The sequence below is a fragment of the Panicum virgatum genome, chromosome 4N (genome assembly GCF_016808335.1).
Source record: "Panicum virgatum strain AP13 chromosome 4N, P.virgatum_v5, whole genome shotgun sequence".
NCBI classification, from domain to species: domain Eukaryota; kingdom Viridiplantae; phylum Streptophyta; class Magnoliopsida; order Poales; family Poaceae; genus Panicum; species Panicum virgatum.
In genome coordinates, this window is record NC_053148.1 from 48,005,572 (window position 1) to 48,108,889 (window position 103,318).

Sequence of the window (103,318 nt, forward strand, 5' to 3'; positions counted from 1 at the left end):
GTTCAAGGTTGAAGACATGGTCGATTTTTTTCCTTGTTTAAATATTAATTACTCGGCATTGTTTGCTTAATAAGGTGCCTAATCCATCTCATTGTCTAGATGGGATATATTCCCTGTTAGTCTTGGTTAGAAAGATGAGTAGGTAGGAGCTAACATGAGATGAGTTGCTCCTCCTTTGTCAAATGAAACGGATACATGGCTTGTTCAAGTCCTAATCTCACCTTAATCTGTCCCCAAGAATCTAGTAGACACAGTGGTAAACAGTGCCTGTCAAAATAAAAGACAAGCAGTTTTCTGGGACAAGCAGCCTGTTTCTTGACCTAGCAATGAAAACATTCATATGGTTTTATGATTATATCTGCTTCAAGGGTGCTTATTTGGAAATTAATGGTCTGGTGATGGGAGGAGTTATCTCGTTTTCTTTGCCATTTTTTGACCATGAACTTGGACCAGCAGCAAGTACCAACTACCAACTGCAAAGGGGTGCTTAAATATCGGGATCATTTCGACTAAAACATTCCAGCTGTTCGAATGACAGGCTAACACATCCAAATAAGCTTCTTACTGAAAGCATATCAACAGAGTTAATTCGGTATCGAAAAGAAAAGGTTAGGTTATCCTTTATTTTTTTTAAAAAAAGAAAGAGTGAAAGGTTTGGTTGGAACAGACCTTGTGAACATGAGTTGCTAAAATGTAAAAAAAAAAGAGAAAAGAATCATGGAGTAGGTAGCCATGCACAAGAACGGGACAAGTGTTAGACCAAATCAGCAGCAGCAGCATCCGTGTTCTTACAAGTTCAACGTTTTTAAATGTTTTATGTACAAAAATAATCGAAGAAGCATAGAGCCATTCAGGCATACAGCCTATAGATGGCCAAATGGGCGGCACGACCCGGCCCAGGCACGCATAGGCACGGCACGACTAGGCACGGCACGCTTGGGCACGAAAAGACTTTCGTGCCGTGCCGTGCTGCCCAGCGTGCTGGACTTGAGGCCCAGGCACGGCACTAAACCCTTTCGGGCCGTGCCGTGCCGCCCGCCGGGCTCGTGCCGCCCAAGTGCCCAGGCACGAGGATAGGCACTAAAATCGCAACATGGCAGCCATGGCTCATTCAACAGATCGATTCATCTTGAGTAACAAAAAATGACAGAAATCAATAAAATATCAAGGATGAGCTGTTTTGTGCAATGACTGCCTCATTAAAAACCTATCTAGGTAAAAACTCACACCTCGTGAGAAAACCCTAGATAGAAAAAAGAGTACAGCCCAGCTCATTAAGTTCAAGTTCTAGTGTTAAGTTAACCTCATAGTCATACAGGCAAATAAACTATCCTATTACACAGCAGCTTGTGCTGGAGTTTCATCAAGGTACTGATCTTCATAAGCTGCCTGCAGGTCTCCATCCTCCACCATGTGCTGAGCTCTTTCATCTGCAGCCTCCCAGTCTTTGATGCATGTGAGCATTTCTACCATCTCTGGCTTCAACTGACGTCTCCTCTCCTCTATAATCCTGCCAGTTAGACTAAAGATAGATTCTGAAGAGATGGTAGAAACAGGCACAGTTAAAACATCCTTAGCTAAGATAGAAAGTACTGGATAAGACTGTTTGTGCTCATGCCACCAGGTCAAGATGTTGAAATCATCATCAAACTGGTTGACAGTGTCACTATCTAGGTAGGCAGTAAGTTCAGAAGAAATACCATATGTACCACCAGAGCTTGCTGCTTGCAGCAAAGCACTTGCAAATGTCCTTCTACCAAGAGGAACAGTAAAAGAGCCACCAGTACCAACACTGCCAAGACCAGACCCAGGAGAAGTAGTAGAAGTAGAACCATCACCAAAGATCTTACCCCATTGAGCTTTTTTCTTACCAGTAGAAGGTTTATGTGTAGGCCTTGCCAATCTAATAGAACCAAATTTGCTTTCATACTTGCCAAACATGTCAGACAGAGCAGCTCTCACAGAGGTAAAATAAGCAGAATAGTCAGTACCAGTTAAACTAGAGAGCAGCCTGAGAGCATTGCTAAAACCTTTTATTTTAGCTCTAGGATCCATGATGAATGCAATGGAATAAAGCAGAGGTATGTCATTCCAGTACTTAAGGTATTTAGGTTTCATAGGAATTACCACCTCTCTAAGCATTCTGTCATTTTCATAATTTTTAAGTTGTCCAGCAATTTCAATGAGATTATGCAATATAAGTGGAGCAGTGGGATAGTAAACACCAGATAAGACAACAGTAGAATCATAAAATAGTTCAAGGAACTCTAGAATTTTTTCAGCAACATACCAATGTCCATCAGTTAAGAGATAAAGAGTACCTTCTGCTCTGGGGTATTGGGTTTGGATGAACACACCAAATGTTTGCTTGTGAGGAACAAGATGATTAAGCATGAGATAGGTGGAGTTCCACCTCACATCCATGTCTAATTGAAATTTCCTGGGCCTCACACCCACAGCAATACAGTAGGACTTATAAGCAGCAATGCGCTGGTTAGAAGAGTTCACAAATGAAATAGCAGTCCTAAATGCTTCCAAGTAAGGTTTAAGCCTTTTCAAGCCAGACTTAACAATCAAATTAATTATATGGCATGCACATCTCTGATGCAAGTATTCATCACCAATATAACCTCTAATTAAAGGTGTCAGTGCTTCCATAGCAGAGGCATTAGCAGAAGCATTATCTAGAGTGATAGAGAACACCTTATTAGTCAAGCCAAAGTCTGAGATCACAGTGTGCACACGCTCAGCAATGTTGTCACCACTGTGACTGACATCAATAAGGCTGGGACCCAACACTCTCTTTTCTAGTTGCCAATCAAAATTAACATAATGACAAACCACACTAAGGTAATCTTCCTTAGCATTACCAGACCATATATCAGAGGTAAGACCAACAGAGCTAATAGAATTAGAGCTTAAGTACTTCACAAGATCATCACGACGTTCACTAAAGTACTTGGCAATATCTATAGTAGTGGTCTGCATACTAACAGGAGTAAATCTAGGGTTATGAGCAATCTGAATGTACTCTTTAAACTCATTTGTTTCACCAAACCCTAGAGGCAGATCAAGCTTTGCAATCAAACGGCACAATTGAGTACGAGCCACATCAGGACTGTACTCCCAGGAAACCACACTACCGTCAGCATCAAAACTAAGAATTGACTGAGCACCAGACTTCTTTTTCTTACTACGGCAAGTTAGAAGATGCCGACTAAGATGGCCAGTGCCGCTACTGGAAAAGCCATAAAGGATGGATTTGCAGTGAAGGCACTTGGCTCCATACCTGACGGTCTTACCATTGATCTGCTTGAAGAGCTTCTCGTACTCGTCCCACACCTTGGAGGTGCAGGGCCGTCCCCGCTTCTCGCCGGCGTGGCTGACAGAGTCCGGCGCGGCACCGTCAGCTGCACCACCAGCGCCAGTATCAGCACCGGCACCTACACCAGCATCAGCACCCGCACCGGCACCACCAACACCAACGGGAGGGGGAGGGGGCATGATTACTTCCACATTACCACGCCGACCAAAAAGCTCCTCCCGTTCCTCCTCCATACCGTCCTCGTCGTCCCCCTCCAGACCCATCATCCGCAACTCATCATTGATGGTGTGGCCCTCGGTAGTTCAAGGGTACAAAATGAACAGCATTTTCAAGTTTAGGTTGAAAAACATATCAAGGATATAGTTCAAGGTTGAAGACATGGTCGATTTTTTCCTTGTTTAAATATTAATTACTCGGCATTGTTGCTTAATAAGGTGCCTAATCCATCTCATTGTCTAGATGGGATATATTCCCTGTTAGTCTTGGTTAGAAAGATGAGTAGGTAGGAGCTAACATGAGATGAGTTGCTCCTCCTTTGTCAAATGAAACGGATACATGGCTTGTTCAAGTCCTAATCTCACCTTAATCTGTCCCCAAGAATCTAGTAGACACAGTGGTAACAGTGCCTGTCAAAATAAAAGACAAGCAGTTTTCTGGTACAAGCAGCCTGTTTCTTGACCTAGCAATGAAAACATTCATATGGTTTTATGATTATATCTGCTTCAAGGGTGCTTATTTGGAAATTAATGGTCTGGTGATGGAGGAGTTATCTCCTTTTCTTTTTGCCATTTTTGACCGTAGCGGAGAGCCCGAGAGGGGTCGGGGTGCGAGCCGCGAGCGAATGGAGGGGGCCGGTGGGCGAGCGAATGGAGGGCCGGCGCCCCTTTACAATAACCCGCTCCGCTGGGGGCCGGCCGGCAGCGCCCTCCAACGGCTCTTTTGCTGGCCTGGCCCTGGCGAGCCTGGCCGTGGGCCGTGCCTGGGGCCGCCGTGGCCGCCCATGCGGGCCGAACGTCGGCCGGTTTTTTCGGGCCGTGCTGGGACGTGTCGCATGGGCCAGGATTGAGGCCCAAGCACGGCCCGGCTATCGTGCCCGTGCCGGCCCGACCCAATAATATTTGGGCCCGTTGCCCGTGCTCGGGTCGGGTTAATATGGGCCGGGCTTCGGGCCTCCATGGGTATCGGGCCAATGGCCATCTATAATACAGCCTAACAAAGTGCATCCGCATAATAAAACGGCGCCAAAGGGGAAGCTCCAAGCGTGTCTGTAGTAGGCGTGTGCACTTGTTTGTGCTTTTTTTTTGCAGCGTGTATGTGGCCAACTGGCCATACGAGTCAAACAAATAGTAACAGATAAAATAGGAGATAGAGAAAGGTGGAGGACTATTGGCCGGCCGAATAAGCCGAGTGCCGGATGACGGCGTGCACTATGTTACTCATAGTGGCTGCAAGAACTCTGATTCGGCTGTCTGTCTCTCTGTTCTTTTTCTTTTTAATCTTTGACGTATTAATCCTTGCAACAGTGCCATCATCTTGTGTGCGTATGCTAACGCCATCTTTCTATCTAGGAACGTGCCATGCTCTGATGAATGTAAACAAAGGTTCTCTTCTGATATGCTCTAAGCCTCTAAATCTAGTGTGGCTGAAGCTTTTGTTTGGTATTCTGCTATCCTGCTATGTGTGTCCTTGCCTTTGCCTCCATCTTTGTCGTATCCTGTGCCTTTTGGTTGTGCCTTCCTTTGGTGAAAGCAAGCATCTAGTGCTTACTCCTTTGCCTTGGGCCACTATGATTGCTTCTCTTCTCAAACGGAACAACCAGATTTCGCAGGCAATTGGACCCCCTCCTTCCCTGCCACCAAAGTTATGCTGCACAACATCTTCTTCTAGTTCTTTTCAGTTTCAACCTCGAACGATTCTTCAGGTCCCAAGAACTTTCAGGCAGTACGTCTTTTACATGCCATTGCTAATTGCAAAACCAAGCGAAAAAACTCTGGTTCCTTACTACATACAGTGTCAGGTGTGTCAAGCTGACAAACAAAATAAAATACTACGACGACGCTCGTTCTGAACCTGAATATCTGATGGTGCGGATAAAGGTGGTTGGGCGGCGGTGATCCAGGCCACCAGACGGGCGCGCATGATGGACAGTGATCATGCATCCATGTCGTTACCTGGCGTCCGTTGGTCCGTGGCCAATCATGCGCGGCGGCATCCGTCCACTAATCCTTGCCGGGGGGGTTACCCTGAAACTAACAGGCCATTAGCTGTCGCCGAATTCTTCAATGGAGACCAGACCAGACCAGAGTACCCAATCTAGCAGCGTGAATCATGCACGTTATGCGCAAGCCTTTCCTTCATCTTGTCTTGTTTAATCACGACTGGAATCGAAGCAACGCTCCGCTGTCTTTGAACACGTACGCAAAGGGGTCAGTCAGGGCGTGCCGGCCGCCGGCGACGAGCGAGACGGTGGTTTGCGCGGCCACGCGGCAACGGAGCACGCGGCGGCGCATCGTGCCGTCCGGCTGGGCCGGGAATGGCCGCTGGCCGGGACCCAGGGGCGGCGCGCTGATGGAGCCGTCGTACTTGCCGGTGGGTACGCAGGAGCGACGGCGGCCACCGGATGCGTGGATGGATGGAGTGCGTCTGTGCTTCTGCCAGATCAAAAGTAGGCGTGCACAGCTTGCGGTAGCGGGGACGGAGACCACCACACCACACCACCCATTCGCCTCGACGGCATGATTGGATGGAGTCAACGAGCGCGAGCGATCCTTCCGGAGAGATTGGAATGGAATGGGATCGCGCCCGCCGTGCCGTGCCAACGAGGAGGGAAACGCCGTGCTGGACCGTCGTCCCGCGAGCGCGCGGGCAGGCCGCCGGCACACGCGGACACCACGACGACGACGAGGGCGGCGGACGGGCGACGAGTAGGCCGCAACGGGCGCCGAGGCCGACGCGGGCCTTGGGCCCCCAGTTGATGGAGGTGGATTGCCTGAGAGAAATAAATAATGGCCCACTTCCCACGGATTTGGTGGTGGCGGGTCCCTGGCTGGCGTTCCACCATAGCGGCCCAAACGGCCCATTCGAGTTCATCAATCGCGGGATGTTTCCATGGGAGCCAGCCAGACTTCGGCAACTCCATCAAAGATTCAAATCTGTATCTGCTCCTAAATCGATCCCCGGACCACCAGCTTTTGCTCCTAAACTGATCCTCGGACCAGCAAATTCGGTCTCCACTCAGACGGAATAACTTGGTTGCATCTAGCACGTGCGACTACAAATTATACTATTCATCGCACTTCAGAAAAGATGAGCAATTTTCTGTTGAAAATAAAAAGTTCTCAACATCATCGTAGAACCAAAATTTAACCTCATAGCAAGCAGAATCACCGCCTTCTTTGGTTGTATATTTATTATCTTATTGTTTCGCCAACAAACAGAGCTTCCACGTTCGCTCTCAAATCTAAAAATTCTCACATTAATTGGAGAAAAAAGAAAAATTAAAATTATCTAGCACTGCCATTACGAAAAAATTAGCCTAAAATACCCATATACATGATTATAAATTACCCACCAGTGCTATTAAAATATATTTCTATTTATAAATATAAATATATCCATTGTTTTGCATATTAACCTACATATCATGCATATCTATAGGATACTACCTACACAATCAATTAACATGTTTTACCACACGTATATCTTATTATATTACCAAAATCTCAAATGCACCTTCATGATTATATTATTATTAGCCAAAATAAATAAAATAATTCTAGATTTTGCGCTATATTAGACTACCACCTGACCTGCAGTGATCATGATGAGAGGGTGGCAAAAGTTGGGCCAGCGATGAGGATCACAGAGTTAGAGGCTAAGAGCAAGGGTAAACATCACTCTGCAAGCTTCTTCATCCTCCATGAATTCTGGAGACTGTCCATCACCTACTACCTACTGGTGATGTCTGAATGTGATTGTCCGCAGTCCCAATACAAGCACAAGGTCACTGCACATCCAACCTAATTCTTTTTCACAATCCTCCTGCATCACTGTCCTTGCCGAGGGAGGGTCGTTGACATTACTCCAAAATTTGTTGCCGACATTGCTACAAGACACTACCATACCTCACAATTAACACCACAAGCTCAAAAAAATTAACACCACAAGCAGATAAGGAATCAGGACAATATCGATCAGGCCATGATTGGTATAGTAAGCTCATTAAACTTGAACACGAACATATGTTGCTGAAATTCTGAATGGAATCTTGTGCTTTGCACTATAGAGATTTGTTGGCTTCCAAAAAGCAAGAAGCTTGGATCGATTGTTCCCAAACAGAAACTAGGCCATGGATATGACGCCATGTAATAGACGACAAATTTAAACATAGTAGCAATAGACGATCAAGAGAATCATAAAGTAGAGAAGCTGTCAAAGGAACAACCGAGTTAGTTGAATTGAGCTGTGGCCAACATTACTGCAAGGGCTGGTAAATAAGAAACATGTTACTACTACTAGCGATTGATAAGATAGTTGGTCATGACAGGATTAGGGTTATGCGCTTGCCATGCGGCCACATCACTGACAAAGAAAGATGTAAGGAAAAGAAGACACCACTGCACTAACAACAGAGAAACAAGTAGCATGTGATGAGAAAGATTTAAGTTTATGAGTAAAATTAGATAAAAATACAAGATATATTTAAAATATCAATACTAGCGGCGCAAATGCGCGGGTCACCTCACTAGTTATTAATATAATATCGAAATCTGTCTCTCTCGCTCGGATGGTCCAGCCTACGGGTGTAATCATGTAGATCTTCTAGGGCACTCGCCAAAACAAGTGTGTTGTTTGTAACAAATATTTCTATCTTGATTATAAAAATGTGTAAATCTTTTACGTATTCGATGAAAAAAATAATCTCATAGCAAGCAATGACGATCCGGCTATTTGTAAAAACAAAACTAAAAATAGCCAAACGGAGGAGAGCAGCCGCAAGAGCGAAGGATGCTTCACCAGGTGTCAATTAGTAGCCGGGCCCACTATCCCAACTTACTAGTATTTGACAAGTTCTGTTTCACAAACATGGGGCTCCTCTATTGCCCGGCTTTTTCTCGTCGTTTGCCTTCGTCCTCCTCTCTCCGCCCCTCCCCATTCCCCCCTCGCCATTCTTGGCCGTTTCAAGGTTACAAAGGCACGGCGCCTTCTCCGCCCCCCTTCGTTTTGAGACACGCGATGCAAACGAGAACATGATATGCTTGCTATTGGTTGTTCCTGTGGTTGAGAAAGCAACCATGAATCTCGTTGGGTTCGTATAGTACCAAGGTATGCTGATGCCCTTGTTCTTCTTCAAAAGGAATTCGGTCGGTTTAGGCGTCTAGTTTCATGGCAAGCCTTTGGCTAATTAATCTATCATGTGTTACCGTGCTGTCATTTGGATGTCTGGCTATTAAATTACAGAAAGCAATTGAGCGATCAATTTTTTTCCCTTTTTATTTCCTCATGATTTTACTTTAATCGTTTCGGTCATTTACGACCGTACAGAATTGAAAGATGAAACAAATTTGTCATGGAGAGGGAAATTATTATCAAAGACAAATTAGCATCTCTAGCAGTCTCCCTTTCCTCCATAAACTATCAATATTGGAAAAACATATACTTCAGCAGTTCATCAAAATCTTTACCTTTCCCCAATATACTGCCAATATTGGAATGTCCCAGTCCCAATATGTCACCCCAACTTCCCTCAAATAAAAGAAAAAAATTCTGCTCTCCCAATATGTTAGTTGTATTGGGATGAGATTATTGGATAATTGTAAGAGCATCTCCAAGAGTGACTAAAAAACAAAGTCCTAAATATTGAGTTTTTGGACATTGCCAAAAACAATTGAGAGGGAAAAACTCCTCTTCCTCCAACAGTTCCTAAAAAATCTAATTGATGTGAAATTATCCATCTATGGGCAAACTCTTTGATCTATTTGCCGTGTTTCTTATCTCTCGGCAACGGCGACGAGCATCACCCTCGTGCTGAGCCCACCTTGCTGGAGGAGCCAAGATCACAGCACGCCGCCAAAGCTTGTGGGAGGCAAGTCAGGAGATTTGTGGCCATGGAGCCGCTTGATTTGCTGCAGGAGTCGAGGTTATCTGGGGTGGAGGAGATAGGGTTGCAGCACAGCCCAGCTCACAGGAGGAATCGAGGTCGCGCTCATCGGGAGTCGGCGAAGACACGGCGCAGCCTTGTTTGGAAGAGTCGAGGTCACAAGTCAGGCATGCTCGCCGGAGCAGAGGAGCTCTCGGTTACATTATCGGCAATCATGCGGCAGGAAGAAATTTTGGATGGGCATCAACTGATTTCCAGAGATTGGGAGTGCAAGCGAGGAGCGCAAATATGGCTCGGTTGACTGCAAGAATTGGGCGCGCGGGAACATTGGGCATTGGTTTGGGCTACTATTGGAGCTGTGTTTTTACCGTTCCTATCCAAAACTAGTTTTTGGGAGTAAATTTTGAATACTCTTGGAGATGCTCTAAAAGCATATCTCCCAATAGCATGTGAAAGTTTAAATCAGCACGTAGCTTCCTTATTGCAGACTTGCAGTTGATCAAAGTTCAAACAGATCCTTTTTTATCAAGCAGAAGTTCAGACTAGTCTATACATGTGCAATAGATTGAATTTGAGTGGAAATTGTTTGACAATGTTGGAGAGCAAATGTACATCAATCAAAAGATCATTTTATTTTCTCCCACAACGTGGCAGGAGCGTTTGTCACAGAGACAACAGAAAGGAGAGAAATAACACAAGAGAAACATGGCGTGCATGTTGTCTTTGAACATCTCAAGGTCAACCCTATACAAATATAGGAGTTGAGAAATTAGAAATCTCCCAAATCACTCTTCATTCTGCCTTCATTATTAGCTGGCTAAGAATACGTGTTAGCGTGTAAACTCCTGCAGGTACAATTGACAAATCCTCCCGCTTCGTTTTGCAATGCAGAGGCAGGCGCCCATGGCCACACGGCCGTCGCTGCGGTCGAGCGACGGCACGCGCCCAAGAAGCAAGAGCGGGACCGGCACCGGCAGGCCGCCGTGGAGCCCGCGAAGCTCCGACCCGTCGCGCGCGTCCACGGGCCGCTCGTCCGCGGCGGCGGCGGCCGCGTCCGACAAGCCGGTGCCGTCGTTCCTCCGCCCCACCGTGAGCTCGTCGCTGCACAGCTCCTCGTCCTCGTCCTCGTTGGCGTCGCCCTCCCCCTCCTCCTCCTCCTCCAGCAGTACCAAGGGCACGGCCGCCACCGCGAGGCGGTCCGCGGACAAGGCCCCGGCGCAGGCGCTGGGCGAGCTGCGCCCGATCACGCCCAAGGACAAGGCCAAGGCGCCCGCGGCGGCGGCATCCTCCACGACGCGATGGTCCGCGGTGTCGCCGAGGCAGCTGATGCAGAAGGCGTCCAATGCCCTCAAAGCCACCAGCAAGTCCCGCGGCAAGAAGGGCAAGGAGGCGGCGAGCTCCTCCGCCTCCGCGTCGTCCGGCAAGGGGGCAGCCGGTGCTTTCGCCGCCAGGGCCAAAGGCGAGACGGCGAGATCCCAGACCCAGCATCCTGAGACGCCTGCCGACCCGTCGCCTGCGGTGACCCCCGTGGATGCAGAGGAGCCTGTTCTGTTGTTGGATCCCGAAGCTGCTGAGCAAAACCAAGAGCACGTCGCGACGTCGCGGGAGGCTGTCAGCACTGACATCACGACCGTGGAGGAGAGGTATCAGGAGGAGCATTCCGGCGCAGAGGAGGCTAAGGGAGCAGCGGAGGCCGTGGAGGTGGAGAAGATCATTGTGGAGGAGCCTGGAGCAGTGAAGGTGGCGCCGCCGGAGCCGCAGCTGCAAGAAGAGAAGCCGCAAAGTAGTGCGGTTGCGGAGACAGAGATGGAGGACCCGAAGAACGCGGAGGATGAGTCGCCGGCCGTCGTCGTTGAAGAAGCCGCGGTGAAGGAGGCAGCGACACCGGAGGGAGAAGACGAGCCGGCGACCAGCGCGGTGGAAGAGAAGGTCGTCGAAGAGACAAAGGCCGAGGAGAGGCAACAAGAAGAACAAACAAACGAAGGAAGCAGCATGATCTCTGAAGAACAAACAAATGAAGGAAGCGGCTTAATCTCTGAAGAACCCAACGAGGAAACCAGCGTGATCTCTGAAGAACAAAAGGAAGCAGATCCTGCGCCTATCCAGAAGCAGGAGGATGTGGCCGAGGACCCAGAAGTGGCTGCTGGATCGAGCGCGTCAGCTCCGACAACGCCACTGAAAGAAGCAGCTGAGGACGACGACGACGAGGCAGTGTCCAAACAGGTGAGCGCTTCGGAGCCCGTAACGCCGGTTGCAGAAGCCATCCGCAAGGGCAAGGCGGTGATGGAGACGCAGCAGAGCGCATCGGCGCCAGTGACGCCGGTGAACGCTGCCAAGAAGGACGGCCCATCAAAGCTGCCGGCGACGATCCCCGAGGAGTCGGCGCCGACGTTCAAGGGGCGCAAGGTGAAGACGGCCATGGAGAAGCGGTCTGACGAGGAGCAGCCCAAGAAGAAGGAGGTGGCGCGGAGCAACGACGTGCTGGAGGAGGCCAAGAGCAAGCTGATGGAGAAGAGGAAGAGCAAGGTGAAGGCGCTGGTGGGGGCGTTCGAGGTCGTCATGGACAGCCCCCGGGCAAGTTGAGGGTTGAGCTCATGAAAATTTGGAGGGAAGGTTGAGTGGTGATGCCAGATGCGTGGTTTGAATTTTGTGGTGCTTGAATCTTGCTGGGGTGTTCTGATAGTTTGCTTTCTTGTTTGTTGATCATTGCTTCTTGTGATAACCGAAACAAATGGGGATGTGTTATTGATGGTACGGTTTTGTTATTTCTTGATGAACCTGTTATTTATGAGAACAAATAGCAGTTTGTATGAGCTTTGTTTGATGTAATGTAAGGTAAGATTTCGTTCAAATTAGATTGTCATGTATCATGTACATGATGTAGTATCACCGGGTACAATATTTGACAATACAGTTGTATTTGTTACAGAATCTAACAATTAAGTGTAACAATTTGTACGTATCGCTAGGATTTGCTCGGAAATAAAAAGTATTTTTGAGGAACAATATGTTCTTGTTTTCTTTTCCCTTCAAGTATTTGTCATTCAAGTTTCTTGCCTAACAATTTTCACAATCTCAAGAAAAGATCTGTTTAAGGTAGAGGCATACCCTTTTGTCAGGAGTGACGAGGGTTAGCTGAAAGTGAGCTTTGCCAAATTCCTCTAATTTCTAGCGAACTTGAACAATTGAATTGCATGTGCAGAAAATGATGTAGCAAATCCACGGATAATCTTACTATTTTACATACATTTTTAGTTCACATAAAAGAGGAGCTACCGTGCCCGCTTTTGGACGGTCTGATCTTTGATCGGACAGTGGAAAATACGAGGAGACATGGCCGACACTACTACAAAAATAATTTTTAGGGACGGGTAAAAACGTAACTTTAGGGACGGATGCAATACTTGCCCTTAGTTCTTGTAGCTACAAATGTTGTTTTTAGTGGCGAGTAACGTGCTGCTTCTGAAAACTAATTTCTAGGGGCGGTCGCCCCCTAACACGCCCTTGAAAATCAATTTGTATGGGCAGATCATCCAAACATGTACCTACAAATCAATTTTTTAAATCAAAACATATAGCAAAGCACATCCAAGAAAGTGAAACTTGTACTCTAAGGGTATTGTGATCTATATAACTTAAAAAGAAAATCAAACCATATTTCATCGTATATAAGTTAAGAGTGTGAAACCATAATGTATAGCTCACCCATGCCATTATCTCTACAACTCAAGGCTCACAATAGATTTCCACACTCATAATCACTATTTGCACTAAAATATGCTTGTAATATTTTTTTCTAGTTATATGGATCACAATAGGTGTATGATACAAATTTCACTTTTTTGGATGCGCTTTGTTTTTTGTTGAATTAAATGAAATTTTGAAATAAATTTGAAAATTATTTTCAGGGGTTGCGGGGGCCACACTCGCCCCTACAAATGCATTTTCAGTGGCGGGTGAGGGGGTGACCCTGCTCCTACAAAAGCCATTTTCAAGGGGGGAGGAGGTGACCCGCCACCCGCCCCTACAAATGGTATTTTTAGGGGCGGGTCACCCCAATCAACCTCTGAAAATGGGCATTATTTTTAGGGATGGGTGAGGGAGTGACCCATCCCTAAAAAAAACTTTTTCAGGGTGAGGGCCGTCACGCTCAGCTTCATGCAGCGCCTGGGGATCGAGGGCGAGATGCTTTTGGCCGTCGCGCGCTCCTTCCTCCAGCTCTCGCTCGTCAGCTTCCTGCTCCACTTCATCTTTACCCAGAAGAACACCGCACCCTGCATCCTCCTCGCTTACCTCTTTATGAGTTTATGGTACGTGCGTACGTGATCAAACTGTCAAACTGCTCATCAAACATAGTTGTTGTTTCTAGCAGTGCTACTGTTCACCGTCCGACAGCAGACAGGCTTCGAGCTTTGCTTTGGCTCATCGAGCCTATCACACCAATTTTTTTTTATCTGGGATTAAAGACTGGCTATGAAACAATATACTTACAGGTTTCTTGAAACATTACTACTATAGAGTGAAAATGTTCAATAATGACGAAGAAAATTGTTATCATTCAATACACAACCAGCTCTGATTAGATGAAAATGTGTAATAATACACATAGTATAGATAATATTAATTTGTGGAATGATCACCGTACTACAATTGCATATATTTACATATTCATCTTTTTTTTTCTGCAGGTGGAGTCTGGACTTGCTCTAGGTGCAACGCCACTCCAGCATTTGCAGCATCCTCTCGTCCTATCTTTGTAGGATAGCCTTTTTCAATGAGGCCTTCCAACTTAATGATGAAGTCTTCCATGACTAGGGTTTTTAATTAGTACTGGAGTACAAGTGAAGGATCAGTCTTCTGCATTGGTTTAATAGGCCAACACGTCAGTGCAAAACTGCAAATTAGCTTGATATCAGGTTACTTTGATGTGGTGTCAATTACAGATGTGACATTAGTTAATAATTTGTATCATAATTACAAATTTAGTGTGTATCACAAAATAAAGAATTTTTTTGTCTTGTGAAGTACTCCCTCCATCATGAAATGTGAGGCATATTGTTTTATCCTAAGTCAAATTAGTCTAAGTTTGATCAAATTTATATAAAAGAATATTAGCATCTAACACATCAAATAATTAAATTATAACAATATGTTTTATAATGCATCTAATTACTCCCATTTGACATTCAAAATATCATCACTCTTGTCTACAATTTGATCAAATTTAGAGGAGTTTGACTTAGGACAAACCAAATACCTTACATTTCAGGACGGAGGGAGTACGTTATTAAATATGTAATTTTGCAAACGTGTAAAAGAAGCTTCCTGAATTATATGCAAGTTCTGCCAATGTACATGTAGTTTTGTTAAAAAGTTAATGCAACAGGGGACATCTTTTTCAGGACGGAGTACTCATATTCCATATAGCAAACATCTATTTTACACGGAACATCAACATCAATTATTCCATAGTTTTTACACGCTATTGGATAATCACACAATATACCCTTGCAGTATAAAAATGTGCATGCCTCCTTTCGCTCCAAAGTGCAAGATATATCCTACCAAGATTTAGTATTACACATCATACCAAGATTTAGTATTACACATCATCTCTATTTCCAGGAACATCAATATATTATTTTTTCAAGAACTTCTTTGACCAAAAAGGCCCTACTTTTTAGAACATCTTACTTCTTACTATTAGTAATTGGAGGTTCCTTTGAGGTCCCTACGTGAAGTCATCTAGAATCCTAGGTGGACACTTTAAAAAATAGAGAAATTCTAGAAATTTCCACAAAAATCAGAAACATCTGACTATCAATCCGACAACTCTAATCATAATAGTCATTGGATCTATTATCTTTGCTAGTAAATTATCCACCTCTGTCATTATGAAAATAGATTAAAGTAACCCTCTAAATATGTATCTAAATTATCCACCTCTGCCAAGCAATCCCCTAATCTTCATGTAAACTACCCACCTGTGCTATTATAAAAATAATCCAAATTACCGTCTAAATTTGCATATAAATTATCCAATTATATTATTTTTAAAAGTTAAAGTAACCCATAAATCTGAATCTAAATTATAATTATAGTAAAGTATTAAAATGCACCAATATAAAATTTTTAAATTATTTTTATCATTATTAACATATTATTTTTGTTATTGTTTATATAGAAAAACACTACCCACGATATGTGCCACCATGTATTAATGTGTGATGGAAAAGATAAAAATACCAATTCACAAATAAATATTTGAATTAAATATATATCAAACACAAATGTAGGTGTGATGCAAAATAAAATCTAATAGATAATGATAAACATGCAATTTAGAGAATGTATTACAATATTGAATAGATGAAAGAGGATATGAAATAGATAATTGTAATTATTAGCTATAAAACTTATTTGTCTATTAATTCTATTTAGTCCGTGTTGGAGTATGGGTTGATAGGCTAGTGTTATTCAAATTTGTTTTCCATGGATCTTCCACTCGCTCAGTCGATCATCTTTAGCTAGCTGAGCTCGAGGAAGCGCCGGGCCATAGGATGCTTGGCACTGTGCAGCTCGGACGGTGGAAGCACCTCCACGACCTCGCTGGCGACGAGAAGGCACACCAGGTCCGCGATGCGCTGGATCTGCTTGACGCTGTGGGAGACGATCACAGTGGTGAGCCCCCTCGTCTTCTTCAGGCGCACAATGGTGTCCTCGATGTTCTGCGTGGAGATGGGGTCCAGCGCGCTCGTCGGTTCATCCAACAGAAGCACCTGCAGCAATGCAAGAAAGATTGTCCCTCAGAGTGAGAGATGCCATGGTGAGCAATGGAAGGAAGACGAATCTAAGCTGGAGCGTGCAGGCACCCATGCCTCGGGTTCGTTGGCGAGCGTGCGTGCCAGGGCGACGCGCTGCGCCTGGCCGACGGACAGCTCGGTGGCCGGCTTGGCAGACATGGCAGGGTCCAGGTCGGCCAGGCTCAGAAGGTTCTGCACTTCGGCATCGGTGAGCTTCTTGCCACGCAGCATCGGCCCGTAGCGCACGTTCGAGGCCACGGTCCCTGGTGTGGCAGGTAGAAAGACAAATTCAGACCAATCTTACAAAGTACTCCGTACCTGAATGAACTTTTTTTTTGCGAGGGGAATAAAGTTATCTGCAGTTTCATACTCTTCTTGTTTTTTTTTGTCAAAATGTGTTGCTTACAATGCAAGCCTCTTTTATATTTCCCCATTGTGCCATTCCACAGAATGATCGTACATTTTTTTAATTAAGGAGTCGGTAATCATGTTTAGTTTGAGAAAATGAAGCGATAAACATTTGACTTCTGATTTAAAGAAGCAGGCTACATGCATGTATTTTTCTTACGAAAATTATTTTGCTCTTGGCCCGTTTGGTGGAGCTTCGGCTCCGGCTCCGGCTCCTGCCTGCGCCACATCAGCCTCGGAGCTGGAGCTCCACCAAACGGGCGGGGCAGTAAAGCGGCTTCTGCTACCGTGGTAGAGGAGCTGCAGCCGGTTTTTGCCGTGCACGAAGAAGCCACAAAAAACTAGCTCCGTGGCTTCGGCTCCGGCTCCACACAAGGAGCCCTCTGTAAGAAGCCCTCCCAAACAGGATCTTAGATTAGATGAAGGAATAACAATATTCCAGCTGCGTGCTACACCAACGAGGAGATGCTTATAGCCGTTCATTGTTACAACTTGACTCATATTATTTCTCTCTTTCTAGTTTCTATTGCTTGGAACAAGTTACTTAGGGCATGATTACCCATCACCTAGCTGGCTAGCTAGTTATTGGAGGGTTGATGAACTGATGATGTGTGTTAAGAACAGTTCAAATGACATTAGCAAATCTGTACCAATAAACGGCATGTAGAGTTCACAAAGTCAATGTTCCCTTCGCGTGGTGTTATGAAACACCATAATCTTTGTTCAAGAGATTATTGCGTGCCTGCTTAAGTAACAAACCTAATTGTACTACCTTCGGTTGTAAATAAATGATGTCTTGGATAGCGACACAAACCATAATTTTTACAAGTGCTTTTTGCTATGCAACATAATAGAAGTGTGTTAGCTAAGTTTTGAAAGAAATTTTACTCGTGTCATTTTGAAAAAAAAAATCAAAACTCGTGACATAAAAATTAGTATACAACTAAATAAGAATGTTTCACCTAAGATGCAAAATACCACTTATTTGTGACTTGATGGAGGGAGCATATGACAATTATTGAGAAGAATATGTCAAAGGAAAAAGTCGTGTAAGGTACATATCATATTAGATAAGATTTATATTAGTCGTAATTTGTACTTTATACTATGTCAAAACCGTCCTTTGGCTAATAATAAATCCCATCATGGAAATTTGAGTTCGCCATTCAAGCAAAAGTATATTCAGCTAAAATTTCTCAATGCATGTCATCATCTGCGTGCTATTCAAAGTTCCATCACCAAAAGAACTTTCAAACTAAGGCATTTGATTATTTTTGTGTTTAAAAGTTTAATCTTTTTTGCAAAAATCTTATCTTACTTTTAAATAAACGATGCAAGAGATATTTGCCTTTTTCTCGCGAGAACTATTAGCTCCCCCCCCCCCCCCCCCCCCCCCCCTTGCGAGTCCTGACCCCGAGAGATTTTCTCTATTTCACGCGGGAAGCTCCAACGTCCAAAGCCGTTTAGCTCTTGCTTTGATCAGGAGCGTCGATTCCCAATCGTACGGTCCAGGTGCGTGCGCGCTTGGTCCTCGTTGAATAAAGGCAGTTAGGCAGAGGGAACGAGTGTCCTGGGTCTGGGTCCTCGTACCTTCGAACATGGCGGGTTGCTGGAAGAGCATGCCGACCCTGCGGCGGAGCGCGCGGACGTCGAGGCCGCAGATGTCGGCGCCGTCGAGGAGCACGGCGCCAGGGGCGGGCTCCCAGAGGCGGTTGAGCGCGCGGAGCAGCGTGGACTTGCCGCTGCCGCTGGGCCCGATGACGCCCACCACCACGCCGCGCGGCACGTCAAGGTCGACGCCGCGCAGGATCTCCTGGCCACCCGCCGCGCGGCGCCTCAGCTCGCGCACCCGTATCTTGCAGGGGGCGCCTCCCTGCGGCGCCGCCGCCCCAGCTGCTCCGCCCCCGGCGAGCAGCCCGCCCACGTCCAGCAGGAGCTCCCTGACCTCGTCGTCTTCGTCGGGCAGGCCAGACCCCGGTGAGATGGTAAGCTCGACGCCATGGTTCGTCTGGGGTGGTTACTGACGCGAAGCTGAGCCCATTAGAGATCCCCTAGGAGGCTAGGAGTGAGAGGAGATCAGATCAGAATCAGAAGGAAGAAAACAGATGGATTATTATTTTCTTTGCGCCTTGCATCGGTGTGGCCGTCTTGCGCCCCTTTTATAAGGAAAAAGTCGTCGCCGATATTTTGGGCTCCAAAAGCGATTAGTGAAAGACCAATTTCTGTAGGAGACTTTGGCACTTTTCCAGCTTTTTTGGTGCATGACATGGAAGATGACTCGCTTAGCACCTTGTCTAATCACTGTGTGGCCAAAATTGTGATGAACTGAATTGGGTATATCCCTTTTCCTCCGAGGCCATAGGGAATTAATGTTGAGTGCATAGATAATTGCAGTATTAAATTCCGCACAAAATAAACCATAATAAGCATAGAAACTAGAACATACTAGAAGATACGTTGATGCATTTTACTCTATATTATTTCCATTTACTTAGGCTAATCTTAGTAAAAAATTTATGGACATTAAATATTGTGTCACATTAGCAAATTTGCTACATATAGAGCTGGATGAAAAGTTTGTGGCTCACTAACTTGTTCGGCTCGGCTCGGCTCAATACACTAACGAGCGAGGTACGGTCAGCTCGTTTGTATATCAAGGTGCTCGAGCAGCGCGGGAGATGGAGTAACAGGCCCAGACCGTAATTCCGAAGAGCTCAAGGTCCAGATTGGTTTTCTGCCCACTGCAGCCTGGTTCGTACCATCGGTGCAGGCTCCGCTCGACCAGGCTTTCTCCATGCAGCACCCCTTTGTTTGGTTTCTATGCAGCTAGACCCGCTAGAGATATTGATTGGTTGCTTGTCTAAACTAGCCCTTGGATACTTTTCGTGTCTGTGCAGTGTGCACTCGCCCGAGCACTCGCTAGGGCATCATGCCAACCAGACCCTGAGGAAACGAATTTTTGAGCCCGTTTGGCAGGGTTTCAAAACCAGCTCCACGCGAAGCTCTGTCAAACGGGGTGCTCCACCACGGCTCTGGAGGAGGAGCCCCTGAAATCACTCTCTCTGGAGCCCAACGACAAAGCAAGAGCCACAATTCGTGGCTCCACACGGCTCCGGCCCTTTCACCTCCTTATCCTCATGAGGGGTGGAGCAGAGGTGGCAGTCCCCGAGGTGGAGTGGCGGTGGCGGCCATTAGCACGAGCTCGAGCCTCTTGCCGCCAACGCGAGCTCGAGGCACAAGAGTGCATAGACGAGCGAGGAACGCACGGCGATCCGCGGGGAGAAGGGCGGCCGGTGGGAGCTCGCCGCAGCGGAGGGAAACTGAGTGGCGGCGGTGGCGGCCCAAGGCGCGGCAATGAGAGCGCGAGGAGGAGCGCAGGGGCCGGCGAGGGGCACGATGTGGAGTGGGCCGCTGGCGGAGGGGATGCGGGGTGGGCTGCCAAATGGGGGGAGGGCAATGGAGGTGGAATGTAACGGGACGGGGAGGTCGGGCGAATGGATAAGGAGGAGAGAAGGAAAAAAAAGGAGAGGAAAAGGATGGAAAGGAAAAAAGAAGAAGAAAGGAAGAATAGAAAAAAATATAGGAAAGGGCAAATAAGATATTTTACAACATCAATCCAGTAGGTGAAACTATTTTGCCAAATATTTTTCAAAATAGTTTCTTCTCTATTGGTGAAGTCGCTCCACTAGAGAAGTCGAAGCCGAAGCTATTTGTGGAAAAAGCCGAAGCTCTACCAAACAGATTTTTTATGTATCCAGGAGTCAGGCTGAGAGGCAGCTTTTGCACCTGCCGAGCCAACCTCAGAATGTAGACCGGGCAACCAATCGATCAAAGCGGTACTCGTCCAGTGAGTCTGGTGGGCCTAAATGCAGCCAACTAATCGCATCCCAACTGCTGAAAGCCCAATATGACCCATTTAGCCTGCTAGCTATTACTACCGCCCCTGACTATGCTTCTACTCCAACTGGGCCTCATCGCTCTACTCGGCCCAAGGTCTCCAACGTGCGCGTATCCGGTAAGGAGTGGAACTGGCCCATGTAGCCGCGCGTGTGTGTGTGTTGCGCCTGCGTGCGCTGAGGTCTCCTTGCTTTTCTGCATAAGTAAGAAACGAGAGCAGAGGCCATGGCATGTATGAAGAATATGATAAACCTCTCTGAGAATCGAAGCTGTCCTCCGAACTATATCCTCTCCCCTTTTTGATTCTCTCCGATCTACCTCCTCCTCCTCCGAGTAGCTAACATCCTGGTATCAAATTCATCTATCCTGGAGTCCCTTCCCCCTCATCAGCACTTTACTCGTTTCCAAAAAAGAGCCGGCGCCATGGATCCCGTCGTCAAGCTCATCCTCGACGAGATGCAGCAGCGCTTCTCCGACGAGCTCCGCAAGGGCTTCTCCGACCACGATGAGAAGTGTGACCGCCGCTTCCACGACCTCGAACAGTCCCAAGGCGCCCGCCTCGACCGCTTGGAGGACGCGGCCCAAGTGTTCGACGACTGGCGTCCTCGCATCGAAGCCACCATCGACGATGTGAAGCTCGAGCTCGGCAAGGTCACCTGCTTCTGGGATCGCTCCCTCCAGGAACGTGCCGTCCACGAGCCCCCAATCTTCCCGTCACCACATTCGGCGACGGAGCGCCTACTTGCTCCTGTTGGCACCGACGGCCCCACTGGGCACTGCGTGGAACAACATTCCCGGGATGAAGGGTTCGGATCCGTGTTGATCCAATCCCACATCCTGGTCATGGGTGCGTCGTCTCGCTCACCTCATCCCCCCTCCCGCGAATTCCGCTTTCTCTAGTTTTTCCCGTGACAACCCCCTTCTCGGCAAACCCCCCAAATTACACTTCCACCGGTTCGATGGGGGAAAACCCTCGTCTCTGGATCTCTCGATGTGAGGATTATTTTGAGATGTATTCTGTCAATTCTAGTATTTGGGTCCGTTTAGCGTTGAATCAACTCGATGGTCCGGCCGCTCGCTGGTCCCAATCTGTTGCCAAGCGCTTGAAGCAGTCTTCCTGGTCTGAATTTTCTGCTCTGTTGCTTGAGCATTTCGGCCGTGATCAGCAGGAATCTCTGATCTGACAGCTTTACCACATCCGCCAAACTACTACTATTGCTGATTATGTCGATAGGTTTTTTGAACTTGTGGATCAGCTTATTGCTTATGAACATACCACCGACCCCATGTATTACACCATTCGTTTCATGGATGGCTTACGCGATGACATTCGTTCTTCTATTCAGGTTCAGCGTCCCTCTGTCGGTGCCTAGACCCGACAGCCTGGGACCAACTAGTGATGATGCTGCGTGTCCCTAATCCCAGATGGTTGATGCAAGAGGCAACACAGGAACGCACGGGTTTATCCTAGTTCCGGCCGCAGGGCCGTACGTCCAGCAAAGGGGTGTGCGAGGGCACTGTACTGTCTTGCACCGGGGGTGCCTGTAGTAGGGGTACAAGCAAGGCGAGAGAGAGACGCTCCCAAGTCTCTGCTAGAGGAGAGATTGATTGAGGCGAGTGCCAATATCGGGGCTCAAGAGCGTGTGCGCTCTGTGAGTTGTGCTGAGTGTGGTGTTCTGCCCAGATGGAGAAGATAGAGCCCGCCTCCCCTTTTATAGACACAAGGAGGGGCATTGTACATGTACGAGAGGGGGGAGAAGTCGTCGTTCTTCCCCGAATCGGGGGTGTGCAATGGCAGAATACTGTAGAAAGTACACTGTGCCACACTGGAGAGTGAGGCACCGGGCGTGCAGTCGTCCTGGGTGTCGTCCTTGGTCTTGCGGAGATCGCGCCGGCGTCCTTGTGGCTCCAGCGGGCAGAATGGTGGTCGCTGTAGAGGGTACCATCCCCTGCGCTTGACGTGGCGGTGTTCCGAGGGTCCTGCAGGCAGGGGTCTTGTCCTGGTCAAGGTCGGGGCCGCTTCCGAGGGCCGTGCCCATGCTGTTCGAGGGTTCCACGGAGGGGAAAGTACAAGGGAAGTACGGGGAGTTGGCAGCACAGTGGCTGGAGCAGTGCCGCACGTCTCACACAGCGTCACATGTTCCCACAGTGTCGCCACAGTGCCGGGGATGTCCTGAGCAGTGACCGGAGTTGGCAGATAAGACCCTGGACACAGCCACTATGCGGAGTGGAGGCCTGACGCCATCTGATTCGGGAGCTGCGGCGGAGTGGTTGGCATTTAATGCCTCCGTACGGCGGACGGGCGAGCGGATGGCCATTTGTCCTTTCTGTCGAGGGGTGGCCTCGAGTGAGGCGGAGTCGACCCGATCGCTCGAGGGTAGGCTCGCTATCCTCGAGCGAGGCGGAGATGCGGGGCGCCTGTCGAGGGTCTCGGCGAGGAGCCCTCGAGCGAAGCGGAGATTGCCCCGCGGGTTTGTGGGGGTACGCATGGGCCGCGCTGTGTTCTTGGGCCGTGAATTGGGTTTCTTTGAGTCCTTTCCTTTCCTCCGGATTGGAAGGAGGCTGTTGGCCTTCGTAAGCCCGGTCGCCTAACATATGTTTTGTGTTTTAAGTGTGATTTAGTCCCTTGGTTAGGGTGTCCCTAGTTATGGTACCCGACAGTAGCCCCTGAGCCTTTGTGGGGATGAGGATCAGCCCTGCAGAGGCTTGACTCCTTGAGGGCGTGACTCGGGCGTTGACCATGGGTATCTTAGTCTGCCCGGTGGGGGAGCGACTGTGCTCCGGAGAGCATTGTCGGAGGAGATTGATCCAAGATAGGGGTTTCTTGTTGGAGAAGCAATGAGGTGGCCACTCCGAGTTGTCTATGCAGATCATAGTTGCCTCGAGCACCATGGCGTTGCTGCTGGGGGTGTCGCTGTCGTGCTGATGAGGTCGTTCGAGCTGATCTGTGGAGGGTTTTGATTCCTCTATTGTGTGAAGTTTCCTCCTTGGGGGCGCGTCAGCGCACCCGCGGGTGTAGCCCCCGAGGCCTTGGAGGAGTGCTTGCACTCGTCCAAGGGCTATAAATATAGCCCTGCATGGTTGACAGATTGGGGAGACTGCTCATCTTCCTTTTTAGCCGGCATCGGCGTTCCTTTCAGCCGGCCTCAGCACTTTTCATGCTGGGGCAGCGACCCGTGATTCTGTTGAACCATCTGGCCTATGCACGTTGAGTGCGGGGGGTTTGGTTAAACACGTGGAACTCCACAGTCGACGGTTGCCGATTCATTCGAGGGTGCTACGGTGTGCAAGGAGCCCCTGAGCCCTGGCCTGGGTGTAGGCGTTCAGGGGACCCTCGACTTCCTGTTACGACCCTCGTCGCCCTTCCGCAGGGATGAGGGGTGAAGCGCGCCATGCTACCCATGCCCGGACCGCGAGTCATGGTTGCTTCAGTGAGCTGCTAGCGGGTGGTTCAAGTGGACGTCCGTGCCCCATTCGGTATGGGTCGGCTCGTGGTCCGTGGACATGTCTCATAAAGCGCTCGCAAAGGTTCGCTAGGCGGGGCTCGGACCCATTCGATAGGGTCTGAGGGCTCGGTGCTCTCCCTCGATGGGTTCCCTCTGCTAGGCACCCTCGGCTGGCCTCGAACACTGCGTAGGGCATCTCGAACTCCGCGTTCGAGGGTCGCTTGTATGGCACGCCCAAGCAGTCCCTGACTCTGGTAATCTTGGGCGCCTGTCGAACCCTTGACGGGCCAGGCTTCGAACCCCTGATCAGTAAGGCCTCGGAATTGATTTCCTTCGACGGTAAGTAATCCTTGGAGGGAATATTCCGTAACGGTTCGCTTAAACGGCGCGGAGTCGCCGAGTGTACGCGCGGGTCTTCCGCTAGTCATGGGTGACATGGCCCAGTACGCGCGGGCGCGCCTTTTCAGGGGCTGCCCTGGGTAGGTGGAGAGGCGTGGGCGGCGGCTGGTGGATTTGACGGTGCTACAGTCCCGCCGCGCCCGTCGGTTACCGCACCGTAATTATTGCCGAGTGCCCACGTGGGAGCGTCCATGATAGTGGGGCCCAACTGTCAGCGGCAGCAAAATCTACCGCATTCAATGCGGCGGATTTGGGGCCACGACGGCAAATCCGCCAGTCTTGAGGGATAAAAGCGGGGAAGGGGGATCGTTCGGGCTCACCTGGCCATCTTGCCTTCGCCTCCCTTGTCCTCTCCGCCTCCCTTGCATCCAGAGCCCAGAGCCGAGAGCGAGAGGAGGAAGAAGAAGGAGAGAATGAGAGTGCACCTTAGCCTTTGCTCGAGCTGGCCTTTCATGTTCTCTGGCGATTCGAAGCGATGTCGGGGGTCAGGGAGCCGTTGCCGTGGGGGAAGTCCACCGCCACCGCGGCGGTCTTGGAGCAGCTGGTCGTCGAGAGGCTGCTCCTGACGAACAACAACCTGGAGCGTCCGGTGTGGATTCCTCCGCGGCCAGAGGAGACTGAGCCGAATCCCCCCGACGGCTACATCGTGAGCCTCGTGCGGCTCCACGAGAGGGGATTTGGCCTCCCCGTCGGCAGATTCATGCGGGTGCTGTGCGACTACTACGGGATGGAGTTGCACAACTTCAGCCCCAACTCTATCTCGCAAGCAGCGGTCTTTGTCGCTGTCTACGAGCGGTATCTGGGGATCGAAGCGCACTGGGATCTGTGGATCCACCTGTTTCGCGGCGAGCTCTTCATCGACAACGCGCGGGGCTAGCCAAAGAGGTACGCCCGCGCCGGCGGCCTCATGCTCCATTTCGCACGAATAGGACGGATTTGTACATCCCCAGCAGGATGACTACGAACAACGCCAGGTGGAGCCGAGGGTGGTTCTACCTGCGCAACGACGGTGGGCGTCTTCCGGCGTTCACCAACAAGGTGCTCCGGGAGTGGCCGGAGAAGTGGAGCTGGGGGGTGTCGCCCCAGAGGCAGCAGGCCAAGCTCGAGGTGCTGACCAACACACTGCAGCGCCTGGCGAGGAAGGGACTGATGGCGGCTGCCGTCATCACAAATTTTCATCGGTAGAGGGTGCTTCCTCTCACGGAGAGGAACCTGCCAATCTTTGACCTCACCGCCGAGGCCCTGTACGTGGGCTCGAGGACGTCGAACGTGCTGCTCCCCCACATCATCGCTGCCCATAGAGCGAAGAGTGCGGTGGCGGAGTTCCCCGACAATACAGATGATCTCTGGGAGATCAAGATGCGCCCCGAGGCGGGGTACATTTCTGTGGTGAGTTTATGTTTCAATTCGTTGTCGATTTTGTGTTGTTTCCTCCCCACTCCTTGTTCCTGACTTGGTTGCGTTTGCAGGTTGTGAGCCACAAGGGCCACGTCTCAAAGCCCCCAGTCCCGGAGGAATGCGAAGCCAACCGCCTGCGAGGTGAGGCGGCGAAGAGGAAGAAAGACGTGGCGAAGGAAACCACCGCCAGGAAGAGGGAGAGGAAGGAGAAGCACGCTAAGGTGTGCCAGATTGCACAAGCGGAGGGTGCCCCGCGTTCCACCACACCCGTGTCCACCGAGGAGGAAGATCCCTCAGATGGAGGGCTCAACTTCTCGAAGTCCGACGACGATGAGGTGGTGACGGGCACGAGTTCCCCGCCGGCCTACCTGGGGGTTGGCGGGGGCTCGTCGGTGACGCTAGGCAAGGCGACGCTCGCGCCGGGATCGTTGTTGCATCCGCCCTCAGCGAGGGCGGAGCATAGGTCGCCCGCATCGGCAGTGAGCGGGAGGTCGTCTGCGCCCGCGATGGGGCAGAGGGCGTCCACGCCGGGGGCGAGGCAAAGGTCGCCCGCGCCAGCGGTGAGCGAGAGGACACCCATGCCCGCGACGGGCGGTAGGGGGTCCGCGGCGAGCGCGGGAACGCCCGCACATACGGCCTCGAGGCTTAGGCCGACCCGAGGACGGTGCCCTTGGGTCAGTCTTCAGGAGGCGTCAGCGTGCCACGGGCCCGGAGGAGCGGCGCGGGCAAGCGCAGCATGAGCACCCGGTCGGAGTAAGAGATCTTGACTTTTACCCTTCGTATTCATTTACTTGACCCTCCAATCCTGTTGACTCCAACATTTCTTCCCCAATTGCCCAGCTCCGGGGCCACCACACGGAATGCGGCCCACCTCGTGCCGACCAAGGCCCTCAAGACCAGGGCACATGCGACGCCGCACACGGCGCCGCAGCCCCCACCCAGAGTGGACATAGAGGTGGAGGCCGAAAAGCTCCACGAAGCGGTGGCTCGAGGGGCCAAGGAGGCCCAACTGGCCCGAGCGCTGGCGAGTGGGGGCGACGCCGGCCAGAGCGGCATTGTAATGGCCGCTCGGGCTGACGCCGAGGAGGAGGCTGGCCGGGGCTACGCGGACGACACCGCCTGGCCGGACGTCGAAATCAAGGCCAGTCAGGCCGACGCGGATAGCGCCACCCAGCCGGTTGCAGGAGGAGGAGCTGGTGGGGACGCATCGGAGCGCCCCGCTGGCCGAAGAGAGGACGAGAGCCCCGCCCCCGAGCCCCCAAGGGCCGGGGTTGAGAGTATCGCGGAGGATGAGTCAGCGCCAGGGGTGCTGGTGGTGGAGGAGTCCCGCGTCCCAGAGCCTGCGAGGGCCGGGGACGAGGGCGCTGTCACAGCGGCGACGACGCAGATGGCACCGGGGAACATGGAGCCGTTGGTGGAGCTACCGCTGAGCAGCGATGAGTTCGGGGATTTGAGGGACATCGACCCCGCTACTGCGGCCAGTGCCGCCGAACGGATTGCCGAGTTCATGTCGGCCTCCGAGGAGGTGCTCAGCGCGGGGACGTCCGAGGGGCCCCGTTATGGGGCGATCATCCAGTCCGGGGTCCCCTTGGAATTTCTCCGCAACGAGCAGGAGGAGGAAGCAGTCTGGAAGGCGTAGTACGAGGTCGGCTCTCAGATTCAGGGCCACCTCGACCGCGCCTTGTAGCTTCATAGGATGACGGACCCCCAGATCAGCAAGGTAGGTGCCTTTCCCCTGGTTATCGCTCGTGTGCGGTCTTGTTCTTGTGTGCTTCACTCGTGCTCTTCCACTTGCAGCGGTTGAGGGAAATCTTGCGCAACAAGAGTGCTGAGCTGACCCGGTTGTACTCCCAAGTGCACTGGCTTGGGTAGCACAACGCCGACTTGGTGCTACGGACGATTGAGGCCAACACCCTAGTGACCACCCTGGGAGCGCGCCAGCGTGCGCTAGAGGAGGAGCTGGTGTAGACTGCCGGCGAGCGCGACGCCCAGAGGGCCGCGGCGGAGCAAAGAGCCCGAGAGGCCGAGGCGCAGGCTGTCGAGCTGCAGCGAGCTAGGACGGCGCTCGAGCAGAAGGAGGCCGAGCACTAGCGCAAGGAGGCCGAGCTCCAAGGCAAGGAGGCCGAGCTCCAGCACGAGAAGGCGATCGTCGCCATGCTCACGGGGACCCTCGAGGAGAAGGGTAAAGCCCTCAAGGAGAAGGAAGTGGTAGTGCGTAACACCGAGGCCGCCCTCAAGGAGAAGGATGACTCCTTGTCCGCGCACCAGGAAGCCGCACGGGTCCTGCAAGAAGAGGCGCAAGGGTTAATCATGGGTAAGTAGTCGAGATTTTGCTGTTATTTGATCCTAGTTTATTGCAACTTATCTTGGTTCCCCTGTTCAGAGCTGAGGAAGAAGGTGGCGGACGAGACCGCGGTGAAGGAGGCTGCCAACACCGCGTTCATGGCGGTGCACGATGAGTATGCAGAGCTGGAGCGGACCGCTGTGAGCGTGTGTCAGGAACTCAAGGGGGACGGTGCCTTGTCTGGTAGCTCGGTGGCTAGCCGCCTGCAAGCGCTGGTGGTCGGATCGCCGAGCATGCCAAGAGCACTTTCCGCCTCGGGGTCCTACGAGCCCTCGCTGTGGCCTCGACACACTATGACATGGACCTCCGGTTGGTGTCATCGGGGTACGTCGTCCCGACCGATGCTGATGCGGATGCTGCGTCGGCCATCATGAATGACGCCGCCGCCGCCACCGAGGAGTTCGCCACCACCTTGACCAAGAAGCTTGAGGCCGACATCCCCCCGATAGCTGAATTTGTTGCTATTGAAGATCCACCGAGGGGGGAAGACAACCTGTAGGGAATCTGGGCCTCGTAGCCCATGTAATAAGTTAGTACTTGTAGCAATCGTACTTTTGGATTTAAGAAATTTGTTATTGTAAATCGACAGTGCGGCCCGTCGAGGCCTTGTGTGTTCGAGCCTTCGTTTTTTCTACTTTACTTCTGTGTTCTCGTATATGCTTTAGATAGGTTTCAGCGAGGAAGTTGTCGTTCATAAACGTCTTAGGCGTAGGGAGGTGAGTGGGGATGTCATATCCCGGACGCATAGGCGGTCCCGCGGCTCGGCCGATCCCGTTCCTTAGTCGCTTACGCCTAGCGTCTACCTTTCTAAGTACACGAGAAACTTAGATGTGGAATTTTTTCAAAAAAAACATTGGTGATTTTCGGGGATGTTCGGGGGTTCCCCCCATAGTAGCCCCCGAGGGAGGCTTGGCTTTGCCGAGGGTAAAGCCGAGCGTACCTCATTGTTCGTGGGCATCCGATCCCCCGAGGGTTCGGAGAGTTCCCAAAGATAAATAAGTAAAGCATACTCCTTCATTGCTTCGGGAAATCTTAAATACGAGTACAAACGATGTACAAATAGCTTGGAATTCTAAGGATAGAAGCAACGTAGCTGCTGTATGTTCCAAGCATTAGCGAAGACTTCGCCGTTTTCGTTCGCCAGCTTGTACGTGCCGGGCTTGAGCACCTCAGCGATGATGTACGGGCCTTCCCACGGTAGCGAAAGCTTGTGGCGTCCTCTGTTGTCTTGCCGAAGCCTCAGCACCAAGTCGCCCTTGTTGAGGTCTCGGCGTCGAACTCTTTGCGCTTGATACCTTTGCAGGGACTGCTGATAACGCGCTGAGTGAAGGAGCGCCACTTGGTCTAGCAAGTTTTCGTGGGCTTGCTGGTTCTGCTACTCTTGGTAGGACTTGAGCCTTGGTGACCCGTACTCCAAGTATGTGAGGAGCATGGCCTCGGCGCCATAGACGAGGAAGAATGGGGTAAAGCCCGTGGCTCTGCTTGGGGTCGTCCTCAGTCTCCAGATAACCGAGGGCAACTCTGTGAGCCACCTCCGGCCAAACATGTTCAGCTTGTTGAAGATCCTTGGCTTGAGGCATTGGAGGATCATGCCATTGGCACGCTCCACTTGCCCATTCATCTATGGGTGCGCCACAGCCGTCCAGTCCACGTGTATGTGGTAGCTGTCGCAGAACGCCAAGAATTTCTTGCCCGTGAACTGGGTGCCGTTGTCGATGATGATCAAATTTGGGACCCCAAACCTGAAGACGATGTCAGTGAAGAACATAACAGCTTGCTCAGACTTGATCTTGCCGATGGGTCAAGCCTCGATCCATTTGGAGAACTTGTCGATCGCCACCAACAAGTGAGTGAAGCCCCCGGGCGCCTTCTACAGCGGGCCAATGAGGTCCAGTCCCACACACGGCGAATGGCCACGTGATGGGGATGGTCTGCAGAGCGTGAGCCAGGAGGTGTGTCTTCCAGGCGTAGAACTGGCAACCCTCGCAGGTCTGCATAACATCAGTAGCGTCGGCGACCGCAGTGGGCCAGTAAAAGCCATGTCAAAACGCGTTGCCCACGAGGGTATGCGGCACGGCGTGGTGACCGCAGGTGCCAGCGTGGATGTCTCGAATCAGCTCCTTGCCCTCGGGAATCGGGATGCAGCATTGCAAGACGCTCGAGGGACTGCGCTTGTACAACTCGTCGTCAATTAGGACGAAGGACTTGGCCCGCCAAGCGATGCACCGTGCCTGAGCATGATCCGAGGGTAGGACCCCTCGAATCATCCAGTCAAGGTACTGGGTGCGCCAATCTCGCAGGGGTGGGGCCTCGTCCATAGAGGAGGTCCCGAAGTCAGTGTCCATGGCCTCGGGCTCCTCCGTCCAGGGGTCCTTGGCCGATGGCTCCGTGGTCGCAGCCCCCGAGGGTCCGGGTGCCGCTCCGACGGCTTCTGCAGGGTTCTTGAAGTCGACAGACGGCTTAGCGAGGTCGCGGGTGAAGACATTCGGGGGAATGGTGGTCCGCCCAGACGCGATCTTGGCTAGTTGGTCCGCTTCGTCATTGTACTTGCACGCGATGTGGTTGAGCTCGAGCCCATCGAACTTTTCTTCGAGGCGACACACTGCATTGCAGTACGCCTCCATCTTCTCGTCATGGCAGCTTGCCTCCTTCATCACCTGGTCGGTGATGAGCTGGGAGTCTCCCCGGACGTCGAGACGTTTGATTCCAAGTTCGATGGCGATGCGGAGACCGCTGATAAGGGCCTCGTACTCCGCCATGTTGTTGGACGCCGGGAAGTGCAAACGCACCACGTAGCGCATGTGTTCTCCGAGGGGTGAGATGAAGAGCATGTCCGCGCCTGTGCCGGTCTTTATTACCGACCCATCGAAGTACATGAGCCAGCATTCCGCTTGAATCTGGGGTGGGGGCAGCTGAGTGTCGGTCCACTCGACTATGAAGTCTGCCAAGATCTGGGATTTGACCGCCTTGTGAGGTGCGTAAGTGAGGGTCTCTCCCATCAGCTCCAATGACCACTTGGCTATCCTACCCGTGACCTCCCGGTTGTGGACTATTTTCCCGAGGGGGAAGGATGAGACCACGGTGATGGGATGGGCCTCAAAGTAGTGGCACAGCTTGCGCCGAGCCAGGATCACTGCATAGAGCAATTTCTGGATCTGTGGATATCGTGTCTTGGTTTCAGACAGCACTTCACTTATGAAGTACACCGTCCTCTGGACAGGCAGAGCGTGTCCCTCCTCTTGCCATTCTACAACGATGGCGGCACTGACGACCTGAGTTGTGGCTGCCACGTATAGGTAGAGGGGCTCGCTGTCCATTGGCAGTGTTAGGATTGGAGTGTTGGTGAGCGACACCTTGAGTTTGTCGAGAGCCTCCTGGGCCTCGGGGGTCCACAAGAAGCGTTCGGACTTCCTCAGGAGTCGATAGAGGGGCAAGCCTTTCTCGCCGAGGCACGAGATGAATCGGCTGAGGGACGCCAGGCATCCCATGACCTTCTGTACCCCCTTTAGGTCTCGGATCGGTCCCATCCGAGTGATGCCCGAGACTTTCTCAGGGTTGGGTTCAATGCCCCGCTGGGAGACGATGAAACCCAGGAGCATGCCTCGAGGAACTCCGAACACACACTTCTCGGGGTTGAGTTTCACCCCCTTTGCCCTAAGGCAATCGAACGCGATCCTGAGATCGGCTACTAGGTCGTCCGTCTTCCTGGATTTCACAATGATGTCGTCGACATATGCCTCTATGGTCCGCCCTATATGGTCTTTGAACACATGGAGCATACATCGCTGGTATGTGGGTCCGGCGTTTCTAAGGCCAAAGGCATCGTGACGTAACAGTACATGCTGAAAGGAGTGATAAAAGAAGTCGCGAGCTGGTCGGACTCTTTCATCTTGATTTTGTGGTAACCGGAATACGCATCGAGAAAGGATAAAAGTTCGCATCCCGCAGTTGAATCAACGATTTGATCAATTCGTGGCAAAGGAAAGAGAACCTTAGGACATGCTTTATTTAAACTAGTATAATCTACACACATCCTCCACTTTCCACTCTTTTTCTTAACTAAGACAGGGTTAGAAAGCCACTCGGGATGGAATACCTCCTTGATGAATCCGGCCTCCAAAAGCTTGTGCACCTCCTCGCCGATCGCCCGTCACTTGAGCTCGTCGAAGCACCGCAAGCATTGCTTGACCGGCTTGGAGTTCGGCAGGATATCAAGGGAGTGCTCGGCGACCTTGCTCGGGATGCCAGGCATGTCCGAGGGGCTCCACGCGAAGATGTCAGCATTGGCGCGGAGAAAGTCGACGAGCACCACTTCCTATTTGTTGTCGAGGGTGGCGCTGATCTTCAGCGTCTTGTCGTCGGAGGACTTTGGGTTGAGGGGAACGTCCTTGGCTCCCTCGGCAGGCTCGAAGGCGCCCGCGTGCCGCTGCTTGGAGCCCGTGGCCTCCTCAGCCATTCCTTGCAGCTGCGCGGCGAGGGCCTCGTCGAGCGCCAGAGCCTCGGCATGCTCGACGCACTCGACGTCGCACTCGTAGGCGTGCTCAAACGAGGAGCCGACGGTGATGACACCCTTCGGGCCCGGCATCTTCAGCTTGAGGTAGGTGTAGTTGGGGATGGCCATGAACTTGGTGTAGCAGGGACGGCCAAGGATGGTGTGGTAGGCTCCCCGGAACCCCACCACCTCGAAGGTGAGCACTTCCTCGCGGAAGTCGGCTGTCGTGCCAAAGCAGATGGGCAGGTCGATCTGGCCGAGGGGTTGGACTCACTTCCCCGGCGCAACGCCATGAAATGACGACTTGCTGGGGCGGAGCTTATCCAATCCGATCAGCATGAGCTCCAAGGTGTGGGCGTACATGATGTTGAGGCTGCTACCCCCGTCCATGAGCACCTTGGACAAGCGAGTGTTGCTGATGATGGGGTCGACAACGAGTGGATACCGTCCCGGGTGCGGGACGTAGTCGGGGTGGTCCTCGCTGCCGAAGGAGATGGTGTCCTCCGACCAGTCGAGGTAGGATGGCGTGGCCTTGGTGACGGAATAAACTTCTCGGCGCTCGTGCTTGCGCTGCCGAGAGGTCTTGTTCGTCGTCGGTCCTCCAAAGATGAAGAAGGCGTTCTCCACCGGGGGGAACTCGTCGTCTCCACCTTTGTTGCCAGTGTCCTTCTTCTTATCCTCATCGTGATTCGCGACGCGGTTGTAGTATTTGCGGAGCATCTCGCACTGCTTGAGGGTGTGGTTGACCGAGCCCTTGTGGTAAGGGCACGGCTTCTTGAGCATGTCGTCGAACAGGCCGCCACCGCCTCGAGGGGGGCCTCGAGGACCTTTGCGATCCGGGGCGGCGATGAAGGCCTCGTCGGAGTCCTCCGCCTGCCCTTGTCCGCGCTGATTTGGTGGGGCCGGCTTCTTTCATTTCTTCCCCCGCTTTTGTTTCTTGGCGGGGGCCTTGGTCTTGCTGTTGCTGCCCTCTGCAGGCGCATCTTCCTTGCGCTTGTTCGCCTTGCCGTCAAAGATGGCACCAACTGCCTCCTCGCCAGCGGCATAGTTGGTGGCGGTGTCGAACAACTCGTTGGTGTTGGCGGGACGGCTTTGCGCAAGCTCGTGCACCAGGTTCCTGCACGTCGTGCCTTCGAGGAAGGCGTTGATGACCTCGACGTGGGTAACGCTGGGGAGCTCGGTGCATTGCTTGGAGAAGCACCGCACATAGTCACGCAGGGACTCGTTGGGTTTCTGCCGACACCCCTTGAGGTCCCAAGAGTTCCCAGGGCGCACGTAGGTGCATTGGAAGTTGCCCACGAAGATCTTGACCAGGTCGGCCCAGTCATGGATTTGATCCGCGGGCAGGTGCTCGAGCCACGTTCGTGTGGTGTCGGCAAGGTGAAGGGGAAGGTTGTGGATGATCATGGCATCATCCGTTATGCCGCCCAGCTGGCATGCCAGGTGGTAGTCGTTGAGCCAGACCGCGAGATCGGTCTCGCCCGAGTACTTGACGAGGGTGGTGGGCTGTCGAAAGCGTGGGGGGGGGGGAAGGGAGCGGTGCGAATCTCCGGACTGAACACGCGGGTGCTCGGAGGCTCCGGTGACAGTCCCCTGTCGTGCTCGGGATCGAAACAGCCACCCCGTCGAGGGGTGTATATCCTCCCATTGATGATGTTGCGGGCATCGCCGTCGCTGGCGTGCCCGCGCGTGTCGTGGAGGCGCTCCTTCACAGGAGTCCTCTTGATGCGGTCATGCACCGAGGGTGCTTTCGCGTCGTCGGCTGCAGCCGCCTTGCCCATTCCTCCTAGGGGAGCGTGCACCGAGGCCTCGCGGCCCTGGTGTACTGCACCTTCGGCCCGCGGGACTGCCAAGTGCATGCGAGACGCAGAGCTCTCAGCCTGCAGTACAGTAGCCTGCTCGATGAGCACCTTCGCTTTGTTGCGCAGGTTGCGTCCCTCGGTCGTAGAGGGCTCCGGCATGGCTTGGAGTAGGTAAGCCGTGGCGACGAGCTATTCGCTGGCCCTTTTTAGTTCCAGTGATTTGCTGCCGTTGTCGTCGGCCAGGATCCGATCCCGGGCTACGCGTCCCGCCACCTGAGCTCGCGCACCGCGCACGGTGCGCTCCTGCTCAAGCATAGAACGCAGCAGTCGTGTCGCCGTGAGTTGTGCTAGCTGCGCACAGTGTGTTCCTGCTCGAGCTTTTTCTCGAGCTCCGTGAGTTGTGCTAGCTGCGCCTGCCGTGACGCCGAGCTTGACGAAGCGGCGGGGTTCGAAGGGGGCACTACCCCCTGGTTCGCAGGTGGGGGCTCCCTGCGATTCCCGTTGTCGCTTGACGCTTCCTCGACGGCTCCGTCCGCCAGCTCGACCATGAAGCACTCCCGATTGGGATCGTAATCCCCCTCGCTGGAGTCCTCGGAGCAGGTGAGGCAGTATGCTGCCACGAGCTGGAACGACCGGAAAGCGTCGAGGTCACGGACCCCGGAGTAGTCCACGGCTTCCTCGGCCGTGAAGTTGTCCATGAAGAAGTTGATGTCGTCGGCGATCGAGCCCGCCGTCTCGGGGTAGGAGTCGTCAGGAGATGACGCGATGAGGTTGCGGATCGAGAAGAGATGATGACCTGGTAGATCCTCGTACTCGGTGAAGTTGGCGCTGTCTGAGGAGGCGTAGGTGGCAGCGTTGCGCATCCCGAAGGAAAAAGGCGATGGCACAGTTGCGCCCTCCTTGGGAGGCACTGGGGTTGCAGTCGGTGGTGGTGCCGGCGCAGATGGCGCCGGAGCAGGTTGTGACGAAGTGGTGACTCCGTCGGCCGCAATGCTGAGCTGCGACATGCCAACCTCGACCCACGCGGGGGAGCTGAGGCGTGCCGCCCTGCGCCGCTTCATGCGTGCTTGTCGCGAGCGCTGGCCTGAGCGCATGTTGCGCCGGGCTGGTGGAGTCAGAGCGTCGAGGTTGCGTCTGGGCGAGAGGAGCTCCATGATGTAACCATGGCCGGTTGCCCCGAACTCGAGACTCCCGAACCAAATCACGTATCCCGCCGGGAGCGGATCCGAGACGCCCATGGGAAATGGATTGGATCTGCCCGCCATCCTGGATATCAAGTGGGAACAAAAGAGGAATGTCATGCAGCGAGCCCCTACCTGGCGTGCCAACTGTCGGTGCCCAAACCCGGCGGCCTGAGACCAACTAGTAATGATGCTGCGTGTCACTAATCCCAGATGGTTGATGCAAGAGGCAACACAGGAACGCACGGGTTTATCCTGGTTCCGGCCGCGGGATCGTACTTCCAGCAAAGGGGTGTGCGAGGGCACTGTACTGTCTTGCACCAGGGGTGCCTGTAGTAGGGGGTACAAGCAAGGCGAGAGAGGGAGGGAAGCTCCCAAGTCTCTGCTAGAGGAGAGATTGATTGAGGCGAGTGCCAATATCGGGGCTCAAGAGCGTGTGCACTCTATGAGTTGTGCTGAGTGTGGTGTTCTGCCCAGATGGAGAAGATAGAGCCCGCCTTCCCCTTTTATAGACACAAGGAGGGGCGTTGTACATGTACGGGAGGGGGAGAAGTCATCGTTCTTCCCCGAATCGGGGGCGTGCAATGGCAGAATACTATAGAAAGTACACTGTACCGCACTGGAGAGTGAGGCACCGGGTGTGCAGTCGCCCTGGGTGTCGTTCTTGGTCTTGCGGAGATCGCGCCGGCATCCTTGTGGCACCAACGGGCGGTATGGTGGTCGCTGTAGAGGGTATCGTCCCCTGCGCTTGACGTGGTGGTGTTCTGAGGGTCCTGCAGGCGGGGGTTTTGTCCTGGTCAAGGTCGGGGCCGCTTTCGAGGGCCGTGCCCATGCCGTTCGAGAGTTCCGCGGAGGGGAAAGTACAAGGGAAGCACGGGAGTTGGCAGCACAGTGGCTGGAGCAGTGCCGAGCACGTCTCGCACAGCGTCGCAGGTTTCCACAGTGTCGCCACAGTGCCGGGGATGGCCTGAGCAGTGACCGGAGTTGGCGGATAAGACCCTGGTCACAGCCACTGTGCAGAGTGGAGGCCTGACGCCGTCTGATCCGGGAGCTGCGGCGGAGTGGTTGGCATTTAATGCCACCGTACGACGGACGGGCGAGCGGATGGCTGTTTGTCCTTTCTGTTGAGGGGTGGCCTCGAGCAAGGCGGAGTCGACCCGCTCGCTCGAGGGTAGGCTCGCTACCATCGAGCGAGGCGGAGACGCAGGGCGCCTGTCGAGGGTCTCGGCGGGGAGCTCTCGAGCGAAGCGGAGATTGCCCCGCGGGTTCGTGGGGGTTCGGATGGGCCGCGCTGTGTTCTTGGGCTGTGGATTAAGCTTTTTTGAGTTCTTTCCTTTCCTCCGGATTGGAAGGAGGCTGTTGGCCTTCGTGAGCCCAGTCGCCTAACATATGTTTTGCGTTTTAAGGGTGATTTAGTCCCCTGGTTAGGGTGCCCCTATTTAGTCATGGTACCCGACACCCTCTACACTCGATACTGTTTGTTCGCTCGCCTTGTTGCAGGAAGAAGTGGCCGTCCCCGTGCACAAGCGGGACTATCGCCGTCCTGACTCTGGTTTTCAGTGGAAGCCTCCTCCTCCCAAGGGTCCGCTACCTCTACCGGTGCCGCCTCGCTCTGACAAGTCTCCTCCGACTGCTCCTGTCTTGCCGGATGACAAGCATGCTCCGGAGCAAGGCAGACCTGTCGTGGACAAGTTCGCCGCCCTCAAGACATATCGTCGCGCCCATGGCCTCTGTGACAAGTGTGCCGAGCATTGGCATCCGGGTCACCAATGTGCTTCTATAGTCCAGTTGCATGTTGTTCAGGAGCTCATGGACCTTCTTTCTTCAGACTTCGGTGACTCTGTTGAGGTTTCTGATGGTGCAGAGGGTAATTCAGGTGCTTCCTCCGTCGCTAGTGATCAGGTACACCTTTTTGCAGCTCTCTCTCTCTCAGGATGCTCTTGCTGGTGCCGACGGGCCCAAGTCAATGCGTTTTCTGGGCTCCATTCAAGGCCACGAGTTGTTGATACTGGTAGATTCTGGCAGCACCCACTCCTTCTTGAGTTTGTCTATTGCTGCTCAGCTTTCTAGGGTTCAATCTCTCTCACAACCAATTCAAGTACAGGTGGCTAATGGCGCCGTTCTGCAGTGTTCCTCACACTTGCCGGCAGCAGTCTGGTTGATTCATGATCACAGTTTCTCGGCTGATTTGCGTGTGCTCCCTTTACAGCATTTTGACCTCATCCTGGGTATGGATTGGTTAGAATCCTTTAGTCCTATGAAGGTACATTGGAAGTTTAAATGGATGACTATTCCATATAGTTCCTCATCAGTTACTCTACACGGTATTCTTCCCTTGGTTCCTGCTGATACTGTGGTATAGCTCTGTAGCCTGGCAGTTTCAGCAGCTTCTGAAGACCAACTTCATTCTCTGCACTCTGCAGTGACAGCTTTGCTTACTGAATTTGCAGCTGTGTTTGCTCCAGTTAAGGGCCTTCCTCCATCTCGAGCATCTGATCACTCTATTCCATTGGTACCTGGGGCCAAACCAGTGTACATCTGTCCATACAGGTACCCCCCTGCTCTGAAGACCGAAATTGAAAAGAAAGTGCAAGATATGTTGGACAAGGGTCTCATTCGGCACAGCAATAGCCCCTTCTCCTCCCCACTACTCCTTGTCAAGAAAAAGGATGGCTCCTGGGGACCTTGTGTCGATTACAGATATCTGAATGCCCTAATCATTCGCGACAAGTTTCCCATTCCAGTATTTGATGAATTGGTTGACGAACTGGCCAGAGCCTCTTGGTTCTCCACATTGGACCTCAATTCTGGATTCCATCAGATACGCATGAAAGCTGGTGAGGAGTTCAAAACCGCTTTCCAGACACACTTTGGTCACTTTGAGTTTAAAGTGATGTCTTTCGGCCTCTGTGGTGCCCCAGCTTCTTTCCAAGGCACTATGAATTCTATGCTGAAGCCCCTCCTCCGCAAGTGCATGATGGTGTTTTTCGACGATATTCTCGTGTACAGCAGCTCCTTCGAGGATCACTTGGCTCATCTCCGGGCTGTCTTCCAACTCCTGGCCAATGATCAGTGGAAGGTGAAATTGTCCAAATGTACATTTGCTCAACGGCAAATCGCCTATATCGTTCACATAATCAGCGCTGAGGGTGTTTCTACTGATTCAAGAAAGGTTGAGGCCGTTCTTTCCTGGCCACCCCCAGCAAACACCAAAGAATTCCGCAGCTTCCTCGGATTGGCCGGTTACTATCGGAAGTTCGTTCGCCACTTTGCTGTCATTGCTCGGCCCTTGTCTGACCTCCTCAAGAAGCACTCCATCTTTGTCTGGACGCCGGATCACCAGTCGGCTTTTGACACCCTTAAGTCTGCTCTGAGTTCGGCCCCAGTTCTTGCTACCTTGGATTTCAGCAAGCCGTTTTGCCTGGAGACAGACGCGTGCGCCAACGGTATCGGCGCCGTCTTACTGGAGTCTGGCCATCCATTGGCTTACATCAGTAAACCACTTGGTCCTAAAACCTCAGGTCTGTCCACTTACGAAAAGGAGTACCTGGCGATCCTTCTGGCCATCAAACAGTGGCGCTCATATTTGCAACACGCCACGCCGAGTTCACTATTTTCACCGACCAGAGAAGCCTTGTTCATCTGACCGACCAGTGTCTGAACACTTCTTGGCAACAACGTGTCTTCACCAAGTTGCTCGGCCTCCAATACAAGATTGTGTATAAGCAAGGTACGGAGAATAGAGTCGCAGATGCGCTCTCGCGCCATCCCCATGATCCTGACATGTCCCTCTGTGCCATCTCCTCTTGTGTTCCTTCATGGACATCTGCTATCATCCAAGGCTATGCTGATGATTCAGACGCTCAGCTCCTGTTCTCCAAGCTGGCCATCGACCTGCCAGCCGTTCCACACTTTACGCTTCAAAATGGCGTGCTCCGGTACAAGAACTGCTTGTGGCTGGGATCCAATGCAATTCTCCAACATCAGATCATGTCTGCGTTGCATGACACCCCAGCCGGCGGCCACTCAGGATTCCCAGTGACCTATCGTCGCATTAAGCAACTCTTTGCTTGGAAAGACATGAAGACAACGGTCAAAACTTTTGTGGCTACCTCTTCCGTCTGCCAGCAAGCCAAACCGAACAGATCCAAGTCTCTGGGCCTCCTTCAGCCGCTCCCGATCCCGTCAGCGGCCTGGCCGATGTTGACGATGGATTTCATCGAGGGTCTTCCGCACTCCCAAGGCAAGAACTGTATCCTGGTGGTGGTCGATCGGTTAACAAAATACAGTCACTTCTTGGCGCTGTCTCACCCTTTTACAGCGGCCGGAGTGGCCAAGCTCTTCTTCGACAATATCTACAAGCTGCACGGTCTTTCTGATTCCATCGTCTCCGACCGCGACAAGATATTCACTAGTTTGTTCAGGCAAGAGTTGTTCAAGCATGCCAAAGTCTCCCTCCGTCTGAGCACCAGCTGCCACCCACAAGCAGACGGGCAATCCGAACGTGTCAATCAATGTTTGGAGACATTCCTTCGCTGCTTTGTCCACTCTTGCCCTACCAAATGGATGGATTGGCTCAGCGTGGCGGAATTCTGGTACAACACAGCTTCCCACTCCGCCATCGACTGTTCCCCCTTCGAAGCTTTCTACGGCTACTCGCCGCGCAGTTTGGGTCTTTCCCTGCCTTCAAGTCGTTCTGCAGATGTTTCAGCTTGGGCTCAGGAACAACAAATTACCAACCGTCTCCTCCAGCAGCACCTGTCTCATGCCCAGAATCGTATGAAGTTGCAAGCCGACAAGAACAGGTCCGACTGCTCCTTTGCTGTGGGCGAGTTCGTCTACCTCAAGCTCCAGCCCTACGTGCAGTCCTCCCTGGCACCACGGGCTAACCAGAAGCTCGCATTCAAATACTTTGGTCCGTATCAAGTCATCGCCAAGATCGGCCCGATCGCCTATAAGCTCCAATTTCCTCCGACGGCCTCTGTCCACGATGTTTTTCACGTTTCTCAGCTGAAGAAGGTCCTCTCCGCTACCGCCCAGGTGTCGCCTATTCCCCCTGACCCTGCTGATTCACTTCAGATTCCGGAGCTTATCTTGTCCAAGCGCCTGGTGTCCAAAGGTGTTCGCCCAGTGCAACAAGTCCTGATCAAGTGGTCTTCTTGGCCGGAATCCATGGCCGCCTGGGAAGATTTGGAAGCGCTTCGCCAGTGATTTCCGTCCGCTCCCGCTTGTCAGCGGGTTGTCTACAGGGCGGGCATGTTACTACCGTCCCTGACTATGCTTCTACTCCAACTGGGCCTCGTCGCTCTACTCGGCCCAAGGTCCCCAACGTGCGCGTATCCGGTAAGGAGTGGAACCGGCCCATGTAGCCGCGTGTGTGTGTTGCGTCTGCGTGCGCTGAGGTCACCTTGCTTTTCTGCATAAGTAAAAAACGAGAGCAGAGGCCATGGCATGTATGAAGAATATGATAAACCTCTCTGAGAATCGAAGCTGTCCTCCGACCTAAAGCCTCTCCTCTTCTTCGATTCTCTCCAATCTACCTCCTCCTCCTCCGAGTAGCTAACACTATCCTCTGCTCGACCTCGACCAAACATCGGAACCCTGGTGGCCCGCACATCGAGCAGTCGGCCTCGTCGCCCATCGTATTTTTTAACCTAAATGATGTTTCTTTATTCCTGATTCTATCGCAAGATTCAGGTACTGCCCTGGCCCCTGGGTACTAGAACTCCAGATTTACTCTATCGTTTCTTTGCCCTTTCTGGTGCGGACAATTTCTTTTGGTTGCTGCAGCAGTGCAGCGTCCGCTCGATTCAGGCCTATAACTTTTCTTCAACGTGCCATTCCCAAGGCCCTCACTCGCAGGGCAGCCTATATCAGCCTCGCCCACGTCAGCCTCTGAGCCTCGCATCTTCCTCACCCTATAGCTGTATTTTTTGCTCGTTTAGCACGGCTAGAAAAAACGACATATAAACCGGGCGGCCAGGGCCTTTAGCACCGGCTGCCAATCGATACTTAATAGACCTATATCAGTCTCGCCCACGTCAGCCTCTTAGCCTCGCATCCTCCTCACCCTATAGCTGTATTTTTTGCTCGTTTAGCATGGCTAGAAAAAACGACATATGTACCGGGCTCTGAGCCTCGCATCCTCCTCACCCTATAGCTGTATTTTTTGCTCGTTTAGCACGGCTAGAAAAAACGACATATGTACCGGGCGGGCAGAATAAATGCGCACGTCGTGGAGTTCGAATCCGTGACATGTAGCCTCATGTGTAGTCTCCTCTACCATCCCACCCACACAGTATATTTGAATACATAGAAGATGTTATCCTTTTAAAGTAATCGAGACAGACCATTTAGTACCAGGCCATTACACCCCGATACTAAATGCTACCATTTAATATCGGGTGGTGTTATGGCCCGGTACTAAATGGTTGGGGGGCCCCGAAAGCCATTTAGTACCGGATCATAACACCAACCGGTACTAAATAGTGGCATTTAGTATCGAGTGATGTTAAAAACTGGTATTAAATGGCTCCGAGAGACACTGTGCTATAGAACCGGTACTAAATTGACATTAGTACCGGGTTTAAAGCGACCGGTACTAACCGGAGGTGGATGAATTGCTCTTTTTCTTGTAGTGTAGATAACGAGCCGAGCCGGCTCCACATCCATCCCTAGCTACAGGTAGTATAATTATAAAGAGATAGCAGGAGAGTTTCATAAGTTAAGAAAGAAATTAAAATAACATCAGAACAAATAGAGCGCAATTACCATCCACATATATGTAGACTTGGTGTATACTTTAAAAAGTTGAGCTTGCGCTATATATATAAACTAGGCGTATGGCCCGCGCATTTGCGCGGCTAGTATTGAAAATTCAAAAATTTGCATATCATTATATCCTTATAATTTTTTTAAATATTATATTATTTGTTACCATACATCACCCTGTTCATTATTGTAAATTATTTCTTATTGTTGGTTAAAACAATTCAAATATGATCTACCTATAATAACAATTTGATTTGTTGAGCTTTAATAATATTATGTATATTATTATTATTATTATTATTATTTTCTTTTTATTTTGGTTTATTATTGTGAGCTTTAGCTTTTATTAATAATATGTTTGCGACTGATACATAGCTAAATGATATTTTATATTTAATTTTTTATAATGGTATTGGTGTGTAATTTTTAATTAGGCACACGAGTATTTTAGACTATTTTTATTGTAATGGCAGTGGTGGATAATTTTTTTCTATTTTCTCCGATTAATGTGGAAATTTCTAGGTCTTGAGAGCGAACGTGGAGGCTCCGTTTGTTGGCCAAATAATAAGATAATAGATGTCAAATCATCCCCTCATCTTGTAATCAAGACGAACAAAACCGAGGATTAATTGAATCTGCAGAGTTTTGATTTTTCAGTTTGCTACCATTCTAGCATTGGCAAAAGCCTCACTATCTATAAAAGTTTCAAAAAAACTATATAAAAAAAGGTTAAAGCTTCCAAATGGTCTTTAGTCAAAAAAATGTACCTTCGAACATGGCGGGTTGCTGGAAGAGGATGCCGACCCTGCGCCGGAGCGCGCGGACGTCGAGGCTGCAGACGTCCACGCCGTCGAGGAGCACGGCGCCTGGCGCGGGCTCCCAGAGGCGGTTGAGCGCGCGGAGCAGCGTGGTCTTGCCGCTGCCGCTTGGCCCGATGACGCCCATGACCACCCCGCCCGGCACGTCCAGGTCGACGCCGCGCAGGATCTCCTCCCCGCTCGCCGCCGCCCGCCGGCTCAGCCCGCGCACCCGTATCTTTGGCGGCCTCCCCGGCGCCCCATCTTCGCCGCCGCCGTCGGCGAGCATCTTGTCCACGTCCAGCAAGTAGTCCTTGTCATTGCCTTCTTCATTGGGGGAGCAAGTGACCGTCCTCCACTTGCCGCCGCTGAGAAGCTCAAGAATACCCGAATCTGATGCCATCAGAAGAGACTCGTCGCGAAACGCGAGGAGGGAGGTGAAGAAAAATGTGCGGTGGAGGGAAGGAGCACGGCGAGACGGTGGCGGCGACAGGCCTGCGCTGACCGGAGCCGTAGGCCAAGCAATGGAAACTTCGCTCACTTGAAAACTGTAGAATTAACTACATGTGTAGGCTCGGGGCCTAGCATGATCCTGACTCCGCGGCGAGACGTTAGTTGGTTGCTCCAAAAACCTATTACTCTCTCGTGCTCCACGAGTAGGGGTTTTTTTTCCCCGATTCTTGCCTGATGATCTGCTCGGATCCCTAGGAGCGGTGGCATTCGGTGGCGGCCAATTTGGGTGACGACGTGCGGAGCGCACCTTCCATTCCATCGGAGTCCTTGTTTAATTGGCAAAGACGCCAAAGATGTACTAGATCAGTGCTAGCTTGTAACCAGAAGGTTGAAGGAGAGCATGAGTCATCTGTCATCTCCCCTGGTTCCGTTTTTCCGCATCAAATTCCAACCAAATGGATAGGAAATCAAGTAGCCACGGCTTCTTCTTAGTTATCTTTTTGTAGAATAAATTTCTATCCAAAGCTAGAATACAGAACTAGCTTTTGGGGGAAAAACACAACAAAAACAAAAACTCCAGATTACTTCTTCCATTCAGTACTCTGTCTGTTTCAAATTATAGATCACTAGTCTATCAATCCGTGCTCCCGCACAGGCTAATTAGAATTAATATAAGAATGAGGTCAATAATTATAATTATCTATCTCACACTCTTTTCATCTATTAAATATTCTAACGCATACTCTAAAACATATATTTATCATTATCTAGTTACAATAGATTTTATTTTGCATCACACCTCCATATGCATTCAATACATATTTAGTTGAACTATTTGTTTATGAATTGATATTCTTATCTCTTTCATCATACATAAATATATGGTGACATATATCGTGGGTAGTATTTTTATATAAATAATAATAATATATTAATAATGATAGAATAGTAATTTAGAATTTTATATTGATGCACTTCAATATATTACTATAATTATATAATTTAGAATCAGATTTATGAGTAATTAAACTTGTAATAATAATGATATAATTGGATAATTTATATGCAAATTCATGGAGGTATTTGTATTATTTTTATAATGGCATATGTGGATAATTTTCACAAATATTAGGGGGTTACTTTAGATTGTTTTTATAATGGCAAAGGTGGATAATTTAGATACATGTTTAGAGGGTTATTTTAGTCTATTTTTATAATGGCAGAGGTGGGTAATTTATTAGAAAAGATAACAGCTCCGATGGTTATTATAATTAGAGTTGTTGGATTGATGACTGGATGTTTCTGATTTTTGTGAGAATCTGTAGGATTTCTCTATTTTTTCAGAGTGTCCACCTAGGATCCTAGGTGGCTTAATGTGAAAGCTCCAGAGGAGCCTCCAATTAATAATAGTAAGATTTTGGTTTTCTAGATACATTGTATTGTTATGCACCTAGATATACACTATATTTAAACACATAGAAAATATTATATTTTTAGAAAAATCAAAATGATATATAATTTAGAATAGATGAAGTATCAAATACCACTACCAATCATTAGTCACTTATTCTTCAAGTTAAGCATGATGCTAACTTGGCAAGCTTGCAACAGATTACTACTCCCGCTGTTTGAAATTATAACAATGCATATTTTCATTTTAATATGACAAGGCTTAGAGAAATTTGTAGTACGAATCTAATAGCATCAAGTTTGTGTCAGAATTAGGTGCTTTAATTACTCAGTCAAACCTTGCCGCAATCATATGAAATACGCCTTGTAATTTTAGGCTGTCTGCACCGGGTGCGCTAAAGCACCCGGAACCCCACCCTGCAGTACCGGTGTAGCATTTTTTTGGCTGCACCGGGTACTGCAAAGCGATACGCGATAGTCCCGGACGAGCGCTCGAACGGCAAATGCAGCGCGGTACGGACGATACGGTAACCTGCCGTAGGCGGGCCCCTTCGTCCTTCGCACGCCCTCCCAACCGCTGTAGCTGGCCTCCACCCCGCCTCGCGCCGCAGCTCGAGGAGGCCGCCGCCGGAGAGGGAGCTCGCCGTCGCCACGCCATGACCTTCGCCCCCGCGTGGCCTTCCGCCGCCCCGCATGGCGCGCTGCGGCCGGAGAGGGAGCTCGCTGTCGCCGCGCCAGGTCCGCTCGGCGCGGGGAGCACGAGGCCGCCGGTGCGGCAAATCTGCGCGGCTGACGGCAGCTCTGTGCGGCGAGGGAGGACTAAGGAGGAGGGGCGGCGCCGCGGCAAAAGAGGAGGAACCGCCGAGGCCGCCATGGCCCCGCGCGCTCGCCGCCGTCCCGCGGGCCCGCCGCCGCGCCTCGCACTGCCGCACGAGAGCTCGCCTTGGCCGTGGCCCGTTCGAGAGGAGGAGGGCCGCGCGCGCACGGCCGGAGCCGAGCCGAGGACGCTGCGAGGGAGGACGAAGGGGGCGGCGCACGGTCCTCCACTGCCCCGCCATGACCTCCGCCGCCGCGCCGAGCTCGTGCAGGCCGGCCGCGCGCAGGTCATGCCACCACGCCGCGCGCTGGGGCCCCGCCGCGCGCAGGCCGCGTTGCCGCCGGTGGTGGCTGGCTCGGCGGGGAGGCCGAGCGTCTGAGCCTCCGCGGAGGAGCTCGATGGGACGGCCGCCATGGCCGCCGCCCAAGGAGTAGCAGAGGGCGGCTCGGGATAGAGGACGGCCGGCGCGGGAGGGATGGCCGCCGGGTGAGCTCGCGAGAAGGGGAGCAGGAAGGAAGAAGGGCGGTGGAGAAGCTGGGACGGGGATGGGCCGGCGGGGCTCGCGAGCTCCAGTCTCTAGAGTCGGCGCGCAGGGAGCTCAGCGGCCATGGAATGGGGGAGGAGGAGAGAGGAGGGAGGAGAGAGGGGGCGGCGCGCGTGGGAGAGAGAGGTGGGGGAAGGAGAGAGTGACGGGGAGAGGAGTAAAAAGGGAAAAAAAATCTGAGATGTGGTCCCTCCATCTGGTAGTTGGTGTAGAGGATGAAATATAGAGTAGGACGGGTGCGGCGAAGCTGAGTGTAGAGTAGAGAATTTCGATGACCAGACAGAAATATTTTTTTAGAGAATGAATTTAGAGTATGACAAGTGCAGACAGCCTTAAAGGAAAGAGAGCACCCTGTAGATGTGCACCTTGCGTCTTTTTGCCCTTATTAGCTACTCTCTTCCTCTTTTTTTGCTTGGTGAAAGGCGAAAGGAATGACATACAGCGAAACAAAGATAGGTGATGGCATCAATATAAAGCCATACCGACACCGTAAAGCAAAATGCACTCAGAAAAAGAGATGGCGAGATAAGCTAGCTTAAGAGACGCTTTATGATCACTAGGGAGTAGTCTTTTGAATCATGCATATGATTTTACCTGCTTTACCGCTAGTACATGTTGGATTGGACGTCGAGGCCAACGAGGCTCAAAAGCAAAAAGGTGACCAGCTGCTGCCTCCACGTCCACGAGAACCGCGTGCTCCGCAGCGAGATCCCTCGGCTGTGCACCCGCTATCTTGGGCGCCTCGTTGACCGGCGCATCGGCGCGCGGCTGCTACATCCATCCGTCGGAACCCAGCTCGCCGGTGAGGTAATTAGATCAAGATGGAGCACGCGTCGGCGGTGTTGCTGGAGCAGCTGGCGCCGCCGCCGCAGCCGCACCTGGGGGCGCCGGGCTTCTGGCGAGACTTCCTGGTGGGCATGCTCAAGCCGCTCGCCGCCACCGGCGTGGTCGCCCTAGCCGTCGCACTCAGCTTCACGCAGCGCCTGGGGATCGGGCGCGAGATGCTCTACGCCATCGCGCGCTCCTTCGTCCAGTTCTCCATCGTCGGCTTCGTGCTCCAGTTCATCTTCTCCCAGAAGAACACCGCGCCCTGGATCCTCCTCGCCTATCTGTTTATGGTGCGCATCAGAGAATTCGGCCCTGAATTAGAGAAGTTTCATCTCCAAGATGATTTATTTGATTTGGTCGATGCATTTTTGATCGGCACGCGTGCAGGTGACGGTCGCCGGCTACACGGCCGGCCAGCGCGCGAAGCAGGTCCCCCGCGGGAAGTACATCGCCTTCGTGTCCATCCTGGTCGGCACGATGATCACCATGGTCCTACTCGTCGCGCTCAGAATCTTCCCCTTCACCCCACGGTACATCATCCCCGCCGCCGGTATGATGGTCGGCAACGCCATGGCCGTCACCGGTGTCGCCATGAAGAAGCTCAGGGAGGACGTCAAGATCCAGAAGAACCTGGTCAGCACCGAGCCCCCTCACAACTTTGGCAACCTGCTGCTTAATATTATTCATTCATTTATTTGCCTTGCCTTGCCTTTCTCCTCTCAAGGTTACACAGTAACGATTTTGATTTGAGTTTTACTCCAGATCATTGAGACTCTCAGAACGTGGTTTGCACTGAATAGTTGGAATATTCAGGGCCCTGTTTATGGTGCGCATCAGAGAATTCGGCCCTGATGTTTTTTCACAGGGTTTTCACGTTTCCACCGAGAAGGTGGTTTGCACTGAATATTTTGCCTTTTAAGTGAACTTCACACTGGCTGCTGGCTGTGTGTTGCTGTGGGAAATTTGAATCATCTAAGAGCAAGGTTAATAATATAACCGGCTACTGGCTGCAAGAATATTTGCAGCACATCTCTCAGTCTACTCGTACAGTAGTTAGCTCATCATCATTAATACAAGGTTTCACTTATCTCTCTCACAAAGTTTCTTGGTTCTTGTATCGAAACCGGCTGTAAGCTTATGCTATTTCCAATGGGAAGCCATAGGTTTTCATTTTTGTTAATTAGCATGCCACATAGGATTTTTTAATGACACGACATCAAATTTAAGAAGAGAGAGAGAGGAAACCAGTTTCATCTAGATGAAACCATGTCTACACGGATACCAACTCTTGTTGAGTCAAATTGCTACTTTGAGCATGTGAAATTATGCATTGTAGAGGTAGTTTCAAACACCATTTCATCTCTTTGTTCCTTATATGGCTACTTTGGAAACATCAATAGGAATACTCCATTGGAATTAGTCTTACAGCTTGCTTCTCCTCTCTCCTCCACCTCAGCATTTAGCCATATTCTTCAGGTGGCCGCTCTACCTTAAGAATGCAAATTAAAAAAGAAAAACCCCGCGAGTGTGGTGGTGGATTTGTAACAAATACATAACAACACGGTTCAAATCCGTGTGTCCGTTTATTAGATTTATTTGTAGGTTTAAATTTCCATGATGGATAGCAGCCCATCTGGAGGTTGATGTTCAACTAGTTCAATTATGATGTTCTACTGATCCAAATTAAAGTAGGTGTCTTATTATAATGCAGATATTTTTCTACTATTTTATTTGTCATGTTCGACAAGTCCATTTGTTCCAAGCTTGTTTCACACAAACGATGCTTGCCTCGACCATTATCATTTAAAGGAGAAACATATAAATTGAATAAACCATAGATTTCTATAACATTTAGTTTAACCATAAAGGCCAGAAATAGGCAAATAAAAATTAAATGAAAATAATGAAAGAAAAAGGGAAACGAGAACTCTCGAAGTGGGCCAAATCTTACGCCCAATGGGCTCAATCAGAAGGAAGCGGGATTTCAAAGCCCATAATACTATACCCCAGATCACATGTATCTGCTATCTCCACTAATGGAGATCTTATCTTCCCAAATCCTCCAAAGTTAGTAACACAGTAATCAGATCAAGGATTATGGTTAGAGTTAGACTAATCTAATTCACCTTAAGATCTATTTTTTTCCCCATCTTGCATCGCTTCCTCTGCAGCAGCCTGTTTGCGGCTCGTCACAATCTTTGGGCAATGTGCCTCACAATCTTTGGGTTATGTGCCTGTGCGGGCGCGGCCTCTTGCCGCCGACATTTCTTCTCCCTACGGCCGTGGCTGCAGTTCTATTCACTGCCGTCACTGCCATTCAGGGGAAATCGATTCATAGCTCGCGCGCTGCTGGCGTGCGAGCTGTCTCAGAAGCCCTCCAGCCCTTGTCCATCTTCTTTCTCGAGCTAGGGGAGGAAGGCGGCAGCCGGCGAGCTAGGTGAGTGGGAGAGGGTGGGGGCGGCCGGCGAGGGGTGGTTGGTGCGGTGAGCGGCCGCCGATGATGTCGCCGGCCGCCGAGGTAGTGGAGGGTGGCGGCGGATCCTATAGTTCCGGGGGTGCTCGGGCTGGGGGCAGGCCACCGGACCTAGAGGAGGGGTCGGTGGTGGCGGCGACCCGACGGCGGTGGCGGAGGCGAGGTGGCACGGGTTGGAACCCCGATGGGCGGTGGCCGATGGCCGGCTAGGCGGGTGGTGGGTGGTAGGTGGGCGGCGCAGCGCGGGGGTGAGAATCGCCGGCCGGGGCGGAGGACGAGGGGTGGGGCGGAGGAAGAAAAAGCTGCGATGCGATGGCTCAGCCGCAAATCGCACAGGGTGATAAATAGATGCTCCCGCTATTCGCCCGCCACCGTCCAGGAGGCATCAAAGAAATTCTCCTCGTTGATAGACCTTAATCAAATGGTTAATTTCAGTAACTGTCATCACAATTTTTTCACCTAAAAATGGTCATCACAGTCTTATGATTGCAAACATTTACACTTCTTTTTCTCTATTCTGCAGGTAGAGACTGCACTAGCTCTAGGTGCAACACCACGTCAGGCTACACACGAACAGGTGAAAAGGTCGCTGGGGATCGCGTTGTCGCCCGCCATCGACAACGCAAAGACCGGGGGCCTGATCTCTCTCCCGGGCGCTATGACGGGCCTCATCTTGGCAGGCGCGTCACCGCTCGAGGCTATTCAAGTACAAATCGCTCTCAAGAACTTGCTCATGGCTGCCTCCACCATCAGCAGTATCCTCTCGTCTTACCTCTGCTGGCCGGCTTTCTTCACCAAGTCATTCCAGCTTAAAGACGAAGTCTTTGATGACTAGTATGCTTAACTGGATATTATTCGAAAAAAAATTAGTATGCTTAACTGGTGCTGAAGTATAAGTGGACTATCTGTCTTTTCCCTATCCGCTTTGATTCAACGGGTTAACTAGTCAGTACATATTCAACGGCTTATTGTCATTAACAATCGCAAAACTACATGCATATTTAAGAAGTTGTATCATAGAAAACTACATATGCAAGAAGTTGTATCATACTCCCTCCGTTCCAAATTATAGGTCATTTGACTTTTTTGACACCAAGTTTGACCACTCATCTTATTCAAAAAATTTATACAAGTATAGTCAAATTTAAACCATTCTTCAAGAACTTGTATTAATAAAGCAAGTCACAATAAAAAAATGATGTTTTGCACAAATTTTTAAATAAGACGAGTAGTCAAATTTGGAATTGAAAAAGTCAAACGACCTACAATTTGGAACGGAGGGAGTACCAAGCAAGACAATGATAAATTTGAATGTAAAAAAAATGACCAACACCATGAATTTGGAGGTTCAGAGACGAAGATAATCCTCCGATAACATGTTTGACTTGCACACACTCTTAGCACTCGAAGATACTTTACAGTTTGTACACGTCCAAAAAAAAACATGGTAGAACATGAGATGAGATCAGAAAGATGACCGACCACCACCTCCGATCCTTTCCCGCCCCAACACCTAGCAAAGGCATCCATCGTATCAAGATTACAGTTACAAATCCGAGTTACGATATACTCCTACTTTAGATCCTCCTCTTGCTCGGAGGAAATGGATGCGAGAGCATTTAGCCGCTGAGCTCCAAGAAGCGCCTGGCCATGGGGTGCTTGGCGTCGGACAGCTGGGAAGGCGCTAGCACCTCCACGATCTCGCCGGCGACGACGAGGCACACCAAGTCCGCGATGCGCTGGATCTGCTTCACGCTGTGGGAGACGATCACCGTGGTGAGCCCCCTCGCCTTCTTCAGTCGCACGAGGGCCTCCTCGATGTTTTGCGTGGAGATGGGGTCCAGTGCGCTCGTCGGCTCGTCCAGCAGGAGCACCTGCAGCAATGGAAGTGTAGGCACGATCGCAGCGAGGCCACGGAGGGACAATGGGAGGAAGACGAAGCATCTGAGGGTGCACGTGCCTCGGGGTCGTTGGCGAGGGTGCGCGCCAAGGCGACGCGCTGCGCCTGGCCGACGGACAGCTCGGAGGCCGGCTTGGAGGACAGAGCAGGGTCCAGGTCCGCCAGGCTCAGCAGATTCTTCACTTCGGCTTCTGTGAGCTTCTTGCCGCGCAGCTGCGGCCCGTAGCGCACGTTGTCCGCCACGGTTCCTGAAATCAAAGGCACAAACACAGATGACCGATCTGTCTACTGTCTTCACCCTACTTCCTAGTTCCTACTAGCTAGTTACTGAAGACAAAGTTCTCTGGAGTACTATCTTGGGTAGCTTGTGATGTTACTGCAACTTTTCCTTTGCTTCATTTCTCAAGATTAATGGGGGATGTTCAGTAAAGGAACCATTGAAGAATTTAAATCTTATTCAGGATTAAGCAGTATAATTCGTAAAAGAGAGATTACACGCCGTCATCTTGTAGATACTCCCCGTGGCCGGATTAAATTAGTAAGCGATGCCATTAGGCAAGAGAAAAAAAATGCTAAATTAGTTACTGAATTCCTCTAAAAAATGGCATTGTATATTTGAAGCAGACAAACAAACGGACCTTACATCCAAGTAATACACCAAGCCAGATCTCTAGGAGGCCTAAATTATGTCTTTACTCTGTCAAATCTGCCAATTGGTGGATAAATTAGTTATGTCTCAAAATAAAGAAATCTGAATGGCATCTTGGACGCAAGATCAAACTTAATTTTGCCAATGGCTCAAGATCAAAACTGAATAGCAGTTCCCTTCCTTGTCAGCTGTGTTGTGCCATCAATCATGCGTGATGTGCTCAGGATCATGGTCTGTGCATGTGAGGATGTTGAGGTGGAGCAGTACACTACTGCGTCGGAAAAAAAAATCATGGTGCGCTCAGCGTCAGAGTGCCCACAATTTCCCTATTATCCGAGTGGAAAACCTGCTAATCACTAAGGCCTTGACCTCCTGTTCAATCTAGAAAAGAAACGTCAGCTGGATATCTTATCAAAGTTGGCCACCAGCTTCCTACTACTCATCACTGCCAACAGGAACGAACTATGCAGTACGCAAATGACAGACTGCAATCGCCAACCTTTATGCTAGATTAGATGTTCCTATTAGTAGCATAGATGGAGCATGAATCGGGACGAAACTGATTCTCTTGTTTCCTTTTTTTTTTTTTTGATGAAGCAGGAATTTTATTCTTTTTTTTGGGTGGGCTTCATCCGAATGCAGGACGGCAGGTCGCGCGTACCTTCGAACATGGCGGGGAGCTGGAAGAGCATGCCGACCCTGCGGCGGAGCGCGAGGACGTCGATGCCGCGGATGTCGGCGCCGTCGAGGAGCACGGCGCCGGGGGCGGGCTCCCAGAGGCGGTTGAGCGCGCGGAGCAGCGTGGACTTGCCGCTGCCGCTGGGCCCGATGACGCCCATCACCACGCCGCGCGGGACGTCCAGGTCGACGCCCCGCAGGATCTCGTCGCCCGCCGCCCCGTCCGCCAGGCGGCGCAGCCCGCGCACCCGTATCTTGGGCGCCGCCGCGCCGCCGCCGCCGCTGGCGGGGCCGTCCACGTCCAGCAGCAGGTGCTCCCCGAGAGCATCATCACCTGAGGCTGAGCCCATTGCCGGGTGGTCGAGGCCGGAGCACCGAGGTGGAGACTGGAGGAGCTAGGGCCTAGGGGGAGGGAGACGGCCTGAGACTGAGAGTGGATGCTGCCTGCGTGCTCTGCTCCTGGTGGAGGGAAATGGAAAGGGGTGGAGGAGGTGGTGCCGTGGTGGGGATGGTGGTTCCGCTTTTGCAGTGGAACGTCGGATCAGATGGCGCCTCCTCCCGTGGCTGGGCAGGGCTCCAACTGAGGTGGGCGGCTTGTGGTGCGTGGGTGAGGGTGACTCGGCGGGCGGAACAACGGTGGTGGCGCCCGGGATGCCGACGTCCGGCGGTGGACTCGTGTCGTGGGCCGTGGCTCGTGGCGCGCGGCAAATAAATTGATGGGCGACTCGGGTCAAAGTCCCGCTGGGATCGAGGGCCCACACGGCGCAGCGCATAGCTTATCGGCGCGTCGTTTTCAAGAAGCCGTGCGCTATCGCTACCTGCTTTATCACCTCGGCAGTGTTTGGTTGGGGGCGAAAAAAATTTGATGTAACTTTTCGTAATTTTGATCACTAATTAAAAATATTAAATAAAATCTAATTATAAAAGCACCTCCGTAATCATGTACTGTAGCAGGTACTGTATCTAATGAGTCTTTGACCGTACGATTAGAGGATGATTAGAATATAGGTACTGTAGCATTACTGTACCTAATCATGGTTAAATTAGGCTCATTAGATTCGGCTCTTAAATTTAAATAGACTTCGTTTAATACGTCATGCATGTAAGATTCCTCGCAAAAAAATGATCATTTCTAACCAAACACGGCCCTACTCTTTGTCCATGGGATTATTATAGGTCCTGTTTAGATCTATAAAGTCAAAATGTAAAATTTTTGTAAATCGCTTGCACGGTGTACTAAATGTAGTTGAAAAATAAATCGCATTACACAAATGGACTGTAAATCGTCAGACGAATCTAATGAGCTTAATTATGACATGATTAGGCACTAAATTGCTACAGTGATACTATAATAAACATGTTCTAATGGTGAATTAATTAAGCTCATTAAATTCGTCTCGTAATTTACAGACGAGATCTGTAATTAGTTTTGTGATTAGTCTACATTTAATATTTTAAATGTTGAAAATTACTTTCCAAAAATCTAAAAAACCAAAATACAAAGTGATCTAAATAAAGCCATAGTATCTTGTTGTGGCAATTTGCGAGCCATCAGATCGTTATTTCCACCGGCTGCAGTGCGGACGGCGAACACTTTCACCTCGGCGGCTCGGCTATGACCGGAAATTGGAATCGGCCGGGATCCAACCGGGCCCAGGAGGCGAGATCTCCTCCGGCTGCGTGCTTGCCGTGCCAAGGATCTCGCTACTCTCACGTGGCGGCGGGCTGACCGGGGCCGGAGAAGACAAAGGCGCCTGCACGCAGCACCGGCCGGCCGGGCCCCCGCACCAGAAGGCACCATGCCCAGATAAGAGCTAGGCGCGGCCACTTGTTGATATGATAAACGGAGAAGATACAGACAGGCATCGCGCGGCGTCCCCTCCGCTCCATACAGGCTGGTACGATTCACGTCAATGAGGCGGCGCCGGCACTGATAGATACTTACCGCATCTCCAACAGATTACTCATTTTTATTACCAATTAAGATCTTGTTCAGATCACTTTGTATTTTATATTTTTGTATTTTTAGAAAGAAATCTTCAATATTTGAAGTATTAAATGTAGACTAATCACAAAACTAATTATAGATTTCGTCTGTAAACTACGACACGAATCTAATGAGCCTAATTAATTCATCATTAAAGCATGTTTAATGTAGTATTACTGTAGTAATTAATTCATCATTATAGATTTACTGTGTACGCCGGTATCTGTGGCCCCGGTACCATCCCTGGATACGGTCCGCCAACTGGTGCTGTCCCTCTAAACATTCCAGTATGGCCGAACGCAGTAGCTGGATCGTATCCTGTATGTGATATTAGTAAATATGTAGGAACACTTGATGTAATTTTAAAGAGATATGTACGTTACCTGCACTTGGGAAGAACTGCGACGTCGGCCCGTGCATAGTCGACGGACACGGGAACGACGACGAGGCCTGAGACGACCCGTGGCTGTCTTCGTACTGCACACGGCTTTCGAAGTTGTGCGCTACCTGACGCAACTGATCATGCTGCCTCGACCATGCCTCTGTCTGCTCAAACTGGGTCATTGGGGATCCGGCACGTACCCTCGTCAGGTAAGTCGAGCAGTCCGTCTCCATCATGTTGCAAAGGCGAAGCTGCATCAATTCAGTAAAGTTACAAACACATGAATTATCTTATGAATATGATTATATATATATATATATATATGCAAATATGATCAAGAGACTCACCGCGCCAGCTAGTGCCTCCACGTGGTGCCGGCCATAGCCATCCTGAGGCCTCGCCTGGTGTGGCTGCGGGTGAGTGTCAACAAAAACCAGATGAGCCCGAGTCCGGGGTAAGTACCAGGTGAGGTAAGCCCTAAAGGAGTTGTCTGTGTGTGGTCCTGTTGGATGGACCAAGAGCTCGTCTGCCTGTTCCCATTGGTCCACCCACGGCTGGATCTTGGTGAGCCAATCATCAGAGCACGGCAAGCCACTCCTTGACAACCTACAAAGTGGATTACGAAGAATCGTTAGATTCGACACGAATGTATGAGCCAAGTTCATTCATAATTACTTGTGGTCCTGGCGACTGACACGCTCCAACGCGGTGGGCACCGGAAACTCCTAGCGCTGCCCAAACTGTCTCCTGACTCTCCAGGGGCAATATGCCTCAACCGCGATGTCATAAACCAGGACGGCGAAAGTAAGCCACAGGCTCGCATTCGCGGAGCAGTGCGAAGACAGGCCTGCTGGTGCACGTCTAGCCACCGCCTCTGGGCTGTAAGGCTCCCAGATAACGTCCTCGGGCGTCAGCATGTCGAGCTCCGAAACAAACTCAGGATATGCGCGTCTAACCCGCGCATGTGCCCAGGACCTCTGCATTCCGAATAAGTAAAATTAAAATTACGCTAATACATCATGTAACAATGAATAACAAAATTAGATTTGATACGAACGTACCTGACGCCAGATCCAGATAGTTCCCATAGTGGACCTCTCGTCCTCCTCGTCGCCGTACATGCCTCCGTGGTAAGGCTCGTGGCTGACAAAGGGCCGACCAACGGCTAACCTCTCGTACGACCAAAGCTGTAGCAGTAGTGGGCACCCTGACAGGATAGCGTTCCCATGTGTCTTCATGCAGCCGTCACAGAGTCCACGGTAAGTGGCTGCAAGTACCGCCTCACCCCAGCTGTAGGGCGGTACGTCCTCGTCCCCATCCGCAATCTCCCGTGCATATGGAAGAAGAATCCTATCGACCGAGTTGCCATGAGTGTTGTTGAACATGATGTAACCAAACAACCAAAGTAGGTACGCCTCCAGCGATCTGGTCACACTGTACTCGTCGGCATCCGCAGCCAAAAGGGCAGGCTGCATAAACAATTAAGATTAATGGTTTCAACTATCAATGGAACATGTGAATTGTAACAATTAAATTTATATTTGGAATGAATACGTACTGTAAACTGTAGGAACCAGGTCTTCGAAGGACCTGCTGCTCGCGGGTGCGGGTTGATCGGACCTGCTTCTTCCACGCGGTCAACCAGGGCAAAACGGGCCTCCAGCTCATCCTTCCATGAGGCCGCCACCACACGCGGACCTACAGCCTCCCCGACGATAGGGAGGCCGAGGAGGTAGGCCACGTCCTGCAGCGTAGGAGTCATCTCCCCACACGGGAGGTGGAACGTGTGTGTCTCCGGCCTCCATCTGTCAACGAGCGCCGTTAGGAGGGATCGGTCGAGCTGAATAGGCCCAACCTCGACAAGACGGCTCAGAGTCAGTAGGCCGGCCTCATGTAACCTGCAAAAAAACAAAAAATGTCGAAACAAAGGAATACCGGCGAATACATAAGTCATGAACAATAATATTTCATTACATACCGGTCACACCAATCGTGGTGTATAGAGATCGCCTCGCCGGGTGGACGAGGACGTAGCACCTCTAGGGCTCGGTGCTCAACAGCTGCAAAGTAAGACCTGCGGCTCGAGTCGATCACTGGGTCTAGCAAGGAGTCCATCTCCATACCTGCATTCAAAAATATATAAGAACACATAGGTAAATATATATGTCATACAAACTAGACACATAAATACAATAATACTTCATTATATACCTGCCATATTTCATTACTACATATTACAAATAATGAAATACAATTGTGGATCATGACACCGAATGCCTTCCACGAGCAATTCTCGTCGATGCTCGTCTGAACGTAGGAGGTGCTCCATCTCTGGGATTTCCGGAAGGACCGACGTCAGCAGCATCGTGAAGTGTATTCTGAGGACACTTCTTGTAGTTGTGACTCAATGATCCACATTGGCTGCAACGCTTATGTGCCTTGCTTGCTTCCGACTCGTCCATACCATTCCGAATACGACGTGTCTGACGGCGGCCTTTGCCTTTCTTAGTGGCTGGATCAGGAATAAACATCTTATTCTCATTATCCTGAGTGAAAGGCCCCACAATTCCAATTCCGTATACCTCATGTCCCCATGTGGATACAGCTGCTTCCTTGCTGAAGTACGGTGAAACAAATAGTCCTGGCTGTAACGCAGACTCTGCACATGCAGCAATGAGATGGGAGCATGGCATATGCAATAACTTAGGCTTCATGCAGGAGCAGAATGCTTTGCCATCAACTGTAATCAAACTCTCCTGTACCACTCTATCTCTACGGATACCACGACCACTTCTATCCTTACATAGAACCTCAAATCTATGCTCCATTGTACCTGTGGATATGACGCGGTGCAGTTTGGCCTTTTCAATCTTCTCTTGCATATATTGTGTCACTCTTTTGCAAAACTGAATTTGGGGGTTGCTGATGTTTATGCTTGCAGCCGTGTAACGCTATCTGAAATACTTCATGCACCCATACATGATGAACTCAACAATTCCCACAAGTGGAAAGATACGACAAGAACGCATAACCATATTGAAACACTCTGCATGGTTCGTTGTCTGAATACCATACCGTATTCCGTTGGTATCATAAAGGAATGACCATTTCTCCTTAGGTGCACCTCGAATCCAGTGTGAAAATGGCTTCTCAATTGAATCCCTAGCCTCTGCAGCCTGACTCGTGCCTGCTCCTGATGCCCTTACCTTCACTAGCTCTGCAGTCAACTGATCAAGCATCTGCCATAATGCATTGAATTTTCTCTGTTGATTTTGGTTGCACAATCTCTTAAACAGGTTCTTAAGATCCTTGTTCTTGAAGTGTTCATAGAAATTTGCACCCATATGCCTAATGCACCACCTGTTTTGGACATCAGGCCATAATGGAGGCGTTGTCGCAGTTCCACGTTGCAATTTCAGTATTGATTGCAGGATACCTGCATGCCTATCACTAATAAGGCACGCATCTGGACGTGCGGCAACAACATGATTCTTCACTCATTCAAGGAACCAATACCAACTGTCTATGTTCTCATTCTCAACAAATGCAAATGCGAGCGGAACAATTTGGTTGTTGCAATCTACACCGATTGCGGTGAGTATCTGACCTTTATACCTTCCAGTCAAAAATGTGCCATCAATGCAGATCACCGGAAGACAAAACTGAAATGCTCTAACAGAAGCACCTATGCAAAAGAAGGCTCGTTGCATAATTCTTTGTCCCCTAGTCACGGCTGGTAAAAGGTATGTGTCATAAAAGCTTCCAGGATTTCTAGCAGCAACCTGGGATAACATACGAGGTAGGTTATCATATGATGCCTCGTATGTGCCGAACCGCATCTCGAACACCCTTTGTTTAGCCCGCCATGCCTTCAAATAACTGATGGTGTACTGGTAAGTCTGCTCAATGTGTCGAACAATCATTTTTGGCTCATAATTTAGGTTGTCCATAATAAACCCATACATTTGCTTTGCAACAAAGTCGCATGATATATTGCGATGCGAGGGAAGAACTTCTGACAGCAAACAAGTGTGCTCTGTGACAATGGAACATTTCCAGTTTGACTTCCATTTTCCCTTGAATGCATGTACTCGCCATGGACATCCAGCATTCACACACTTCACCTCATATTCTTTACTGCCAGACTTTACGACTCTGAATTCTCATTTCATTGAGATTGCCCATAGTCTCACAGCATCTTTTACGGCTTCAATGTTTGGATATGTTGCACCTTGCACTACCTCATTCCCTCTGTACTCCCACTCCTGATTTCGTACATCTTCTGCGACATGACTGCCAAAACCATGCTCTTTCCACTCTTTTGGCAATAAGTACTGCTCGTCATCAGATGAGTCCTCATATTCTTCCATCTCTATTGCGGTTTGGTCTTCTGCCTCCATCTCGTCCAGAATGCTATGTATCCTCTCTCCCTCATCAGCAAGGCCCTGTAGTCCCATGTTTTGGTTCTCTGTCTCTTCTGACTCATCTTGCTCAACATAATTGGTCTCTCTTCGAATACTCGGAGTTCCTTGATCTGCACAATGTTGGATTTCATTTTGTGTCTTCTCCCGGATTTGAACAAGAATGGCCAGAGGCCACCCACGCTCTAGAGCTGCTTGCATGTACTTCTGCCAGTCATCAGTGCTGTGTATCATCATTAATTCCCATAATTCACTTTCTACCTCCCAATTAACAAGAGACTGGACAGTGATCACATGTGTCAACGGATCAACATGGAACCCACGCTACAGCCACTTACATATGGAACCAAAACTCCTTTCCAGAGGTTTATCTATGCCGCTAGATGTGCGCTTAAAGACAGAAAGATCTACTCAATTTGGCCCATACATAACATTGTATTCACCATAAAATACTTGAAACTGCATCTTGCTCGACATATCTGTATATCACATAATACTTATCGAGTTATACTCTTTACTTCACTACCTTATTCAATAATCCGTAAAAACTAAGTATGAAATTCAATTACAACGTATAAGTATTCATAACTACGTGATGACACTCAAATTCTATACTGCATAAATGGTTCTACTAATTTTCTAAACTAATTTACTACTACGTAACTACAAACTAAAGTATCATTGAACTCCTACTTAAATGGTTCTACTATAGCACTAATTAAATCAAATTACTCATATTAAAATATGTAGTACTTAAATATAACAATATTTAAATTAAATGTACTAACATGCAGATCACAAGTGCTGAATCCGGCAGGGCTTCGCCGCTTTCCTTCTCCTCACTCCTCTCTTTTTTTCTGGATTTTTGGTGAAATTTTCGGGCTCAAATGAGGAGGGAAGGGGAGGGCTTGAGCTTATATAGGAGGTACCCCCGGTCGCCCGGGGGGGGGGGGGGCGACAGGCCCCCCGTCGCCCGCGGGGGGGGGGCGACAGGCCCCCTGCCGCGCCCGTGGGCTGGGCCCAGCGGCGGTCGCCCGTGGGCTGGGCGACAGGTTTTTTTTTTATTTCCAGGGACCTTATTGCGAATTTGAAAAAAAAAATTCACTTAAGGCCTGTCGCCCTATGGGGGGCGACCGGGGGTATTTTTAAAATATTTCAAAACGGACATATATTTTTGAAATTTTAATTTTTAAAAAATATAAAAATGAAAAAATTTCTGGGAGAAGCCCAGTTGGCTTCTACGGGATCTGGGCTTTTATGTGGGTTATGAAAGAGCCGCCTCGGGAAGCTGTGTCTATCAAAAGCATAAACATGTTTCTGGGCCGTTAAAGAAAGCAGTCAGTCATGGACCAACTTCGCGTACGCTGCCCGTCAAGGCGTCAACTATGTGTGGGCCTTGTTTTTCTTGTGTACGTAGTAGTAGTAGGCTTGTTGCGGCAGTTCGGGCCTCGGCCCAAACAAAATCTATAGCACAGAGACGGACCACGGGCCGGGTGGCAGTGTAGGAGACAGACCTACTAACCTAACAACAAACTGATCCAGAGCTCCGCTCTGCTTGAAACTTTGGGACCAAGCTGGCGGATCCGCATCCTCTCAGTCAAAAGATGAAAAAATGCTGGCCGATGTACAAGCAAGCAGCTTTCCCAGCCTGAAGCATTGGGTTCAACTGTGGCCATGGATAAGCATGCAACTGAAGCACAGCAAAGGAAATGGCAGTAGTAAAACTACAGCATTGGGTTCATTTGTCGTCTGCTTCCTTCGTGTGTCCACTACTGCCCGCTCTACCAATCCAGGGTGTGTTTAGTTGGTAAAAAAATTGTGTTTGGCTACTGTAGCACATTTTGTTGTTATTTGACAATTAATATTCAATCATTGATTAATTAGTATCATTAAATTCATCTCGTAGAAATCAGTTAGACTACGTAATTAATTATTTTTCTAACTGTATTTAATGTTCTATATATATATGTCCGAAAATTCGATGCCCCCGCCCCGCGAGGCCGCGACGTCTCTGTTTGCCCCCAAGCGCCAACGAGCCCTGTCCCGTCAGAGATAACAGTATGCTAGCCTGGCTCGCAGCTAGGACCGCGACGTGTCGTTGGTTTTCCCCAATCCCCTCCCACGCATGACGCATGCAACGTGCGTTCCATCGCCGCGCGAGACGACGCCAAGCCGCGCGCCCCGGCTGTCGCGTTCCGGCCGCGGCCGTCCCCGCCGCCGGCCTCCGTCCTCGCCGAACCACTTACCGTCAGTGGCGGATGCAGTATTGGAGGCAAAAGAGCTGAAACAATAGAGATGTTGATTTGTGTGAAAATTTAATGGTGATTTAGAAGTCTTGCTACAGTGTTTTACGTATAATTAGGGAAGCTTAGGGGGGCTTGAGCCCCCCCTAGCCCCCCTCCTGTATCCGCCCCTGCTTACCGTCCACAGTTCGATCCAGACGCTCGCTGCGCCGCGCAAATGCACGTGTCCGTCCCGTTGTTGGAGCAGCAGGCCAGCAGCCGGAGGCCAGCTGAGCTTTTCGTTATTTAGAGATGTAAACGGATTAAATACGGACAGATATTTTTTATAATATATTTATGAATATTGAATATTCGAAATCGAATCGAATTCACCGGTTGTATTCGTACTATTTATATCCATAGTCGCATCCATCCATCCACGCTCGCCGGCGGTGAACTACCAAACCCTCGCCGGCGGCGAACTACCAAATCCTCCCGACTTACTCCACTAGGAGCGGAACAGACTAATGCCGCTCGCCGGGTGCGCCGAGCCGACGCCGGCGCCGCGGCAATGTGCGGGCGCGAGCGAGCAAAAAATCATTGTGCTACGTATAGCGGGTGCAACTGTTGCGGAACACCTCGATCGATCTGTGGCCCCCAGCAATAGCTGCCGCTGATCGACCATTTAGTCTCTAGCTAACCGCGGTGAATAAACTAGGGGAAGCCGAGTCGGATCGGATGCAAGAGGGACCGGAGGAACGACGACAGCCACGACAGCGGCCGGCGCGCGAAACAGGGGCACGGGCACGAGTTGTGGAGCTCCACAGCCCCTCCCCCCGGAAGGCGGGGCAAGTGGCCGTGGTGGGAGATCATTGGCGTGTACTTGCACAGTGCCGGCGCATCCAGATATACTGGAGCGTGCAGTGGAGGCCGCGCGGCGTCCTTGTCCTGGTCGAGCTGGGAGTGAGAGCACCCGCCCTCCGTACAGTTCCCCCTCCCCCTTTCAAATAGCCAGGCGACACAGGATGCGAGAGCAAGCAAGAGCCGCTAGCTTGTCCCTTCATCATCAGAGGTAAACAAATCAAGGCCTGCATGCAGCAACCTTTAACATTAATGGAAGATCATTGTCGTGCCCCACGGTAACCACACTGATCATCCGCTGATGCTTTGCTTGCTACTGCCAACAGCCCAGCACAGCTCTGACGCGACGGTGTGGTACTGGTAGAGTACAGTGTGGTACAGTGCTGAGTGGCCCCTTGAAACGGACTCGGCAATCCCTGAAACGGAAAGTGCGGCGCTGGTCCTGCCCCGATCCCGGGCTGGGCCGCCGCCGCCGCACGGGGCGGAGGCCGGCGGCATCAGAAAATCAACTTTTTTTCTTTTTTTTTGAAAGGAGAGAACTCTGTTTTTTTTAAAGCGAATAAAAGGTTCGGTACACACTATGGGGTCACCTATATAATAGGTACAAGTACTTCTCATGAAAATAAAGACTAGGAAAGACCACACTCAAAGCTCCCCAATATTCGAAACAGCAACTGTGCTTGGTATGAAGTTGTGGAACCAAGTCTTCATCTTCTCGCCCAGACTTGCAATCACCGTTTGATCAGCTTCTCTTAGCAACGGACGCCATCTCTGCACAAAGCCAACACCTGAATGGATTACATCCAAAGGGTTTTTAGGAAAACACTGCTCCATCGCCATTTTGTTCCTGGAGCGCCAGATGGCCCAGGCAAAGCCAGCAAACACAAAAACCTTCAGATGATTAGTGAGCATTAGCCCAGAAGAAAAATTAATATTCATCAAATCATTGAAATTGGAAGGACAACCCGCTCAGCCAAAAGCATCTCTGAGGCAACACCATGCAAACCTCGAAATCGAGCACCCAAAGAAAACGTGATTAGTAGACTCAACCTTGCCGCATAAACAGCAATGTATATCCCCTTTCCAGCCCCTCTTTTTAAGAGAGGTAGCAACCTGAAGTTTGTTATGTTCTAATTGCCACATGAAAATCTTAATCTTCAGTGGGAGTTTAGTTTTCCAAACATCCTCGGACACTGGGATGCACACTCCCCTGTGTGTTAAAAACCTGTATAAGGATTTAGTTGTAAAGGATTTTGAGCCATCTAAAGCCCAGGAAACATCATCCCGTGAATCCTGAGCTAGCGCAACATTTTGCAGGAGGTTAAGAAGCTCATTCCATTTTACATTCTCCCATGGAGATAAACTTCACCGGAAGTTTACACACCATTCATCATTCGTAAAGCAATCAGAGACCAAAACAGTGGGGTCTTCACAAATTCTGAATAGTTCAGGAAATAGGGATTTTAAAGGAAACTGACCCAGCCAGATATCTCCCCAAAAGGAAATGAGCGACTCATCGCCTACTGTATACATGGTCCCCCATTTAAAAATATGCTTTACTTTATGAAGCCCTTGCCAAAACTGAGAAGTGCCCTTGTATTTGGAATTGAAGAAATTTCCATCACACATGTATTTGGCCTCTAGCAGCTTGTACCAAGTATCATTACTTTCCTTGACAATTTTCCAAATCCACTTCACCAGTAGACACTCATTCATGATCTGTGTGTTAATTATGCCAAGACCCCCTTGGTCTTTAGGTCTGCTGAGAGTGTCCCACTTAGTCATGTGATATTTGAATTCTTCCTGTGCCCCTTGACAGAAGAACTTACCTCTTACCGAGTCCATCCCACCATGTGAGCTTTTTGGGAGAAGGTAAAATCCCATAGTGTAGATAGGTAGGCTGGTTAGACAATCATTAGTTAGGACCAGCTTCCCACCAGAAGAAAGATGTTTGCCTTTCCACGGATCCAACTTTCTGACCATTTTCTCTTTCAGGCCAAGAAAGGCCAAACTCCCCAATCTGTTATTCGAGATAGGAATCCCAAGATATTTCATTGGTAGACATCCAAGTTTACAATTCAGCATATTAGCCATCCGCTCTTTTTCAGGCTGATCAACTCCAAAAGCAAACACCTCACTTTTATGGAAATTGATTTTCAGGCCTGAGAGCCATTCGAAGCAGTATAGGATAAGCTTGAGGTTTAGAATAGACTGGTCAGAGCCGTCAATCATAATGACCGTGTCATCCGCATACTGAGTATGTGAGATCCCCCTTGGATCAAGTGCGGAGCCACCCCTACCAGTCTCTGTTTCTGCACTGCTTTGTCTAGAAAGGCATCAAGGGCATCGCCCACTAGGTTAAAGAGGATAGGGAGAGCGGGTCTCCTTGGCGCATCCCCTGGTAAGTCCCAAAGTAGGAACCGCGATGTCCATTAACATTCACACAGACTTTCCCCCCTTGCACTGTCTGCATGACCCACTTAATCCATGGAGCAGGGAGTCCTTTACCAATCATCACTTCTTCCAAAAAATTCCATCTAACATTGTCATAAGCCTTCTCAAAATTAATTTTCATTATTAACCCTTTCTTCTTAGAAGACTTCAGCTCATGGATAACCTCATGGAGAATCACCACCCCCTCTAGGATGTTCCTCCTTTTTATGAACCCCGACTAGTTGTCCCCAATCACCTCCTTGGCTATGGAAATAAACCTATTATTCAGGACTTTGGTGAACACCTTGAAGTCGACATTTAGAAGACAAATAGGGCGATATTGTCTAATATTGTTTGCTTCATTCACTTTTGGCACAAATGTAATGACACCATAATTAAGCCTCTTAATATCTAACTCACCTTTGTAAAAATCATCAAACATGACCAAAAGATCACCCTTGATCACTGACCAGAAAGTTTTGAAGAATTGGACCCCAAAGCCATTGGGGCCAGAAGCAGAATTGCTCTTCATATCATCCACAGCATGTTTCACCTCCACCTCGGTAAAAGGTCTAGTCAGGTCGTCTAACATTTCTGCAGAAAGATTCTGCCGGCCCTGCCAGAAGGAATCAACCAATCTCATGGTGCTGGTTAGCTTAGAACCAAATAGGTTTTTGTAAAAGTCATGCACGTGTCTCATAATGTCATCCTGGCTCCGCACCTCCCCTAGGTCAGTATCCAAGGCAACGATGGTGTTCTTACGGTGTCTTCCATTGGTAAATTGATGAAAAAAACTGGGTATTGGCATCCCCTTCCAAAATCCAGAGGTGACTCCCACGTTGTTGCCAATAGATAGCCTCCATTTGGTAAATATTCTCCAGCTCATTTTCTATATCATATCTCTTTTGTCATTCTTCTGCTAGCAACTCCCTAGAATCAGCTAAACTATCAATGTCAGCCAACTTCTGCAGCAGCAAATCCCTCACCTTCTTTTGTTCACCAATCTGTTGGAGATTCCACCCTTTTAGGTGCTGCCTCATAAAACCAAGGCTTCCTTGCCATCAGGTAACAGAGTAGCATCCCAATGGTCTCCTTAATTGGCTAGCCTCCTATTTTTCAGCCACCATGGCATGAAAATTTGGTTTTAGCAGCCATTGATTCTCAAAGAAGAAATATCTGGGTCTAGGAGCCCTATGCACACCAGAGTCAAGGATGATAGGGGAATGATCAGATTCCACTCTTGTCAGCCCCCATGCTAAAGAGAGAGGGAATTTGTCTTCCCAGTCATTGGTCATAAAAAATCTATCCAAATTCACAAGTACAGGGGCAGTCTGTTTATTGGTCCAAGTGTACTTAGATCCCACTCTAGTCACTTCCCTCAAAAGGTGGTTTCCAATGAAGTCATTGAACTGGGCAATCAGCAAGTGATTGTAATGATCAGAACTTTTTTCACTCTCTTTTCTAATGAGGTTAAAGTCCCCTCCCATAATCATAGGCAAATGCCTTTGATTGCAAATCTCATCCAACTCCTCCAAAAAATTTATAGACAAGTCATGTTGGGAATTAGTGCTTATTCCTTAAATCCATCTGAATACTGAACTCTCTAATATCATGAGACTCCACCTCAAGAGTATCCACTCTAGTCCCCATAAGAATGCCACCCACGTGGCCTCTAGCTGGCAGCCAAATCCAAGTAAAAGGAAGCCCACCGGCCAAATCCAGCAAGTCTTGATAAAAAAAGTCTCTCTTGACTGTTTATTGCAACCCCACCACATCAATTTTCTCCTAAAAAATGCATTCTCGGACCTGTCTCCTTCTAGCATGTTTACCCAGCCCCCTAACATTCCACATCAAAATATTCATGGTTTACTAGAGAAATTAGCAGTCCTACTAGGAGGACCATTAACTATGGGAGTAGCAAAACAGGAAGAATTATCAATGGCTGACATAGCTAGATCCTGAATGTCCTCCTCCCCCTGAGGGGCATTCTTTTTGTTAATCCTATCTAAGTAAACTTTATAGTTGGCTTTAGCTAAATCATCTCTAACAATTTCCTCAGCCTTAAAAATATTGATCTGAGCATCTAAATCATTACCTTCAATATCAAGGTCTCCCATGACCTCTTTAAGATAAGAATTATGAGTTGAATTTAAAACAGTAAAGCTGTAAGCAAACATACCTTACAAATTTTCATCTCTCTTTTGTGCTGTGGTATTGGCTTTTGCTGCAATAGGCACACCATCCCTAGACACCCTTGCACTAGTTCTGGTGGCCACCGCAGGAAATCTCTTCTTGAGCTGCCTCCCCCCTTTTTCTTCTTCTGTTTCTGTATCTTCCACTCTTGAGAGTCTTCTTTATCAGTCTGTTCCTCCAGTTGGATAGAAGAGGAATCCATTATGTCTTCTTCCTGTGTCAGAATTGGATCCAACTTTTTTTTTTCTCTCGGCAGCAAACTTTTTTTTTGAAGAAATACGGCAGCAAACATTCAAATCTCGCAGAGCGAGAGCAGGCCTGCCCCTGCGCTGCTCACGTGCCCCTCGAGCATGGATTACGCGGACCAGGGCCGTCTCTAGGATTTGGAGGCCCGTGTGCAAAACGCAAATGGATGCCTGCAGCGATGCCGCGATGCGGCGAGCCAGCGACGGTGCGGCCGACGACGCTGCAGCCAGCGGCGCGACGACTCGCGACGGCACCTCGATCTTGGCATGGATGGGCGTCCGCCATTGAACGACGAGCGACATGGTTACGGTGTTTATATTCACGTTGATCGGTTGAACGAAGCCATTGCCGACGGCGAAGGTGACTTCGCGTGGAAGGAATTGGCAATGGGCCACTGGCTTCATTTCCCTCTAGTCCTAGTGGACATGGGGTGTATATAGATCCAAGGACTAGAGCTATTTTTAGCTTAAAATAGCCCAAAATAATTTAAAATCCCAAACATGAGGGCTAGTTCTTGGTTATTTGCAAATAGCCAACCTCAAAAAACTATCCCACCTAAAAGGTGATTATTTGGGCTATTTCAGGTGGAGCCCACTGTAACAAGAGAGGTAATTGGACTCCAATGATTAAAAAAAAAGTGTTTTAAAGTCTAAATAGCTTTTGGATCCAAACATGTCAAGAGCTATTTACTTGAGTTAATTAGCTCTAGCCCAAATAGCTCTAACCCTTAGTCCAAACACGATCATGAGCCGTTGCTGTTCTAAACTACCATCTGCTATGACCTTAACAGAATAATTTGGAGGCCTCTAATTCCGGAGGCCCTGTGCAGTCGCGCCCGTCGCACTTGGCCTTCAAACGGGCCTGACGCGGACGAAGCCCACTCCTATTCAAGTCCTCTCCGTCGTGATGCACGGATGCATCCCACCCTTCCTCGAACGCGCGCCATCCACGTCTGGCATGTCTCGGCCGCCTGCCACGTGGGGACCACCGCTGCTTGTCCTGCGCTAATCGCCTCGTGTACTCGACCACACCCTCTGCGGTCTGCTGGGTTCCGGCGTCCACGGGCATTCATTCCCTCCTCCCGATCGCCTCGTGGACACGAACCCGCCCGCTCGCTCGCGAGGCGATTTTAAAAAGCGGGCGGGTTCCCCATACTGCCCCTGCCTCGCCCGTGTTAACGGGCTCCCGCACCGTGCCCAGAACAGTAATCTCCTCCTCCGGCCGTTCTTAAATGCGCATTGAGTACATTACTCTCTCCAAACAGGGGTCGCTGCTCCCCGGCCCATGCTGGACGCCTTTCTCCATTTCTTTCAGAGGAAAAAAAAATTCGCTACCCTCCTGACACACGGCCCCACCGTGCCACAACGAAACTGTCAGTGCCCTGGCGCACAGTAAACTCCGCGACAAGCCGCCCGGGGGTGGCCTCACCGGCGGAGCAGCGCAGCGGCCCGGGGACCCACACGCCCAGGCCCCCACTGCGCTGCCTCTCCCCATCGCCACGAGGCCCCGTCGCTGGGGGATCCGCTCACCGCCCCCACTGCTAGCGGGCTAGCAGCCTACTGCTCCCGCCTGCACGCCGCTAGGCTCTCCTAGACTCTAGTCGCCACCGCTATTATTACCCCTAGCGCTTGATTACAAATCGCAAGCGCTTCGTGGTGGCAGCGGCAGCGGCAGCGCCACGGCCACCCCCGAGCACCCGGATCGGTCGGTCTGGGACCCGGAGGGAGGGAAGCTTCGCCGGGGATGGAGCCGTCGCGGCGGCTCCTGCTGTCGGACTACGACGGCGCGGTCGAGTCGCCGCTGCCGTCGCCGCCGCACCCCTCGGCCACGCCGTTCCGGCCCGGGGTGGCCGTCGTCGTGGGCATCCTCACCAGCGTCTTCTCCATCACGTTCCTGCTCCTGCTCTACGCCAAGCACTGCAAGCGCAGCGCCGCGGAGTCGTCGGGGCCCTACGGCGGCGGCGCCGGCAGCGGCGGGTTCGGGTCGTCGGGCGCCGGCGCGGCGGGCGACCGGAGGAACTCGGGCGTCGACCGCGCCGTCGTGGAGTCGCTGCCCGTGTTCCGCTACGGCGCGCTGCGCGGGCAGAAGGAGGGGCTCGAGTGCGCCGTCTGCCTCGGCCGCTTCGAGCCCTCGGAGGCGCTGCGGCTGCTGCCCAAGTGCCGGCACGGGTTCCACGTCGAGTGCGTCGACACCTGGCTCGACGCGCACTCCACCTGCCCGCTCTGCCGCTCCCGCGTCGACCCGGAGGACGTGCTGCTGCTCCCGGAGCCGCCCAAGCCGTCCACCACGGGGCCGCCCGACCCGCCGGACGCCAAGGCGGCGGCCAAAGAGGCGTCCCCGGGGGCGCCCGCCGCTCCCGCTCCGTCGCCCGCGCCGGGCGGGCGGAGGATCTCCGGCCGGCACTCCACGGGGTCGGTGCGCGCGCCCGGGCGGGTCGGCCCCAGCTCGCGCCGGTCGGCCGACGGCGGAGTGGCCATCGGCTGCTTCGACGGCGCCAAGGTGCGCAAGGACCGCGTGCTCCTGGTGGAGCCCGCGGCCGTGGTGGCCGAGCCGGATCCGGAGGCGTTCGACCGGCGGTTCGGGCACCGCATCCTGGTGAGCACGGTGGGCGGGTGCGCGGGCGAGACGCCCCCCGCGGCGCAGCAGCGGTGGAGCGACCTGCGGCCGTCGGACCTCATGTTCGTGCGCTCCGAGTTCCTGGTCACGGACGCCGCCGGTCGCTACTCCTGCTCCGCGACCGTCGCCAGCTCGGGCAGCGCCCGGAGCGCCATCGGCGTGCGGAGCCTGTCGGAGCTGGCGGGCGTCTGCCGCCTCCCGCCCATCCGCGCCGGGGCGCGCGAGGGCGAGCCCCGGGCCACCGGCGCGCCGCGGCGGTGGCGGCCCGGGTCGAGCTGGTGGGGGCCCGCCCGCGTCCGGGCGTAACGGCCCTAGCGCCTGCTAGGTCACTGTTCACGCGCGGTCGGGGCCCACGTTACGGCCCGGAGAGAAAAAGCTCCTCCCGTCGACGCTGCCAGACTTGCCCCTGAAGGATGGGCCGGAATTGCAGACGCCGCGCGCCCGTTTGGGTCACGTGATGGGCAGCGCGGTAATTTATGGCGCCCCTTCCCTTCTTTCCGGGGCCACGCCGGCCGCGGCTGCCTCGGGTGCCGCGCCGGAGCTTGGGGAGGAGGCGGGGGATGTTGCTTTCGCGAGCATCTCGAGGCGGGTGCTGGCCGGTACGTGCGGCGCGGATTGGGGCGCGGCCCGCGGAGATCGAGGCTGGGTGGCCGCGGATCCCCTGCGGCGGCCGGGACGGGGCAAGCACGGTGGTGTGGTGTTGGTGGGTGCTGTTGCCGGTGGCCGGGCGGCGCGCAGGTGAGGTTTTGGCGGCTTGCGTCGGCCGGGTCGGGGGTTAGGGAACCATACGGGAGCTCAAGGTTGGGCAGGCGGAGCGTAGTTGTACTAGCGCTGCTAAAAATTCTTTTGTCTGCAATGAACAAGGCAAAGTGCCGTGGCTTTTTTGGTGTAAAGCGAAGCAAAGCCGCATGCATGCAGGTGACTGACATGGCCGGGGGGCTTGGATTCACGGAGCTCGCTGCCGAGGGGCGGCATGCCGGCGTGCGTGGCACTGGCACATGAGCGCGCACGCACCCCCTCGCCGTCGCAGGCATCTCGTTTTTGTTTCTTCCCGCGTTGTTTCGCGTACAGTAGGTAGATTTAGCTCGCCTCTCGCCATCTAGCGGGGTTGGCGGCCGCACGCCTGCCTCCCGCGCGCCCGCCACCGATCGCCGGTGGCACCGGCCGTGGCCTCCCGTGCCGCGGCATCACCGCGTGCCTGCCGCCTGTCCCCGTGCCCAGCCGATCGGAAAGCCGGAGCCGGCGAGGGTCCTGTTCGCTTCTCTTTTCCCGATTTATTTCGGCTTGTTTTGACTTATTTCTTCTCACATAGTACTATTAAATCAGTCGAAATCAGCCGGCTTTTAAATCAGCCGAACACCCCCGAAGCCCCAACGGGCAACGGCTACGCTCGTCGCCCCGGGGGAGGCCGATGATTGCTGCCGTCGTGCGGCCCGTGCTCGGCGCGCGCACGTTCTCGCGTTAACTCTTCCACCTGCAGGTTGCAGCCTGCTGGTGCAGCTGTATTGGGTGTGTTTAGATGCCCCACCCCAAATCCAAACTTTCCATCACATCGAAATATTAAATATAGCAAATAACTCATGCATGGAGTACTAAATGTAGGTAAATAATTAAATTAATTAAATAGTTTTGATGTACGTTGCGAGACGAATCTTTTGAGTCTAGTTAGGTCATAGTAGGACAATATTTATCCCAAACAAACTAAAAGTGCTACGGTATTCGATATGATTTTTTTCTCTCACTTTTTTCAGGGCCTGCTGCCTGCCCCTGCCTGTGTCCTGGAGGGTGAGGCCCAGCTGACACAGCGGTGAAGCCCGAAGGCGAGCGGCAGGAGGGGCAGCCTCTGCAGGTGGCGGAATCGCTGATCCCGTCGTACGCAGCGCACTGTACCCGGGGCGTATCGCGCTCTCGCTGGCGTACGTACAGCGTAGTACAGTAGAACTCGCTGCGGCTACTTAGGTTGTTTAGATGCATAAAGTTTTGCCTGTAAAATACTATAGCACTTTCGTTTGTACTCCCTCCATCCAATTTTGATAGATATATTTGCATATGGCACAATGAACAAGGACAACAAATGTATTTATCAATCTAATAAATGTAACACAGTTTTTTTGTTGGTCCTCCAATATTTTAACTGGAAACTCCTCGTTACTAGTGATATTTATTGTCACAACCTATGCCAATAGCAAATGTAGCTATCATTTTTGGATATTTAAGTTTTTGAAATATATCTATCAAAATTGGATAGAGGGAGTATTTGGTAATTATTGTCCCGTTATGAGTTAACTAGGCTCAAAAAATTTGTCTCACAAATTATAGACAAAATGTGTAATTAATTATTTTATATAATTATATTTAATACTTCATGGCCGCTCGCTGCAGCACATGGCAGGGGCCTCCCCTTTTTGGCCTCACTCGCCGGTTCACGAGCTCGTGCGCGGGCACGCCATGGCCTGATGGCCGGCGTCAGCGCCATGCCGTGGAGATCGCCGTCGTGGCGTGACGGGCGGAACATGGCAGCAGCGCGTCACGGAATCCCAGCAGTTTCGGTTCGACGCACGAACTAGTAGTAGTTTCTTTTCTTCTTTTTCATTTTTTTTCCCTTTGTGAGGAACTCGGACATGGCTCCGACACGGCTGCTCCCCTCGTGACACGCCCTCATGATCGCTGCTCCGATACGGTATCCCTACACCCAGAGGCCGCGCGCGAGCTTTTCAACCGCTGCTGTGCTCGGAAAGCACACGGTCCTCCTAGCTTTTCCGGGACAGGCGAACCGCGGCCCCGGGAGGAGTGGCAGCATTGTGCTGCCGACATGATCCTCGTGACAAGCAATCAATTGCTTACTACTGGATCACCGTACGATGTGTCCGTTCGTGCGCGCACCCAAATTCCCTCCTCCTCTTCTTTTTTATCAACTTTTTCTTGTACTACTCGTAGCGTGTACAGTACCAAGTTACAGTTCGGCACGGACCTTGAAGTTTGCCCGGACGGAGTGCCATGCGTGCCAGTGTGCCACACCGGCAAGCCAAGCCGGGGTGGTTTACAGCTTCACCCAGCAGGTTGGTTTCCACGATTCACCTTGCTGCTCGTGGTCGTAGCATGTTCTTCCCTGTTTTGAAAAGATGGTTTGCGCCTTACGATTCCCATCGACCGCTGCCCGGGGCATGGATCACGTCCCGTGCATGTGCCTGTCGATCTGGCGATCGACGACGTGACACGATGGTTGAGGACTCGAGGGTCTCTCTGACCGCCCCGATGGTGACGCGGAGGACCTCCACCGACCGACCGACCGACGGCGACGTTCTGGGCTGGGTCTGATGGAAATCATGCAGCCCCGCTGTTCCCTCCTCCTGCAACGGATGGCGTACTGCACGATGAGCACGGGAGGAGGAGGGGAGATTCTCCAGTTGATGAGCTCCACTGTTACGCCACCGTGGGCAGGGCTGCGAGGTGCAGTTAGCGATGGCAACGGGTATATATCCGTCGGGTAGTGGCCACCCATACCCGTACCTGTTAGGATTAAATTTTACCCGTTGGGTTACCCGGACCCGCATATGGGTAAGAAAATGATTCCATACCCATACCCGCCGGGTAATTTTTACCCGTCGGATAACCCACACCCGAAATCATACCCGAGTATTACATGTAAATATTAGACATTCACATAAAAAATAAATCATTACAAGCTTCATTTCAACAAGTTAATGGCTCATATGGGTTAACATGAGTTAGAGAGGGTTCAACAATATATATACTAGGAGGGTTTAATTGGATTTGAGCTAAATTCATAGGTCATATGTGCTAAAATGAGTTAGATACTTAGCCTCATTTGTTTTTCCTGCGGGTATTTCTTACCCACGGGTAGGCGGGTATGGGTAGTATAAACCCGCACCCGTACCCGCCATACCCGATGGGTATAGGATTTTGTCCAATAATGTACCCACGGGTAGAAAAATCATTCCATACCCGCCTTCTTATCGGGTAAAACCCGTCGGGTACTCGGGTTTCGGGTACCCATTGCCATCCCTAGGTGCAGTGTCTAGAGTGACGCCAGCTCAACCCGGCCGGAAGGCCGTTACGGCATTGACCGCCCAATAGGGGGCCTCGTGCCCGCCTGCCTGTCCAATAATTCTCGGCCGTGCTTCAGTGAAGCAACCGTGCGGCCAGGGGTCATACACTTGCTAATTTCTATCAGTCCAGCTGCGCCATACATTAATTTTGATCCGTCCTAGCTCCGACCGTGCCTCCGTCAATTAGATTTTCTTTCAAGGGAAAAAACAGCATTAAGCTGGGTGCGTGTTTGGAACATGGAACGCAGTTTTCAGAAACATCGCGGCGCTGAAAGCTGCTCCAGACTGATGCAATTCCGGTGACGGAACCAACATGGATCCGCCGCAGGGTCCCAGCTTTGAAGCGTCACGCACTCGCACGAGTAGTTTAGGCACCATCACCGTGTTCGGCTGGAGGCTGGTGCCTCCAGCGCTACAGTAAATCCCTTTCCTGTCCCTCCAGCTCCAGCCTCCAGCTACCAGCCAGGTAATAGTATTTTTCTCTCACACTACTCCAGCTCCAGCCTGCCGAACACGGTACATGCGTCTTCTCATTGAATGATCTGCAATCAAGTCATGGAATTGATGAGATAAGCTGTGGACTGCTTCTCCGACGACCGACGTGACAAACTCTTTTTTCCTTTCTCAAAGCTTTTGTTACGTCAGTAGTTCCTATCGTTGGAAGATGAAAAATGGTGTACTGCATTAAACGGATCTGGTAAAAATAAACAAAAAATAACGAATTCTACTTATGAATGGAACACTGCATTGATGTGCAGCTGCTAGCATTTTTCCATATCGTCACGATATGGTATAGTAAATCACTAGAAGACTATCTACTAGCATTTATCGATATTGCCCATTGGTTTCTAATATATTTGAATATAGTTCTTTGTACCACGCTTTTGGATTCTTTTGCTGGGAGATCCACTACTGATGATTTGAAATAATTGTTGAGAAATATTTTGATTAGTACAACAAGAAAAGGAGAGGAAAATAATATAAAAACAGTAAAAATGTTAACCAACCAAAGAAAACTGTGGGGGAGTGTTACATTTTTTGGTCTAATTGTTTCTTTCGAGTCTCATCAAGAATTACCTCTACGCTGCCACTTAACAATATGACATACAGTGATGCGAAATCTGATCGATCACTAAGGCTCTGTCTGGATGGACTAAAATATGACTAAAGTTTAAACATGGACTGATTCTGAACTAATCAAGGCCAATGGATTCTAAGTACCAATAAGCCATTATTGATGCAATTAGGTTAACAATTAGTCCATATTTAGGCCAAATTAGTTCATGCCAAATTCAAGCTAAAAATTAGTCCTCGGATCTAAACAGAGCCTGATCCCTACAAGAAAGTTCAGAAATGCTCATCTTCTACTGATGGCTTGTGTAAGACGAGAACCAGACGAGATGTTCAGAAAAGTTCAGAAATGCTCCTACTGTGAGCCTGTGGAGGATGATGGGATCCAGGGATAACCCGTCCAACGGTGCCATGGTGCGTAAAGAAAGCCGTACATGCCATAGCTGGCATAGCCGTGCTGCACTCCCCTCCTAAAATAGCCGGAACAAAGGGCACTCCTGCCTGTGCGAGCTTGTGAGGCCACATCCTGCGTCAAGCGCGCGGCATCAAATAGTAGGAAGCTAGCCGCGCATGAATACCTTTCAGCGCTCGGCTGTGGCGGCACCACTGAAATGCAAATAGGGATTAGAAAATGTGGTCAATATCACGCGCACGCGGCGCGGACGAGGCCGCTTGTCACAGAACTCTTGTTCCTACGACGGATTTCTCACTCACGATATAGAATCTCGAGTCTGGATACAAAGGATTAGGAATTCTCCGGCGATCAGTCGAGCCAGCGCTCGCCGCCGCCAACGTTGCCGGTGACTTCCAAATCGAGTCTCTCCCCGTCTCCTGTTCATGCTTAAGTATTACAAGCACTCCCGTGCTCGCCCGTTACATGGGCCTCCGCTACTCACGCCAATCCGGCCCAGTTACGAAAGCATTTGGCTTCTTAATTCTTCTACCGCGCCTGATCGCCTTGGCCTGGTCGTCAACAGGTGACACCGTGACATTCCCCCTTTCTTGAAAAACGGCTTGTCCGCAAGCCGTGGTCTGCTGGAGTCGGGGTTGGATGGAGTCTTCATCTTCCCAAGTTGCCAGCTCTGGTGGTAGGTGACTCCACTTGATAAGCAATTGCGAGACGACGCGATTGTCCTTAGTCTTGAGGCGACGATCCAACACGAGCTCGGGTACCTGAACAGACTGAACATCGGAAGGAAAGGGGAGCATTGGGTGAGGAGTACCAACAACTTTCTTGAGGAGGGAGACATGGAAGACGGGGTGAATAGAGCTGTCAGCAGGCATCTTCAGTTTGTAAGCAACATCACCAATTTTGCTGAGAATCTCAAAAGGACCAAAGTATCTGAAGGAGAGTTTGTTACTGGCGCGATGAGCCACTGATGTCTGTATGTAGGGTTGCAGTTTCAGCCAAACGTGGTCACCAACTGCAAAAGATCTTTTAGAACGGTTCTTGTCAGCTTGATGCTTCATTCTTTGTTGAGCTCGCTGAAGTTGGTGTTGCAACAAAGTAATCATGTCTTGACGGTCTCTGAGCCAAGTAGCTAGATCAGGAATAGCACAGATATCGGTGCCCTCAATGACAAAATGTTTGGGAGAATGACCATAGAGCACTTCAAAAGGAGACTTGTTCAGAGCCGAGTGGAAATTTGTATTATACCAGAATTCTGCTAGAGCTAACCAATCAGACCATTTGGTCGGGCAGTTCTGAATAAAACACCTTAGATAAGCCTCCACACTTTGATTAACTCGCTCAGTTTTCCCATCACTTTGGGGATGGTACGCAGAACTCATACGAAGTTCTGTACCAGAGAGTTTAAATAGTTCCTGCCAGAGATGACTCGTGAAGATTTTATCTCGATCAGAGATGATGGCTTGAGGCATACCATGTAGTTTGTAAACATGTTCCATGTACAGCTTAGCAATCTTAAGGGCTGAGAAAGATGAGCCAGTTTAATGAAGTGAGAGTATTTGGAGAATTTATCCACAATTACCATTATGCAGTTGTAAGAAGCTAAAACTGGGAGACCCTCAATAAAATCCATAGAAACAACTTGCCAAGCATGATCAGGTACTGGCAGGGGTTGTAAGAGACCAGGATAAGCTACCTTCTCTGATTTAGCCTGCTGGCAGACAGTGCAACTGGCAACAAACTGCTGAATGTGTTTCTTCATAAGAGGCCAATAGAACAGTTTCTTGATTCTGATGTGGGTAACAAGTGCACCAGAGTGGCCACCAATAGGGCTAGAATGGATAGCTTGCATTACTTGTTGTTGAAGAGGTGGACTATGACCTAACCAGATTCTGCCCTTGGACTTAATCACACCTTGAACTAAAGAAAAATGATGGAAAACTGGTTTGAGTGAGAGCTCGATAAGCAGTTGTTTGGCCTGAGAGTAGTTAAGATAACTGTTTTGCAAGTCGGCCAACCAGATTGGTTGAGCAGTAGACATGGCATGAAGTTCTAGATCAGGATGGGGAGATATCCGAGATAAGGCATTTGCAGCATTATTGGTTGACCCCTTTTTATAGCATATTTTGTACAGTAAGCCCATGAGCTTGGTCAAAGCCTTCTATTGCCAAAAAGAACTCAATCTTTGGTCATCCAGATGCACAAGACTTCTCTGATCAGTTTGTATGACAAATGGAGCAGGTTGCAAATATGATCTCCAGTGATCCACTGCCATAAGGATAGCCAAACTTTCCTTTTTTAAAACTTTCCTTTTCATAAGTCGACAATCCTTGATTTTTGGGGCCTAAAGCTCTGCTTACAAAAGCAATGGGATGGCCATCCTGTTGGAGTACTGCTCCAATTTCTTTATCAGAAGCATCGGTTTCTACAACAAAGGTTTTCTCAAAGTTGGGCAGAGCAAGTACTGGTGCAGAAGTTAAAGCCTTCATCAGTGTTTGAAAAGCCTGTTCAGTCAAACTTGTCCACACAAACATTTGTCCCTTTTTGATCAATTCTATCAAGGGTTTGGCTAGCATTCCAAAATGAGGCACAAATCTTCTATAGTAACCAGCTAAACCAAGAAAACCCCTCAATTCTTTGACAGAAGTAGGAGTGGGCCAGTTCTGCACATCTTTGATCTAGCTAGGGTCAGTGGCAACACCCTCACCACTTAGTATGTGTCCCGGATACTTGAGCTGCTGTTGAGCAAAAGTGCACTTGGACAATCTAACCTTAAACTGGTGCTCCTTCAGAATATCAAGCACCATCTGGATGTGCTGTAAGTGTTCCTCTTGTGTTTTGCTATAGATTAGTATGTCATCAATAAAAACCACTACACACTTTCTTAGTAATGGAGCCAGGATATGATTCATGATGGCCTGAAAGGTTGCAGTGGCTCTTGTCAATCCATATGGCATTACTTTGTACTCATAGTGGCCAGAGTGAGTTTGGAATGCAGTTTTGAATTGATCCTCCGCAGCTACTAAAATCTGATGAAAACTAGACCTTAAATCCAGTGTGGTAAACCATTTAGCCCCATGTAGCTCCTCAAATAACTCTTCTATTATGGGCAATGAAAACTTATTTTTGATGGTATAGGCATTAAGTCTCCTGAAATCGACACATAATCTCCATTCTCCATTCTTCTTTTTGGCCAGTAACACAGGTGAGGAAAAGGGACTAGAGCTGTGTTGAATCATATGATTCTTGAGAAGATGAGTGACTTGTCGTTCAAATTCATCCTTTTGAGCTGGTGTGTACCTGTAGGGCCTGAGCCGAAAAGGTTGGGATCCTGCCAACAATGGTATAGTATGGTTGATGCATCTGACAGGTGGTGTGCCAGTGGGTTCAGCAAACAGATCAGAGTATTTGTGAAGGAGCTGTGCAGTGGAGGAAGAGACTGCTCTTTAACAAGTTCAGAAGCATTCAAAGTATTAAGTTGGACCACACACCAAATATCATTGTGCCGTAACAAGGCATTCAATTGATCCCCAGACAAAGGAAGAAGAGTAGATGTTGTGTCAGTTAGTCCTTGCAGCTGTACCTTAGCCCCCTTGTATGTAAAGGATAACCACTTCTCCACCCAATGAATCTGCATTGGATTAAATTGTTCCAGCCAGTCCATGCCCAAGATGGAATCATAACATTGTAGAGGAAGGATTCTGAATGTTGTTTCAAACTGAACTCCTTGCACAAGCCAAGCACAAGTGACTTCATGAGTACAGATAAGCACACTGTCATTGGCTACTTTCACTTGGAGAGGCTTCCGGAGTAATTGCCAATTAGGTAAACAAGCTGCTAACTGCTCACTAATAAAGTTATGAGAACTGCCAGAATCAAGTAGCACCACAGCACTATGTTTGCCAAAATGAGCAGCCAACTTGATTGTCTTGCCAATACAAGTACCTTGAACAGCTTGGTCAGACAAGGCCATAAGGTCCTCACCAGAATCAGAATCCTCTTGGGAAGGTTCCGCCACTACATCATCCTGGGAAATCATTTGCCAAAGTTCTTCGGCAACATTCAAAGCCACAGATTCTGGACACTTATGTTGAGAACCCCATTTCAAAACACACTTGTAGCACAATCCCTTAGCCTTCCTATAAGCCATAAGTGCTGCCAATTTGTCAGACTGAACCTTCCCTTTACACAGAGAAGAACCCCTCTTTTCAGACTGAGACAGCATATCAATATTCTTGTTGGAAGAAACAAAAGGAAGCCCAGGTTTGACAAAAGGTTTGATATCCATCAGATTATCATTGCGACGTGTCTCGAAGGTAGGATGACCCAATAACACTTCTTCCTGCAAAATGGCAAGGGAGCTAGCAGTATCTAGATCTTTAGGCCTGTGTAAAAGGACTACTGCCTTAATGGAGGGTTTAAGACCATCGACAAAATGACTAGTAATAACTGTAGGACTGAAACAAGGATCATAAGCCAAAAGCTGATGGGCGAGATCATCAAAAAATTTCAACATACTCAACCACAGAGCCCGACTGCTTAACATGGAAGAATTGCCTAATGATATAATTATACTGATCTCGTTCAAATCTACCAACAACATCCTTACAGAGATCTTCCCAAGTACACTTCCTAAGATCTGCTTCTATTGACTGCATCCAGAAAGCAGCCGAACCACCAAAATTCATGGTAGCCAACTTGACCCAATGTTCAGTAGGGACATCATAGACATCAAAGTAGCTTTCACATTTCTTAACCCAAATTTTAGGATTACTACCATCGAACCTAGGAAAATCAGCATGCGAAATGATACCCCCCAAACTAGAACACTGAATTGACCCGACCGAATCAAAACCGGTAAAAGGGATGGGGGTAAGGTTGGCAAACCGGCCCGCACCTGTGACCGGAGGTGGCACCGGGGTGGTGACAACCCCAGCACCAACACTCAGGTGAGATGGATCGACGCTGTGGCCATTAGGCCCGGAGGTCCCTGCTGCAGCAGAAGCTCCCAGATGGGCGGAAATGGACACTCCATGTGGAACACCATTCTCCACCTTCTCTGTCTTGGGTAGTTTATGGATGAAGCAGTCCACCTTTTGTTTCAGCAGGAAGACTGAATTCTGCAGATCCGAGACCTTATCTTCAAGTTCCGGCTTCCAACTTGTCAAGGAGATCTGCTCGTCCTTGAGTTGACGAACGGACTGCTGCATCTCCTCAATTTTCTGGGTGGTCTCGTCGGTCTTGCGATCCATGTTGTCGAACTTCTGGCCGAGTTCCTCCAACTTGGCTAACACGGTGGAGATGGAATCCTTGGCTAGTGCCATTGCTCCCGATCGAGCTTGGAAGCGAGTGAAGTGGGAGTGGGTAGGATCCAGAGTCACGATATGTGGAATCCTCTTCGCCAAACGAGCCTACTCCCTAAGCGGCGCGAGACTACCAGAGATGGACGACGGCGCCGGAACGGCTAACCGGCAGTATGCGGTGGCCGCCGCCGACTGGGAGTCGGTGGGCGGGGTGTGGTCGCCGGGATCGGGAAGAACTCCGGCGAGTGCTGCTCAAATTCGAAGGGGAAAAACAAAGAACAGAGGCGAAAATGAAAACAACCCAACAGCAAACCGAGGATCTATGAATCTGATACCATATGTCACACAACTCTTGTTCCTACGACGGATTTCTCACTCACGATATAGAATCTCGAGTCTGGATACAAAGGATTAGGAATTCTCCGACAATCAGTCGAGCCAACGCTCGCCGCCGCCAAGGTTGCCGGTGACTTCCGAATCGAGTCTATCCCCGTCTCCTGTTCACACTTAAGTATTACAAGCACTCCCGTGCTCGCCCGTTACATGGGCCTCTGCTACTGATGCTAATCCGGCCCAGTTACGAAAGCATTTGGCTTCTTAATTCTTCTACCGCGCCTGATCGCCTTGGCCTGGTCGTCAACAGGTGACACTGTGACACCGCTCCGCCATGGTCACCGTGCACTAGCGCGGCATGGCCCCTCTTCCATTCTAGCACTCTGCTTCGCCCCCTATCATCACGCCGTATGGGCAGGTCATGCACCTCGTGGTCTCGGCCGCGGGGTTCCCCTGGCGCCAGTTCGGTCATGCTCAAGCGGGCACCAGTGCGTGCGCTGCTCCTGGAGGAGGCCCGACAGCCGTGACAGCTAAGCATACGAACCCCCCCTTCCTGTGCCTTCCCTCCGGCCAGGGCCAGCTTCTCGGCCTCGGAGCGGCTTGGGCTTGGCACTGGTGTGGGGTGCTGGTGTGCAGTAAATAGGCCTGCTAATGGGTCGGATAATATTTGGAGTTTTTGGGTTGGGTTGTTTTGTGGAATTATTTGGATGGAAGTTAATGGGTGTACAGGACAAATGGGTTGGGATGGAATGGGTTTGCTAGCAAATCAGGTTGGATTGAATTGGAATGGGGTATTTTTTTCCGGGTTCTCACCCACTCCCTCCGCCCCCCAGATCCGGCTGCGGGTTCTCACCCAACCCATCCGCGCCGTTCTCACCCAACCCTAGTCTGCTAGCAGACTTAATGAAGCGTCCCCTCATAAGAGAAGACTTAAATGTGATACAAAACATCAGTCCCAGGAGGCTGATGCCACATTTATTACATCAGATGGTTCAAAACCTTACAAACCTTGGCGGACACTCGATACAGATGATAATAATAATTAACCAGACTACAACATAACACCAGACTGCAAACCACATAGGGTCTACTACGGGCTCAGAGTACTGCGACAGCGGAGGCATCTCAACAGGGCCGGTTCCACAGGCAAGGTTGGGTGTAGAACGGTAACCCTACTCGGCGTCGTCTGGAACGAAGTCCGGGTCTTCTTCTGTAAAAAGTGAGAATGGGGTGAGTACAAACGTACTCAGCAAGTCCAACCACACCCACGGAGGGGTTAAATCAGGATAATATGCATAGGTAAATCAAGGATAAGGTTATGGTTTAATTTGCAGAAAAATGATATTTTAAGCAGGGTTGATTTTAAAGAAAGTCCCTTTTAGAAAATCGGTTTTTGTAGCGACACGGAGTTCACGTCTTAAAACTGCTACCGGACTCCCCGTCCGTCGTAGCACACGGCACAACGGCCGGACACAATTCCAAAACAACTCACACCAGCCCATCCCAAGAAACACTAGTTATGTGACCACACCGTAACTCGCCCAATACCGTGGGCACGGACTATTCGAATAGATTCTTAGCTCTGCAGAGGTGTGCAACTTTGCCCACAAGTAGGATACCACAACTCGAACACCGTCGTGTCGGTGTAGATCCCAACATAGCCATTACCCACCATAGCTAAGCCTGACTAGCCATCACGGGATGCACCAAGGGGTCATTGACCGTTCACTTAGGTATAACCGGGCATAAGTCACTCGGGACTTATCCCTTTTCCTTAGTTACCCGTTGCTCTCAGCTCTCCTGATGGCTACCACACCAACTAGTGGGATTTATGCTACGCCGTTGCCCATTCAACGGTCGAGTGGCTTGCACGATAGTGGAGTTAGGTGAGATGACACACCAACTCGGTCCTTAGACGCGACAAGATGGATATCTCCCTTCTTTGCCCTGCCACACAGGCATAGGCACACCAATCGGCAAATCACACAGAAATGCCGTCCATCCCGTCCATACTCATCTTTCGAAAATCCACATTTTATCCCTTCCCACACGCACACATTTTCTTTATCAAATAAATTATGTATGAGTAAAGTCCTAAGCGTTCTAATATCGATTAACGTCCAAGCAAAATCAGATATTAATCTAGGTGGTCAAGGAATGGTCATCACAAATTAAGGGGTGGCTATCCAACCGTGTTTTCATGCAAGTAAAACATATGCAATTTATAAAACAGGCCATTGGGTTGTGTTCATAAAAACTAGGACAGAAACATGCATCAAAGGATGGGATTGAACTTGCCGTCTTCGTAGCCTTCGGGGAAGTCCTGTCCTTCGGTCTCGGGGTCGCGGAGCTGGTCCTCGTTCACCTGCTCACAGTACTGCTCGTTGACGGGCTCTCCTTCGCTCACTCCGCGGTCTACAGCACACACAACCAAGCGTCCAATCAAAACAAAGATTCTATCGTTGAGCTCGAATCGGAAACACATAAAATATAGAGTACGAAGTATTATTTTCGGGTGGTTTCCTAATGGCATGGCCAAAACTTGGTCATGAGGGGCGTGGTAAAGTTTCGGGTTGAACAGAGGTTGTTTGCTACATGAAATGATAGGTTTTAGTAAAGGTTTGGGATTGGATAAAGGGTCAGGGGCCTAGTTGTAAATAATTTGAGAGAACTCGGGGTCTGTTTACGATTTCCAAAAGTATTTGGGCCTAAAAGAAAAGTGCAGGGACCTAATTGGGATTAATTTTGTTTAGTGGAAAGGTTTTTCTGCAAAAAGGGAAAACAGAAGGGCCTTTTTAGGAAAAGCTTATAAGGAGTGGGGGTTCTTTTTAGAAAACAGGGAAGGCTAGGGGGTTTTGGGCAAAATGCCCCTCCTTCTTCTACCCCCCGACGAGGCAAAACAGGGGAGCGGCTCAGGGCGCCGGCGACCTTGGGCCCGCGGCCCTGGGGCATGGTGGTGGCCGGAATTAGGGGGAAAAGGGGCAGGGTGACGTCGGGGTTTGATTCCCCTCCTCAATTTCAGAGGAGAGGGTCCGCGGAGAGGAGCACAGCGGCCATGGCCGTGGCGGATCAGCGGCGGCCGTGGCGGCGCGGTGGAAATGGCCAGAGGCAGTTGTCGGTAGGGGAAAAGGAAGGTGGAGGGTCCTAGCACCTACCTCGACCCTTGGCTTGGGTAGGGAGGTGGCGGAACAAGCTGGCCACGGGAGCTGGCGGCGGTGGGCGAAGCGGTTCAAGGCGGCGGCGCTGTTTCGGTTCGGGAGGAGGCGGGCGGCGGCCGTGGTGGCCAGGAGCGTCGCGGAGGCCCCTTTTATAGGAGGAATGAGGCGGTGGGGTGGGGTGAGCCGGTGGCGGCCGGTAGGTGCGTCCGGCGAGCGGTGCGGGACGGAGTTATGACGCTCCGCCCGCTTGCTGGCGTCGGGACGCGGCGGCGCGGCCGGCGAGGTGGCACAGCGATGATTCGACCGCTCGGGCAGGCGCGAGCGGGGCCAGTGGCGCTGTGCGGCACAGGGAAACGGCAGCAAAGGTGGCGGGGCGGCGCACGTGGCTCGACGGAGCTCGCGCCGCTGCGGTTCGGCGTGCAGCGAGACCACGCGGCGGTGGCAGCGACGGGGGTGCGGCACGCGGTGCACGCGCAAGCGAGGATAGGCGGGACGCGGTCCGGCGAGCGGTGCGGTGGTGATGGCGGCCGCGGCGTGGCGCGGTCAGCCGGGGCGCCGTGCGCGTGCGCGTGTGCGCGTGCGCACGGGCAGGCGCGCGCACAGTTGCGAGGCGAGCAGGGCGAGGCCGGAGCCAGGGCGGCGTGGCGCAGGCGCGCGCGGGCGCGGCCAGGCGGCAAGCCGAGACGTGCGCGGGGAGAAGGGCTGGGCACGGCGGCGTTTGAGGCGTGCGGGAGCGAGGCAGGGGGGGAGGAAGGAAGGAGAGAGGGAGAGAAAAGAAAAGAGAAAAGGGGAAAAGAAAAAAAAATAGGAAAAAGAATTAAAGAGAAAGGAAATGGGGAAAAGGGAGGGAGAGAAAGGAAAAAGGAGGGGGAGGGGCGGTGCGCGCCAGCGGCGACCGCGGCCGCGGTCGGCCACGCGTGGCGTGCGGGCCGCGGGAGGTGGGGCACGCGGTCGGAGGGGAAAAGGAGAGAGGGAAAAAGAGGGGGCGGGATTCGCGGCGGCCGGTCACGACGCGTCGCGTTGGATGGGAAGGAGATGGGACGTGGATTGAAGTCGGGTGTCGGGTTGTTCGGGGGAGGTTCTGGGAATTAGGGTTCAGGGTTTAAGGGAAGTCGAGCTCAACGAAAAACAACTTAGCGCATGATTTGTTTAGTGAATTTTCAGGATGTTACAAACCTACCCCACTTAAAATGAATCTCGTCCTCGAGATTCGGCTGGTTCCTAAACAGGTGGGGAAACTCTTTCTTCAGAGCGTCTTCTCGTTCCCACGTCGCTTCTTCTACTCCGTGTCTGCTCCACTGAACTCTGCATATCCGTACTTCAGAGTTTCTGGTCCTTCTGGTGACCGTGTCGAGAATCTTGACCGGTACTTCTTGATATCGTAGGTCTGGCTGTAGATCTATCATTTCTACTGGCACGTGTTCTGCCTCGGGTACTCTCAAACATCTTCTTAGCTGTGAGACGTGGAACACTGGATGTATATCTGTCATTTCTTCTGGCAGTTCCAAACGGTATGCTACTGCTCCAACTTTCTTCAGAACTCGGTACGGTCCAATGTACCGAGGGGCTAATTTTCCTTGTACCTGAAATCTTCGGGTTCCTCGAATGGGTGATACCTTGAGATACACGAAATCCCCTGGACTGAAACTTATTTCCCGCCTTTTCTTGTCAGCGTAACTCTTCTGTCGGGACTGGGCTGCTTTCAGCTTCTCCCTGATCTCGGCTACTCTTTCTTCTGCTTCCTTTATGAGGGCGGGCCCGACTAAAGCACGTTCTCCAACTTCTGACCACATCAGAGGGGTCCTGCATTTCCTTCCGTAGAGAGCCTCGAACGGTGACATGCCCAAGCTTGCTTGATACCCGTTGTTGTATGAGAACTCGGCATAGGGTAAACTCTGTTCCCAATCTTTGCCGTAGGTGAGAACACATGCTCTCAACATATCTTCCATAATCTGATTCACCCTTTCTGTCTGACCATCTGTCTGCGGGTGATAAGCGGAACTAAAGTCTAGCTTGGTGCCCATAGCTTTATGCAAGCTTTTCCAAAATCTAGAGGTGAACTGGGTCCCTCTATCTGAAACAATTCGACTGGGCACACCATGCAACTTCACTATATTTTCCACGTAAAGCTTGGCTAGCTTCTCTCCGCCGTAGTTGGTACGTACGGGTATGAAGTGAGCTGCTTTAGTGAGTCGGTCCACTATTACCCATATGGAATCGTGTCCTTTCTGGGTTCTGGGCAGTCCTACCACAAAATCCATCCCTATTTCATCCCATTTCCAAACCGGAATGGGTAGGGGCTGCAACAATCCTGCCGGCTTCTGGTGTTCAGCTTTGATTCTCTGGCAAGTATCGCAATGGGCGACAAATCGTGCAATATCTGCCTTCATCCCATTCCACCAATATTTCTGTTTTAAGTCCATATACATCTTGGTGGATCCTGGGTGAATAGAGTAGGCTGAGTTGTGGGCTTCATCCATGATTATTTGCCTGAAATCTCCCTTCTGGGGCACACAAATTCTATCTTTGTACCACAATGTTCCCCTATTATCCACTCTAAAGTCTGGTGCCTTATTTTCTCCGGTTTGCTTCCGGATTTCCATCAGTCCTTTGTCCGCTCTCTGGGCCTTCCTGATTCGTTCTTCTAGAGTGGATTGAATGTTTAGCACTTGGCCGGAACCTCGAGGGACAATGTGCACATTTAATCGTGCCATTTCCTCTCGTAAATGGTCATTCTTGGGCCCGTAGGATTTCCGACTTAGGGCATCGGCTACTACATTGGCTTTACCTGGGTGATAATGAATTTCCAAATTATAATCTTTGACTAATTCCAGCCATCTTCTCTGCCTCAGGTTTAGGTCTGGTTGGGTGAAGATATACTTCAGACTTTTATGATCGGTAAAGATTTCGCACTTATTTCCAATCAAATAGTGCCTCCAGATCTTAAGTGCGTGCACTACGGCCGCAAGCTCCAAATCATGAGTCGGGTAATTTTGCTCATGAGTCCTGAGCTGACGGGAAGCATATGCAACGACTTTCCCATCTTGCATCAGCACACAACCCAATCCTTGTCGGGACGCATCACAATAGATGACAAAATCCCGATGAATATCCGGCAGGGTTAGCACTGGGGCTGTCGTCAACTTTCGCTTCAATTCCTGGAAACTTCTTTCACACGACTCCGTCCAGATGAACTTCTTTTCTTTCTTGAGCAGCTCTGTCATGGGCCGGGCTATCTTAGAAAACCCCTCAATGAATCTCCGATAATACCCAGCTAATCCGAGAAAACTCCTGATCTCACTGACATTGGTTGGTTGCTGCCAGTTGGAGACTGCTTCGACCTTCTCGGGATCCACTGCTACTCCTTCTGCGGTCAGAATGTGACCAAGGAAAGCTACTTTCTCCAGCCAGAACTCACACTTGCTAAATTTGGCGTATAGCCTATGCACTCTCAATTTTTCCAGAACTACCCTCAGGTGTTGCTCGTGCTCCTGAATACTCTTCGAGTAAATAAGTATGTCGTCAATGAAGACTACGACAAACTTATCTAACTCGTCCATAAACACTTTGTTCATGAGGTTCATGAAATAGGCAGGTGCATTTGTCAGTCCAAAAGACATCACCGTAAACTCAAACTGACCATACCGGGTGACAAAAGCTGTTTTCGGGATGTCGCTCTCCCTGATCTTGAGCTGAAAATAACCGGACCTCAGGTCAATCTTGGAGAAGTACCTGGCTCCTTTTAACTGGTCAAAAAGGTCATCGATTCTGGGTAGGGGATACTTGTTTTTGATAGTGACTTCGTTTAGTGCCCGGTAGTCTACACATAACCTCATACTTCTGTCCTTCTTTTTAACAAATAGAACCGGGGCTCCCCAAGGTGACGAACTTGGCCTGATGAAGCCAATCCGTTGTAACTCTTCTAGTTGTTTCTTTAACTCTGCCAACTCAGAGGCTGCCATCCTATAGGGTCTCTTGGCTATGGGGGCGGTTCCAGGAACAAGATCAATGACAAATTCTATGTCCCTATCTGGTGGCATACCGGGAAGTTCTTCAGGAAAGACATCGGGGTACTCACTCACTACTGGGACTTCTCCCAAGGACTTGGCTTCCATGCTAAACACCATCGGGTTTGCTCCACTTTCCCGGGTGTGACAGGTCACTCGGACTCCCTCTGGGTTTGTTAGGTGGACTACCTTGTCCGTACAACCTATGAGGCCATTGTGTTTGCTCAGCCAGTCCATTCTGAGGATCACATCTATCCCTTCTGACTTAAGTACTACTAAGTCTGCTAAAAACTCTACCCCACTTAAATTGATCCTTACCCGTAGACAACCCAGTTGACACCTGATGTCTCCTCCGGGCGTCCGGGTTAATAGGGGTGTTTTTAGTAGTACTGTAGGTATTTTATGTTTCTCCACAAAACTTGAGGATATGAATGAGTGTGATGCTCCAGAATCGAACAGTACTGTTGCAAGAGTTGAGCTAACTAGGTACTCACCGAGTACAACGCCCTGGGCTCCTTGAGCTTCCTGTGCGTCGATGTGGTTGACGCGGGCTCGTCCAAAAGACTGCTGGGGTTGCCTCTGCTGGTTGTTGTTGTTGTTGCTGTTGCCACGGAGGGGCACTCGGTTGGCACCGGTCAGCACTGGCTTGGGTCCGTTTACTGTGTTGGAGAAGGCTGAAGTAGCTGGCCTGTTCTTGGCATAAGGGCAGTCGGCGATGAAATGCCCTGTCTCATGGCAGTTGAAACAGGCCCTGACATTACTGTTGTTATTGGTGACCTGGCTCGCATTATTCTGTGAGGCCCTCATGGTGTTCTGGCTTCTGGGCTGTGTGTTAGGGGCCCGTGGTCCTGTTGCTTGCGACTGAGTTCTGTACTGCATTGGGGCTTGGGACCTTGGTGCATTGTAACTGAAGCTTCGGGCCTTCTGGGAACGATCCTGCTGGCGGGCCTTACTCTCCAGGAACTTGCGCTTGTTATCCTTTCTTTCATCACTCTTGGCCTTCTCAGTGAGGATTGCCTTGTTCATCAGGGTGTTGAAGTCAGGATAGATTTGAGGGGTGAGCAGGGTCCTGAGTTCTGGATTTAGTCCTTTCTTGAACATATCCTGCTTCTTCTCGTCGTCGTTCACTTCTTCTGGTGCATAGCGGGCCAATTCCATAAACTGGTGTGTATACTCCTCTACCGTCATATTCCCCTGCTGAAGTGCGCGGAATTCATCTGCCTTGCGCTTCATGGTAGCTGAGGGGATGTGATAGCGGCGGAACTCTCTCACGAATTCATTCCAGGTGATGGTGGAGGCATCTCTAGCAGCAGCGCAGTAATTTTCCCACCAGGCTAAGGCAGTCCCGGTGAGTTGATGTGCTGCCAGAAGGACTTTATCCCGATCTTGGCACCCAAACGGCTCGAGCTTCCTCTGGATCACGCGGAGCCAGTCATCTGCGTCCAAGGGGTTGCTGGATCCGGCAAAAGTGGGTGGCTTGGCCCTCAGAAAAGCTGTTAGCTTGTCGTTGAAGGTCTGCTCTCGTGGCTGCCTGTTCATTAGAGCATTGGCCAGTGTCTCCAGTATGAGAGTCTGGTTATGGATCACTTGTGCCAGGTCCACGAAGGGTGGTGGTGGTGGTAGCTGTGCATCCTGATTTTCTCCTCTGCCCTGACTCACTTCTTGTTCTTCCTGAGGATGGTTTTGCCCGTTAAGGCGCACTCCTGCGTCAGCAGCTGCAGGGTCCCTGACACGGGAGGCCCTCGTGACGCTTCGGGAAACCATCTGCAGATTTGGTAGGGTTTTTGTGAGATTGAGATTAGGTGATGTTTAAGTTATTTAATTCGTAATTTTGAAAAAGGCAGAATTAACCTTCTGCCGAAAGGCACACACACAACAAGCACACAACAAGGCAAACAAGCAACTTTTACTAAAGCGAGGTAGGGTACAACACGGGAACATGACTAGAACGCGTACTACACGTCCGGGTACAGGTTCAAACTAAGGGTACAACTTAAACCGAAAGGGCTAGAAGGGTACAACAACAGGGTAGAGTTGGACACTCTACTCGCGGGGCGAGTCTTCTTCTGGGGTGATACGAGCTTCCGGGGAAACAAACGACTCGTCGTCCTCCGGGTTCCCGTTCTCTTGGGGTCGAGCAGCAACTTCTCTTTCTCTGACAGCAGTAGACCCTTCGGGGTTCTCGGGTGGAGCTCGAGGGCTTCCAAAGAGCGTTCCCCATCCTATGACGGGTGTCCCAAGTAGAACATGGTCTTCTCCGATGGCCGGAACTGGGGTCCCACTCCTGGTCCATTCTTGCATGCGCCGGTCTCGGGCCTGTCTGAGGCTCTCCTGTGCCACTGCTTCACTGCTGATCGCGGCTGCGGCTCTTGCCTCGGCTTGGGCTGCTCGGACCTGTTGGAGCCTCACCGCGAGTTCAGCTTGCTCGGCACGATTGGTCTGCTCCCTCAGCAGGTGGGCCTGCTCATCGAAGAGTTGGTCCAAAGCGGCCAGATAGTTAGCCATTTGGTACAAAGGGTCTACTTCATGGCGGCGCCGTTCCAGGCTTCTCATGCGGGCTTCCCAAACAGGGGTCCTGATGGCCGGCGGAAAGAACCTCATTGGCGTGGGTGCTAGGTGTTCTTCGAAAATCCGGCATAGGTACCGAAGTGCCTTTCTGACAGCCAAGGGATAGGTGTCTTGGTGCCTGAATCCCGTAGCGGTCACTCGCCACGACTGGATGTTGGGGTGGCGCTCACTTCTGGCGATGACAATGATCACCCTGCAGCGGAGAGTGCCATGATGCTCGTACTCTCTGCTGTAGTACCTTGGGCGTTCCGTAACGCCAAGGCTTTCCAGGGCGTTGATCAATAGGCTGGGGAAGCCAGGTGCAGCTTGGCAATCGCCCTGGGTCCATCCTTCCTCAGCCATCTGAAAACAAAGATAGAGTGAATATCTTGCGCGAATATTTGCGGTACACAAAAGGGGTAGATGGTTTTTATTTATGGCATCACGAGGGGGTACACTTCATGGGTACATGATTATTAGAGCAAAGGTTCTAGCTTAGAGACTACTCCTATCATGGGGATTCTTCCGCAACTCTAAAGGAGCGCTTCTCCAGTGGAAGGTGCTGATCCATCACATTATCCTCGGTCTGAGTTCCTTTATCCCAGTGGGTTTCTTCGGGTTCTTCTTCTTCAGTCTGAGTGCCAACGTCCCAATGGGTTTCCATGGGTTCTTCCTCTTCTTCGTCTTCCTCTATCCATCCACCTATTCCCCAGCGAGCCTCGTATCTCCGCAACTGAGCCTGGAGAGCGGCTAGCGAGTTCTCGGCGCGTGTGGCTCTTGCCCGCTGTTCTTCCAGTTCTTCCTCTTTTTCATCCATTTGGACCTGGAGGGCGGCTAGGGAATACTCGGCATGGAAAGTCCTCGCCCATTGTTCCTCCATCTCCTGGGTTGCTTTTTCTGCTCTGTGGACCTGCTGCTTCAGTTGTGCTGCTTGCTCGCGATAGAGCTCATCCAGGCCGGTGAGATAGATGGATAAGTGAGAGACCGTGTCTTCTAGGTCTTCTTCTTCTCTTCCAAGTCCTCTCATCCTGGCAATCCATGTGCGTCCTCTTCCTTCAGTCGGCGGGAAAAATCCCATAGGAGTCCGCTGAAGGTGATGCTTGTAGATCACTCGGAGCCGTCGCAGGGCTTTACGGGCGGCTTTCCGATAGGTATCCGGAAAACGGAAACCAGTGGTGGAGATGAACCAAGGGTCCACATCAGGGTAGCGGGTGCTTCTTGCTATGAAGATCATCAGGTCACACCGAAGAGTACCCTTGGAGTCGTACTCCCGATAGAGAAACTCTGGCGGATCCACAACTCCAATGCGTTCCAGGCTGAGTATCAACAGCTTAGGAAGGCCGGGCTCTGCGAAACAGATTCCGCCGATCCATCCATTGTCAGCCATCTGGAACAGGGCAAGAACCAAGGGTAAGTATTTGTGTGAGGAAAGGATTAAGGATCGAAAAGTCCTAAGGTGAAAGGTCCTGAAAACGGGTTTCGCTCCTAGGGTCACGTCCTACGGCCAACCTACGGCTCTGATACCACCTGAAGCGTCCCCTCATAAGAGAAGACTTAAATGTGATACAAAACATCAGTCCCAGGAGGCTGATGCCACATTTATTACATCAGATGGTTCAAAACCTTACAAACCTTGGCGGACACTCGATACAGATGATAATAATAATTAACCAGACTACAACATAACACCAGACTGCAAACCACATAGGGTCTACTACGGGCTCAGAGTACTGCGACAGCGGAGGCATCTCAACAGGGCCGGTTCCACAGGCAAGGTTGGGTGTAGAACGGTAACCCTACTCGGCGTCGTCTGGAATGAACTCCGGGTCTTCTTCTGTAAAAAGTGAGAATGGGGTGAGTACGAACGTACTCAGCAAGTCCAACCACACCCACGGAGGGGTTAAATCAGGATAATATGCATAGGTAAATCAAGGATAAGGTTATGGTTTAATTTGCAGAAAAACGATATTTTAAGCAGGGTTGATTTTAAAGAAAGTCCCTTTTAGAAAATCGGTTTTTGTAGCGACACGGAGTTCATGTCTTAAAACTGCTACCGGACTCCCCGTCCGTCGTAGCACACGGCACAACGGCCGGACACAATTCCAAAACAACTCACACCAGCCCATCCCAAGAAACACTAGTTATGTGACCACACCGTAACTCGCCCAATACCGTGGGCACGGACTATTCGAATAGATTCTTAGCTCTGCAGAGGTGTGCAACTTTGCCCACAAGTAGGATACCACAACTCGAACACCGTCGTGTCGGTGTAGATCCCAACATAGCCATTACCCACCATAGCTAAGCCTGACTAGCCATCACGGGATGCACCAAGGGGTCATTGACCGTTCACTTAGGTATAACCGGGCATAAGTCACTCGGGACTTATCCCTTTTCCTTAGTTACCCGTTGCTCTCAGCTCTCCTGATGGCTACCACACCAACTAGTGGGATTTATGCTACGCCGTTGCCCATTCAACGGTCAAGTGGCTTGCACGATAGTGGAGTTAGGTGAGATGACACACCAACTCGGTCCTTAGACGCGACAAGATGGATATCTCCCTTCTTTGCCCTGCCACACAGGCATAGGCACACCAATCGGCAAATCACACAGAAATGCCGTCCATCCCGTCCATACTCATCTTTCGAAAATCCACATTTTATCCCTTCCCACACGCACACATTTTCTTTATCAAATAAATTATGTATGAGTAAAGTCCTAAGCGTTCTAATATCGATTAACGTCCAAGCAAAATCAGACATTAATCTAGGTGGTCAAGGAATGGTCATCACAAATCAAGGGGTGGCTATCCAACCGTGTTTTCATGCAAGTAAAACATATGCAATTTATAAAACAGGCCATTGGGTTGTGTTCATAAAAACTAGGACAGAAACATGCATCAAAGGATGGGATTGAACTTGCCGTCTTCGTAGCCTTCGGGGAAGTCCTGTCCTTCGGTCTCGGGGTCGCGGAGCTGGTCCTCGTTCACCTGCTCACAGTACTGCTCGTTGACGGGCTCTCCTTCGCTCACTCCGCGGTCTACAGCACACACAACCAAGCGTCCAATCAAAACAAAGATTCTATCGTTGAGCTCGAATCGGAAACACATAAAATATAGAGTACGAAGTATTATTTTCGGGTGGTTTCCTAATGGCATGGCCAAAACCTGGTCATGAGGGGCGTGGTAAAGTTTCGGGTTGAACAGAGGTTGTTTGCTACATGAAATGATAGGTTTTAGCAAAGGTTCGGGATTGGATAAAGGGTCAGGGGCCTAGTTGTAAATAATTTGAGAGAACTCGGGGTCTGTTTACGATTTCCAAAAGTATTTGGGCCTAAAAGAAAAGTGCAGGGACCTAATTGGGATTAATTTTGTTTAGTGGAAAGGTTTTTCTGCAAAAAGGGAAAACAGAAGGGCCTTTTTAGGAAAAGCTTATAAGGAGTGGGGGTTCTTTTTAGAAAACAGGGAAGGCTAGGGGGTTTTGGGCAAAATGCCCCTCCTTCTTCTACCCCCCGACGAGGCAAAACAGGGGAGCGGCTCAGGGCGCCGGCGACCTTGGGCCCGCGGCCCTGGGGCATGGTGGTGGCCGGAATTAGGGGGAAAAGGGGCAGGGTGACGTCGGGGTTTGATTCCCCTCCTCAATTTCAGAGGAGAGGGTCCGCGGAGAGGAGCACAGCGGCCATGGCCGTGGCGGATCAGCGGCGGCCGTGGCGGCGCGGTGGAAATGGCCAGAGGCAGTTGTCGGTAGGGGAAAAGGAAGGTGGAGGGTCCTAGCACCTACCTCGACCCTTGGCTTGGGTAGGGAGGTGGCGGAACAAGCTGGCCACGGGAGCTGGCGGCGGTGGGCGAAGCGGTTCAAGGCGGCGGCGCTGTTTCGGTTCGGGAGGAGGCGGGCGGCGGCCGTGGTGGCCAGGAGCGTCGCGGAGGCCCCTTTTATAGGAGGAATGAGGCGGTGGGGTGGGGTGAGCCGGTGGCGGCCGGTAGGTGCGTCCGGCGAGCGGTGCGGGACGGAGTTATGACGCTCCGCCCGCTTGCTGGCGTCGGGACGCGGCGGCGCGGCCGGCGAGGTGGCACAGCGATGATTCGACCGCTCGGGCAGGCGCGAGCGGGGCCAGTGGCGCTGTGCGGCACAGGGAAACGGCAGCAAAGGTGGCGGGGCGGCGCACGTGGCTCGACGGAGCTCGCGCCGCTGCGGTTCGGCGTGCAGCGAGACCACGCGGCGGTGGCAGCGACGGGGGTGCGGCACGCGGTGCACGCGCAAGCGAGGATAGGCGGGACGCGGTCCGGCGAGCGGTGCGGTGGTGATGGCGGCCGCGGCGTGGCGCGGTCAGCCGGGGCGCCGTGCGCGTGCGCGTGTGCGCGTGGGCACGGGCAGGCGCACGCACAGTTGCGGGGCGAGCAGGGCGAGGTCGGAGCCAGGGCGGCGTGGCGCAGCCGGCGCAGGCGCGCGCGGGCGCGGCCAGGCGGCAAGCCGAGACGTGCGCGGGGAGAAGGGCTGGGCACGGCGGCGTTTGAGGCGTGCGGGAGCGAGGCAGGGGGGGAGGAAGGAAGGAGAGAGGGAGAGAAAAGAAAAGAGAAAAGGGGAAAAAGAAAAAGAAAATAGGAAAAAGAATTAAAGAGAAAGGAAATGGGGAAAAGGGAGGGAGAGAAAGGAAAAAGGAGGGGGAGGGGCGGTGCGCGCCAGCGGCGACCGCGGCCGCGGTCGGCCACGCGTGGCGTGCGGGCCGCGGGAGGTGGGGCACGCGGTCGGAGGGGAAAAGGAGAGAGGGAAAAAGAGGGGGCGGGATTCGCGGCGGCCGGTCACGACGCGTCGCGTTGGATGGGAAGGAGATGGGACGTGGATTGAAGTCGGGTGTCGGGTTGTTCGGGGGAGGTTCTGGGAATTAGGGTTCAGGGTTTAAGGGAAGTCGAGCTCAACGAAAAACAACTTAGCGCATGATTTGTTTAGTGAATTTTCAGGATGTTACACTTAAATTGCGCCGCCGCTTGTCCGCCCCCAGATCCGGCTCCTCCGCAGCCCCTGTGCCTCATCCTCCACCACCAAATCTGGCAGCTGCTCCTCCACCCTGCACTCCTCCTTCCACTGCTCCAAGCATCCCCACCGCCGGCCCCGACCTGGACGACGCTGCCGGCCCCGTCCTGATTGACTACCTCCACCTCCTCTGCTACCCCAGCCAAGGCAAGACCATGTTCATGTTCTTTGATTTGGTCACGCTGTGATTCCCTTTGTTTCGAGTTTTGAAGGAGGACAGTGGGTTTGCATTTTTAGCAAACCAATCATGCCTCCAACCATGCTAATTCGGCCCTATACTTGCATTGCTCTAGGTTGCATGTCCATTTTTCAGGCCTATAATTACGCGGACTAATTGTTGCAAGTACTGTCTGCTAGCTGAAGCCTCCAAATACTGCAAGGTAGCATGGCCACAATTTCCCCCCTTTTTTTGGTCAATGAGACTGCACCGTTCCACATCTTCTGTGCTGTCGATGAGTAGTTCAGTAGCAGTCCATTGCACGTACGCATCATGCCGGCCGCGTTCTCTCATTCTAGTGGCGTGATAGCTCCATGCTGCGCTGCGCCACGAGAGCCAAGGCATAGCAGCAGCTGCCTGGGCGTCAGATTTGCCTTAACTTGCTGCCCTTAGCCTGTTCAATGTTTTGACTGCTCCGCAATACTTATTCTTACTAATTCTATCTAGGCCATGAGACCATGACTGCGCCGCTCGCCAGCGTCCTCTATTCTGAACAGGCCTCTAATACAGATTTTTAGATTTATTCACCATGCACCAAAACAAAAGGGCATTCACTTCAATCTTCAATTATTGTTTGATATTATCAGTCAATGTAGTGATTTTCTGACAGCACCACTTTAGTGATGACTGTCTGAATGTCTTTCTATCTGATTATTCAGCTGGAGGGCCTTGGGAATCTAATTAACCTCTACACGGACTGCGCATCTTTGACTGATCTCTTGAGCTCACTATCTGGTTAGCTACCTTGGCACATACGGATTTGATGGAATCGGTAATTCCCTCAAGCAAATATGGGTATTTTTATGTGCCTTTATTTATTATTATTGAAAGTGCAATGGATTATTAGTTGACATATACGGTGGTTATTATGCTTAGATGTCAACTTCTCATCCGGCTGAGGCCTCAGACACCAATACAAGCAATGATGACCATTCATCAGGAACACCAAATAGGAGGTCTAAAGTTTGGGAACACTTTGAGCCAGAGTTGGTTGAGGTGGATGGTGCTCTGAAGGCTGTTTGTAGATACTGCAACATGAAGATGGCTAGCGGAAAATCAGGTAGAAACAGTTTGAGAAATCACATAAAAGATTCTTGTCGAAAAATTAGTGCAGATGATAGACAAAGGTTTATTGCCACAATTCAGAAACAACCAGCGGGTCCATTTACCTTCAATCCTCAAATAAGTCGTGTGTTAATGATAACTTGGTGCATTCGGGCAGAGGTTGCATTTAATAAATTTGAGGATCCAAGTTTTTTTACCATGGACGGCACCCTTGCAGCCCACATTTGATTGCATTGGGCGCCAAACAATCTGCAATGATTATGTTCGTATGTATGGAAGAGTGAAGCAAACATTAGCAAGTGAACTGCAAGATCTTGATTCTCGCATATGCTTCACTTCTGATCTGTGGACATCTAACCAAAAGCTGGGATATATTTGTCTAATAGCCCATTATATGGATGCTAACTTTGCCTTGCATAAGAAGATAATTTCTTTCAAAGCAGTGAAGTATCCACATAGTGGTCTAGCCATTCAGGAGGCAATCACAAGATGTATGACGAAGTATGGAATAAAAGAAAAGATGTTCACTATCGCCCTTGACAATGCATCAAACGATAACACAGCTTGTGACCTTTTGCAAGAAAGTGCCAAATCAGACTTGTTGTTTGGTGGTCAACATCTTCGAGTTAGATGCTGTGCTCATATTCTGAATCTTCTTGTCCAAGATGGTATGACTATTGCTGATGCAACACTTGGGATGATCCGGGGTCTGATTAGGCACATTAATTCCTCACCGAGAAGAATCCAAAGTTTTAACGAGATAGCTGAAAGAGAGGGTCTTGCTCCAAAGGCTGGTTTGGTTCTTGATATTCCGAACCGTTGGAACTCAACTTATGATATGATTGTTGAGGCTGTGAAGTACAGGAGCGTGCTGAAGAGGTATGCTGCATCAAATCAAGAACCTTTTCCATCAAATGATGACTGGATAATAGTTGAGGCTATAGGTGATTTTCTTGAGGCTTTCAAAGAAGCTACAAGGGCGTTCTCAGCTGATAGATATCCTACAGCACACATTTTTTTGGATAATGTTCTTTGCATTCATGAAGCTTTAAAAAATTTAGAAATGCAAGCTAATGAAGCCATACGAAATTTGGGTAGAGCAATGGAAAGCAAATTTAGCAAGTATTGGGATGGGAACTATAATATGACACTTGTTATTGCAATGGTACTTGATCCAAGAAAGAAGATGGACTTCTTGGAATTCTTTTATCAGAGGGTGTGCAACTACTTTATTGATATTGAGACAAGCATGACTTCAGCTAGAGAATGGATGACTGAGTATTTTAGGAAATATGAAGAGATTGTTAGGATAAATGGTGTAGATCCAGTGTATACTATTGTATCTAGAGGCATTCCTGTGCTAGCTAAAAGAAGAATGCACCAAGAGTTTGGCCACTTTAGAAATCAAAAGAGAGCTAGCAATACTCAAAAATCGGAACTTGATGCATATCTGGAAGATGAACATGTGAGAGATGATGAAAAATTTGAGATCGTGAGTTGGTGGAAGACAAATAAAGACAAGTATCATGTCCTATCAGCCATGGCACGAGACTTCCTTGCAATTTCATTGAGCACTGTGTCTTTTGAGTCCGCATTTAGTTTGAGTGGTCGGATTCTTAGTGATAATCGGAGTTCAATGACACCTGAAACCCTTGAAGCCCTTGTTTGTGTTAAGGATTGGTTGTATAAGCTCCCAGGCAATGAAGACTGCTCTCAGATTGTGGTTGACTAGCACAGGTCAGTTCAATTGTTTACCAGCTTATTCTGAGTTTCTACTTGTGTTTTGTAAACAGAGCCATCAAAGACTAGAGCCAAATTTAGTGTTGTAAGGAAATTTCTTGGCATATGGATGGTTATAATTATTCTTTGTTGGGAATTAGGACATCTGTAGGAGAGGTTCTTCTTGTTTTGTCAGGATGCCCCCACTAAGATTCTGATGGATATTACAGTGACTTTTTCAAAACAATATCTACCTAATTGTTAGATCTGCTAGCCCTTTTTATTTTTGCCATCATAGCCTCAAAATCCTAATGCAGCTGACACATTCTGCTAAGTAGTTGGTGATTAGATTCCAAGCACAACACCCCACATCAATCGCAAACTGGCCTAATGTTACAAATTAACCTGGCGTTGGCCTTCTAGTGGCAAATAAGATATCTGCACACCTGCCAGCCATGTTGGGTCTGAAGTGTTAACATTGTGATTGAAATAAGATGTATGTTTTCATTTATAGCTTGTCATTTATGGAGATGGGATAAGCAGTTTTGTTCAGCAAAGCATATTCAGATGTTTATGCAGTCGATGTTGTCATTTCTTATGTAGTGTAATAGAAAACAATGTTATTATCATCATACGAAATTTGAGGACCTAAATCTTTTCTGGGATAGCTGAGGAACCACAATACCCCATGCAGGTATGGCAATTGTAGGCTACCATAAACCTGAGCAAGTGCTTGCACATCTTACATTTCGTGCCAACATTTCGACAGTCTCTCTCAAACCATATTTTGTGTCTCCAGACTTCTAGAGGTGGACTAGAAATATAGATGGTTTCAGAGCCAATTCAATGGAACAAAGTTCGTTCTGTTGATTTCTTGTACATCTTGGATAGTGGATCATTAGATCATTGCTAATGTTCTATGGAATACTTTGATTTATTGTGCTTTTTTTTGCAATGTTTTACCATTTTCCTGAGGTTATTTCTATTGTAACGCGGGTTACCTTGGTTCCCTTTTCAGGTTCAGAAGTTGCTCTAGTAGACAGTAACTGTCTAATTGTATTTGACATGACAATGGCTGCATAAGATTGTACATGTTTAGGAAAAAACCCCTATAGTTTAAGTAGCTTTGTATGTGGATTCACTCGTTGAAGGCTGTAACTTGTAGGTTCCAGGGTGTACTGCCTAATAAGACTGGGCTTGTTGCTGACACTCCTTGTCTTTGTACACCGTTTTTGCTAGGATCCCCCTAGCTATCTCAGTACCTTGTTCATTAGCGGCAGCTTAATCATGTTTTGCCATGTCGATAGCAGTATGTTGTAAGGTTATTGCGGATTAGGATGTAATGTTCAGCTCCAAGTCCGTTTGATTAACGATGCTCTGAATTCAGTACATCTAGATCCTGATAGAGTTTGTTGATGCACCTGACATTGGCATCATGGTCCTGCCCAGTTTTATGTTCTGGAGTGCTTGCTTGGAAGATACGATGGTTGAGCTTTGATGGGTGGTAGCATACTCTTGTTGCCTTGTTCTAGGATAATATTGATAATTATCCATGGCAACCCCACGGGAGCAGCCCCATGGTAACTCAAGACATGGTGGGTTGGGTTGGGCTGGGGATAACTTGATTTGAAATGGGGTGGGGTGGAGTAAGAAGAAAAAAACTTATTTGCTTTGGATCGGGGTGGGAATGGGTTGGATTCTTGCCCATTAGCAGGGCTAGCAGTAAACTTATTGCAGTATGGATATACCCTAAACCTCCACCCCACACCGGGCTACGCCAAAGCTCATCGTAAAGTAGCGGAGCTCCACGTTTACTATCTGAAGCGTCCCCTCATAAGAGAAGACTTAAATGTGTTACAAACATCAGTCTCAGGAGGCTGATGACACATTTATTACATCAGATGGTTCATTACCGTACAACTCTACGCGGTAGTGAGCAGAGAAACGCCACTATCGCGAGGATTACAATCCACACACACGCAACGATATTAAATATAAAAAGAAAGTCATCAGAGTCTTGCGCCATGCGGTATCTCCTGCGGGTGACCCTAATCCACAGGCAAGGCTGGGTGCAGGACGGTACCCCTACTCAACGTCGTCGGGTACAAAGTCTGGATCTTCTTCTGTAAAAATAAATAATGGGGTGACTACAAACGTACTCAGCAAGTCCAACCACACCCACGGAGGGGGGTATAAGCAGAATAATATGCACAGGGTAATTCAAGGATAAGGTTAAGGTTTACTTTTGCGGAAAACAATATTTTATGCTAGGGTTCATTTGAAAACAAGCACTGCCACACAGTGCCCATACAACGGTCGAGTGAATATCCTGGTGGCTATCAGACTAATTAGTGAGATTTATGCTAAGCCGTTGCCCATACAACGGTCGAGTGATTTGCACGAGAGTGGAGTTAGGTGAGATGTAACACCAACTCGGTCCTTAGTGGCGACAAGATGGATATCTCCCTTCTTTGCTCTGCCACACATGCACAAGCACACCGAACGGCAAATCACACAGAAATGCCATCCATCCCGTCTAGACTCATCTTTCGAAAATCCACTTTTATCCCTTCCCCCCCACACCTTTTCTTTATAAAACAAGTTGTATAAAGTAGCAGGTCCTAAGCGTTCTAGTATCGATTAATGTCCAAGCAAAATCAGACATTAATCTAGGTGGTCAAGGAATGGTTATAACAAATCAAGGGGTGGCTATCCAACCATGTTTTCAACAAGCAAAACATATGCAATTTTGTAAAACAGGCCAATAGGTTGTGTTTATAAAAACTAGGACAAAATCATGCATCAAAGGATGGGATAGAACTTGCCGTCTTCGAAGCCTTCGGGGAGGTCCTGGTCGAAGCACTGTCCTTCGGGCTCGGGATCGCGGAACTGGTCCTCGTTCGCGGGCTCACAGTACTGTTCGTCAACGGGCTCTCCTTCGTTCACACCGTGATCTACGACGTATACAAACACACAATCAGGAAAAAGAAATAAAAGTTTTATCTTTGAGCTCGAATCGAAAATGATTAAGATATTGAGTTCGGAGTAATATTTTCGGGCGGTTTCCTAATGGCATGGAAAAAATTATGTCACGAGAGGCGTGGTAAAGTTTTAGGTAGATCCGAGGTCGTTTGGCGCATGAAATGATAGGTTATATAAAGGTTTAGAGGTTAAATTAGAGTCCAGGGGCCTATTTGTAATTATATTTAAGGAGGCAGGGGCTTGGTTTGTATTTTAGAAACTATTTGGGTCATTCTAAAAAGGGTCAGGGCTTATTTATAAATATGTTACATAGTGGAGGGGTTTGTTTGTGAATATCATAAAGTGCAGGGATGTTTTTGCATAAAAGCCAAAGGGTGGAGGGATTCTTTAATAAATAGAGGGAAGGAGAGGTGGCTATGGGCAAATATGCCCCTTTCTTCCTCCTCCCTCCACAGGAAACTGGGGAGGCGGCCGTAGGGCGTCGGTGGCGGCCAATCCGGCTGCTCCGGGCCACGGCGGCGGCTGGGAACAAGGGGGAAAGGAAAAGGGGGGTGCGCGGGAGTGGTTCCTGGCCTCACCTCGGGCTGGGTTGGCGCACAGAGGTGGCTCGACGTGAACGGATGGCGGCAGGAGAAGGGGACTGCGGCGGCGGCTCTGCGGCTAGGAAGGGGGAACTATGGCTGGGGGGCAGGGTTGTGGGGATGGCGAGCTACGCTGGGTACCCTTTTATAGGCGCCATAGGTCGGTGGCGGGGGGAGGTCGCGACGGGGAGGTCGTCCGGCGAACGGTGCGGGCGGGATTAATGGCAAGCGGCCGCGTTGTGTTGTCGCGAAGCGGCGTGCGGCGTTCCGGGCACGTGGGTGCTGCTGTGGCCAACGTCGGCCTTGGTTCGCGCCCCCGCGTCGAGGCGGCACAGGCGGCGGCACACAGATCGCCCGGCAGGCGGCTCGGTGGGGCTGGCGATGCGACGCGTCGCGCAGCGACGAGCGGCGCGGCGGCGTTCCGGGCACGCGCTCCGCATGCGCGTGGACCGGCACGGCGGTTCGTGCGCGTGCGTGGGGGCTGGCGAGCCGTGTAGCAAAGTGGCAGCGACGAGCGGCGCGCGGCACGGCGTGCGACGCGAGCACGCGG

General features: G+C 50.6%; 7 protein-coding genes across 8 annotated transcripts; 4 read left to right on the forward strand and 3 right to left on the reverse strand.

Annotated features, from left to right (window-relative positions):
* Nucleotides 1-10,328: 10,328 nt before the first annotated feature.
* On the forward strand, nt 10,329-12,311 carry LOC120670389 (uncharacterized protein DDB_G0271670-like). The gene has a single exon (XM_039950475.1). It carries the CDS (start codon nt 10,329-10,331, stop codon nt 12,006-12,008), a length of 1,680 nt encoding a protein of 559 aa, XP_039806409.1. The 3' UTR covers nt 12,009-12,311.
* A 3,411-nt stretch (nt 12,312-15,722) lies between these two features.
* Nucleotides 15,723-18,769, reverse strand: LOC120668628 (protein STAR1-like). The gene is made up of 3 exons (XM_039948370.1): nt 18,227-18,769; nt 16,304-16,491; nt 15,723-16,204 (listed from the first exon to the last, which is right to left on the reverse strand). Exons 1-3 carry the CDS (start codon nt 18,255-18,257, stop codon nt 15,953-15,955), a joined length of 471 nt encoding a protein of 156 aa, XP_039804304.1. The 5' UTR covers nt 18,258-18,769; the 3' UTR covers nt 15,723-15,952.
* Nucleotides 18,770-47,050: 28,281 nt separating this feature from the next.
* On the forward strand, nt 47,051-50,640 carry LOC120668629 (UPF0014 membrane protein STAR2-like). The gene is made up of 3 exons (XM_039948371.1): nt 47,051-47,505; nt 47,603-47,848; nt 50,212-50,640. The coding sequence occupies exons 1-3, from the start codon at nt 47,209-47,211 to the stop codon at nt 50,521-50,523; spliced, it is 855 nt and encodes a 284-aa protein (XP_039804305.1). The 5' UTR covers nt 47,051-47,208; the 3' UTR covers nt 50,524-50,640.
* Nucleotides 50,641-50,994: 354 nt separating this feature from the next.
* Nucleotides 50,995-53,469, reverse strand: LOC120668630 (protein STAR1-like). The gene is made up of 3 exons (XM_039948372.1): nt 52,899-53,469; nt 51,649-51,836; nt 50,995-51,562 (listed from the first exon to the last, which is right to left on the reverse strand). Exons 1-3 carry the CDS (start codon nt 53,263-53,265, stop codon nt 51,308-51,310), a joined length of 810 nt encoding a protein of 269 aa, XP_039804306.1. The 5' UTR covers nt 53,266-53,469; the 3' UTR covers nt 50,995-51,307.
* Nucleotides 53,470-69,114: 15,645 nt separating this feature from the next.
* LOC120668631 (RING-H2 finger protein ATL43-like) lies at nt 69,115-71,189 on the forward strand. Its single transcript, XM_039948373.1, has one exon. The coding sequence runs from the start codon at nt 69,404-69,406 to the stop codon at nt 70,580-70,582; it is 1,179 nt and encodes a 392-aa protein (XP_039804307.1). The 5' UTR covers nt 69,115-69,403; the 3' UTR covers nt 70,583-71,189.
* Nucleotides 71,190-76,103: 4,914 nt separating this feature from the next.
* Nucleotides 76,104-81,618, reverse strand: LOC120668633. Of its 2 annotated transcripts, none has more exons than XM_039948374.1 (2): nt 80,724-81,618; nt 76,104-80,168 (listed from the first exon to the last, which is right to left on the reverse strand). In XM_039948374.1, exon 2 carries the CDS (start codon nt 80,112-80,114, stop codon nt 79,062-79,064), a length of 1,053 nt encoding a protein of 350 aa, XP_039804308.1. In that variant the 5' UTR covers nt 80,115-80,168; nt 80,724-81,618; the 3' UTR covers nt 76,104-79,061. Both variants share the same exon structure in this region, with proteins under 2 accessions (XP_039804308.1, XP_039804309.1).
* Nucleotides 81,619-97,074: 15,456 nt separating this feature from the next.
* Nucleotides 97,075-99,248, forward strand: LOC120668701 (zinc finger BED domain-containing protein RICESLEEPER 2-like). The gene is made up of 2 exons (XM_039948454.1): nt 97,075-97,193; nt 97,298-99,248. Exon 2 carries the CDS (start codon nt 97,755-97,757, stop codon nt 99,216-99,218), a length of 1,464 nt encoding a protein of 487 aa, XP_039804388.1. The 5' UTR covers nt 97,075-97,193; nt 97,298-97,754; the 3' UTR covers nt 99,219-99,248.
* The last annotated feature ends 4,070 nt before the right edge of the window (nt 99,249-103,318 follow it).

Excerpts from the sequence above, each read along its gene's own strand:
- LOC120668629 (XM_039948371.1), top strand. The coding sequence starts at position 47,209 with ATGGAGCACGCGTCGGCGGTGTTGCTGGAGCAGCTGGCGCCGCCGCCG. Across the intron at positions 47,506-47,602 it reads TCCTCGCCTATCTGTTTATG|GTGACGGTCGCCGGCTACAC; the intron begins GTGCGCATCAGA and ends GCACGCGTGCAG. Across the intron at positions 47,849-50,211 it reads TCAAGATCCAGAAGAACCTG|GTAGAGACTGCACTAGCTCT; the intron begins GTCAGCACCGAG and ends TCTATTCTGCAG.
- LOC120668633 (XM_039948374.1), bottom strand. The coding sequence starts at position 80,114 with ATGGATATCAAACCTTTTGTCAAACCTGGGCTTCCTTTTGTTTCTTCC.
- LOC120668628 (XM_039948370.1), bottom strand. The coding sequence starts at position 18,257 with ATGCTCTTCCAGCAACCCGCCATGTTCGAAG. Across the intron at positions 16,492-18,226 it reads GCAACCCGCCATGTTCGAAG|GGACCGTGGCCTCGAACGTG; the intron begins GTACGAGGACCC and ends CTGCCACACCAG. Across the intron at positions 16,205-16,303 it reads CGCTCGCCAACGAACCCGAG|GTGCTTCTGTTGGATGAACC; the intron begins GCATGGGTGCCT and ends GCATTGCTGCAG.
- LOC120668701 (XM_039948454.1), top strand. The coding sequence starts at position 97,755 with ATGTATGGAAGAGTGAAGCAAACATTAGCAAGTGAACTGCAAGATCTT.
- LOC120668630 (XM_039948372.1), bottom strand. The coding sequence starts at position 53,265 with ATGGGCTCAGCCTCAGGTGATGATGCTCTCGGGGAGCACCTGCTGCTG. Across the intron at positions 51,837-52,898 it reads GCTCCCCGCCATGTTCGAAG|GAACCGTGGCGGACAACGTG; the intron begins GTACGCGCGACC and ends CTTTGATTTCAG. Across the intron at positions 51,563-51,648 it reads CCCTCGCCAACGACCCCGAG|GTGCTCCTGCTGGACGAGCC; the intron begins GCACGTGCACCC and ends CCATTGCTGCAG.
- LOC120668631 (XM_039948373.1), top strand. The coding sequence starts at position 69,404 with ATGGAGCCGTCGCGGCGGCTCCTGCTGTCGGACTACGACGGCGCGGTC.
- LOC120670389 (XM_039950475.1), top strand. The coding sequence starts at position 10,329 with ATGGCCACACGGCCGTCGCTGCGGTCGAGCGACGGCACGCGCCCAAGA.